Here is a 144179-nt window from a genome sequence, read left to right on the forward strand (position 1 = left end):
GTATTCCTCCGGTTCGATAGTTTATAGAGGAAAAAAGAACAAACAAGACATAGTGTAATACTGTATAAAAAGTGTTAGTTTATTACAGTGATTCAAACGCTACACACTTACATTAAAAAACCTCAATCCATGATGAGGTAAGCATTCACATATATAAAATGGTATAAGATGTAGATTGAACCAGGTCAATCTAAGGGTGCAGAGCTGGATACTGGATGACTTTATTGCCGGTGGATTGTATCCGTTAATATACACACAGTCACTTATATTTGGTGATAGAGAATTGCAGTGCACTTGCAATGACCAAATATTACAACTGAAAAAATGAACCAGTATTGTGGAATCCAGGAGTCACTATTTTCCCTGCTGCACACTGTCAGGCTTTGTATTATCTCAAGCTAGTATGTTGCCTGTTGGAGTGCGGGAGGCTTGGAGTGTGGCAAGCTAAAAATGAGCCGGACCGCTGGATATAATAAAACTGCACTGCCGCTATTTAAAAGACCTTACGCGTTTCGAAGTGTGTCCGTATGGTACTTCTTCGTCAGAGGTAATGTGGTTGTGCAGTTAGTCCGGTGTCCTATTTATACCCGATAAAGGGGAGTGGTTTCGCTATGTTATACGTGTACGTCAGTGCGTAGCGGTCCGCTAGTGCCAATCCTAAGCCATGTTAGAAATGTAACCATGGTAACGGCAAACGCTAAACATTGGATTTATCGGGACTTTTGGTAATGACTAAAAGTAGCTTCGATTTCAGTTACAGCTTTGTTTATTTAATAAAATTTAGGTATACTTTGATAATTTCGCTCATGATTCTTGTAAATGTTTGAAATTCACGATGAACTGGTAACTATCTTATGTTCTCGGCGTCTGCGGTAACCATGGTGACCTCTCTGTTGATTTTTAGAGGGATATTTGCTCTTTTAGTATTGAGAGCTAGGAGGTCTATTACTGATAGTCGTAACTATATGTGGGATAGTGTGCTCTTAGACGCTTTTTTCCTTACATACAATAAAATAATTTATTTCCTTTTCTTCTCCTTTGCTTCTTAAAGACGATCAAAATCTATGATAGTGTTTGTCCTCAGTGTCTATTCCATAAGTATTCTAAGTGGATTGTATATGCTCTAATGAGCAATCTTATTGTGCTTCTGACACACGAGTGAAGTCATTTCTATGGTAAATGAATAGGTAAATAGAGGAGGATTGTTCCGTGACTAATGGTGCCCCAGTCGTAGGTACCAATTGTGAAATTATTGATATTATCAACAGACTATTCCCCCATTTGGTAAAGGTGTTATGTCCTGACTGTTTCCGGCTTGACTTTGGGCTAGACTTTTGTATCTCCCTTTACTTGGAGTTTAAAGATTTAGATGTATAGTTTTCACCAGGAAAAAAATAATTAATAATTAATAAAAGGGTATTGAAGGGGATGGGGACTTTTGTCCCTACTCTTATGTATATATATTTCTTATGGAAATTACAACATGTAGCCATTAAAAAAACAACAATGATGCATTTCCCTACTAGTTTATCCTATACAATAAAAAATGTGTAAAATGATTTTTAGTTAGTTGATATTAGTTTTTTGTATCAGTAAATTTTTGAATAGACGATTGTTTGAAAACTATTTGCCTATCTAAAGAGACATATGTCTTATATTTTTGTGTGCTCCTATGTACAATTTTGTTTGTATATACTAATCTTTGGACTAAGATTCTATCATAGTGTCTAATTTGTTATAGAAAGGCCGCTAGATCAATTTCTTCATTGAGGCCTTTGGGTGTTAAGGTGCCCATATAGTGAATCCAAAATGATTCTCTTTGCCTTAGTAAATTGAATCTATCTCCTCCTCTTTTGGGAACTTGGACATGTTCTAAAATTGTACCCTTGAGAAGTTGGGGATTTTGTTGATGAAATTTCTTAAAATGTTTGGGTACACTGTGATCTTTGTGTCCATTTTCAATTTTTTTGAGATGTTCCAACAGACGAGTTTTATAAGGTCTTTTTGTGCGTCCTATGTATTGTTTCTTACATGGGCACTCCAAAAGATATACCACAAAAGTGGTTTTACAATTGGTTAGTCTGTTTATTACACATTTTTTGTGTGGGTATGTATTCGATTGGACCAATTTGGTAGGCTTCGATTGGTCATATGCATGTTCGCAGCCTTTACAGTTAAGTCTGTTGCACTTAAAGAATCCTTTGCTTTTTTCTGTTAGCCAATTTTCCCCTGCTTTCTGTTTTATTTGGCTAGGGGCCAACATTTGTTTGAAGTTCCTGTTTTTCTTGAAAATTACTTTAGGTACATTTCCAATGGTGTTTTTTTCGAAATGTGTCCTGAAGTAGAATTGGCCAGTATTTCTTTAGTATTCTTCTAATCTCTGGGGCTGCTTCATTAAAGGTTGTTACTAGGCTGATGTTCTTATTAGATGTTTGTTTCTTTTGGTTCTGACTTTTATTTAGAAGTTAGTTAGTTAATTTAGTTTTAAATAGGAATAATTTATTTAGATGTATTTAAATTATATTTAAGTTAGGGGGGGTTAGGGTTAGACTTAGGTTTAGGGGTTAATAAATTTATTATAGTGGCGGCGACGTTGGCGGCGGCAGATTAGGGGTTAATCAATTTAATATAGTTGCAGAGACGTGGGGGGGGCAGATTAGCTGTTAATAAATATAATGTAGGGTTTGGCGATGTTTGGGGCAGTAGATTAGGGGTTCATTAGTATAATGTAGGTGGCGGCGGTGTCCGGAACGGCAGATTAGGGGTTAATAATATTATGCAGGTGGCGACGATGTCGGGGACGGCAGATTAGGGGTTAATAAGTGTAAGATTAGGGGTGTTTAGACTCAGGGTTCATGTTAGGGTGTTAGGTGTAGACATAACTTTTATTTCCCCATAGGAAACAATGAGGCTGCGTTAGGAGCTGAACGTTGCTTTTTTGCAGGTGTTAGGTTTTTTTTTCAGCCAGCTCAGCCCCATTGTTTCCTATGGGGAAATCGTGCACGAGCACGTTCAGCCAGCTTACCGCTACCGTAAGCAACGCTGGTATTATAGTGAGATGTGGAGCTAAATTTTGCTCAACGCTCACTTTTCTGAGGCTAACGCCGGGTTGCAGAAAAAACTCGTAATACCAGCGTTGTCTTAAGTGAGCGGTGAGAAAAAAAGGAGCGTTAGCACCGCACAGCCTTACCGACAAAAACTTGTAATCTAGCCGACTGTTTTTATTTTTATGTATATCCCATAAGTCACTAGCTCATGGACTCTTGCCACTATGAAAGAAAATAATTTATCAGGTAAGTTCTTATATAAATTATGGGGTTTTTTTACTATAAAGGCCCTTTAAACTTGGGAATAATATTAGCAAAATATTATTTTTGTATGTATTTGGTTTCTCGAGTTTGAATGCAACTGTAATTTAGGGGTAGCCCAAAAAGCCCCGAATAGAAAATGTTTGGGTGGTGGCAGCAAATGTTATTTTTGGGGAAGTGTAGGCAGGATTTTGGGGGTTGGGGCTCCATCAGGGGCCCAGTGAGCCAGGGGGCCCTATGAGGGAAGCACAACTATTATTTAATTTTTTATTATTATTTTTTTTACATTTTGGCAGCCACCGCTACAGCAGAGTGCTATTGAGCACGGGAAATGTCATTACAAGGAGTAAAGCATTAGCATTTGAGAGGATTTCTGAGTGTGCACTAAACTACTATGCACAGTGTGAGACAGACGTGACACTTCAGTTTGTACAGTGTGTGCCAGAGTCAGGAGGTAGATCACTTTCATTTGCAGAGTAGGTAGGACTTACTTAGTAAATGTTTTTTATTTCTTTGTGCAATTTCGTATTGTAACTTCAGTGTAGTAGTTGTATGGTGGGGCCAGGGGTCCATAAAAACACATGTTTTTAGCAATATGCTTCAGTGTATTTATGATTATTTGACAATGCTGTAGAAATTCTACATTTAAAACCATGCAGAAATGTTTCCTCCTCCATACACTAATGCTAGGTGCCCTTTTGGCAGATATGATTTTTTTTATTTCAATATATATATATATATATATATATATATATATATATATATATATATATATATATATATATATATATATATATATAAATTACATTCTAGTTTACTGCCCCTTTATGCAAAGACTTTCCAGGTGCCAGGAGGCATTTTATCTAAGAGTTTTACATCTGAATAAAATGTTATACTCTCAGGTTAAGATTACTCAGTGTTTGAAATGAGGCAGGTTAACTTACACTGTTCAGTTTACACAACAGCTGACTTAATTTCAAAATACATACAAACAAGCCTAAATCCTGCATTTAACCAGATTTAATGGTATGAGACCTAGTGCCACAGATTATGGTTCCACCAAGACCATACAGAGTTCAGCATTTTCAAAATCCATAAGTACAGCTGACAGATGGGAACATTTGTACGCCAGATTTGAAGTGGTGCTCTTGGTTGAAGAAAATGGGGGGGGGACCCCAAACATATGTCAACCTTTCAAAAGTACTTTTCTTCATCTACCCATTCTGACAGACCAATAATGTACAATTTTGAATTCACTGAAGTATTTTTGTTTGCACATTTACAAATATGTTTCTTTAAAAAGTGATCTCTTCATTTCTGCTATTTTTTTTATCATGCATGTCACACACTGTTGATTTAGGGGATGGCAATGTGCAGAAATGTTACCTTCTGTAAGTGTTTCTGTGGGTGTCTGTGTGTTTATGTGTTTGTGCATTTGTTGGTGTCTCTACCAGTGTGTAAGTATTTTTTTTCTGTGGATCTCTCTTTGAGAGTTTGTGTGTCTGTCTTTGTGCATTTTCTGTGGATGTCTCTGTGAGGGTGTGTGTGTATGTATGTCTTTGCGTGTTTTCTGTGTGTGTCTCTCTCTGTGTGTGTGTATGTCTTTGTGTGTTTTCTGTGGGTGTCTGAGTGTGTATGTCTTTGTGTTTTCTGAGGCTGTCTCTGTGTGTGTTTCCTTGGGTGTATGTGCAAATTTGTGTTTAAGTTTGTGTGTGTGTGTGTGTCCATTGTCTGTTCCATTTTAGGACATTTTGACCTTACTACTGATTATTTACATCTTTCTACAGACTTTGAGACTAATGAGACCTTTCTGGAAGTCACCAATTCACCACTTAAAGGGACAGTCTGCACCAGAATATTTATTGTTTTAAAAGATAGATAATCCCTTTATTACCCATTCCCTAGTTTTGCAGAACCAACACAGTTATAACAATACATGTTTTACCTCTGTGATTACCTTGTATCTAAACCTCTGCAAACTGCCCCTTATTTCAGTTCTTTTCACAGACTTGCATTTTAGCCAATCAGTGCGGGCTCCTAGTTAACTCCACATGCATGAGCACAGTGTTATCTATATGAAACACATGAACTAACACCCTCAAGTGGTGAAAAACTGTCAAAATGCTCTGAGCTAAGAGGCAGCCTTCAAGGGCTTAGAAATTAGCATATGAACCTCCTAGATTTAGCTTTCAACTAAGAATACCAAGAGAACAAATCAAATTTGGTGAAAAAAAGTAAATTGGAAAATTGTTTAAAATTACATTCTCTATCTGAATAATGAAAGTTTGTTTTGGACTAGACTGTCCCTTTAACCTTTTAATTATTGTTTAGGCAGTTCAGAGCCCTTCCTTTCAGCCACTGCATGCTGTTATCATCTTCCTTGACAAAAAAGATAATCAGAATTCCATATTTTGTCTTGTAAATCTGCTTTTTTGACAAAACTGTAGTCTACCTCATTACTTGTCAGGTCAATGTAAATAAGTGCTAAATATCTGTGTGGGTGTCGGTGTCTGAGTGTGTTTGTGTGTTTCTTTGCATGTATGCTAGAGTGTCTATATGTGAATCCTTATGTATGAGTGTGTGTTTCTGTGTTTGTGTGTTACTACCTTTACAACATTTCCACGTTTGACTACACTTAAGAATAAAGTGCATATACGTTTTAGTCACTTGGTCAAAAATTGCACGTCAAAGGGGGTGGGCCTTATCAATTGTTAAGTAAGGGTAAAATTTCTAGTGGCGGCCCTAGGGGTTGGCCCTTATGCACTGGCAAGTATTTGGGAAAAGACAGCGAGGCATGGGTGGGGGTTGGTCAGTCCCTTAAAACCGGGACACCAAGGGGCTGCAGTCGGAAAGCAGGCCATAATAATAATATGTGGCAATCCCACAAGATGCAGTATGGTTAGGAGTTATGTAACATTGTCTATTTATAGCCTGTTCCAGCAATGGGATAAAGGAATAACATATATGTATTTAATTGCCTTTGTGTGATCAGTATTGTACCTAAAATTTAAAATAATAATAATTTTATATATATATATATATATATATATATATATATATATATATATATATATATATATATATGTGATGTAGCAGTTACAGGAATGTGGCTTTTATTTAAAAACAAAAACAAAACAACACATCATACACGGATATAACAAAGTATTGCCTTCATTTGTATCAACATTAATAGTAACAAAAATTAAAGGGACAGTCAACACCAGAATTTTTGTTGTTTAAAAAGATAGATAATCCCTTTATTACCCATTCCCCAGTTTTGCAAAACCAACACTGTTATATTAATACACTTTTTACTTCTGTGACTAACTTGTATCTAAGCATCTTCTGACCGCCCCTAATCACATGAGTTTAAAGTGAAGGTAAACTTTGCCAGGTTAGATAATGTTACATGCAAATACACCGAAAATTAAGGGTACTTTAAGTCATCAGTTTTGTTATTTTTAAATATTTACCTAGTTATCGCCGTTTTTATCTAAACAGCCCGTTTTTTTGTTTTTTTTTGCAGTCCGGTCACGTTGTTCCATTAGCCAATAATAGGTCTGGCCGTTAGGCGGCCGTCATTTGACGTCACAACATTTAGAGAAGTTCTGCGCATGCGTTGGCTATTCTAAGTTCCTCTCCCTTCGTTCTTGATTAGCGCATGCGCAATTCATCCTTATAAGTTGAAATCTTCAGAACGCAGTCTACTTCCAAGCAATTTGACGCCTGCGCTTCAGGTCACAAATGATTAGAGTCATGCAGGCGCAATTCGAATGTACGGCGAGGCGTGCGCATGCGCAAGTTGCCCCTCAATCGTGAACGCGCTTTTCCAGAACGTATAGAGCGGGTGGGACCGCTCTGTACGTAAATACAGTGAGAAACCAGGAAATACATGGAGGGAGGAGCTAAGACCGGCCAAGAACGTAGATAAAAACTGTTTCTTATACTTTGATATATATACTTATATGTTATAAAAAGTTAGCGATCTTACTATATAGTACATGGGTAACATAATACAGCTTACAAAAAAGCTAAACTTTACCTTCACTTTAAGTTATTATCTATTGACTTGCATTTTAGCCAATTAGTGCAGTGTCTGCCACTAGCCACGGGTGTGATTACAATGCTATCTATATGGCCCACATGAGCTAGCTCTCCCCTGCTGTGAAAAGTAAATAAAATAGAGGCGGCCTTCAAGGGCTTAGAAATTATCATATGAGCCTCCCTAGGTTTAGCTTTCAACTAGAATACCAAGAGAACAAAGCAAAATTGTTGATAAAAGTAAATTTGAAAGTTGTTTAAAATGACATGCCCTATTTGAAAAATGAAAGGTTTTTTTGGACTTGACTGTCCCTTTAATGTAATTTTTTTTCAACCTACGTAACTATTTCACATGTAAATTTACCCTAAGAAATTAAAGTGATGGTAAATCCTAGCATTTCTGAAACGATATGATTTACCATTGGAACAAATAAGGGGACTTTGAAATCCGGCTTGGTGCAGACTGGTGCCGGATTTCCCGCACAGCTATTGGCTAAGAGGTGAAAATGTCACCTCTCAGCCAAATAGTGTTCTGCCGTGGGCTGCCTTATCAGCTCAGTGCGGCGAACGCTGCAAACAAATAAAGGAGCTTTCAGCATGAAGTATTTTATACTTCATGACTGAAAGTCTCCTTTATTTGTTCCAATGGTAAATCCTAGCATTTCACAAACACTAGGATTTACCATCACTTTAAGTTCAAATGGATACAAAATCATGAAAATCTATAAGGCACTGAAGGGCTTAAAGGGAAAAGAAACCAATGTTTTATTTCATAATTTAGACAAGCATAAAATTTTAACCAACTTTCTAATCTACTTCTTTTACCAAATTTTCTTTGTTCTCTTTGCATCTTTTGTGGAATAGCAGCAACGTAAGATTAGGCGCATTTATGTGTCTGATGCACTATATGACAGCAATTTTGCAAGCATGTTATTTATTTGCAAGAGCACTTGATGGCAGCCCTATTTCCTAATTTGATAATAGAAGCAAATTGGAAACCTTTTTTTAAATTGTATGCGCTTTTTGAATCACAAAAGAAAATGTTGGGGTTACACACACTTTATTTACTTAAAAATATTTAGATTTCAAATGCTCCTGGATCATGTAATTAAATATATTATAATGTAGGACACCACCAGATATGAAAATGATCAAATTAAACATTAAAAAAAAAACAAAACGTTTAATGTGAATTGGGATTGCTGGACAGCTATAATAAGAGCAGTAATATATAAATAGCTAAAACTCTTCGTTAATACATTGACACGGAAATTAATATCACGAATTTCCATATAGTATAATTACATATGGGGAGAATCGTTTAGACAGATAAAGAACAATGCAAGGCTACCGATCTCTCACCAAAGTTGTCAAACCCTGTTATATCAGAGTCTATTGTATTACCCAGACCTGCGGCCAGCCTCACTTTTACTCTGGTAGACGCTGGAGGCGCTGCATGGAGCTAAATCAGTTAAACCCAAGGCGGATGTGACGTCATTTGAGGTGGACGGTGTGCGACCGAACGGGGAAGTGGGAAACTAGAGATTCTAATAGAAATGGAACCGGAGTTTTTCATCCCGGTAGTAGGCGGCGGCGGAGGAGGAGGAGGAATTGTAGGCGACTGGGAGGAAAGAGGCGGGGTAGGTTAAGAAACATGGAGTTGGAGATGTTAAACATGTATACAATTTTATACAACTTTCCAATTTACTTATTTTGGAAAATGTGCTTCATTCTTTTGGTTTCTTTTGTTGAAGGACCAACAATGCACTGCTGGGAGCTAGCTGAGCACATCAGGTGAGCCAGTTACAGCAATCAATCAGCAGCTAACTCTCAGTAGTGCACTGCTGCTCCTGAGCCTGCTTACTTATGATATTTAACAAAGGATACCAAGAGTTTAAAGTGAATTAGTAAGTACATTTGAAATGTGTTTAAAATTACACACTCTGATTCATTAAAGTTTAATTTTGACGGTACTGTCCCTTTAAGCCCTTTTGCAGGGTTGCTAGTACCATAATGTCATGCTATAACAAATTAGAGTATGCAATTTTTGCGCTATAGTGACCCATTAAGCAAAAAAATATTGTACCTTTCTTGATATTCCTCCTCCCTCTAAAAGTGCACTCCCTGGAATTGCTATTTTATAATCTCTGAATTGGTTTAAATGCTTATAATTTGTAAAACTTCTTAACATTTAAAGGAACATTCACATCCTTATCTACATTTCACAGATGTTTTTTAACCTTAAAATGTTTTATTTATTCATTTAAACCTTGGTGGTTAAACAGTATGGACGGGGCTATATTTATTTGTTATAGTAATAGTTGTTGAGATGTACATAATCTCAAACATGGAAGCCAGTCAATTTTCTTTTAAAAGCCAGGAACATTTTAATTCTTGTTCAGAAGCCACAGGCGTAGTTCCTGAGCTGAACACAACCAATTATTGGTGGGGTCATGTGACTGCCACTGCCAGCATACTGGCTATTTCCTGCATTGGAACAACAGTTCTTTGAGGTTCCTGAGTGCAATTTTACCTATATATTAAACCCTTGCAAAAAAGTTCCAGGCTGAGTACTGCAAAAATGAGAGCATGTAGTTTTTCCACTGCAATGTTTGTTTACAAAGAAAAACATGTGAACTTGTGTTTTACACATACTGCCTCTCTGTCTGTGGGCCATTACGTATGGTACACATAAGCTAAACAAGAAGTGTTGTGACTGTTTACCATGTTCTATTGTTGTTGACTACAGGATGAAGAATATGGTGAGGCAGAGGATGATGCCGAGGTGCAGCAGGAATGTATACAAAAATTTTCTAGCCGGGATTATATCATGGAGCCTGCAATATTCCACACCTTAAAGAGGTATAAGTTTCCTGCATTGTGTTGATATACACCTAATAAATTGCAATATCATATTGCCATATGCCATTCATATTAATTTATAAGATGATATGCTCATAAAATTGTAGGTCTATTTTTTTATTCTTATTTTTTTAGTCAAAGTGTTTGTTACATATAAATCAATTAAACATCTTTACGTGAGTCAAGAAATTTTTAAGGAATAATGTAAAACTGCATCAGTTAACGTATTTTGTAGTGAATCCATTATATTAAAGGAACAGTCTAGTCAAAATTAAACTTTCATGATTCAGATAGAGCATGCAACTTTAAGCAACTTTCTAATTTACTCCTATTATCATTTTTTCTTTGTTCTCTAGGTATCTTTAGTTGAATGTAAGCTTATAAGCCTGCCCATTTTTGGTTCAGCACCTGGGTAGCGCTTTTTGATTGGTGGCTACATTTAGACACTAATCAGAAAGTGCTACCCAGGTCTGAACCAAAAATGGACTGGCTCCTATGTTTACATAATTGCTTTTCCAAATAAAGATAAAAAGAGAACGAACTATGCCTTTAAATAGGATTTATCTATTGTAATTTTATCACTCCAGATAAGGATTCATTTATTTCCTAACAAAGTTATTTATTAAAAAAATGGTGAGTTTACCTTTTAAAGGGACAGTAAAGTAAAAATTAAACAGTCATGATTCAGACAGAGTGCAAGTAAAAGCATTTCTATATTTAGAACTTTTATTAGAAGTGAAACTAAAGATATCCAGGTACAAATTGCAAACCAGTAGAATTTTCCCAGCATACAGCTTAAAACATAAAGTAATGAGCTGTATTTCTGCTATCGGGACTAAAAATGGACAGCGGTACTAAAAGCATTATGAAATTTATGCACAAATGAGCTTAAGTTATTTTTAGAACTAAATGGGCTGGTTGTGCAGTCAAGGTTGGTAACATTTGATATCTATTCTCTTTTTATTTTTTTTTTATTAATAGCATTGTTTTATTTACTTCAGACCATTATTTTATTGACAAAATAGCAAACACATACCTTTTTTTATTTTTCATAGTACATACTATTATTTTTTTCTTAAATGTATGAACAAATGTTTTAAAATCATGTCAATTTAAAAACTAAGAAGGGCATTGAAGGGATATTAAACAGTGCCCCTTTGGTAAAAACAAATATTTTATTGTTGTTGTTATTATTATCAGGTATTTGTAGAGCGCTAACAGATTCTGCAGGGCTATAAACAGGCGGTATACAAGATAACATTTATAGGGATCAAATGGGTAGAGGGCCCTGCCGAGAGTTGCACTGTTGTAGTCAGCTCTTATGAAGGTGATCTACAAACAGCTGGGCTCATAGGCTTACATGCTAAGGGGGTTCAAGGGGATAGCAATGGAGTTAGGAAAGGTTAGTGTAGGTTGTATGCATCCCTGAACAGTATAGTCTTTAGGGAGTGCTTGAAGCTTTCAAAGCTAGGGGAGAGTCTTGTGGAGCCAGTCTGGAGAAGTCCTGTAAACAGTAATGTGAGGAGTTAACGAGAGGAGGAGAGTAGGAGGTCATGAGCAGAGTGATGGGGACGGGAGGGAGAGTATCTGGAGACAAGGTCTGAAATATAGGGGTGAGCAGTGCAGTTGAGGGTTTTGTATGTCAGTCAGAATTTTGTGTTTAAGCCTGGAGGCAAGAGGAAGCCAGTGAAGGGATTGGCAGAGAGGTGCAGCAGATGAAGAGCAACGTGTAAGGAAGATGAGCCTGGCAGAGGCATTCATTATGGATTGTAAAGGAGCTAGGCGGCAGCTAGGGAGACCAGAGAGGATAGAGTTGTAGTAGTCGAGGCGGGAAAGAATGAGAGAGTGGATTAAAATCTTAGTTGTGTCTTGTGTAAGGAGATGTCTAATTTTAGAGATGTTTTTAAGGTGTAAGCGACAGGCTTTAGCCAAGGACTGAATGTGAGGAGTGAAAGAAAGATCTGAGTCAAGTGTGACCCCAAGACATCGAGCATGCAGGGTAGGGGTAATATAGAGAAATGGGGGGTGGAGATTTGTGAAGAAGGGGGGGAAATAAGGAGAGATTTAACTTAAGGTAGTGAGAGGACATCCAGGATGAGATAAGAGAAAGACAATTGGTGACACGGGTTAGCACGGAAGGAGATAGGTCTGGTGCAGAGAGGTAGATTTGGATGTCATCGGCATACAAATGATATTGAAACCCGTGGGACTTTATTAATGAACCTAATGACGACGTGTAGATTGACAAGAGAAGGGGACAATCTAAGTAAACATAAAAATAAACATATTGTTTACAAAACAGCAAACCACTTTCTTGTTTTCTTGCAAAATGAGCAGTTAGAAATTCTCAGTGTGATAAGAGAGCTGGCATCTTGGCTACTTAAAGGAATAGTTTAGTCAAAATTAAAGTTTCATGATTCAGATAGAGCAGGCAATTCTAATTTACTCCTATTTATCAATTTTTCTTCGTTCTCTTGGTATCTTTATTTGAATGTAAGCTTAGGAACCAGACCATTTTTGGTTCAGAACCTGGGTAGCGCTTATCTGTTTGGTGGTTACATATAGACACCAATCAGAAAGTGCTACCCAGCTGCTGAACCAAAAATGGGCTGGCTCCTAAGCTTACATTCCTGCTTTTCAAATAAAGATACCAAGAGAACGAAGAAAAAAATTATAAATTAGAAAGTTGCTTAAAATTGCCTGTATTATCTGAATCATGAAAGTTTATTTTGACTAGACTATTCCTTGAAGTTTACATTTTGCCTGATCTGAGCATGAGCACATCTGACTCCCTATTTATCTAGTCTATTCAATTTGTAGTAAACCAGTTACTATAGAAGTTTTATGACATCAGGTTAGATGAACCTTCCTGCAGAAGCCACAGCCTTCTTGTAGGGCTGCCATGGGAAGTAATGGACACTGCACAAATGTAGTTAAAATAAATAAAAGGCAAAATTAATTTAAAATGATCAATAATACATTTTGCAATGATTTCTATTAAGTATAATCAACTGACATTGGATAAGACCATGACAAGAGACATATATGTGCAGCCACCAATCAGCAGCTAGCTCCCTGTAGTGCATAGCTGCTCCTGAGCCTACCTAGGTATGAAGCAAATTTGATAATATAAGTAAATCAGAAAAATGTTTAAAATTGTTTGCTCTATCTGAAACATTCTGTGGTTTCATGTCCTTTTAACACCTTTTTTTTTTGCTGTAATTGATTTTCAGTAACCAAACTCAACCCTCCTTATGCCTTGTCTCTAGGAGCCATACTTATTACTGTTGTGACGAGGCTTGAGACTGTCATTTTGTTAGGGTAATATCCGTTGTTTTGTAGTTCATTGTCTTGGAATCTCTGCTGCAGCCAATTATGGACTATTATTTAGACGTGTTCATTTTATGTCTGCAGTGAATGATTGTTCTCGGAATTAGAAATTCTCAATTGCAAAGTTGTTTTACTATGCACAATGAAACATTATAAATAACATTCTGTGTTGCATTTTCCTTTCAATCATACTTAAAACGGCTGTTAAGGAATAATAATTTCCTTTACTTTAGAGTGGTTTCATTCTGAGATTGTATAGTGATTAAACGCAGAAGTTTGAGAATCCTTTGACTGACCAAGTGCCTGGTAAAATGTCCTTATGCCATGTTACTGGCCATCAGAATGCAATACATTTATTATGCAACCTTTTTTTGCAATGTATTAATCAAATTGACAAATTGTAGCCTTGCATATTCTTAAATGTGTAGACTGTGTTTTGTCTTTTAAATAGTTCCTTGCTTTGCATGTGATAATAATTTTTATGCTGCTTCTATTTGGTGACTTTTCATTCCGCTTGCTTTTCTTCTGACTCCAGGTATTTCCAGGCCGGCGGGTCTCCTGAGCATGTCATACAGCTTCTTTCAGAGAATTACAGTGCTGTAGCGCAGACAGTGAATCTGCTTGCAGAATGGCTCATTCAATCAGGTACACAATGTTAGTGTAAATATAAAAAATGTCTTCTGTGGTTCCAAATATATCCTGTTCTAGGTATAAAGAAATCAAACATTTTGTGGTACGCATGCTGTGGTGTTATACAGACAGGGTGTACTGATTACATTTCTTGAGGAATTACAAATTAGATGTAAATAAAAATGATGATGTGAGCTTTGTGCATATTTAAAGGGACACTTTACCCAAAAAATGTCTTTCATGATTAAGGTAGAGAATACAATTTTAAACAACATTCCAATTTACTTCTATTATCTAATTTGCTTTATTCTTTAGATATCCTTTAATGAAGAAGTAGCAATGCACATGGTGAGACAATCACAGGAGGCATCTATGTGCAGCTACCAATCAACAGCTACTAAGCATATCTAGATATGCTTTTCAGCAAAGAATATCAAACGAATAAAGCAAATTAGATAATAGAAGTAAATTAGAAAGTTGTTTATAATTCTATGCTCTTTCTAAATCATGGAAGAAAAAAAATTGGGTTTCATGTCCCTTTAATATAACAACATTAGATAACTGTTTGTATATAATGCATACTTATATCTGTGCTCTGTACAGATTCAGATTTAAAAACAGGGCCACTGTTTGTGTTATATTGTTTTGCAGGGGTGGAGCCAAGTCAGGTTCAGGAAACAGTCGAAAATCATCTAAAGAGTTTGCTGATCAAACACTTTGACCCAAGGAAAGCAGACTCCATTTTTACAGAGGAAGGAGAGGTAACACAGAAGTGTGTACATTTTTTAAAGGAATATTACCATAAAATATGATTGGGTGTCTAAGCATAAACCCAGGCCTGTATTTTAGGTGTCACATATATTTACTGTAGACTGCTGTGATTGCTGCTCCTATTTTTTTGCAAAGGAAATAGGATCTGCAGTTTTAAACCAAATCAAAAAGATTTAGTGGGATGGATACTAATCTCTTTATTGTCTCATCTATAAAAAAAGGGGGTATTTCAAAATGTTTTTTTTTATTAAATACATGTTCCTGTCTGGAGTAAACTAATGCTTTATTGTCAGGCTTGTGTGTATCTCTCCACTAAAATAGCTTTTGGTAATTGTCCTTATTAGCCAGTGAGCACGATTAGGAAGTTCATAGTTTATATTGATCTATTCGTTCTAATTTAAATTTAAACCGATTTATCTTGGCAAAAAATATATTTTTAAATATATTTCATTTGGACAAAGGGAAAACAATGAATTCTACCTGATTAATAAGCGTCTTAACTGTATAAACAGACAAACTAGATTTTATCATGTAGCATGTTGGGTACTTCCCCCTGTCTTGATTTTTTAGACACCAGCTTGGCTGGAGCAGATGATTGCACACACCACATGGAGAGACCTCTTTTACAAGCTTGCTGAGGCCCATCCTGACTGCCTGATGTTAAACTTTACTGTGAAGGTGAGATGAAGACTATATCCAGCTGTAGGTTCATCCCTAAAAGTGCTTAAAGGGATATGAACCCCCAAAATGTTATTTTGTGATTCAGACAGAGCATACAACTTTATTGTTTATTCCAATTTACTTCTAGTATCAAATTTGCTTCATTCACATAGTATTCTTTGTTGAAGAGCTACTTTGTCAGTTGTCTTAAGCTCTACATGGCAGAAAATAGGGCTGCCATTTAGTGCTATTGCAAATGGATAATCTTGTAAAACTTCTGCCATATAGTGCTTGCTCCTGAGCTTATTTGAAAAATAGAAGTAAATTAGAAAGTTGTTTAAAATCACTTGCTCTATCTGCATCATGAAAGAAAAATGTAGGATTTCATGTCCCTTTAAATAAGGGAAAGAATCACATTTTGATCTCTAAGTACACTTTTGGGCTACTCTGCTTTACTTAAAGGGACAGTCAAGCCCAAAAAAACAAATTTGATGACTTAAATAGGGAATGTAATTTTAAACAACTTTCCAATTTATGTTTATCACCAATTTTGCTTTGTTCTCTTGGTATTCTTAGTTGAAAGCTAAACCTAGGAGGTTCATATGCTAATTTCTTAGACCTTTAAGACTGCCTCTAATTTGAATGCATTTTCACCACTAGAGGGCATTAGTTCATGTGTTTCATATAGATACCATTGAGCTCATGCACGTGAAGTTACCCTGGAGTGAGCACTGATTGGCTAACATGCAAGTCTGTCAAAAGAATAAGGGGGCAGTTTGCAGAGGCTTAGATACAAAGTAATCACAGAGGTAAAAAGTGTATTTCTATAACAGTGTTGGTTATGCAAAACTGGGGAATGGGTAATAAATGGATTATCTTTATTTTTAAAAAAACAAAAAATCTGGTTTTGACTGTCCCTTTAAGACTTGTGCAAATATTCCAGTCTAATTGACAAATATTATCAGACACTCCTTTGGGTTGTTTTTTTCCATGTCTTTCAGGAAAGTTGTTGTAGATCATTTCTGAAAGTAGCAGTTTTATAAATACTACTTGATCTCTGTAAAGATGAGCTTTGTGGATGAAAGTCTGCCCAGACTTTACACGGATTAGGTCTTCTCCACTATTAAAGTTTAAGTATTAGTTGTTATGTTTATGTTATAATCACTATTGCGTATCTGATATGCACTTTTACAATAGATTTAATCCATTTTTATTATGTTCGCTATCTGTTTTTTTTGTTTGTTTTTTTTACTGGTCAGCATTTGCCCATTTGTACTATTCTCTGAATTGAGTCACCAGTGCAGGAATTAACAGAATATACGTATATTCATTTGTGATTGGCTGTCACATGATACAGGAGGAGTGGAAATAGAAATACCCAGCTGAAGTTGGTGCTATTGCATTATCTTTTTATCGTGCATTTGTTGATTATGCAAATCTGCTGTACCAGTCCTTTAACTCCTCTCTGGATGTTTTTTATTTATTTTTTTAACTCCAAAGGGCATGGCAAGTCCACTGATTCCTTCTATTAGTCAATATATGCTGATTGAGTTATGTTTAGCAGAGTTTGTTTTATTGCAGTTGAATAATGAGTCTTCACTAATAACTTATGCTTGTTTGTTGTGCTTGGGCGTGCTGCTGGGTTTGTGCCTGGTGCACTGTTAAGCCTCGGACATACTGGGGGGTTCCTGCTGCAGTGCATGGTTGGGAGCACTATGGGGGATTCTGAGTGTGAGCACGCTGTTTTTTTTACCATTTAATATGTGTATTTTCTTTATTTTATTTTTTTAAACACTATTCTTTCTCATATCCTTTTTAGCTGATCTCAGATGCAGGGTACCAAGGTGAAATTACCAGTGTATCCACTGCGTGCCAGCAGCTGGAAGTCTTCTCTAGGGTGCTGCGTACCTCACTGGCCACTATACTTGATGGGGGAGAGGAGAATTTGGAGAAGAATCTGCCAGAATTTGCAGTGAGTTCCATCAGATGTTTTAAAGACTCCTTGGTCGTGTGTTTACAGGGCCTTTTGCATAAGGTGCCGTGTAGAGGGAAAGTGCGTGTGTGAATATTTGTTCTAGATATGGTCTTCACAATGAGAAAATTAAACAGGCACTAATGATGTTAAGTATTGTATATCTTTTTAGTTGAAATATTTCTTTATTAGTAGGATCACAAGGTAAAATACATAACAAAATATCCTTCATCTCGGAAGTGATTGTATATCTTTTTAAAAGGATAAATATATTTATTTTTATTTTTTGTTTTAAATCAAGCTTTATTAAACACTTTGTAATACAAATAAATAAAAAATAAATAAACAGCACAAAACACAGTGAGCCAAATTTCGACTCTGGTATCTACTAAATATCTTGTCTCATATTTAGGATGTATGAGTTCATAACAGTCCACAAAAGACCCTGTAGGTTCCATGAGTTCTGCCGTTATCATCTATTTAATACTCCTTAACAGCAATAGTACATGTTAATTAAATGTATAAAGCCTTAAAAGGAAATAACACCACAGGTGTAACATCTTCAGTAATATAGTATGTTAACTAGCTGTATGTATTCTCTACTCTCCTTTGAAGGATAAATATATTTTTAGGTAATACCTAAACTACAGATGTTACATAGCATGTGATTCTCTTTATGTCAGTTTTTGTTTGTCTCCTCTCATTTTACATTGTTTTTATTATCATTCATCTCCGTTCTTGTATCTTTTCTACCACATCACTTTCTATTTTTTTTTCCCAGTCAGTTTTCTTCTGGTCATCATTTTCCTACATCTTCCCTTTTCTAGTTTATTTTGTTTTCACCCTCTCATTTTATCTTTTCCTGCTCTTTTATGTTTATTTTTTTTAGTACTTTGTGATCTTAAAGAGACAATAAATTAGAATATTTAGGTATAGAAAAAAAATGCACAGTACAAACTACATTTAACTTGTTTTTCCTGTTATTTAGCTGTGTATATTACGTTATTTTTGAGAGAGAGATCAAAAAGGCAAGCGTTTGACAGGATGTTTTCTCAAAAACATTATTATTGTGTCTGAGTACGGGTTAAAATCCTCCTCATGTCACATGATGAAGTGAATAAAACTGAGGGAAAATTCTGCCAAGTGCTTTCCTATTTGATATATATTGGTGTTCTTGTTATGCACCTCAGGTGGATGTATTGGGACTTTGCAGAGCGTGCTAGCTACAATCTAGATATATTTTCACTATCCATACATTTCTCTGCCTGACGTTTCGTTACTGTCTTTACAGAGGATGCTGTGTCATGGTGAGCATACCTATTTATTTGCTCAGGCCATCATGTCCATTTTGGCTCAGGAGGAACAAGGGGGATCTGCAATGCGCAGAATAGCTCAAGAGGTCCAAAAATTTGCTCATGAAAAGTAAGAGCCAAACAAATCTCATTTTGATAAAGGGGCAACACAAACCAGAACAGCATTATGGGCTACTCGCATACTATAATAGATGTAAAACAATATGGTTTTCCTATATAGGGGTCATGATGCAAGTCAGATCACCCTGGCACTAGGCTCTGCTGCTTCCTACCCGCGGGCATGTCAAGCACTTGGGGCAATGCTGTCTAAAGGAGCCCTTAATCCTGCAGATATTACAGTGTTGTTCAAGATGTTTACAAGCATGGACCCTCCTCCTGTTGAGCTGGTGAGAAGCATTATATGAGCGATCCATACAAAAAATGTCTGCAGATTTATTATCTGCTGTAGAGTAGCGGAGCACTAAGCACACAGTCATCCCTTTTTAAAGTGACATTTCTGAATTGTACAGCACAGTACATGTAGATTACCACAAATATATTGATGAGCTACTTTTTTGCTTTATCTGACCAGATCAGAGTCCCAGCATTCCTCGACCTGTTCATGCAGTCTCTTTTCAAGCCAGGGGCTAAAATTAACCAGGATCATAAACATAAATATATTCACATCCTAGCTTATGCAGCTAGTGTTGTGGAGACATGGAAGAAGGTACGTTGCATACAGTAATTAGATTTTTCTTAACTTTTAAGTTATTACTAGTTGCAAAACTGTAGAGCATTTCATAACCATTATTCTGAAAATCCTCTCCCCCTGTGCTTTATGCATATGCCTCATACTAAATGTTTTCACTACAGAACAAGAGAGTTAACATTAATAAGGATGAGCTGAAGTCCACTTCCAAAGCAGTGGAGACTGTCCACAATCTGTGCTGTAATGAAAACAAAGGGGCGTCCGAGCTGGTGGCTGAGCTCAGTACTCTGTATCAGTGCATCAGGTGAGTTTGCAGCAGTTTGCTCAGTTCCAGCATGTACAGTTATATTTGGTTGGCTAGAAAGTTTCAGGTACCTGAGACAAATCCCAAACTATTTTCTTATAGTTCCTCAGTGTAGCAGCTTTTTGCTATAAATGTAAAGTCAATGTAGCAGTGAGTAATGTAAAATAAACATGCACATGAATTAATATTGGCATATTAAAGAAATCCCACTTACAGCTTTCTTAAAACGAAGCCTCTAACCAATAAATATAAAATTATTTATCAAACAACATCATAAACGACAGCACACAAAATAGGGCTGTCCAACAAGCATTCTACCTGACCAATCTTGATAATTTAATTAGCATATTAAAATTTATCCTCAACACATGCACATTTTAATCCCTGAAGACTATTGCCCGGGTTTTTAACCGTTCACACAATGCTAGTTAGTCTAGGTTAAATTCCAAATATGTATCTGTATGCAGCATATTAAATACTTATGCTCCATTTTTCTAGGGGTGGTCCTAATATACTTACAACAAATCCGATGCCTCTCTTCCTCTTCTGTGTGATTCCCTATCTCAGCGGTCACGTGACCACCGAGATAGTGATGTCGGCGCTCAGCTCTGCAACGAACTGCGCATGCACAGACAAAATTCCATAGTGCATGCGTGGGTGCGTGAAAGGTAGAGCCCAGGCTGCCCACCGTGTTTGGCTAATGCAAGTTAGCCTCACGTTGCGTTTGGAAACATGCCTCTTTTCAAATAAAGTTTACAATAGACAACAAAAGGTATTTGAGCATATTTTCACTTGATATTAATCCATACAATAAGAATTTATACATTTTAGCCTTTCATATCCCTTTAACAAAATAACAATGATGAAATAGCTTATATAGCAGAGGTTAATGCATTGTTTTTAAACATGGGAAAAAGACACACATTTTTAGGGCAAGATGAATGTGTTTTGTATTTAAATGTATGTAGAATAGTTCAAATAAGGTGCTAGTAAAATCCAAGGGATGCATGTCCCTTGATTTGCTAAATCATTGTGTTTTATTGAAGTTTATTTGCTTCCATACCACATTTGATTAGATTCCATTTTGAAAGTGATTCACCAGGCTTCTCCTTCTCTTAAGCAGTTTACACAAATTGCTGATTCACATACTAAAATTGTTCATAGTTAATGATCAGTTTGTAGGAATTTACGTATTCCTATTCTCTGCAAAGGTTGAAAAAAGTATGGTAATGGGAAGTATAGAAGAACATTTTAAGAAAAGGAAGAGGAAATCATTCCTATTTGTAGGTGAACCAAGGATCATAGAAATACCATATTAAATTTCTAATGGTTTGGTTTTGTCGCTGGCCAGATGAGTACATTTTCATAATTTATTTTAATAAAAAAAATACCCAAACTACACATACTGTTCCCACGGGTTTGACCAGAATGAGCCAATTGCAGGAAGAACACTGTTACAAATGAGAAGTGGATAAAAGTATCAGAAGTTATGGGTCTATGGGTATAAATATAATATATAATGACTGTGTTGGCCGTATGATGGACAAACCTTGCTCTAACCCTACTCTTATCATCCTGTGCTAGGTTCCCTGTGGTGGCTATGGGTGTCCTTAAGTGGGTGGACTGGACGGTGTCTGAGCCTCGCTATTTCCAGCTTCAGACGGATCACACTCCTGTACATCTGGCACTGCTGGATGAGGTATGCAGGCATTGTATTGTTATGATCATCTTAACATACCTACCCCATCACTCCCAAAACAGGTATTTTTTGATGGGAGCAAAACAGGAGGTTCTCCATATAGCACTTTTTATATATGTCCAACAGAATAAAAAAAAAAAAAGTATTATATCTAGTCTAGGAAGTAAGTAGATAATCTAGGAAATAGGAAAATGTTGTTTGCACAACTTAGTCAAGTAACTAAGCAAAGTTTACAGCTAGACCATTAGAAAATTGCAGTAATAAGAAAATGTACAAAGTAAAGCTACATATTCACCCCCATGGAGAAACGGATACTGAGCAAAAAATAGCGAAACAAAACATTCCCTATAATCAATAAAACTTTTATCAGATATATCCTTTGTTTCGTTGGCATTTTAAATACTGGTATACAGAGATGCATTGACTACACCTAAGAATATATTTTTGTAATACTTCCCTTGATGGTTCTGCATACTAACAGTTTCTCAGGGCTCCCTAAATAGTCTGTTGCCTTGTTACATGGACTAGATTTCTCTTGTAAGATGTATCGAGTCCACGGATTCATCCATACTTATGGGATATTCTCCTTCCCTACAGGAAGTGGCAGAGAGAGCACCTACAGCAGAGCTGTCCATATAGCTCCTCCCTTAGCTCCACCCCCCAGTCATTCTCTCTGCCGGCTTAACTGCTAGGAAGGGCAAAGGGAGTGTGGTGACAAAAATGTTAGTTTTTATTTTCTCAAGCAAAAGTTTGTTATTTTAAATGGTACCGGTATGTACTATTTACTCTCTGGCAGGAAAGAGATGAAGATTTCTGCAAGGAGGATGATGATCTTAGCATTTTGTAACTAAGATCCACTGCTGTTCTCACAGGGCTGAAGAGTACAGGAAAACTTCAGTTGGGGGAACAGTTTGCAGGCTAAACTGCATTAAGGTATGTTCAGTCTATTTTTTTTTAGACAGACTGTGTTATTTCTAGAAAAGGCTGGCAATATCCCCATGAGGGAAAGGTAAGCTGTATTCAGTAAAAGAGGAATCCAAGCTTGCATAAAGGGCTCATAGTTACTGGTGACACTAATAGGAAAAAAACGTTTTGGTTTAATTACAAATAAAACGTTTTTTGAGGGACTTTAAGGGGTCTTTGTGGCTTGTTTAAGGGTTATTAACCCACATGGCTAGTTTAAGAAACACTCTGTGGTGTTTCTTTTAGGCCCCATAACATTGAGTGAGGTGGGAGGGGCCTATTTACAGTTTATTTACCTCAGAAGCATCCAGCTACTTCTCCAGAGTTTCCTGCTGTATTTGAGGGCTGTAAAGAGGTTTTTCCCCCCACAAATCGTTCCTAAAGGGCAGGTAGGCGCCACAGCAGAGCTGTGGCAAGGTGCTGAACGTTATTTTACCGGTCTTTAAGTTTTTTCAATCAGGTTTTTACATTAAGGGGTTAATTGTTTATTTGCATAGTGGTGCAAAGTTACTAAGGCTTTATGATGCTACTGTAAAAATTTCGCTTTTACTGCTTTTTTACACTGTTTTGCAGAGTTTGTGCAGCTTTTTTTTCTCTTAAAGGCACAGTACCGTTTTTGTTTAAAGTGTTATTTTCTTTGATTAAAGTGTTTTCCAAGCTTGTTTGTTTCATTACTAGCCTGTTTAACATGTCTGACACCAAGGAAAATCCTTGTTCTATGTGTTTAGAAGCCATTGTGGAACCCCCTCTTAGAATGTGTCCCACTTGCACTAATATGTCTAAATTATAAAGAGCATATTTTAGCACTTAAAAATATTGCAATAGATGATTTTCAGTTAGAAGGAAATGAGGGTTTAGCATCTAGCTCTCCCCAAGTGTCACAACCAGTAACGCCCGCACAAGTGACGCCAAGTACCTCTAATGCGTCAAATTCATTTACTTTACAAGACATGGCCATAGTTATGAATAAAACCCTCACAGAGGTTTTCTCTAAACTGCCTGGTTTACAAGGAAAGCGCGACAACTCTGGGTTAAGAACAAATGCTGAGCCGTCTGACGCTTTAGTAGCCGTATCCGATATACCCTCACAATGTTCTGAAGTCGGGGTAAGGGATTTGTTATCTGAGGGAGAGATTTCTGATTCAGGAAAGACGCTCCCTCAGACAGATTCTGATGTGACGGCCTTTAAATTTAAGCTTGAACACCTCCGCTTATTGCTCAAGGAGGTATTAGCTACTCTAGACGATTGTGACCCTATAGTGGTCCCAGAGAAATTGTGTAAAATGGACAGATACTTAGAGGTTCCTGTTTGCACTGATGTTTTTCCAGTCCCTAAGAGGATTGTGACTATTGTTACTAAGGAGTGGGATAGACCAGGTATTCCGTTCGCTCCCCCTCCTGTTTTTAAGAAAATGTTTCCCATATCTGACACCATACAGGACTCGTGGCAGACTGTTCCTAAGGTGGAGGGAGCTATTTCTACTCTTGCTAAGCGTACAACTATACCTATCGAAGACAGTTGTGCTTTCAAAGATCTTATGGATAAAAAATTAGAGGGTCTCCTAAAGAAAATTTTTGTTCATCAAGATTTTCTTCTCCAACCTATTGCATTCATTGTTCCTGTAACTACTGCAGCCGCTTTCTGGTTTGAGGCTCTAGAAGACGCTCTCCAGGTGGAGACTCCATTAGAGGATATTATGGATAGAATTAAGGCCCTAGCGGCAAAGAATTCAGGTTTTGCCATTTTAGCACGCAGGGCGTTATGGCTTAAGTCCTGGTCTGCTGATGTGTCATCAAAATCTAAGTTGTTGAACATCCCTTTCAAAGGAAAGACCCTATTCGGGCCTACACTGAAAGAAATTATTTCAGACATCACTGGAGGGAAAGGCCATGCCTTCCCTCAGGATAAAACAAATAAGATGAGGACCAAACAAAATAATTTTCGTTCCTTTCGGAACTTCAAAGGTCCCGCTTCAGCTTCCTCTGCATCAAAGCAAGAGGGGAATTCTGTCCAATCCAAGTCAGTCTGGAGACATAACCAGGCTTGGAACAAAGGTAAACAGGCCAAGAAGCCTGCTGCTGCCTCTAAGACAGCATGAAGGGGTAGCCCCCAATCCGGGACCGGATCTAGTAGGGGGCAGACTCTCTCTCTTCGCTCAGGCTTGGGCAAGAGATGTTCACAATTCCTGGGCTTTAGAAATTGTGTCCCAAGAATATCTTCTGGACTTCAAAGACTCCCCCCCCCCCCCCCCCAAGGGGGAGATTTCACATTTCTCAATTGTCTGCAAACCAGACAAAGAGAGAGGCGTTCTTACGCTGTGTAGAAGACCTACATACCATGGGAGTGATCCACCCAGTTCCAAGAGCGGAACAAGGGCTAGGTTTTTACTCCAACCTGTTTGTGGTTCCCAAAAAAGAGGGAACTTTCAGACCGATCTTGGATCTCAAAATTCTAAACAAATTCCTCAGAGTACCATCTTTCAAGATGGAGACTATTCTTCCTCTGATCCAGGAGGGTCAATATATGACTACCGTGGATTTAAAGTATGCGTATCTACACATCCCTATTCACAGAGATCATCATCAATTCCTCAGATTCGCCTTTCTGGACAGGCATTACCAGTTTGTGGCCCTTCCTTTTCGGGTTGGCCACGGCTCCCAGAATTTTCACAAAGGTGCTAGGGTCCCTTTTGGCGGTTCTAAGACCGCGGGGTATAGCAGTGGCGCCTTATCTAGACGACATCTTAATTCAGGCGTCGACTTTCCAGGTAGCCAAGTCTCACACGGACATCGTGTTGGCTTTTCTGAGATCTCACGGATGGAAGGTGAACATAAAAAAAGAGTTCTCTCGTCCCTCTCACAAGAGTTTCCTTCCTAGGGACTCTGATAGACTCAGTAGAAATTAAAATCAAAACTTGTAATCACTTGCCGAGCTCTTCATTCCATTCCTCGGCCATCAGTGGCTCAATGTATGGAGGTAATCGTAGTCATGGTAGCGGCAATGGACATAGTTCCTTATGCCCGCCTACACCTCAGACCACTGCAACTATGCATGCTCAAACAGTGGAATGTGGATTATGCAGATTTATCTCCTCAACTGCATCTGGACCAAGAGACCAGAGATTCTCTTCTCTGGTGGTTGTCTCAGGACCACCTGTCTCAGGGAATGTGTTTCCGCAGGCCAGAGTGGCTCATAGTAACGACAGGTGCCAGCCTGCTAGGCTGGGGTGCAGTCTGGAAATCCCTGAAAGCACAGGGCTTATGGTCTCGGGAGGAATCTCTCCTCCCGATAAACATTCTAGAACTGAGAGCGATATTCAATGCGCTTCAGGCATGGCCTCAGCTAGCTGCGGCCAAATTCATCAGATTTCAGTCGGACAACATCACGACTGTAGCCTATATCAATCATCAAGGAGGAACACTGAGTTCTCTAGCGATGATGGAGGTAACCAAAATAATCCGATGGGCGGAGGATCACTCTTGCCATCTCCCAGCAATCCATATCCCAGGGGTAGATTTCCTAAGTCGTCAGACTTTTCATCCGGGGGAGTGGGAGCTCCATCCGGAGGTATTTGCCTGGCTGACTCAGCTATGGGGCACACCAGAATTGGATCTGATGGCGTCCCGACAGAACGCCAAACTTCCTTGTTACGGGTCCATGTCTCAGGATCCCCAGGCGGTACTGATAGATGTTCTAGCAGTGCCCTGGTCCTTCAATCTGGCTTATGTATTTCCACCGTTTCCTCTCCTCCCACGTCTGGTTGCCAGAATCAAGCAGGAGAGAGCTTCAGTGATTCTGATAGCGCCTGCGTGGCCACGCAGGACTTGGTATGCAGACCTGGTGGACATGTCATCTGTTCCACCGTGGACTCTGCCAATGAGGCAGGACCTTCTAATCCAAGGTGCATTCAAACATCCAAATCTAACTTCTCTGCCTCTTGACTGCTTGGAGATTGAACGCCTGATTCTATCAAAGCGTGGTTTCTCTGAGTCGGTCATTGATACCCTGATTCAGGCTAGAAAGCCTGTCACCAGGAAAATCTATCATAAGATTTGGCGCAGATATCTTTGTTGGTGTGAATCCAAGGGTTACTCATGGAGTAAGATTAGGATTCCTAGAATTTTGTCCTTTCTCCAAGAAGGATTGGAGAAGGGATTATCAGTTAGTTCCTTAAAAGGACAAATATCTGCTTTGTCTATTCTTTTACACAAACGTCTGGCAGATGTCCCAAACGTTCAAGCGTTTAGTCAGGCCTTGGTCAGGATCAAGCCTGTATTTAAACCTGTCGCTCCACCATGGAGCCTAAATTTGGTTCTTAATGTTCTTCAAAAGGTTCCGTTTGAACCTATGCATTCCATAGACATTAAGCTTCTATCTTGGAAAGTTTTGTTTTTAGTAGCTATCTCTTCGGCTCGAAGAGTTTCTGAGTTATCTGCTTTACAGTGTGACTCACCTTACCTAGTTTTCCATGCAGATAAGGTGGTTTTGCGTACCAAACCTGGGTTTCTTCCTAAAGTTGTTTCTCATAGGAATATCAATCAGGAGATTGTTGTTCCTTCTCTGTGTCCTAATCCTTTATCAAAGAAGGAACATCTGTTGCACAATCTTGATGTGGTTCGTGCTTTAAAGTTCTACTTACAAGCAACCAAAGATTTCCGTCAAACATCTTCATTGTGTGTTGTTTATTCTGGTAAACGGAGAGGTCAAAAGGCTACGGCTACCTCTCTTTCCTTTTGGCTGAAAAGCTTCATCTGTTTGGCTTATGAGACTGCTGGCCAGCAGCCTCCTGAAAGAATTACTGCTCATTCTACTAGAGCAGTGGCTTCCACATGGGCTTTTAAAAATGAGGCTTCTGTTGAACAGATTTGTAAGGCAGCGACTTGGTCTTCGCTTCATACTTTTTCCAAATTTTACAAATTTGATACTTTTGCTACTTCGGAGGCTATTTTTGGGAGAAAGGTTCTACAAGCAGTGGTGCCTTCCGTTTAAGGTACCCGTCTTGTCCCTCCCTTCATCCGTGTTCTAAAGCTTTGGTATTGGTATACCATAAGTATGGATGAATCCGTGGACTTGATACATCTTACAAGAGAAAACAGAATTTATGCTTACCTGATAAATTTCTTTCTCTTGTGATGTATCGAGTCCACGGCCCGCCCTGTCTATTTAAGACAGGTAGTATATTTTTATTTAAAAAACTTCAGTCACCACTGCACCCTATAGTTTATCCTTTTTCTTCCTAGCCTTCGGTCGAATGACTGGGGGGTGGAGCTATATGGACAGCTCTGCTGTGGGTGCTCTCTCTGCCACTTCCTGTAGGGAAGGAGAATATCCCATAAGTATGGATGAATCCGTGGACTCGATACATCACAAGAGAGAGAAATTCATCAGGTAAGCATAAATTCTGTTTTTATGGTTAAACTCTAACTTTATAGGTGGTTGGGCCTTTGGTTTTTTCATTGCATCTTTCTGGAATGCACTTTCCTGCTTTTTTTCACATCCCTCTTTAAAAGGAAGTAAAACGGTCATATCTGTGGGTCATAAAAGTACGGGTAATAGTTCTGTGACAAATACTTTTACATTGTTGTTCAAAACCAAAAATGTTACATATGTAGCATAATCACATAGTTTTGAATGTATTGCTGCTTTTGCAGCTGTTATACAATTTGTAGCTGTATGTTTTTTTTTTTTGTTTTGTTTTTTAAATATTTATTTTCATATTTCTAATCCAATTGGGGTACAAAAAACAAAATGGTAGTACATCAAATGATAACATATTTGGGGGAGTAATACAAAATATGATTAAAAAAAAGAAAAGACAATTATAAAAATAATAACACTCCACAGCAGAATTTGGACACCACTTGATTTCAACCAGCTTATCCAATACATATATCCCCAGTCAGCAATACATATCATACAGACCGGGATTAATCCTCCTTCTAGTCTAGAATATCATTTAGAAGTAATTCTCAAACACCCCCATATGGATACCTTTCCTAACTATACATCAAAACTCAAAAGAAAAAAAAAAGGGATACTTTTCCATTGACAAATAAAAAATTACATAAATATATTTAAGTTAAATAAATAAAGGATTTCCAATCAGCCCTGCCCCAACAGGCCTCAGCAGTCTGTCTTGTCTTCTAGATAAAACAACCAGTTGATTGAATCTTCTCTAGGTTATATCATTCTTTACCCTCCACTTCGCCAACCATAATTAATTATTGGGGCAAATTTATTCCCCCCTCTTCTCTTCCACAGAAAACTTTTTTAGAACATATATAAACTTAATAGATCAGTGGTAATTTGTTTCTTAAAATGGCATTTAAGACATATTCCGTCGATCTAAGGGGATATATGATTTTCTTTTGTACTTCTATTGTTTGAGAGAGAATAAAAGTTTCCCATTTTCTAAAAAATCTTTGCACTTCTTTATCTTTGACTTGTTCTATCAAACATTGCTCCATTATCATTTTTTGAAATATCTGCTTATTGAATTCAACTATAGATGGGGTTTTTTTTCGAAATCCAAGTTTTTAACAGAAGAAACCTGGCTACCCGAATTACCATTTCAATAAACATCTTATCTTTATCTCTCTCCTCCGGTGGTAATAGAATACTAACTCGCGATATACAACTCTCTCTTTTTTAAGTATTCTGGTGAGCCAGAAACTTATTTTATTCCAGTATTGTCTGACTATTGTACAGTCCCAAAAATAGTGGAGAATATCAGCGTTTCTACTGCCACATTTAACACATTTATCTTTCACTTTACTATTCCATCTGGACATTACTGAAGGTGTCAGATATGTTTGGTTTATTATATTAATATGTGCTTCTCTATAATTGGTAGCTATAAATATCTTATTTATTCTATTGATACTATTCTGAATAATTTCCTCGCTACATTCCGTCAGCCCTTTCATATGCCATTTTTTGAGTATCATTTGCAGATTTAATAATCCCTCTTGGAGTGCTAAATCCTTATACCATTTTTTAATCGAATATACTCCCATCTTACATAATTCAATCTTAGCCGAAATTACAGACCAGCTCCATTCTTTCTTCTGGATTAATAACAACTTATTAGCAAGGTTTCTTAATTGGAGATAGGCATAAAAATCTTTGTTAGGTAGATCATATTCTCGTCTTACTGTTTCAAAAGTTTTAATTTGTGGTGTGTCCAAATCAAAATTGATAATTTGCTTAATATATATCAGTCCCTTCCTTTTCCGTCTGTGAAACACAGCTGATTTGAGTGCTTCAGGAAATGGGGGGGTATCCTACTATTGTTAATTGATTAGATACTGCATATTCTACTTTAAGATTTTTGCAATATTGTTGCCAAGCTTTAACAATGCCCATGACTGATCTAAAATTTTGAATTTCCTTTGGTATATCTTTTCTTTGTGTATGCAGTAAGGCTGATAGCGAGAATGGTTTCACTATTTCCTCTTCTAGCGTTTTAGCAGTATAATATTCAACATCTGTCAACCATTCAGCTGCTATTTTAGTCAAACACGCTATATTGTAATTTACTAAATCTGGGAGTGCGAGTCCTCCACATTCTCTCGGATGAGACAATATTTTAAGAGATAATCTTCTCCTTTTTTTGCCCCATAGAAATTCTACCATCTTTTTGTTAAAAATTGTAATATCTACTTTCTTTATGAGAAGAGGAAGATTCTGCAATTTATATAGAATTTTTGGAAATGCAATCATCTTTATTAGACCAATTTTCCCTGATAGAGCCAGCGGTAAGTGTTTCCAAACATTAAATTGGTCATATATCTTTTGCAAAATTGGTTTAAAATTCAGGTCATACCAGAGATTTGGATTCTTATTTAAGGTAATACCCAAATACATAATTTGTTCTACAACTTTGAATGGGCTTTCTCCAATAGAGTCCCTTTTCCTGTCTAGCCATAATAATTCTGTTTTGTTAATATTAACTCTATAACCCGTGAATGAGCTATATCTTTCTATAATATCCTTTAGTCTAGGAATATTCTGCTTAGTGTTCCTTAGAAATATTAATACATCATCTTGTCGTATTTTAATGGCTAGCGGCTCAATGGATAGATTAAACAAAAGGGGAGAGAGTGGGCACCCCTGCCTAGTTCCTCTTTCCAGTCTTATTTCTAGGGATTCTATTCCATTTACTGAAATCAGAGATAGAGGATTTCTATAAATTGTTTTTATAAAATTCAGGAAAGATCCCGAGAAACCAAACTTGATTAAAGAAGTGAATAAATGATCCCATTGCACAGCATCAAATGCTTTTTCAGCATCTATTGTTATTAATGTAGCATCTTGATTTAAATTATTAAGTCTCTCGGGTTGATTCCTGAAACATTCAATGATAATGCATGCTTTACGTATATTTACAACTGAGCTTCGACCATTCATAAAACCCACCTGGTTGGGATGAATAATTTTACTTAAATTTTTTTTTAATCTATCAGCTACTATTGATGCTAAAATTTTATAATCTGTGTTTAACAGAGAGATGACTCTGGTTTCTCGGGATCCCGTCCCTTCTTATATATCATAATTGTGACTGCTTTGGAGAAGTTTCTTGACATCACTCCATTCTCTATATAATAATAGTTGAATAGCTTTGTAAGGCATGGTACAATTTCTTTATTTAATATTTTATAGAACTCGGCTGGTAAAAAATCTGGTCCTGGGGCTTTATTTAATTTAATCTTATCAATAGTGGCCTTGACTTCCTCTTCTAAGATTGGTTGGTTAACATATTCCATTTCTTCTAGTGTTAACCTAGGTGTGTCTATACTATTCCAAAAACACTCCTTATTAGATCTATCTATCTCACATGTACTATAGAATTCTTGAAACATATGATAGAAAACATAATTTATGCTTACCTGATAAATTCCTTTCTCCTGTAGTGTAGTCAGTCCACGGGTCATCATTACTTATGGGATATTAACTCCTCCCCAACAGGAAGTGCAAGAGGATCACCCAAGCAGAGCTGCTATATAGCTCCTCCCCTCTACGTCACACCCAGTCATTCGACCGAGAACCAAACGAGAAAGGAGAAACTATAGGGTGCAGTGGTGACTGGAGTATAATTAAAAAATTTAGACCTGCCTTAAAAAACAGGGCGGGCCGTGGACTGACTACACTACAGGAGAAAGGAATTTATCAGGTAAGCATAAATTATGTTTTCTCCTGTTAAGTGTAGTCAGTCCACGGGTCATCATTACTTATGGGATACCAATACCAAAGCTAAGTACACGGATGACGGGAGGGACAGGCAGGATCTCTATACGGAAGGAACCACTGCCTGAAGAACCTTTCTCCCAAAAACAGCCTCCGAAGAAGCAAAAGTGTCAAATTTGTAAAATTTGGAAAAAGTATGAAGAGAAGACCAAGTTGCAGCCTTGCAAATCTGTTCAACAGAGGCCTCGTTCTTAAAGGCCCAAGTGGAAGCCACAGCTCTAGTAGAATGAGCTGTAATCCTTTCAGGAGGTTGCTGTCCAGCAGTCTCATAGGCCAAGCGTATTATGCTACGAAGCCAAAAGGATAGAGAGGTAGTAGATGCTTTTTGACCTCTCCTCTGTCCAGAATAAACGACAAACAGGGAAGAAGTTTGTCGAAAATCTTTAGTTGCCTGTAAATAAAATTTCAGGGCACGGACTACATCTAGATTGTGCAGAAGTCGTTCCTTCTTTGAAGAAGGGTTAGGACACAATGATGGAACAATCTCTTGATTGATATTCTTGTTAGTGACTACCTTAGGTAAGAACCCAGGTTTAGTACGCAGAACTACCTTATCTGAATGAAAAATCAGATACGGAGAATCACAATGTAAGGCTGATAATTCAGAGACTCTACGAGCCGAGGAAATAGCCATTAAAAACAGAACTTTCCAAGATAACAGCTTGATATCAATGGAGTGAAGGGGTTCAAACGGAACACCCTGTAAAACGTTAAGAACTAAGTTTAAGCTCCACGGCGGAGCAACAGATTTAAACACAGGCTTAATCCTGGCCAAAGCCTGACAAAAAGCCTGAACGTCTGGAACTTCTGACAGACGCTTGTGTAAAAGGATGGACAGAGCTGAGATCTGTCCCTTTAACGAACTAGCAGATAAACCCTTTTCTAAACCTTCTGGTAGAAAAGACAATATCCTAGGAATCCTAACCTTACTCCATGAGTAACCCTTGGATTCGCACCAGTGTAAGTATTTACGCCATATCTTATGGTAAATTTTCCTGGTAACAGGTTTCCTAGCCTGTATTAAGGTATCAATTACTGGCTCCGAAAATCCACGCTTTGATAAAATTAAGCGTTCAATTTCCATGCAGTCAGCTTCAGAGAAATTAGATTTTGATGTTTGAAAGGACCCTGAATTAGAAGGTCCTGTCTCAGAGGCAGAGACCAAGGTGGACAGGATGACATGTCCACTAGCTCTGCATACCAGGTCCTGCGTGGCCACGCAGGCGCTATTAGAATCACTGATGCTTTCTCCTGTTTGATCCTGGCAATCAAACGAGGAAGTATCGGGAAGGGTGGAAACACATAAGCCATCCTGAAGGTCCAAGGTGCTGTCAAGGCATCTATCAGGACCGCTCCCGGGTCCCTGGACCTGGACCCGTAACGAGGAAGCTTGGCGTTCCGGCGAGACGCCATGAGATCCATATCTGGTTTGCCCCAACGTCGAAGTATTTGGGCAAAGACCTCCGGATGAAGTTCCCACTCCCCCGGATGAAAAGTCTGGCGACTTAGGAAATCCGCCTCCCAGTTGTCCACTCCTGGGATGTGGATCGCTGACAGGTGGCAAGAGTGAGACTCTGCCCAGCGAATTATCTTTGATACTTCCATCATCGCTAAGGAACTTCTTGTCCCTCCCTGATGGTTGATGTAAGCCACAGTCGTGATGTTGTCCGACTGAAACCTGATAAACCTCAGAGTTGCTAACTGAGGCCAAGCCAGAAGGGCATTGAGAACTGCTCTCAATTCCAGAATGTTTATTGGAAAGAGACTCTCCTCTTGAGTCCATGATCCCTGAGCCTTCAGGGAATTCCAGACAGCGCCCCAACCTAGTAGGCTGGCGTCTGTAGTTACAATTGTCCAGTCTGGCCTGTTGAAGGGCATCCCCCTGGACAGATGTGGCCGAGAAAGCCACCATAGAAGAGAATCTCTGGTCTCCTGATCCAGATTCAGCGTAGGGGACAAATCTGAGTAATCCCCATTCCACTGACTTAGCATGCACAATTGCAGCGGTCTGAGGTGCAGGCGTGCAAAAGGAACTATGTCCATTGCCGCTACCATTAAGCCGATTACCTCCATGCATTGAGCCACTGACGGGTGTTGAATGGAATGAAGGACACGGCAAGCATTTAGAAGCTTTGTTAACCTGTCCTCTGTCAGGTAAATTTTCATTTCTACAGAATCTATGAGAGTCCCCAAGAAAGGAACTCTTGTGAGTGGTAAGAGAGAACTCTTCTCCTCGTTTACTTTCCACCCATGCGATCTTAGAAATGCCAGTACTAACTCTGTATGAGACTTGGCAGTTTGAAAGCTTGACGCTTGTATCAGAATGTCGTCTAGGTACGGAGCTACCGAAATTCCTTGCGGTCTTAGTACCGCCAGAAGAGAGCCCAGAACCTTTGTAAAGATTCTTGGAGCCGTAGCCAACCCAAAGGGAAGAGCTACAAACTGGTAATGCTTGTCTAGGAAGGCAAACCTTAGATACCGGTAATGTTCTCTGTGAATCGGTATGTGAAGGTAAGCATCCTTTAAATCCACTGTGGTCATGTACTGACCTCTTTGGATCATGGGTAAGATTTTCCGAATAGTTTCCATCTTGAATGATGGAACTCTTAGGAATTTGTTTAGGATCTTTAAATCCAATATTGGTCTGAAGGTTCCCTCTTTTTTGGGAACCACAAACAGATTTGAGTAAAACCCTTGTCCGTGTTCCGACCGCGGAACTGGATGGATCACTCCCATTAGTAAAAGGTCTTGTACACAGCGTAGAAACGCCTCTTTCTTTATCTGGTTTGTTGACAATCTTGAAAGGTGAAATCTCCCTTGTGGAGGAGAAGCTTTGAAGTCCAGAAGATATCCCTGAGATATGATCTCCAACGCCCAGGGATCCTGGACATCTCTTGCCCAAGCCTGGGCGAAGAGAGAGAGTCTGCCCCCCACTAGATCCGTTACCGGATCGGGGGCCCTCACTTCATGCTGTCTTAGGGGCAGCAGCAGGCTTTCTGGCCTGCTTGCCCTTGTTCCAGGCCTGGTTAGGTTTCCAGCCTTGTCTGTAGCGAGCAACAGCTCCTTCCTGTTTTGGAGCAGAGGAAGTTGAAGCTGCTCCTGCCTTGAAGTTACGAAAAGCACGAAAATTAGACTGTCTAGCCCTGGGTTTGGCTCTGTCTTGAGGCAGGGCATGGCCTTTACCTCCCGTAATATCAGCGATAATTTCTTTCAAACCGGGCCCGAATAAAGTCTGCCCCTTGAAAGGTATGTTAAGTAGTTTCGATTTAGAAGTTACATCAGCTGACCAGGATTTTAGCCACAGCGCTCTGCGTGCCTGAATGGCGAATCCGGAATTCTTAGCCGTAAGTTTAGTTAAATGTACTACGGCATCAGAAATAAATGAATTAGCTAGCTTAAGGGTTTTAAGCTTAAGTGAAATCTCATCTAATGTCGCTGAGTCAAGGGTCTCTTCCAGAGACTCAAACCAAAATGCTGCCGCAGCCGTGACAGGCGCAATGCATGCAAGGGGTTGTAATATAAAACCTTGTTGAACAAACATTTTCTTAAGGTAACCCTCTAACTTTTTATCCATTGGATCTGAAAAGGCACAGCTATCCTCCACCGGGATAGTGGTACGCTTAGCTAAAGTAGAAACTGCTCCCTCCACCTTAGGGACCGTTTGCCATAAGTCCTGTGTGGTGGCGTCTATTGGAAACATTTTTCTGAATATAGGAGGGGGTGAGAAAGGCACACCGGGTCTGTCCCACTCCTTAGTAATAATTTCAGTAAGTCTCTTAGGTATAGGAAAAACGTCAGTACTCGTCGGTACCGCAAAATATTTATCCAACCTACACTTTTTCTCTGGGATTGCAACTGTGTTACAATCATTCAGAGCCGCTAACACCTCCCCTAGCAATACACGGAGGTTTTCCAGCTTAAACTTAAAATTTGAAATGTCTGAATCCAATTTATTTGGATCAGATCCGTCACCCGCAGAATGAAGCTCTCCGTCCTCATGCTCTGCAAATTGTGACGCAGTATCAGACATGGCCCTAGCATTATCAGTATACTCTGTTCTCATCCCAGAGTGATCTCGTTTACCTCTAAGTTCTGGCAATTTAGACAAAACTTCAGTCATAACATTAGCCATGTCTTGTAAAGTGATTTGTAATGGCCGCCCTGATGTACTTGGCGTTACAATATCACGCACCTCCTGAGCGGGAGATGCAGGTACTGACACGTGAGGCAAGTTAGTCGGCATAACTTCCCCCTCGTTGTCTGGTGAATGTTGCTTAACATGTACAGATTGACTTTTATTTAAAGTAGCATCAATGCAATTAGTACATAAATTTCTATTGGGCTCCACCTTGGCTTTTGAACATATTGCACAAAGAGATTCCTCTGTGTCAGACATGTTTAAACAAACTAGCAATTAGACTAGCAAGCTTGGAAATACTTTTCAACTAAATTTACAAGCAATATGTAAAAACGTTACTGTGCCTTTAAGAAGCACACAAAAAAACTGACACAGTTGAATAAAAATGAACCGGATTAGTTATATAAACCAAATTTAGCAAAGGATTGCACACATTAGCAATGGATGATTAACCCTTAATATCAGAAAAAAACCGTATAACAATTGACAATATAAGCGTTTTTATCACAGTCAAGCACAGTCTCACAGGTCTGCTGTGAGTGATTACCTCCCTCAAAACTAGTTTTGAAGACCCCTGAGCTCTGTGGAGACGTCCTGGATCATGCAGGGAGAAAAAGACAGACTGTGACTGAATTTCTGATGCGTAGTAAAAGCGCCAAAATAGGCCCCTCCCACTCACACTACAACAGTGAGGGAAGCTCAGTAAACTGTTTTAAATTAAAACAAACGACAGCCATGTGGAAAATAAAGCCCAAAACAATTTTCACCAAGTACCTCAGATAATTAAACGATTTAACATGCCAGTAAACGTTTAAAATCTAATATATGAAATGTCATTAAAAAGCCTGCTGCTAGTCGCTCACACTGCAAGTTAGGCTAAAAGTTATGTGCATACAGTATTTTCCCAGTGAAGTGCCATTCCCCAGAAATACTTAAGTGTAAACATATATACATGTCAGCCTGATACCAGTTGCTACTACTGCATTTAAGGCTGTACTTACATTATATCGGTATTAGCAGTATTTTCAAAGTCAATTCCATTCCTTAGAAAATAATATACTGCAACATACCTCTTTGCAGGTGAACCTGCCCGCTGTCCCCTGATCTGAAGTTACCTTACTCCTCAGAATGGCCGAGAACAGCAAACGGATCTTAGTTACGTCCGCTAAGATCATATACAAAAACTCAGGTAGATTCTTCTTCAAATTCTGCCTGAGAAGGAAACAACACACTCCGGTGTCGTTTAAAATAACAAAGTTTTGATTGAAGATATAAAAAACTAAGTTTAATCACCACAGTCCTCTCACACATCCTATCTATTAGTTGGGTGCAAGAGAATGACTGGGTGTGACGTAGAGGGGAGGAGCTATATTGCAGCTCTGCTTGGGTGATCCTCTTGCACTTCCTGTTGGGGAGGAGTTAATATCCCATAAGTAATGATGACCCGTGGACTGACTACACTTAACAGGAGAAAACCTCATTAATTTCTACTGAGTCGTGTATATGCTTATCTCCTACTTTTATAGAGTGTATGACATTCGTTTTTTTTCTCCAACTTCGCTATTTTCGCTAGATAACCACCTGTTTTATTTCCAAACTTTAGATACTTTGCCTTATATTTCAATTCTTCTCTCACCGTCTCTTGAAGGAAAAATGTATCCCTTTCTTGTTTCGCCTGTATATATCTAGACCAATTATTTTTAGAGGCAATTTGAAGATACCTATGTAGCTGTATGTTTTATAGATAGAATCTGATGCATATACATTTGGAGTTGTTTCTCTTTTAAGTGATGTGATCTGCTTTGGCCTTGAGAAATTTAGATATGAGCACAAACTGAGCTTTGTATTGTTAAAATATCAGATGCAGACACATTTTCATATATTCATAACAGATGTATTTTCTTAGGGGCTTTAAAGGAACATGAAACCCAACATTTTTCTTTCATGATTCAGATTGACTACAATGTTTAACATCTTTCCAGTTTTACTTATGTTATCAAATTTGCTTCATTCTCTTGGTACCATTTGTTAAAGGAGCAGCAATGCACTTATGGCTGCTAACTCAACACATGGGGTGAACCAATGACAATAGGCATTTATGTGCAGCCACCAATCAGCAGCTAGCATCCAGGTGCTTTGCTGTTTCTGAGATTACCTAGATAAACCCTTCGACAAAGGATGACAAGAGAATGATGCAAAGTAAATAATAGAAGTAAATTGGAAAGTTATTTAAAATTGTATGCTATGTCTAATTATGACTTTTCTATCCCTTTAAATATGTAGAATAAAGAAATCAAGCAACAATATTGTTATCTTCCTAATAATTAGATATCTGCTGGTAGACCAAGACCAAATTGTTGGATATTGCTGATATTGTTATGTATCTCAAACAGTTTATAATTATAAAGTGCCAGACAGAAGAGGGCAGGAGTATATGTGATGATGCTAAATTTTTGCACAAACACACCCTCTTCAATGTCACATCATTCCAAGAGGGATATAATACGTTTTTGCTCTTTCGGATCCTAAAAACAGCACAGCAACGTTGGATTTAAATACTACAATGTATGCTTATAGAATGGTGTGATGCATATAATATACCATTGATTATTGAATGCAACATAAAAAGTTGGGAGAATGCAGCAAGTTTTAGTCAGCCCACAGGCCCTTTTGTTTTATAGCTGCATTTTTGCTTGACCAGTTTGTGTACATATGTGAAACTTATTCAATTGTATGTCCTATATAAACCATCTAGCCTACTCAATATGCCACGCAGTTATGTGCCGATAGTCATACCCTTTTTCATACTTAAATGGAGAGTTTGGTTTACTAACGATTATCAGGTATTTTTGGAGTCACATTGTTGTATTTTGCTTTGTCTCCGTGACTGACATGGTACCTACGTTTGGGTGAATGTAACTAACTTTATTATCCCATCTCACAGATCAGCACCTGCCACCAACTGCTTCATCCGCAGGTTCTTCAACTGCTTATCAAACTGTTTGAAACTGAGCATTCACAACTGGATGTCATGGAACAGGTGAGAGAGGATTACCTTTAAAAAGTGCACAGTTTCCACTCTTCCCCATTTGAACAAAATGTAATAAAACGCAGGCCTGGGGTCCGTATTTACTAAAGTTTAGTTTTGTGAGGTCTAATACGAGAGATCTTGGCTCACCCTAGTTGCACTCACCAGCTAAGTGTAGACTTTAAAAGCGTGAGTACCCACCTTTAAAAGGGCCTACTAAGTACAGTAGAGTTGAATAACTGAGAACATGCACAATAAACAGACAATGCAATAGCACTTATTTTGAATTTGAAATGAGCAGTAGAATATCATCGGGCAAATTTCAAAATGAATCCTGTTTCCCCTCCCCCTGTATCATGTGACAGCCATCAGCCAATCACAAAATGCATATAAGAATTTACTGATCACTTTTCCACATGCTAAGGTGCAGCTGGAGCCTCAGAAAGTGTGCAAATAAATGTTTACATGTTTTAGTAAGGGAAGTACATTGGAACGTGTTTTTTTTTTATTTTTTATTGCATGCTCTATCTGAATCAATAAACTGTAATTTTGACTTGTTGTGTCCCTTTAAGTGTATATCCGAAAACTCCCCTTCTCTCCACAAATATTTTCTTGGACCGTATGGGCTTTAAAGCTTAGCCTCCATTTATAATACTTGTATATAATTTCTTGTGACACATTTTTTCAAATTTTTCCTCTTATAGGTTTTTGATACTTCATTTAAAACTACAGCTTTTATTTTATTGATTGATAAACCTATCTTCATAAGTTTTACTAGGGTGAACCATAAACAGAATTTAAATCATACCTGTTGTAATTTCTATATTTTGGCTCGGTTCCATAAATCACACTCGCCTAATTTCTCTCTCTCATTATTAGTTTTTAACTTAGATGGTATGCAGCAGGATGCTGAGGCTTATAATGCCTGAGAATGGGGCTGTCAGACATTGGGTTTCTGTTTAGAACGCTTTAAATGGGGCATATTTTTGCTAAGTGTTGCTTAGTGAACTGGGCCAGAATATAGAGATTATGATAAGTAAACTTTAATTTTCCATATTATAAACATGTATACTTATTGCATTGCTTACTTAAAGGGAAATGGAAGTCAAAATTAAAATGTAATTATCCATATAGAGCAGCCACTTAAAACAAAATGTTATGTGTTACCAAATTGACCTCTCTTTCCTGGTGTTTGTTGTTGAAACTGCCACAGGCGGACCCTTTCCATAGAACAGACTAAGCAAGGCTCAAAAACGTGTGTATCTTATTGCTGCAAACACAGTTTCTATATAGTGCTTAAGATGTGCACGCTCCTGAGTCTACCTCAGTATGCTGCCATGGATAGGAACACCTTTTCAACAAAATATACAAAGAGAAATAGGTGCATTTGTTAATAGAGGTAAAATGCAAACTTTTTTTTATTGCATGTTGTATTTGAATCATGAATGTTTAACTTTGACCTTTTGACTTTCTTTTCCCTTTTTTTTTTTAATTTTTTTATATAATTTTTATTAGATTTTTCAAATAATACAATGTTACAAAACAAAAAAGTTTCTGAGTGGAATTATTGTACAGCATATGTTTGTTTTAACAAAATTATAATTTTTTCAAGTGGTACAACATGAGATTAATAGGTCAAGCATTGTGGAATGTCAAGGCCTAGTGAAATGGACAGAACATACATAATGCTTAATAATGTTGATTAGTTTCAAACATCGATCGATATATATATAATCAGTATATGAACACTACAGCTTATCAGGATATAAGAAAGTGCACAAAAACATTAGGCATATCTATATAGAAGTAAGAGGAAGCAAAATATAATATAACATACACAACCCTAGTCAGAATGAGTGATTCCAAGAGTTAAACTCATTAAGGCGTAACCGGGTATACTCTATTCTCAATAACTGCATTATCTCTTTACCATTCCAAATATGTAAGAGTAATATATAGTTAGAAACAATAACACTTCGACCTTATTATATATGATTTTGAATGTGATTGAATGCACATATGATCCACATCGGAATATAAGTATAGATGGAGTCATATAAAACTGCCTCATATGACTTCATTATGATGTGAGAAAAATGGCAACAATTTGATCCTGGCACACGAGGACCAAGGATTTAGTTAGTACCCTATAATATAATATTACTAGCGGTGTTTACAAGAGAGACCGCATGTAAGTCTCTATGCGAAACCAGAGATGCCAGAGTACTATGGAGGGTGGGGGGGGGGCATGTTCGGCACATTAACAAAATTAGGGTATTCCTATAAAACCCATTCGTAATAGGGTCACTTGCCAACTTATTATAATGCATATCTATAGGGAACTCTCTGATATCAAATAAACCAGCTCTGTACAAACTTGCCAGCATGGGGAGTATAGATAGCCAACAGTATAAGATAGGGGTATTGATTATCGGTACAAACTTTAGAATATGATGTTGACAGAAACCTAGTTTTGTGACTGGTACCTTGCAAAATAACATGTAAAAAGCACCATAAATGTAGGGATAATCTTTAGATACACCATGAAAGCATATTAATCTTTGGAGCAATGACGAACATTGAAACCTGTATTAGTGTAGAACAAAAATGCTGTTATATTAAATCAAAGCTATAAATAGTTTACTTTCTTCTAATTTATGTATATTTAACCCTTGCCACTTGGGTATGGGCCCTATACCCAATGGAAGGTCAGTCATATTAATGATTAGGTGAGTCCCAATGATGGGTTATTATATATAAGTTTATCTCCTTAGTAACGCAATGTGGGTATATCCCAAATTATAAAGAGTGATTATGGACTCACAAACTCGCAAAAGTTAGATATAAAATTAGAGAGAATTATGTATCAACAGCTTAATATTAGTTGAAAGAAATTAGCACAGATTGCTCACTACCCCAATAAACCAAATTGTAGGGTCTGTAAAAATATAAAAAAATAAACTGATATATACATTTGGCAATTGACTAATATCAATTACATGTCAGTGATAAAAACACATTTGAATAAAGTGGCTTTAGGACTTAACAGAGTAAAATATCTTTTTAGAAAAACAGTAAGCAGGGAGGTCTCAAAGTGTAGCAGATAGAGCATTGTCAAATTATGAGACAGGACTGGATTCCCTAAGAGTATCATTGTAGTCCAGTTATGAAACAACATATTAGACCTAGAAAATATATATAAAATACAAGAACAAAACTGAGGAACCAGCAAGGATTAGTCACTAACCCACTCCAACACGATGGGGGTTTGAAATCAGTGTCCAACTTCTCTCTTTGTTGGGAGTAGAATATATGGGTATGTACTTGCTGATATGCAAGAGTATCCTCCATGGTTCCCATGTGGCAGCTTCTACAACTTGGAGATATTCAAGAGAACTGCCGTGTTTTCTGGAGTAGATATCGCCGATAGGAGTGTTTAATAATTTTATATTGCACACAAACTCGCATCCAGAATCCAGAGAGTCCAGACGTGCTAAATCTGAAAACCGGCCAAATTCTTTCTCGGGCCGTATGGCACGAGTCTTCCGAGGTTGAGCCTGATGAGTTGAGTTCACATCTATGTGAGTATGAGCCAGATGGTTATCACACACCGTATCTAATGGCTTACGTGGTCTCACCGTACTATACTGGTTAGGTTTGTTCTTGGCCGTCTGATCTCCTGTGCCGGAGCTGCTCCTGTTCTTCAGTACTGTGCTCTGAAGCAATGGATCCATCACTCTTATCAGGTCCCTCTGTAACTCTCTGAAACAACTATCCAGGGCAGATTGTGTACGATGCACCCATGCGTCCAGTACTTCCATGCTTGAATCAATCAGCACTTTAGTAAGATCACTGAGTTGTAAGGTTATTGTTTTTAAGCTTGGCCAAATCCTTTTGTAAATGGGTAAGTATTTGCTTTCTTTTCCATGTGGAAAGCCGGGATAGGTGTTGGAGCTGTGTGTTAGGCCGCCGCCACCGTGAATCCAACTGCCTAGGTCACACCACGGTAATTTTAATATGTCAAAAAATATACGTTCCCGGTTGAGGGCAGTTTTAGATATCTGAATATTAAGCTGGTTTGGATCGATTCTAGGGTAATTTCTAAATATTTGGCATATTGCACAGATCTTTGTCAGAGCTTTTGTATGCTTAGTCCATCATGGCTGCCTTCCGGACACGCCCTCCCTTTCTTTTCCCATTTAATATAGGATTGAATATACAAACATTTCTTTCTAATGACACGGTGAGTCCACGGATCATCTCTAATTACTATTGGGAATATCGCTCCTGGCTAGCAGGAGGAGACAAAGAGCACCACAGCAAAGCTTTTAAGTATTACTTCCCTTCCCACAACCCCCAGTCATTCTCTTTGCCTGTGTTGCAAGGATGTGGTAAAGTTTAGGTCTGATAGAAATTTCTTCAATCAAGATTTTTTTTATTTTAAAGCAGAGCAGGAAGGCTCTGACCTTTCCTGGGGTTTAGCCAATGGGGAACTTGTGGGGTATAATCCTCACTGCGCCTCCCAAACAGTTGTTGTTGCCCTGTCTTGAAAGCCTGAGTAGGATTATTCAGTCTTTCTTTGTTTTTCACTGGTCCATGTGAGGAGGTGTGCCTCTCAAACTAAGTGATTTGCCCTGCTGCTGGGCAGTGTTGAATTCAGGTAAGTGCCTAATTTTATTTTCTTGGGTCAGGAGAATATGGCACTTTTACAGTTAAATCTGTATGGGACTTTTTATATTTACATTCTGTTTAGGCTTAATGGGATTAAGCTAGGCAATTTGTTACTTAAGGAGGTTTTGGCCACCTTGGACGACTCCGACATGACTGTCGTAGTCAATCCTAAGAAGTCTAGTAAGCTAAACAAATACTTTGATGTACTTTCCACAGTGGAGGTTTTTCCTGTACCAAACCGGGCTACAGAGATTATTGCTCGGGAATGGGAGAGACCTGGTATCCCCTTTTCTCCATCCCCAATTTTTAAGAAGATGTTTCCAATATCTGACTCTATCAAGGAGTCTTGGCAGACGGTCCCTAAGGTGGAGGGAGCAATTTCCACTTTGGCTAAGAGAACCACTATCCCCATAGAGCAGTGGTTCTCAACCAAAGTGACCTCAAGGCCCGGTAAATTTTTAGCTAGACATGTCCAGGGCCCAGTAGTTTTTATATATATATAGGACCTGGGCCGAGGTACCAGCAAGTAGGGGGGCCCACAAATGGCATCTCCATGGATCCTAGTGCATTCCTTAAGCTGGAGTTTTCAGTTGCCCTATCAGTAACTAAGCAAAAAAAGTGTGGGTTTAGTGGGGGCCCTGATGGGGGTCTGTCGCTGTGAGGGCCATGGAGTGTGGGGTCTGGCCCTGGAGGTTGGGTGCCCTTTCTCTGGACCTTAATGTTGTGGGTCCTGGCTCTGGAGATTGAGGGGCCTGTTAGGGGCAGGGCAGGGAGGCTACCATGTTCATTTGCATAAAATGTAATACATTTTGGTCAGTTTGGGACAGTGTTCCTGGGGCCTTGATTGGTCTCAGTCTGCCCCTTATGTGCAGTGGGGTAAGAGTGTGCAGTGGGGGCATGACAGGTCGGGGCCCACCAGCAGGGCTATCACGGCCCGGTACTGGGCCACGGCCTGGCTGTTGAGAAACCAGGCCATAGAGGATAGCTGTTCTTTTAAGGATCCTATGGATAAGAAGTTAGAAGGGTTACTTAAAAAGATGTATGTACACCAGGGTTTACAATGGCAACCTGCAGTATGTATTGCTACCGTCACCAGTGTGGCAGCATACTTGTTTGATGCGTTGTCTGATTCTTTTCAGACAGATACCCCCCTTGAAGAGATCCAGGATAGGATTAAGGCCTTAAAGTTGGCCAATTCCTTTATTACGGATGCTTCCTTACAAGTTATTAAGTTGGGAGCAAATATTTCTGGCTTTGCCCTAATGGCCCGCAGAACTTTATGGTTGAAGTCCTGGTCTGCGGATGTATCGTCTAAGCTTTTGGCGATTCCCTACAAGGGTAAGACCTTGTTTGGGCCGGGCTTGGCTGAAATTATTTCAGACATTACGGGAGGAAAGGGTCATTTCCTCCATCAGGATAAGAGGAATAAGCAGAAAGGACGTCAGAGTAATTTTCGTTCCTTTCGAAACTTTAAAGGTAAGCCTTCCTCTCCCTCTGCCAAGCAGGAACAGTCCAAGTCTTCCTGAAAGTCCAATCAGTCTTGGAACAAGGGGAAGCAATCTAAGAAGCCCGTTAATGACTCAGTCAGCATGAAGGGTTTGCCCCCGATCCAAGAGCGGATCTTGTGTGGGGCAGACTTTCTTCACTCAGGCTTGGGTTCGGGATGTTCCCAATCCGTGGGCGGTGGACATAGTGTCCCAGGGATACAAGCTAGAGTTCAAAACCTTTCCTCCCAGGGCCAGGTTTCTGCTCTCAAGATTATCTGTAGACCAGATAAAAAGAGAGGCGTTCTTACACTGTGTCTGGGACCTTTCCATCCTGGGAGTGATAGTTCCCTTTCCAGTACAGAAACAGGGGTTCTACTTCAATCTTCGTGGTTCCCAAAAAAGAGGGAACTTTCAGACTGATTTTAGAACTCAGAGTCTTAACAAGTTCCTCAGAGTACCATCCTTCAAGATGGAAACTATTTGTTCCATTCTTCCCTTGGTTCAAGAAAGTCAATTCATGACAACAGTAGATTTAAAGGATGCGTAACTGCATGTTCCCATCCACAGGGATCATCACAAATTTCTGAGGTTCGCGTTTCTAGACAAAAACTTTCAGTTTGTGGCTTTTCCATTTGGCCTTGCCACAGCTCCCAGATTTTTCTCAAAGGTCCGGGGAGCACTGGCGGTGCTCCTGTCGCGGGTAATTGCAGTGGCGCCTTATCTGGACAACATTCTCCCGCCGTCTTTTCAACAAGCAAACTCCCACACAGAGATGTTATCTTTCCTGCGCTCTCATGGATGGAAGGTGAATTTGGGAAAGAGTTCCTTGATTCCAGCTACAAGGGTAGTTTTTTTTGGAACCATAATAGATTCCTTATGAATAAAGATATTTCTGACAGAGGTCAGAAAGACAAAGATCTTCAACTCTTGTCTTGCCCTTCAGTCCTCTCCTCGACCGTCAGTGGCCCAATATATGGAGGTGATTGGTCTGATGGTAGCTGCCATGGACATCATTCCGTTTGCCCGGTTCAATATCACACCTCTGCAGTTATGCATGCTCAAACAATGGAGCGGGGATTATGCAGATCTGTCTCCGCGATTACAACTGGATCAGGCGACAAGAGATTCTCTCCCTTGGTGGTTGTCTCGGGAACATCTCTCTCAGGGAACCTGCTTTCGCAGGCCTACCTAGTGTGACCACGGATGCCAGCCTGCTGGGATGGGGTGCAGTCTGGGAGCTGTCTCCTCTTCCTGGGCATTCAAAAATGAAGCTTCTGTAGAACAGATTTGCAAGGCTGCAACTTGGTCCTCTCTACACACTTTTTCAAAATTCTATAAATTTGATACTTTTGCCTTGGCTGAGGCTTCTTTTGGGAGAAAGGTTCTTCAAGCAGTGGTGCCTTCCGTTTTACGTTCCCTGTCTTGTCCCTCCCTTATCATCTGTGTTCTCTAGCTTGGGTATTATTGATTCCCAATAGTAATTAGAGATGATCCATGGACTCACCGTGTCATTAGAAAGAAAACGAAATGTATGCTTACCTGATAAATTTTATTTATTTCTTGACACAGTGAGTCCACGGCCCGCCCTGTATTTTTTCGACAGGTTTTGTTTTTGTCGAGTAAACCTCAGGCACCTCTGCATCTTGTGTTGCTTCCTTTCTCTTCTTTTCCTTCGGTCGAATGACTGGGGGTTGTGGGAAGGGAAGTGCTACTTAACAGCTTTGCTGTGGTGCTCTTTGCCTCCTGCTGTCCGTGGAATCACTGTGTCAAGAAATAAATACATTTATCGGGTAAGTATAAATTTAGTTTTTTCTCTACTAAAGCTGTAATATAAAAAGTGGTATTGTTAATTAGATAAAAAATTAAAATAAAAAAAGCTTTACAGTGTTCTCCACAGAAAAATGTGCTGGCTCTGTGACATTATGAAGTAGCTGGTTAAGGGCAGTATAATAATTTCCAATATTATATATATATCCAAAGCCCAAATTAATTGCTCACTTTAATATAAACTGATTTAATGATAATTAAAGCAAAATGCATTAAAATATTTCTTATATATTTAATATCAGAAAATTAACCTAAAGGGACATGAAACCCAAAAATTTTCTTCCATGATTTATAAAGAACATACAATTTTAAACAACTTTCTAATTTACTTCTATTATATAATGTTTCATTCTCTTGGTATAATTTGTTGAAGGAGCAGCAATGCACTACTGGTTTCTAGCTGAACATGAGTGAGCCAATGACAATCGGTATATATATGCAGCCAACAATCCGCAGCTAGAACCTAGGTTCTTTGCTCATGAGCTTACCTAGATAAACCTTTCAGCAAAGGATAACAAGAGAAGAAAGCAAATTAAATAATAGAGGTAAATTGGAAAGTTGTTTAACATTGTATACTGTATCTGAATCATGAAAGAAAATGTTTGGGTTTCATGTCACTTTTAATATTTGCTTAAATTTTAACTAGGTGGTCAGTAAAATCAGTCAGCTGGTGTGCACATTAAATAGGTCCTGGGGAAAACGATGCTTTTTATGTCTAGAATGAGCTTGAGTAAATTAGCATAAACTACATCATTCACCCCATATTGGCAATTTTGAAGAACCGGATGTTCGTTTTGCTTTCCCCCAGCAATGTTTGTTTCATTTCATTGTGTGTTTCATGTTACCAGCTATTGGCAGTTCTTTCTTTACACGTGATGACTTCCTTTTCTTAGATACCAGTTTTAAAGAAACGCACACGTTAGTTGATTAATGATTGACTGTCACTCATTGTCCTGATAAATTCCCTTATTTCAGATGGAACTGAAGAAGACCCTGTTGGACAGAATGGTCCACCTGCTAAGCCGTGGTTATGTTTTACCAGTTGTTAGCTACATCCGCAAGTGCCTGGAGAAGCTGGACACCGATATCTCACTCATTCGCTATTTTGTAACAGAGGTGTGTACAGATTAATTAATAAAGCTGTTACTACAGTGTGAGATCCAGGCTCACATAATATTACAGAGAGGTAACTTCATATCTACCAAGGGAGACTTTACAGCATCCTTTAAAAAAATCTGTGTTGTAATAAAATGTTGCACATACAATACTCTTACAATTCCCTATTGAAATGAAAAAGTAGATTATAAATAGTGTTCTCCAGTATACAGTGCTAAAGGGATAACAATTCCTGCAATTAAAGTACTAAATATGATATCATCTGTATTTGTGATACATAGTAGAGAGGGTTGAAAGAAGACAACTGAACTAACAATGATTTCTATAACACGCCAATCGACTAGGTTAATATAACCAATCATAACTTTAGATTAAGTAGTTTATTCTTTTTTAGCCAGAAATATAAGCCCTTTTAAAGTTATCTACTGTACTGGCAGTCACTAACGCCTCAGGCAAAGAAATAATCCATTAAATCATTGTGTTAAACATAATTGTCCTGAAAGAGTTGTTTCTTTCAATCACAATTTTTTTTTTCTTTCCTCCCCCAGGTATTGGATGTTATCGCTCCTCCTTACACCTCAGACTTTGTGCAGCTCTTTCTTCCTATTCTGGAAAATGAGAGCATTGCTGGTACCATTAAAACTGAAGGGGAGCATGACCCTGTAACAGAGTTTGTAGGTAGGGAACTATCTATTTGATTTTCTCAGATTGCTGACTGAAAACATCTGTAAACGTTTTTAGTGTTTCATGGTCATATGTACATAGGCTAGCCTCCCTCAATGTGGGTGGTGTTTTGTATGGTGCAAACTGCTGGCAAGATACATATCACTACTGGCTCTCTAAATAGGCTGCATGGGGCATGCACAACATATTTGCATATGCCACTGAAACAACTTTTACTAGAAGCATGTTTGCTAATACAAGTGTATTGTAAAACATGCTTCTATTTGAAACTTTAATGCACCTGTCCACATTTCAATTTTGACTATTATGTTCCTTAAATTTTTTTATCTTTGATTTTAATTGACTTACATTTTGAAGATCTAAATGTTCATGTATAATTTTCTTGCATTGATATTTTGTTAACTTGAAACCAGCATAGAAATTTACATGAGTGAGGTGTTTGTGTGTTTATTAATATATTCTATGTTTTTTTTTTTTGTTTTTTTTTAGCTCACTGTAAATCCAAATTTATCATGATAAACTAAGGTGGAGACGAGAAGCTGACACAATATTCATGCTTTTGCTGCAAGAAACCATAAAGGATGTCTCTCTTTATTAGTAAAGTATAAATAGGACATTTAGTTGATGGTCCGATCTAGCAGATGAAACATTTAATCTTGTTGGTCGTCATTATGTGACAAATGTTCTAAATTAATGTCTGAGTGTATATATGTATTATATATGTATGTATGTGTGTGTGTGTATTGCATACAAATACCAAAGTGTTTTTTAAGTTGTACAGAAATTTTAGTTGTTTTTGAAAGTACTTTTTTTTTTTACCAAAAGAAACGTCCTGAATAAATGTCCTGAACAAATCTGTTGCGGTCTTTTCTTTAAAAATAATAATTCTAGTCTTACAAGTATTAATTCTATGGCTCTCAGTTATAATTATATCTATAACACTCAGTAGATGCACACATTATTTCAGTGCATTAACAACCCAGCAGTATTGTAGAACTCAGATCCCATTTTTAATATATTTTTTTATACAAAGACTATAAAACAGTTGCTAAATGGATCAAAAGGTAAAACTAATTTATATTGTAAAAATGAGGATTTAAAATAATCTGCAGTGTGGATTGCAGAAAAAAACACCACATTCTTCCTGGCGGTGTAACAAGCATTAGCTTGAGTGTCATCTTGCCAAAAGTTAGGAGTCAGTGTGTATGTACTATGGCAAATAATACCCTTGCTTGTCTGAAACATTTAGAGTTTTGACCTATTTACTGGTTACATCTGTGGATCTGTAACAACCTTGATATTAAAAAGAATCTTCTACCAAATTGCTGTTCTGGTTTGATAGAAACACATGTAATAAACATACTTATATACTACTTATATACTAATACATAAATGTATGCTCACCTGATAAATTAATTTCTTTCATTGTGGTGAGACTCCTCAAGTCTAGACATTTTAATTCCTCTCCACTAGGATGCAGGCACATATTGCCCATCATACCAAGAACTTAAATCCGTCCCACTTGCTGATTCCCCTCAGTCTATCGTATAGCCATGCAAAAAAAGAGAAAAAAACAGAACAGCATGGTAAATGCGGTGCATGATAGAACAGTCGACCAATAAGGAAGTGGACTCTCACTACCCTGAAAGAAATAACATTTATGCTTACCTTATAAATTAATTTCTTTCATAAGGTGGTGAGAGTCCATTAGCCTTGACATATGGGATCTAATACCCAAGCTGTCGAGTCCACGATACCAGAAGTAGATGCAAACCTAGTAGAATTAGACATAATACAAGGTGGCAGAGATTTTTCTGCCTCCCAAGTAAACTTTGCAAATTAATTGTTTTAACCAAGAGGCCAAACTAACTGCAGTAGCCTTCTGACCTCTATGCAGACCGTAAAATGAACAAAGAAGAAGATTGCCTGAAATCCTCAGTAGCTTGGAGATAACATTTAGAACCTCAAACTTCTATGTTAAAGTCTTTTTGTAGGAGGATACAAATAAGGGATGACAATCTCCTGATCAATTTTCTGAGAAGGAACAACCTTCGGTAAGAAGTTATAGTGAGTCCTAATAACCACCTTGTCCTAATGGAAAACAAGATAAGGAGCCTTACAAGACATGGAAAGATCCGAAACTATCTGATCGAAGACTTCCTGGTTGAGAGACCATTTCCCTGAATGAAAGGTTGGATGACTTAGGAAATCTGCACCCCAATTGTTTACTCCCCGAATTTCAATAGCTAAAATTATGCAGTGATTCTGTTCCACCCAAACTAGAATGCAAGAAACCTCCTTTATCGCCAGATAACTCTTGGTTCACTCCCTGATGATTTATATATGCCACTGCGGTGACAGGTCTCTCGCTTGAGAAGGGGTCAACTCTGAAGAGTTCTAAAACTTGATTGTTAATCTCACCTCTAGAGGTGACCAAACCCTGTAGCTTTTTGAGACTTCTGCCACCACTTCTGAAAGGCCGGCATCTGTTTTAGAAATGGAGCTCCTTGAGTCGCAGACTTGTGAGATATTTACCAAGACCGAGATTGTCTAGCTTTGTAATCCAGACAAAATTGACTGTGTAAAGTTTAATTTCCATTCTGCTGTTTGAGCATACAGAGTTGAAGAGGAAGCACGTGAAACCTTGCAAAAAGAATGACATCTGAAGCAGCCAACATGAAACCCACACGTTCCATGCACCGAGTGACTGATGGATGAGATGGGTTGCTCTGCAATTCTCTGTCAGGGAAAGATGCATAGACAATCGAGTCTATGACCACTGCTAGGAAAGTAACTCAGAGTGGGATCAGAGAACTTCCATCCATGATCTTTTAAGAACTAAATTGGTTTCTGTGCAAGGAGGAAGCTCAGATCAGAATTTTGTCCAAGTAGGAAGCTACAGAAATCCCTGTGCTCTTATCACAGACAGAAGCACTCCCAGAACGTTTGTTGAATATTGCTCTTCTGGCAAGCACAGCTAAAGCGGCATTCTAGCAAATAATTTCCATAATTGCTTCACAAATAAAGGAATTTGCTACTTTGATGAACTTAAAAAAAATCCTGAATCTCTTTTAGAGAAATCTCTTCAGACACCATATCTGATAAACCGGAAAATCTGTACTAATAATAACACAGATCACCTATAGGAGGCGCTAAACAAAAAGTTGCCCAGGTGTTAGACGTGCATATTATAACGCTAAATAAATGTTAAAAAAAGTAAAAAATAAATAAGCAAGAATGAAATATATATATAAAAAAATGTATACAAATGGATATATATACACACGTGGCACTAAGTAGTGGCCTATGTACGAGGTATATGGAGAAAGTCCCACAAAAGTCCGTATAAGGAAAAGGCAGCTCTCAGTCTTCACTCCAAAAATGATGTGACTTCTAAGATGGATAACTGTAATCAAAACACAAACAGAGGCGCCACATGTGTAGGTCAGTAAAAACCACTGAATCCAAACTGGACAAGATACAGGGTACTCACAAACGTGAAGGCACTCTCTTGTGCCTATTAGGGGCAGGCTGGTATTCAATCAGCAAACCAGCTGGCTGTAGAAGAGTCGTGGTGTCCTGTAACAGCGGATCTCCGGAACGGCAAACCTTGCCTGGATGGCTTCCTACGAGTTGAAGAAGGGGAGAAAGGAGTTCAGCGTGTTCATACAGCCTTAGTTCCTTGTGGCTGCCACAAATGAACAATAGGAGAGGGGACCGTTCTAGCCTACTCCATAATTTGGATATAAGGATGCAGAGACAGAATATTAAAGCCAGTAAACACACACAATAGTATGGTAAACAAATAGACAGTAACAAACACTATGTTATCAATGTGTGAAAATATTCAACAAAAAGCTGATGTAAGCATAACCAAATGTACCCCCCTTTATGCAATGTAGAAGACACAGTAAACCACAACAAAAAAAGTTGTAATAATGTCCCTCTGAGCTCTTGATATGTGGGTACTTTACCCCCTTGTTGTAGGATCGCAACAGAGCACCACCACAGCGTAAGCAGATTAACTCTAGAGCACCCGCAGACCTAAGCTCTACTGCAACGGCGATAAAATATTCTCAAAATTAACAATGTTGCTGTACTAAGTCTGACCACAGTAAAAAATAAGTTTACATTGTAGTCGCACTGTGTCCTCTCCACTGAGCGAAGAGAACCTCGCAAAAAATGCATCAAATGTCAAGTCTCCTAAAAGAGTTAAACCCTAAACGCTGTTACATATCTGTCTGTGAGGAAAAGGCAATAAGTGTCCTCTGACCCTGTAATACAATAACAATTGTACCTGCTAAAAAGTCTGCGGGTTGTGTGAGTCTAGGTTCACACATTTACCTGTATAACACTCACTGTCCTGTACTTACTTAGCTGTATATATCCTGGGTCCAGTAGATGAGCCCATCTGTTAGCTAAAACTAACTCAGGATCTTGCGTAGAAGGTACCCTGACGAGGCCAACAGAAGGCGGCTGCAGGACCAGACCCAACGACACCTGTAGAAGGCTAGTGAAAGACTCCCTCAGAAGACTTACTCTCACTGCCTTTGGTACTCTTCTACACCACTCTTTCCTTTTTTTCGGGGCTTACAGCAGTTTGAGCACCCCTTTCCATGAAGAAGCATAGCATCTCACACTTTCATCTGTGAACGCAAAAATTAAGGCCAAGGAGAATCAGGAAGTGGATGAGATTACTTTTTTTGGCATGATGGGTAATTTTTGCCTGCTTCCTGGTGGAGAGGAGTTTAATGTCATATGTCAAGGCTCGTGGACTCTTGCACCACCCTATAAAAGAAAACAGAATTTATGTTTACCTGATAAATTTCTTTCTCCAACGGTGTGTCCGGTCCACGGCGTCATCCTTACTTGTGGGATATTCTCTTCCCCAACAGGAAATGGCAAAGAGCCCAGCAAAGCTGGTCACATGATCCCTCCTAGGCTCCGCCTACCCCAGTCATTCGACCGACGTTAAGGAGGAATATTAGCATAGGAGAAACCATATGGTACCGTGGTGACTGTAGTTAAAGAAAATAAATTATCAGACCTGATTAAAAAAACCAGGGCGGGCCGTGGACCGGACACACCGTTGGAGAAAGAAATTTATCAGGTAAACATAAATTCTGTTTTCTCCAACATAGGTGTGTCCGGTCCACGGCGTCATCCTTACTTGTGGGAACCAATACCAAAGCTTTAGGACACGGATGAAGGGAGGGAGCAAATCAGGTCACCTAAATGGAAGGCACCACGGCTTGCAAAACCTTTCTCCCAAAAATAGCCTCAGAAGAAGCAAAAGTATCAAACTTGTAAAATTTGGTAAAAGTGTGCAGTGAAGACCAAGTCGCTGCCCTACATATCTGATCAACAGAAGCCTCGTTCTTGAAGGCCCATGTGGAAGCCACAGCCCTAGTGGAATGAGCTGTGATTCTTTCAGGAGGCTGCCGTCCGGCAGTCTCGTAAGCCAATCTGATGATGCTTTTAATCCAAAAAGAGAGAGAGGTAGAAGTTGCTTTTTGACCTCTCCTTTTACCTGAATAAACAACAAACAAGGAAGATGTTTGTCTAAAATCCTTTGTAGCATCTAAATAGAATTTTAGAGCGCGAACAACATCCAAATTGTGCAACAAACGTTCCTTCTTTGAAACTGGTTTCGGACACAGAGAAGGCACGATAATCTCCTGGTTAATGTTTTTGTTAGAAACAACTTTCGGAAGAAAACCAGGTTTAGTACGTAAAACCACCTTATCTGCATGGAACACCAGATAAGGAGGGGAACACTGCAGAGCAGATAATTCTGAAACTCTTCTAGCAGAAGAAATTGCAACTAAAAACAAAACTTTCCAAGATAATAACTTAATATCAACGGAATGTAAGGGTTCAAACGGAACCCCCTGAAGAACTGAAAGAACTAAATTGAGACTCCAAGGAGGAGTCAAAGGTTTGTAAACAGGCTTAATTCTAACCAAAGCCTGAACAAAGGCTTGAACATCTGGCACAGCTGCCAGCTTTTTGTGAAGTAACACCGACAAGGCAGAAATCTGTCCCTTCAGGGAACTTGCCGATAATCCTTTTTCCAATCCTTCTTGAAGGAAGGATAGAATCCTAGGAATCTTAACCTTGTCCCAAGGGAATCCTTTAGATTCACACCAACAGATATATTTTTTCCAAATTTTGTGGTAAATCTTTCTAGTTACAGGCTTTCTGGCCTGAACAAGAGTATCGATAACAGAATCTGAGAAACCTCGCTTCGATAAAATCAAGCGTTCAATCTCCAGGCAGTCAGCTGGAGTGAAACCAGATTCGGATGTTCGAACGGACCCTGAACAAGAAGGTCTCGTCTCAAAGGTAGCTTCCAAGGTGGAGCCGATGACATATTCACCAGATCTGCATACCAAGTCCTGCGTGGCCACGCAGGAGCTATCAAGATCACCGACGCCCTCTCCTGATTGATCCTGGCTACCAGCCTGGGAATGAGAGGAAACGGCGGAAACACATAAGCTAGTTTGAAGGTCCAAGGTGCTACTAGTGCATCCACTAGAGCTGCCTTGGGATCCCTGGATCTGGACCCGTAACAGGGAACTTTGAAGTTCTGACGAGAGGCCATTAGATCCATGTCTGGAATGCCCCACAGCTGAGTGACTAGGGCAAAGATTTCCGGATGGAGTTCCCACTCCCCCGGATGCAATGTCTGACGACTCAGAAAATCCGCTTCCCAATTTTCCACTCCCGGGATGTGGATAGCAGACAGGTGGCAGGAGTGAGACTCCGCCCATAGAATAATCTTGGTCACTTCCTCCATCGCTAGGGAACTCCTTGTTCCCCCCTGATGGTTGATGTACGCAACAGTCGTCATGTTGTCTGATTGAAACCGTATGAACTTGGTCCTTGCTAGCTGAGGCCAAGCCTTGAGAGCATTGAATATCGCTCTCAGTTCCAGAATATTTATCGGTAGAAGAGATTCTTCCCGAGACCAAAGACCCTGAGCTTTCAGGGATCCCCAGACCGCGCCCCAGCCCGTCAGACTGGCGTCGGTCGTGACAATGACCCACTCTGGTCTGCGGAATGTCATCCCTTGTGACAGGTTGTCCAGGGACAGCCACCAACGGAGTGAGTCTCTGGTCCTCTGATTTACTTGTATCTTTGGAGACAAGTCTGTATAGTCCCCATTCCACTGACTGAGCATGCACAGTTGTAATGGTCTTAGATGGATGTGCGCAAAAGGAACTATGTCCATTGCCGCTACCATCAACCCGATCACTTCCATGCACTGAGCTACGGAAGGAAGAGGAACGGAATAAAGAATCCGACAAGAGTCCAGAAGCTTTGTTATTCTGGCCTCTGTTAGAAAAATCCTCATTTCTGAGGAATCTATAATTGTTCCCAAGAAGGGAACCCTTGTTGACGGGGATAGAGAACTCTTTTCCACGTTCACTTTCCAGCCGTGAGATCTGAGAAAGGCCAGGACGATGTCCGTGTGAGCCTTTGCTCGAGGGAGGGACGACGCTTGAATCAGAATGTCGTCCAGGTAGGGTACTACTGCAATGCCCCTTGGTCTTAGCACCGCTAGAAGGGACCCTAGTACCTTTGTGAAAATCCTTGGAGCAGTGGCTAATCCGAAAGGAAGCGCCACGAACTGGTAATGTTTGTCCAGGAATGCAAACCTTAGGAACCGATGATGTTCCTTGTGGATAGGAATATGTAGATACGCATCCTTTAAATCCACCGTGGTCATGAATTGACCTTCCTGGATGGAAGGAAGGATAGTTCGAATGGTTTCCATCTTGAACGATGGGACCTTGAGAAATTTGTTTAAGATCTTGAGATCTAGGATTGGTCTGAACGTTCCCTCTTTTTTGGGAACTATGAACAGATTGGAGTAGAACCCCATCCCTTGTTCTCTCAATGGAACAGGATGAATCACTCCCATTTTTAACAGGTCTTCTACACAATGTAAGAACGCCTGTCTTTTTATGTGGTCTGAAGACAACTGAGACCTGTGGAACCTCCCCCTTGGGGGAAGTCCCTTGAATTCCAGAAGATAACCCTGGGAGACTATTTCTAGCGCCCAAGGATCCAGAACATCTCTTGCCCAAGCCTGAGCGAAGAGAGAGAGTCTGCCCCCCACCAGATCCGGTCCCGGATCGGGGGCCAATATTTCATGCTGTCTTGGTAGCAGTGGCAGGTTTCTTGGCCTGCTTTCCCTTGTTCCAGCCTTGCATTGGTCTCCAAGCTGGCTTGGCCTGAGAAGTATTACCCTCTTGCTTAGAGGACGTAGCACCTTGGGCTGGTCCGTTTTTACGAAAGGGACGAAAATTAGGTCTATTTTTTGCCTTGAAAGGCCGATCCTGAGGAAGGGCATGGCCCTTACCCCCAGTGATATCAGAGATAATCTCTTTCAAGTCAGGACCAAACAGCGTTTTCCCCTTGAAAGGAATGTTTAGTAGCTTGTTCTTGGAAGACGCATCAGCCGACCAAGATTTCAACCAAAGCGCTCTGCGCGCCACAATAGCAAACCCAGAATTCTTAGCCGCTAACTTAGCCAATTGCAAAGAGGCGTCTAGAGTGAAAGAATTAGCCAATTTGAGAGCATTGACTCTGTCCATAATCTCCTCATAAGGAGGAGAGTCACTATCGAGCACCTTAATCAGTTCATCAAACCAGAAATATGCGGCTGTAGTGACAGGGACAATGCATGAAATGGGTTGTAGAAGGTAACCCTGCTGAACAAACATCTTTTTAAGCAAACCTTCTAATTTTTTATCCATAGGATCTTTGAAAGCACAACTATCCTCTATGGGAATAGTGGTGCGTTTGTTTAAAGTAGAAACCGCTCCCTCGACCTTGGGGACTGACTGCCATAAGTCCTTTCTGGGGTCGACCATAGGAAACAATTTTTTAAATATGGGGGGAGGGACGAAAGGAATACCGGGCCTTTCTCATTCTTTATTAACAATGTCCGCCACCCGCTTGGGTATAGGAAAAGCTTCTGGGAGCCCCGGCACCTCTAGGAACTTGTCCATTTTACATAGTTTCTCTGGGATGACCAAATTTTCACAATCATCCAGAGTGGATAATACCTCCTTAAGCAAAATGCGGAGATGTTCCAATTTAAATTTAAATGTAATCACATCAGATTCAGCCTGCTGAGAAATGTTCCCTAAATCAGTAATTTCTCCCTCAGACAAAACCTCCCTGGCCCCCTCAGATTGGGTTAGGGGCCCTTCAGAGATATTAATATCAGCGTCGTCATGCTCTTCAGTAACTAAAACAGAGCATCCACGCTTACGCTGACAAGGGTTCATTTTGGCTAAAATGTTTTTGACAGAATTATCCATTACAGCCGTTAATTGTTGCATAGTAAGGAGTATTGGCGCGCTAGATGTACTAGGGGCCTCCTGAGTGGGCAAGACTCGTGTAGACGAAGGAGGGAATGATGCAGTACCATGCTTACTCCCCTCACTTGAGGAATCATCTTGGGCATCATTGTCATTATCACATAAATCACATTTATTTAAATGAATAGGAATTCTGGCTTCCCCACATTCAGAACACAGTCTATCTGGTAGTTCAGACATGTTAAACAGGCATAAACTTGATAAGAAAGTACAAAAAACGTTTGGAAATAAAACCGTTACTGTCACTTTAAATTTTAAACTGAACACACTTTATTACTGCAATTGCGAAAAAACATGAAGGAATTGTTCAAAATTCACCAAACTTTCACCACAGTGTCTTAAAGCCTTGAAAATATTGCACACCAATTTTGGAAGCTTTAACCCTTAAAATAACGGAACCGGAGCCGTTTTAAGCTTTAACCCCTTTACAGTCCCTGGTATCTGCTTTGCTGAGACCCAACCAAACCCAAAGGGGAATACGATACCAAATGACGCCTTCAGAAGTCTTTTATAAGTATCAGAGCTCCTCTCACATGCGACTGCATGCCATGCCTCTCAAAAACAAGTGCGCAACACCGGCGCGAAAATGAGACTCTGCCTATGCTTTGGGAAAGCCCCTAAAGAATAAGGTGTCTAAAACAGTGCCTGCCGATATTATTATATCAAAATACCCAGAATAAATGATTCCTCAAGGCTAAATAAGTGTTAATATCAATCGATTTAGCCCAAAAAAGGTCTACAGTCTAAATAAGCCCTTGTGAAGCCCTTATTTACAATCGTAATAAACATGGCTTACCGGATCCCATAGGGAAAATGACAGCTTCCAGCATTACATCGTCTTGTTAGAATGTGTCATACCTCAAGCAGCAAAGGACTGCAAACTGTTCCCCCAACTGAAGTTAATTGCTCTCAACAGTCCTGTGTGGAACAGCCATGGATTTTAGTTACGGTTGCTAAAATCATTTTCCTCATACAAACAGAATTCTTCATCTCTTTTCTGTTTCTGAGTAAATAGTACGTACCAGCACTATTTGAAAATAACAAACTCTTGATTGAATAATGAAAAACTACAGTTAAACACTAAAAAAACTCTAAGCCATCTCCGTGGAGATGTTGCCTGTACAACGGCAAAGAGAATGACTGGGGTAGGCGGAGCCTAGGAGGGATCATGTGACCAGCTTTGCTGGGCTCTTTGCCATTTCCTGTTGGGGAAGAGAATATCCCACAAGTAAGGATGACGCCGTGGACCGGACACACCTATGTTGGAGAAATAAGCATTTGTATTTTCCCTTCCTAGGCAAGTGTAACAGTTATCGTTTAGTGCAGAAATTCAACTGTAGAAAACAATATAAATAAATGCATTTCATTCTGTACATTGTGATAACATAGTTGTGAGGCTTAAAGGGATTGTAAACACCAAAATTATTGTTGTTTAAAAAGATATTTAATCCATTTATTTACCATTCTCCAGTTTTGCATAAGCAACACTGTTATAGAAATAATTTTTGTTACCTCTTTATATACCTTGTATCTAAGCTTCTGCTGACTGCCTCCTTATCTCAGATTTTTTGACAGACTTGCATATCAGGCAATTAGTGCTGACTCTTAAATAACTTTAAGTGCATGAGCACAATGTTATCTATATGAAACACATGAACTACCGTCCTCTAGCTGAAAAACAGTCAAATGCATTCAAATTAGAGGTGGCCTTCAAGGGCTTTAGAAATTAGCATATGAATCTACCTAGAATTAGCTTTCAACTAAGAATAACAAGGGAATAAAGCAAATTTGATGATAAAAGTAAATTAGAAAGTTGTTTAAAATGTCATGCCCTATCTGAATCATGAAAGTTTAATTTGGACTTTACTATGCCTTTAAAGGAACATTCCAGCCCAAACTGAAATGCACATCAGTGCATTTCACTTTTTAATATAAACTTTTTTTTGCAATGTGCTTGCATTGGCAAAAATGCTTCAAGTAAATTTAGTAAAAGCTATCACAATTTTCAATGCAAGCTTTTACTGTGCATGTTCAATGAAGCATATCTAAATATACTTTCTGCCCCTGCATTTTAAACAATCTATCTGCTCATAGAGCAGGCAGTGACTTGTACCATGTACATTGAGTCATCCACAATACAAGGCATGGCCTTAGAAAATGCCCCATTCACAATGCTGGTTTATGAATCATATTTACACGGTTCACATGCAGATGTAAACGTGCTCACTTAAAACTGATCATTAGTAATGCATGTATATAGCAAAAAATGCTTTTTTCCAAAATTGAAATGCCTTGATGTACCTTTTAGTTTTGGCTGGAAGGACCCTTTAAGCATTATCAATTTTTTACCTTTTTTAAGGTGTATATAATGTGTTGTTAGAGCTATATGCTGAAAGAAAGGTAAAGTCAGATTTTTATTACCTGCAGGAAGAGTAGACTGTCTTAGTAATTATAGATTCTAGGACACATAGCTCAATGTTGACAAATCAGAAACTTGTTTTTAATGTTGGTTATTACTTAACAACAAAATCCAGAATGAAAAATCTTTATACAAAATGCATTTGTGTTGGTAGACAATTCTGAATATTTATACAGATGTCTCTGAATACTTGATGTTGTGTAAATCTCTGATCAGAAGCTAGAAGAAAACTACATTTTACAGATATATCCATATTCAGCTTTAATTTGTTACTTGCTCATCTGTAAATTGTTATAAAAGAATGCAGATTGTGTATGTAAAATGGCACTTTTTGTACTACATAGGTAATTATATTCTAAAGTAATCAACACTATTAACAATATCTCAATAAAGACAATGTAGAAAATACTTGTTTTAAGGTTTGATTATTTCCTGAGTCTGATTTTCATGATTGTAAAGAACTGTAAAATCAACTAATAGAAGCTACATATAAAAAAATGTGTTTTCATTTAAAAATAAATGTAAAATTTCACACACCTGAGCTCAGATATTAACTTGCATTGTGATCACCAGTTAAATACTAACTACATTTCTGTATAGATCTGCACTTTAAGACATGTTTAGAAGCTGAGGTTTGTGGTCAGGTATAATGTCAGGGCAGGATGGGGTCCCCATATCCACAGTCCTCTTCAATAGCCAAATTGTAATCGGCGCCTTTTCCTCCTTTGTAAGTGCTAGTCACAATGCGCAGCCAGCCTTTCTCTCCCTGTGGAAACATGAAAAATCCGTCATGTATGCAAAAGAGCAGCACCTAAGCATGATACAATGTATTATATAAAAGTGAAAGTGACAGGTAGAGTGTGTGTAGGTATATACCATTCACTGGTTGACAACTGCCACAGATTTAGTACAGGACATCCATTTAAAAAAAAGCATTGTGGTACCTTCTATTCTTTTAGTTGGAACATATACTTTTTTTAATACATCTATATATATATACACATATGTTGAACACTGCTTACATTTCTTGAGAACTCATGTTTTATTTGTTGTCAGACACAATGTTTCCCTCCACCCCCCCCCCCCCAATTTCCTTTTCTGCAGTGTAGTGATGCATAGAGTAGTCCCACCTGCTCTATATGTATTAGCTGTTGTGCACCACTGAACAGCAGTGAAACCGTGCATGCGCATAACTTCTGCATTGTTTACTTGGTGCAATAACTGGCAGCTACCCTAGTAGACAGGGAATCAGAGGATAATATCTGATTTACTGTTTACTTTTACATCCTGGGTACTCCCCTTTGCCCTTTTCTCTGTGGGTGTGAGAAACTCATGCACACGCCTGGTGACCTATACAGGCAGAGATCAGATTTACTGAGGAGGTCCAAGTAATTTGCTTTCTAAAGTGCATGTGTATAAGCACTGATAAACGACTGCACATTAAAAACAACGATCCACATGGCTTTGATTTGGATTGGTTGTTAGACTAAACGTCATTGGGAAAAAATACAGTAACGAGGGGATAGGAAGAGGATTGTGAGTAATGTAGGAACATAAATAAAAAGAGAGATGCGCTCAATCTGGGAACGAACGATAGCATAATATGCTATGAATGCTGCTAGCATTGCTGCAGAGGTTGAAGGGGTGGGGGGTCAGTCTGTCAGTGCTCAGACCATAAGCCGCACACTGCATCAAATTGGTCTGCATGGCTGTCGTCCCAGAAGGAAGCCTTTTCTAAAGATGATGCACAAGAAAGCCTGCAAACAGTTTGCTAAAGACAAGCAGACTAAGAACATGGATTACTGTAACCTTGACCTGTGGTCCGATGAGACCAAGATAAACTTATTTGGTTCGGATGGTGTCAAGCTTGTGTGGCGGCAACCAGGTGAGGAGTACAAAGACAAGTGTGTCTTGCCTACAGTCATGCATGGTGGTGGGAGTTTAATGGTCTGGACCTGCATGAGTGCTGCCGGCACTGGGGAGCTACAGTTCATTGAGGGAACCATGAATGCCAACATGTACTGTGACATACTGAAGCAGATCATGATCCCCTCCCTTCGGAGACTGGGCCGCAGGGCAGTATTCCAACATGATAACGACCCCAAACACACCTCCAAGATGACCACTGCCTTGCTAAAGAAGCTGAGGGTAAAGGTGATGGGACTGGCCAAGCATGTCTCCAGACCTAAACCCTATTGAGCATCTGTGGGGCATCCTCAAACGGAAGGTGGGGGAGCGAAAGGTCTCTAACATCCACCAGCTCCGTGATGTCATCATGTAGGAATGGAAGAGGACTCCAGTGGCAACCTGTGAAGCTCTGGCGAACTCCATACCTAAGAGGGTTAAGGCAGTGCTGTAAAATAATGGTGGTCACACAAAATATTGACACTTTGGGCCCAATTTGGACATTTACACTTAGGGGTGTACTCACTTTTGTTGCCAACGGTTTAGACATTAATGGCTGTGTGTTGAGTTATTTTGAGGGGACAGCAAATTTACACTGTTATACAGGCTGTACACTCACTACTTTACATTGTAGCAAAGTGTCATTTCTTCAGGGTTGTCACATGAAAAGATATTATAACATATTTACAAAAATGTGAAGGGTGTACTCCCTTTTGTGAGATACTGTATATATAAATTACTATTTTTCACCACCTATAAGTAAAACTACCTTAGGTTGCATGCATCTATGTACTACATGACAATACAGCTTTAACCCTGTCTGTTTCTCTGCTTCACCCAGTATAATTGCTCTCTCTCTTAAATCTTAATTCTCTGGTATGTACCACAGGACAATACAGCTTTGACTCTGTAGACAAAGTAGTGGACAATATTTAAGCAGGTACTTTCTTATTTCTTATCTCCCTCTGTCAGGTACTTTCTTATTTCGTATCTCCCTCTGTCAGGTACTTTCTTATTTCTTATCTCCCTCTTTCTCTAGCTGCTCACTACCATGATTGACACCTCCAAAACCTTGCCCACATAACCCGCTCAATCTCATTAACTGAATTTCTGTTAATACCCTGCAATTTTTTTGTGCCCTTTGGAATGCACTCTCTATATGCAACAAACTCTCTTCTTTACACAACCTATTCATGTCACAATCACTTTAGCCAAAAGCTTTCTTCCACTAAACAACTGTTGTGGCCTCTCTGTCCTATGGTGGTTTGCACTTCAGTCACACTCCAAGGCCAGGAGACAGACAAGGAGGGGGAGTAGGCATCCTTATGTCTCCATAATTTACCACTGCATTTCTTCACCCCACTCCCTTTCTTTCTTATCTTTTGAAGTTCACGCTAAGAGTCTCTTCTCCCCTGTAGCTCTCTGTTTTGATGTTATCTATTTTCCTCTAATCCCAGCATCACCATTTTTAGACCACTTTGAAGCCTGGTTCCCACACCTCTCTTGTAACATACCTTCTCTCATCTTAGGTGACTTCGAAATACCCACTGACAATCCTAACACGCCCCCTGCCTCTACATCTCAGTCCCTTTCCGACTTTTTTGGCCTGTCCCAGTGGACATCATATCCAAACTACTGTAAAGGCAACTCATTTGACCTGGTCTTTACCAATCTCTGTTCCATTTCTAAGGTCTCTAACTTATCCTTTCCTCTGTCTGACCACCATCTACTAACCATATATCGTATTCTAACTGCAGCACCCTCACAAGCCCCTATAAAGGTTTACAGGAATTTAAATTACTTGGATCTCACAGACTTTTCTACTCAACTGAGACATCTCCAACATTTCAACCCTCTGTTTCTCAGACCTTATGGCTTTACAGTATAATTCAGCACTAAAATCAACACTTGACAAAGCTAGACCCTACATTGTTCCCTGTGCATCATGCTTTCAACGACAACAAAGGCACACCAAACAGACCCACATTCATCAACAATGTTTACACATCCAACCCCAGAAAGCTGTTTTCAAACTTTAAAGGGATACAAAACCCAATTTTTTTCTTTCATTATTGAGATAGAGCATGCACTTTTAAGGAACTTTCTAATTTATTCCTATTATCTATTTTTCTTCGTTCTCTTGCTATCTCTATTTGAAAAAGCAGGAATGGAAGGTTAAGAGCCAGCCCATTTTTGGTTCAGCACCTTGGTAGAGCTTGTTGATTGGTTTGCTACATTTAGTAACCAATCAGCAAGAGCTACCTAGGTGCTGAAATAAAAATGGGCCGGCTCTTAAACTTACATTCTTGCTTGTTCAAATAAAAATAGCATGAGAATTAAGAAAAATGAATAATAGGAGTAAATTAGAAAGTTGCTTAAAATTGCATGTTCTATCTGAATCATGAAAGGAAAAATGTGGGTTTAGTATCCCTTTAACTCCCTTCTACGTCCGCCTGCACCTCTGCCCACTACTAAACTCACTGATCAGATTATTGCTGATTACTTCAAAAATAAAATTGACACAATTATAAAAGACCCTTCAAACCTAGCCCACATAGCCACACGTCCAATTAATAAAACTATGTTACTTTTCTCCTGTAACAGAGGAAAAAGTCTTTATACTCTTATCCTCTGCTTGTGTCACGACCTGTCCACTTGACCCTATTCCTTCACAACTTCTTCCCTCTCTCTGCTACTTTAACTCCTGCCCCAACTCATCTCTTTAACCAGTCTTTCATCACTGGCACATTTCCTAATACATTCAAGCACGCCTCAATCATACCAATCCTAAAAAAGACCTTACTTGACCCTTCCACCCCCTTCTAACTATCGTCCGGTCTCCTTTTCCTTTGCCTCCAAATTATTGGAACAACTGGTCAATAATCAAGTAACTCAATTTCTCTCAACTAATTATTTACTTGAGCCCCTAAAATCTGGTTTCCTAAACACTCAACAGAAACTGCTCTTACTAAACTAAGAAATGATCTGCTACTAGCTAAAGCAAATGGACTACAAAGGACTACTACTACTACTTACAAATTCTTATGGATCTATCTGCTGCTTTCGACACAGTTGACCATCCTTTCCTCTTGCAAACTCTACATTCTTTTGGCATCTGAGACACAGCCTTCTCCTGGTTTGCAACCTATCTCTCAAACCACTTATTTACAGTTTCCTTCAACAGCAAATCATTTGATTGTTTGCTTGTTTTAGTAAGAGTACCACAAGGTTCTGTCTTGGGTCCTTTGCTTTTTTCTTTTTATACATCCTCTCTTGGAAAACTTATATCCTTCTTTGGCTTCCAGCACCACTTATATGCTGATAACACACACATCTATCTTTCCTCTCCTGATTTATCCCTCTTTGCTCAACCAGATTACAAAATGTCTCTCTGCAATTTCCTCTTGGATGTCCTTACACTACCTGTAACTGAATCTGTATAAAACTTAGCTGCTTCTTATTTCCCCCTCTCCGAGACATCCAACACCTGACAATTCTCTTACAGTTGGAGACCCTATTCTCAACAGCTCACCCAGGTCCGCTGTCTTGGAGTCACACTTGACTCTGAACTCACATTCGCTCCACATATTCAAGCTCTTACCAAATCCTGCCATGCACACCTATGCAACATTTCCAGAATTCAACCTTTCCTTACTCAAGAAATGCATTGACTTTTGCAGTCTACTTCTTAATGGCCTTCCCAAACACCGCCTTTAACCCCTCCAATCTATCATGAATGCTTCAGCTAGACTCATTCACCAATCTACATCAGCTGCTCAACTCTGCCAGTCTCTACTCTGGCTCTCCATACAATTAAAAAGTATTAGCACTAACTGATAAAGCACAGTTTCACTCCTTGCTCATCTCCAAATACTCCCGGAGTCATCCTCTTCGATCAACCTCTGACTTACATCTCTTTACTCCTATTATCTATACATCCATCTCTCGTGTCCAAGACTTCTCACGGGCTGTTCCTGTCCTCTCTCTACCATCAGAATATCTCTAACCTTGTATAGCTTTAGACGCGCTTTGAAAACGCATCTCTCCTCTGTTTTTCATCCTACGCAAAATTAATCTTTTTTTTTTTTTTTTTTTTTTTTACATTTCATATCTTGATATGCCCAATATATAAAACAGTGAAAAACAATAACAGAAGAACACAAGAAAAAATAATAAGAAAAGAATAAATCTCTTCTGTAAAGTTTAAGGGCTTTCAGCCCTTGTTAATCTTAACATATGGTTTCAATCTAGTACTCCTCGAACTTCGTCATTAACTGTTGAGATACATTTTTCCATTTTTTGTATTCCCCCCCTTGACAAAAGACAATTACATTTCGACAAAGCCATTACAACACTCAACAAGACAGACAATAACAGAAAAAAAGAAAAAAAAAAAAAAAAAAAAAAAAAAAAAAAAAATTAATAAAAAAAAAAAAAAAAATTAAAAAATAAAATTAAAAAAATAAATTAAAATTACCAGAGACCGAGCAAAACCAATTCAGTATTTCTGAATGGGTATATTAAGCTGTCAATTTCATTCAAGGGAAGAGATCTAATAAAAACCGACCACTTTCTGAAAAACAAAATAATATCCCCTTCATCTTCCAGATTGGTGTCTATTTGTTCCAGAATACATTGTTTTTTAAGGCAGTTTTTAACCTCTTGGATACTGGGGGCTGTCCTATTCTTCCACTTCTTAAAAATTAAGTATCTTGCTGCTAAAACAGCTAAGTTAACTATTTTAGTGTTTACTACTCGATCTTCCGGTTCTTTCCATAGAAATATAATGTGTGCTGGCAAGAGGGTCAAGGGGAGAATTCCTAGTGTATTAAGCCAATATTGTACCTTCAGCCAAAACTGTTGAATTTTTGGACAATTCCACATCATATGTAGAAGATTGGCCGATGGTAAGGAACATCTAGGACATCGATTGAATTCAGTGTTCCTGCATCGCATAGCTTTTTCAGGAGTAAAATAGGTCATAAGTAATAATCTTATATGTGATTCTCTCCATGATGAGGAGAGAGTGATTCTTGAGACTTCAGATAGTGAATATTGAATTAATTTAATATCCCCCAAGTTCTGCGATAGAGCCACCGCCCACTTATTGAGTATTTTTTCCAAGCTGGAGTTGCCTTTTGGAGAATTTAGGTCTCGATATATGGGGGAAACTGACATTAAGCCATTTTTAGCTAAAATTAGCCATTTCTCTATATTTCCTAGTGACCAAGTCCAGCCAAATTTATCAACTAAGTTTAGGACAAAGTGTCTTACTTGAAGGTAGGCAAAGAACTCTTTATGGGATAGTTTGAACTCCTCTCTTAGAGTATCAAAAGTTTTTATGCATTTCCTTTCAAAATCCAACATTTGATACATTTTTCCCAAACCTAGTGCCTCCCATCTCTGGAAAGGAGACAGATTAAGACCCGCTTGAAATTGAGGGTTGCCTACTATTGGCATATGTTTAGATACTCTTTGTTCGATATTGAGGAGTTTACACACTCTCCACCAAGCTAATAAAGGATTAAATATTGTTTTCATATTTTTCATTTCTTTCGGTAGAGAGCTTCTCGTGCAATGAAGTACAGCTAAAGGGGTAAATGGATATAAAATATTTTTTTCCAATTCGTTATTAGTGACATAATCTCTTTCTGAAATCCAATCCAAAATCAATCGGGTCAAGAAGGCAAGATTATAAAGTTTAATATCTGGCAAGGCTAGCCCTGCGTACTCTCTAGGAAGAGACAATTTAGTTAGCGAGATTCTAGGCTTTTTATTCTGCCAAATAAATTTTCTCAGTGCAGCGTTAAATACTAAGACATCTTTACCTTTAAGAACCAAGGGAGTATTTTGTAGAATATATAGTATCTTCGGGAGGCAGACCATTTTATATAGGGCAATACGACCTGACAATGATAGAGGAAGATTTTGCCAGGTTCTCAGGTTTTCTTTAATCTTATTTAATATCGGAGGTATGTTAAGATTATACCACGTATCTGGATTGGAGGAGATCAAGATACCAAGATATCTAAAGGAGCTAGTCACTATTTTGAATGGGATATTGCTCATAGATTCCTTGGATTGATTAATCCATAGTAGTTCGGATTTTGACGTGTTCACTCTATAACCAGAGAAAGCCCCAAATTGTTCTATGATTGCTATGAGTTTAGGGACATTCGTAGATGTTTTAGACGTATATATTAAAATATCGTCAGCATATAAAGCTAATTTCATCTCTTTCTCACCAATCCTAATACCATCCAGATGTTGTCTGATGTGTATGGCAAAGGGCTCAATTGAGATATTAAAGAGGAGGGGGGAGAGAGGACACCCCTGACGAGTACCTCTCTTAAGAAAAATGTTTGAAGAAGTTAAACCATTAGCTAATATTCTAGTAGATGCTGTTTTATGTAGATTATCGATAAAATTAAGAAAATTACCTTGTAAACCAAATTGTTGAAGAGAGTATAACAGATGATCAAAATGAACAGAATCAAATGCTTTCTCCGCGTCTATTGCAATGATTGCAGCGTCTGGGGCGCCTCCCTCCCCCTCCCTCTCCCCCTTCTTGTTAAAATGATCTATAGTTAAGAAAAGTTCCCTGATCTTTGCTGACGAGTTTCTTTTAGACATAAACCCTGCCTGATCTTTATGTATAATACTAGGGAGAAGTATTTGCAGCCTATCTGCTAAAATGGAAGACAAAATTTTATAATCGGTATTTAATAATGCTATCGGCCTGTATGATTCCTTTCTATCAGGCTCTTTCCCCTGCTTAAGAATTAAGGTTGTGATTGAGGCAGAAAAACTGGGTGGGGGAATAATGCCTTTTATGTAAATCTCATTATATAAAGAAAGTAAATGAGGTGATATTGAAGTGGAAAGTATTTTATAAAATTCATTAGGTAAACCATCGGGGCCCGAGGCTTTGTTTAAGGAGAGAGCAAGAATTGCTTTTGAAATCTCGGGCTCAGTTATAGGAAGATTAAGCGCTTCAACTAGATCTGACGGTGCCAGATTATATGTAATTTTATCCCAAAAAGATTCCCGTGCCTGTAAATTTGAGGTTTTCAAGGAATATATGTCCTGATAGTATTCTACAAAAGATTGAATTATATCTTCTGAAGATGTTATTGTCTTGTTTTCCCCCTGTAATGACTCAATCATAGCTGAGCACTTATCTCTTTTTGCTAATTTTGCTAGCAGTTTTCCTGATTTGCTCCCATACCTATATAATTTGGCTTGGAATTTCAGATCTTTCTGTGTAGTCTTAAGTAAGAGAAAGGAGTCTCTTTCCTTTAACGCTTGGGTATATTTTGCCCAATTTCTGGGTGTTTTGTCTAATAGGTAGGCGTTATAAGAGTTAGAAACAGATCTTATGATTTCTCTTTCTCTGAGCTTAATTTTTTTTGTCCTGTTTATCGTATAGGCTAAAATTTCTCCTCTCAGAACCGCCTTGGCAGCTTCCCAGAAGATTATAGGACGATTAATGTATTCTTTGTTGAAGGAAGAGTATTCCTGAAACTTAGTGTTTAGCCAATTTTTAAATTTAAGGTCAGAAGCAAGATAAGTGGGAAAAACAAATCTGGAGTATCTTGAAGTAGGATTGCTCGAGAAAAACTCTAAAGAGATTGGAGCATGATCCGATATACAAATAGGTAAAATTTTAACATCTAGTTTTACTTTGCATAATCTCTCATCTATGAGGATCAGGTCAATTCTTGACAGTGACTTGTGCGCCTTGGAAAGGCAGGTAAAATCCCTGGAGTCTGGGTTGTATGACCTCCATATATCTCTAAGTCGGAGATTCTGAAAAAGTTTGAGAAACATTTTGGCTTCTAAGTTGTCCCTTTTGGTTCTAAGAGAGGAGTTCTTATGCCTTAGCCTGTCTAGGGGGAATTGTGGTGCCATGTTGAAGTCCCCACCTAGTATCAGAAAACCTTCTGTATAGGACAGTAAGTTTGCTTGAAGCTTTTCCCAAAAAGGGAAGCTAAATACGTTTGGAGCATATATGTTACATAGTGTGTAAAGTATTTGATCAATTTTAATTTTTACCATTAAGAACCTTCCTTCTGGATCTGAGTTGGTGTGGAGAACCTGGTATTTTATCTTTTTACCTAATAGTATCGCTACCCCTCCTTTCCTTTGGGTACTGGGCGACGCAAGCACTTCATTCACCCAAGAACACTTAAGTTTAAGAACCTCTTGCATTTTAAGGTGAGTTTCCTGCAAAAATGCGATATCTGTCTGAATTTTTCTTAACTGTGCTATTACTGTTTTACGTTTAATAGGTGATGTGATACCCCCCAATATTCCAAGAGGCCAATTTAAAACCTTTTATCATGTCAATCATTGCATAAAAAAAAATGGAAGAATAGGGCAGCACATATATTCAGGGGAGAAAGAAAAAAAAAAAAAAAAAAAAAGACACAAGACATGACGAGACACCCCAACATATAACAAGAGCCATTGCGATGTGTAAAGGCTATGATCTAAGCCTTGTGTGAATATTATGCATCTCATAACCATCTATATTGATATTGTCAGGCTGTAAATAAATACAGGAAGAAAAAAAAAAAAAAAAAAAAAGAGAAAAAAAAAACACGAAATAAAAAACACCAGTATCCCCTTGTGGAGAGGCTAGTGGGAAAGGTCTACCCTCCCTTCCCTCCCCTCCCTTGTTTACGTTACTCCTATGCATTTTTGTATTGAGTAGAATATCTAAGTTGTCAACAATGTCAAAACTAATTTTAACCATGTCCTGAGGGAAATATCTCATCATAAAATTTTACTGCATCTTGGGCAGAATCAAAGAAGTATGTACGTCCCTCCCTTTGTATTTTTAATTTTGCTGGGTAAAGCAAGGCAGCCTGTACACCTTGGTTTATGAACCGTGAGCACACTGGGGCAATCTCCCTTCTTTTTGAGGCAACTTCTGCTGAATAGTCTTGGAACATAAGAATTTTTACGTCGCCTAAAAATATAGGTTGATATTTGCGATAAGCCTGGAGCATTGCCACTTTGTGCTGAAAGTTCAAAACCTTAACAATTATGGGTCTTGGCCTCGTGTTAGTTTTGTTTAAAGTAAGTGTCCCTATTCTGTGGGCCCTCTCGATAACTATCCTTGGGGAGGACTCAGGGATCTGTAATAGTCTCGGTATTGTCTCTGTGATCAATTTATCTAGGTTCTCATATTGTTTCTCTTCTGGAACTCCAATGATTCTTAGATTATTCCTTCTAGATCTATTTTCAAGATCTTCCATTTTGTTCTGAATTTTTAATAATGTTGTGTTTAAGGCCTCAATACTATTTTTATAAGACAGATTAGTGTCCTCAAGATCTGAAATTCTCTGCTCTGCCTCGGAGAGTCTATGTGAAAACTGTTTGACCTCGTTTGATAAGAATAGGATGTCTTGCTTTATTTCTATTTTTAAAGCGTCAAATTTGGGAGCCAGAGCTTCTGAAATCTTACTAACTAAAGTCTGGATGTCTAGTGGCTCTACTGGGGAACTACTCCCAGATGTATGAACCTCAAGCGAGGTTTCATGAAGTGCTTTATTCTTTTTGTCTCTCTGCCTTCCTGCCATAGCTGGGGGAGAATTTTTGGGGTGGCTGTGAAAAAATTTATCCATGTGATGCGATTGAAAAAGATTATGGGGTATTTGCTACCCAGTGAGAGAGGGACTCAAAAAAAAAGGGGAGGAAAAGGTGAGTGAATAGGTGGGGAAGTGTCTACTTAATTCATTTACGTGCTCGTGTAAAAAAAAAAAAAAAAAAAAAAAAAGACCCACCAGAAAGCAGAAGAGCAAGAGACAAAAGAAACGAAAAGAGGAAAAAAGAAAATATCTATTCTGTTGTAGAGGTTAGCAATATTTCAGGACACTTATAATAACCCCTTATCCAACCATATGTGGTATTCGGGGAAGCTATTTACCTCTAATCTACTTTCTTCCTTTTCTATTTCTGTAGTTCTGTTTAGCGCTCTTTTATTTATAACCAAACAATCAAAAAATTAATATCCTGTGAATATTAGGTATATTACAAGCTGTGAACTGCTAGGCAGTTAGGTTATTTTTTAATTTCAGTAGTATACTGACCCATAATGATTTAAGCTTATGCCTATGGCGGTGATAGGTTGATACAAAATTAGCCCTACTATTCGTTTAATTGTGTCAGAGAACCTGAACAAAAAATTAGTTTACCAAGCTTATTTTCCTTGCCTAAGGTGTTGGGGCGCACCCTGCCTGAAGCAATTTGACCAATTTAAACATCAACAAGACAGTTCAGGGATATACAACATCAAAGTAAAACACATACACCCAAAAAAAAAAAAAAAAAAAAAAAAAAAGAACAAATCTGATTTCCTTCCTTTGGTGTAATGTGTACTGGAATAGTATATTTAGGCTTAATTCCTAGGCAATAAACCAGGTTATACAAGTATTCTGCTTTCCTAAGAACTTCTCAGTTCCCAGTACAGAGCAAGACAGTTCTGGTGCATGAGAAGATATCCAACTATCAACTTATTATTTTATAGACAGTAAACATTTATCATTAGCCAAAAAAAAAAAAAAAAAAAAAAAGGGCGAGAGAAAAGCAAAAAGAATAGGAACCAGAAAGAACTCCTGCAGGCAGAAAAAGAAAATTAGTAGCAAATGCATTAAATAGCAAACATAGAGTTCTCTTTTATTCCAATAGTCCTTTTCAGGGATTAATTCCAATTAGCAAAGTAAAAACAGCCTGAGGACAGTGTTCTCCTTGAGTAAACTATGCTATACTTCACAGTTCCCCGTGCTGTATAGATATTAGAAAATCCACTTGATTTTTATTACATGAGTTTTCCTTCTCCTCTTCCTCTCCTTCTTCTTCCTAGAAAGGGCTGATATCTATGCTAGAGGAGCTGTGCCTTATCCCTCTCTTCTCCCCTTTCTTCACCTACAAAGCTGCTTATAACGTTTATTCCCTCCTTTCCTGGAGTAAACAGTTCTAGGTCTGTACACGTCAAATAAACTCACCTCTCTTCGCCAGCTGCCCACCGCGGCATAGGTTGTCCTGAAGGGTGAGATTCCTTGCAGGTGCGACGAGCGGCTACTTTCTGCTGGTTAGCTTCCACACTTCAATGCCTTATTTCGGCTGCCTAACAGTCTCCCTCTCTCTCACGCAGCACCGGTGGGAGAGAGAGGGGGGAAGTGATAGGGTTAGCCCTTCAACACAGGGGTCTCTTCCTTGATTCGTGGCTCTTCGCTAAGGTGATACTGACTCCAGTCCCCCTCACGCAGCACCGGTGGGAGGGGGATGGGTCAGTCAGCACAGCAGCCAAGCCTCAGCAGGTCACTCCAGGGGGAAGAACTCCCTCAAAAGCCAGACACGGCTCTGAGCCGCTCAGGGGGGAGAGACTCACACGCGCTGCTCGGGTAGGTAGATGGACAGGAAGACTTTTGACCGCCGCGGGCTGTCTTACTTGCACTGGGATGGATGCCTTTGACCTTTCAGCATCACGAGACCTGTCCTCACCTCTGCTCGTCTCACCGCACCTGGAAAAAGGGAAGAACAACGTGGGCTTGACAGGTATGATTCCGGACAGCTTACGTGAGCCGCGGTTTGGCAGTGGGAGGTAGCGTGCAAGCTCCTGTGGGCTCCTTTATGTCAGCCGTGTTCTGTAGGACTTGTGGGATCTTGACTCTGCCGGGGGAGGAACAGGGGGATCTTTTAAAATTTCAGCCGGGTCTCCTTGGCTTATCCTCTGCTTCCTCTCCGTTGCTGGTGGAGAAGCTGTTAATTCCCCAGTAAACTTTATCCTCATTCAGGCACTTCCATAAACTAGTTGTATCAATGTCAATATAAGTATCACTCTTTGGATTTGGGGGTTCTGCTTCCCTTCGTTTCCTCTTACTATAACAGCGAGATGGTGTTTACCGCTGTTCTGGCTCCAGAAGCGATGGCTCAGGCTATCCCAAGAGCTAACCCTTGAATCAGGTTATGGCGCGAAGACAACCGCCAGCAGCTGTAGGGTTGGAGCAGGCAGCTCAGCAAGACATGCTTGCTCCTCCTCCACCGGAACCACAAAATCAGAGAATACGCAAAATTAATCTTAAACTGCCTTGACTTACTGCTGCAACTACAATCTGCACTCTCAACCTGTAAACTGTAAGCTCCTGGAAGCAGGCCCCCCTTCCTCCTGTTCTATATTTGTTTAGTCTGTTATGTTTTTGTATGTTATCACAAATCCTTATTATTGTATACCCCTATTTCTGTACCCAGTGCTTATGACATGTAAATGTTGCCTAAATATAAGATAGTGTTGTTTATACTTGGTTCCATCTCCTTTCCAAACTGTCCCATTTTACAAATGCTAATATTCCAACACCTAAACTATTGCAACATCCAAACCTTTTCCTGTCCCAAGCAGTTTCGAAAAAGGGTTTTCTACCTGTATTATCATTTGTAGAGCACCACAGATTTACAATTTGAAAAACAAGTTGTGTAAAATAGTTTATCTGACCTTTTTTTGCCCAGTGGTAAATAATATCATGCAATACAAATGAAAATGTAAATATCAGCCTTTGGTCTCTTCCATTATCTTTATTGTCTCTCCAAATGCATCCTAGCTAGGATGTATGTTAAATGGAAACTCAGGAGGACATCTAAGAGAGAGGAATCTGAAGACTGCTGAAAGTTTTTTTTGTTTTTTTTTAGAAATCTTTTATTGAGGACAGAAAACATACATAATACATGTCTAAACACAAAGTCAAATATTCACATCATATTTGATTTGAAATGCACTTACACGGTTATAGTCCTCATTTTCTCTCCCCTTATGTTGCTGGTACAGGTCACTCTCGGACCGTATGAACTATTCTTATGTACATAAAAATGTAAATAAACATATAAGGAAAAACAGCATCTATAAGAAAATGAATGTTGAAATAATAGTTTCACTATGGTCATTGTCAGGGCATCTGTAAATGTCAGTGGAAAATACATATATATATATATATATATATATATACATATACACATACAGTGTATATATATATATATATATATATATATATATATATATATATATATATATATATATATATATATATATATGATAAAATAAGTATGAAATCTCTCAGATAGTAAGTTTGAGCATGCTCATTCATCACACTCTATGTATTCCACATCTGAGAACAAAGGATTGCTTCCAAAGATGTCCTGCTGAGCTGTGAAGCTAAAATCCCTATCAGATTGTCACTGACCCCTATTTCTACTCTGAAACCATCTATATTTTTGTGTGTTGTAAATCTTGGATCAAGCGTGAGGATTTCCCTTCCTGATTAACATAGCATTTGAAACAAAAGGTTTAGCTTTTGAAGCCCACAGCCCTCCAGGGGGTAACCAAGCCAGTATACATCATGGAATGTACATTCTGTACATAAAGTCAGATAAGCAAATAAAATTCTGACTGTATAGTGATTAGCATAGACTTGTTAATTACCCCTAGAGTTAAGATTTTAACATGTCTTAACCGATATATATATTTTTTTTAAAGCATAAAATGTCTTAACCTCTGTATTTTAGAGGCATAAAAATGGATATTTGTGGACCTAAAAAGCAATGACTAATAGTAACATATTAGATAAATACTGCAAATAAATGTATACATATTTGACAAGTTTTTCCCTTTGTTTTACAGGAAAACAAGATGTCCTTAGTCATGAACACAGACATAGGTGGATATTTTCTATTTTAACATAGAAACTGATAAAATAGTGGTGTTTGGTATCAGGTTGTAGGTTTTCTGTTGTGCTAGATGAGATATGGATACTGACAGGAAAGATTTATTAATGCAAGGAGTTATGGTGGTTTAAAAGGTCATTTTATAAAGATATATTAAATTTTAACAAAAATGGATGGTGGGACTATATTGCTGGTTGTCTGCTGCCCTCTAGGGGATTGGAAGTGGTATGACAGCCAAATGAATTGTCTGTTGGTACATGTGCAAACCCCAGTAACCAATACATTTTCAGTATCCAAAGGGCCAATCCTATAAGACCTCCCAGGTGTCCAATGAGATGTTCAGCTCCGAAGGGCCTCCCAAACCAATTCACCAATGATGGTACAGAACAAAAAGGGGTGGGGTTATATCACATGATTTAACCTCAAGCATGGAGATAGTCTAGAACTGCTGGCTGACTTTTGCTAACTTGTGACTGGAATTTGCTGCCGGAACACAATTATTATAAGCAAAATAGCTACCCTTTCTTTTCCACATGCAAAATACTCCTTTTGTATTCTGAGGTGAATTGGACATACAGTGAAAATTCTGGAAATTGGAATATCCATTGGTTATCACCTTGTAAAGTATAAGAGGTTGCTAAATATAGGTAATATTTAAAACAAACATCCATTATTGCTGTAGTTAGCAGACTTAAAGGAATAAATTGTATTTTAACCTTGTATTTCATAGCCTGTGTCTTTTAAAACTAATCCTTAGTGCTAAGTAATTTATCTTTGCAAATATATATATATATATACAGGTGGCCCTCGTTTTACAACGGTTCAATTTACACCGTTTCAGAATAACAACCTTTTTTTACAGTCATGTGACTGCTATTGAAAAGCATTGAGAAGCAGTGCATTTATTAAAATAGCCAGTAGGTGGAGCTGTCCGCTTGTGTTGCAGCAAAGCCAAGCAAGCTGAAATCAATCAGTTTAACCAGACCTGAGCTATCGAGCAGATTTCAAAGGAACAAGATCTACTTGTCTATAAATCAGTCCAGATTGGAATGCATAGAAAGAACTATTTGCAGAAGAATGCAAGTGAAGTCTGTGTCGTGTGATTATTTTATTAGGTTTATAATGTTGTTTAGCAAATGTTTTTGTTCATTTAACTTAGTTTAATTATATATTCTGTGTTGTGTGATTATTTTATTAGGTTTATAATGCCGTTTAGCATTTAAAGTCTTCATTTCAAAGCTTTAAAAATAATGTATTAGGTGTTACTTATGACAATTTTGAGAGGGGCCTGGAACCTATCTCCCTCACTTTCCATTGACTTACATTATAAACTGGGTTTTAATTTACAACGGTTTCGATTTACAACCATTCCTTCTGGAACCTAACCCCGGCGTAAACTGAGGGCTACCTGTATATATTTTAGAATTGGTCTTAATTGTAAGTAACTAAGAATTTATTTCAGCTTAGATAAATTGGCATAGGAGTTTGGTTGTTGGCACAAATAATATATACAATTTCTGATGTTTTAAATTGGAATTATATAAAATAAACTGTGGCTATATAGCTGATTGTACTGCTTGAATGTTAGTGGCTCAGATTCTGGTATCTTATTGTGGTATTTTAAATGCAACTCTGATTTGAGAGACGATTGTGAATAAGGCAGCTTTTATGATCTTTCCATAGCATATTATAATAGTTTAAACGTGTATAGTATTGATTCATATCTGGTTTTCTACAAATATATTTCAATGTGTCTATAAATTTTAACTAATATAAAGAATTTAGGAATTTAAATTAATTGTATTGTCTTGGTATATGCATTTTTATTGGGGGTTTATTTTAAAGAATAATTATTAAATATATTGTATTATAACCCGGCCATATACTGACATCATAGAGATGCTAGTGCCAAATCCGGACACAATGATAGAACAGTATTTCTTTAAAACACGCATATAGATGTAAATCAGTAGGCTATTAAATATCTAGCCTAGTTGTTTTCTTAACTTAGCCCCTTTTATCAGAGTTAGGGATCAATTTTATGTCCATGTTGCTAACAAGGTGAACAGTTATTTTAAACAGAAGGCTATATAAAGGAGCAATATCTCGCATTGGTATTATGGGAGGATAACTTCTAGGGTTTGATTATGAAATGTATGATGGCATCTCTAACAAAATTGTTTGCCCGTCTACTGTGACATAAACATATTGATAAGTATAACCTTTACATATGATAAGATTAACAGTGCTTCTTGGGGAGCCCTAGCAGGAAAAGTAATTTTTAAGAAGCCAGGGTTGTTAAAAAAGAAAGGGGTTAATTCTAGACAAACAATGTGCTTTTATAACATCTGCTCCTAGGAGGCGTAATATTATAAAGAGGAGCCATGTTGCATAAGGAAGATTTTATTTCAGGAAGAAGGGTTTGCTAAATTAGGAGATAATCCCTGCTTGTGTTAAGAATATAGTTAGTGGAACCATCACGCAAGTAGCTTGATCCTATTTATCGCTGAATTAATAGTTTATTATATTCCCTGACAGTATCTAGATTGCTATGTTTTATTTATAATTCTCCCGCAGTTATGGCAGCTAGCCGCATGAAGTAATTTGATAAAAGGGCAACATCATTAATGAAGGAGCTTAATAATAAAAATTACATGTTTTCTAATAGTAATTCTGTTAGAGTGCGTTTTAGAGCCGCTATCCACAGTGTCTCTTTAGGTAAGACAACTCAGCGTCTAAGTCCATGCGGTGTGCGGGGGTACCGAGGCCAATGGCTGTTAACATGCCAGCTATCGTCCCAGATACTTTTACCGAGAGGAAGCTTGTGAAAATAATCATTACACCATCTTGGGTAATATCTCCTGCCCCTCGGATCACTGTTGCTAATTTTGGTGCTATCCCCTCCTGCCATTTTCTATGTTTGATGTTCCCTATAGCTGTAGCACTCGATTCAGTGGACAAGGAGTCAGACTCGTTTCGCAGTGGTGCCCCAACCTCTATCACTAGAATCTAATTTGTCACGGTACTTGTGTGGTCTGCTCCATATGTTTCTAAGGCCAGGTAGGGTTGCTTTGGATTGTAAGTGCCCTTTGATGTAAAGAGGATTACTGCAGCATCAGGGCTGCCTTGTTGTTTTGTCTCTGATTGTTCCTCCAGATGTTTTTCACTCTCACTTTCCCTAGCTAGGCGGTTCAGCAGGTAGTCATATGGTGCCCTTTCAATCAGTATTTATAAGGAATTCAAGCTTTGCGGGAAAATTCACAAGATATGTTGAACTGTTCTCTTTCTCTTTATCCGCCATTTTGGAGTATTGTTTCTTCTCTGTTCCCAAAAGTCTTGTAACAATAAAGTGGTGTTGAGCAGTGAGTTAGTTTATTGTCCAGATAGCAATGCAGTTTGAAGAGATCCAGTAAGTCTGGCTATTCAGACAGCACTGGCAACCCGGCTCTTTCCGGGGGAAATTGAATGCCTAAGTATAGTAGGCCGCCGCCCTAGGTCTTTATGCTCCATTCTGAGCCCTCAGTGTCAGAAAAACAGCCAAAGATGGTATATGGGGCCACAATTACCAGCATTGTGGAGAGGTTGTAGTTTGTAATCTTATTTTGGCTGTTAGTTTGTGGTAATTGGCGGATTACCATAGATTCTACTAGAGCTAGCAGAAAATGCGTCCTATCCAGAACTCTGTACGGACACGCACCCCGACTGCTGAAAGGTTTTAAACTTCTCCAGTTGAGAGTAGAATCTAGTACCAAATAATAAAAAGTATGTTGCTTCAAATATGTATACGTCTTATTATTTTGCCTTTTAGAAATTGTATGTATCTGAAAAATGCCTGTTTAACACACAAAGTCCAGCCCCGAAATACCAGGCAATCCCTCTCTGAACGAGAGAAACAGAAAAACCCCAGACGTACGTTTTGGCCTAGTGTGGGCCTCGTCAGCAAGGTGCAGCCATATCCCTCTAGGCACACTGAGCAACGGGTCCATGTCTGGATTCCCGCATCACGCTTAGGGAGACTTCCCTAAGAGTCATAATTTGCATAAATAAAAAGAGAGAAGCGCTCAACCTAGGAACAAATAATAGCATAATAGCTTGTTCTTTGGCTAGTTACCACCCAAGAAGCAGCCTCTTTTTGCTCAACATGTGCCTTTCATACATATTAATTTGCTCCTGTAACAGAGGAAAAAGTCTTTATACTCCTATCCTCTGCTGTCCACTTGACCCTATTTCTAAACAACTTCTTCCCTCTCTCTCTCTGCTTCTTTAACCCCTGCCCCAACTCATCTCTTTAACCAGTCTTTTACCACTGGCACATTTCCTAATACATTCAAGCACGTGTCAATCATACCAATCCTAAAAAAGCCCTTGCTTGACCCTTCCACCCCTTCTATCATCCGGTCTCCTTTCCCTTTGCCTCCAAATTATTGGAACAACTGGTCTATAATTGGGTAACTCAATTTCTCTCAACTAACAGTTTACTTGATCCACTAAAATCTGGTTTCCTAAACACTCAACAGAAACTGCTCTTACTAAACTTACAAATGATCTGGTATTAGCTAAAGCAAAGGGACTACAAAGGACTACTACTACTCCTTACAAATTCTTATGGATCTAGCTGCTGCTTTCGACACAGTTGACCATCCTTTCTTCTTGCAAACTCTACATTCTTTTGGCATCTGAGACACAGCCTTCTCCTGGTTTGCAACCTATCTCTCAAACCACTTATTTACAGTTTCCTTCAACAGCAAATCATTTGATTGTTTGCTTGTTTTAGTAAGAGTACCACAAGGCTCTGTCTTGGGTCCCTTGCTTTTTTCTTTTTATACATCCTCCCTTGGAAAACTTATATCCTTCTTTGGCTTCCAGTACCACTTATAGGCTGATAACACACAAATCTATCTTTCCTCTCCTGATTTATCCCTCTTTGCTCAACCAGATTACCAAATGTCTCTCTGCAATTTCCTCTTGGATGTCCTTACACTACCTGTAACTGAATCTGTATAAAAACTTAGCTGCTTCTTGTTTCCCCCTCTCCGAGACATCCAACACCTGACAATTTTTTTACAGTTAAAGACCCTATTCTCAACAGCTCACCCAAGTCTGCTGTCTTGGAGTCACACTTGACTCTGAACTCACATTCGCTCCACATATTCAAGCTCTTACCAAATCCTGCCATGCACACCTATGCAACATTTCCAGAATTCAACCTTTCCTTACTCAAGAAACTACAAAAAAATTAATCAATTCCCTCATTTTGTCACGCATTGACTTTTGCAGTCTACTTCTTAATGGCCTTCCCAAACACCGCCTTTAACCCCTCTAATCTATCATGAATGCTTCAGCTAGACTTATCCACCTAAGTCGCCGATCTACATCAGCTGCTCAACTCTGCCAGTCTCTACTCTGGCTCCCCATACACTCCAGAATACAATTAAAAAGTATTAATACTAACTGATAAACCACAGTTTCACTCTTCGCTCATCTCCAAATACTCCCGGAGTCATCCTCATCGATGAACCTCTGACTTACATCTCTTTGCTACCATTATCTATACATATATCTCTCACGTCTAAGACCTCTCACGGGCTGCTTCTGTCCTCTGGAACTCTCTACCATCAGACTATCTCTAACCTTGTATAGCTTTAGACGCTCTTTGAAAACCCACCTAATCAGAAAGGCCATCTCTCCTCTGTTTTTCATCCTACCCAAAATTAATCTTAAACTGCCTTGACTCACTGCTGCAACTACAATCTGCACCCTCAACCTGTAAACTGTAAGCTCCTCAAAGCAGGGCCCCCTTCCTCCTGTTCTATATTTGTTTAGTCTGTTATGTTTTTGTATGTTATCACAAATCCTTATTATTGTATACCTCTATCTCTGTACCCAGTGCTATACAAATAAACAATATTAATAATAATAATGTATAAGCTGTATTATGACATCTAAATGTTGCCTAAATGATATAAGATATTATTGTTTATACTTGGCTCTATCTCCTTTCCAAACTGTCCCATTTTACAAATGCAAATATTCCAACACCTAAACTATTGCAACATCCAAACCTTTTCCTGTCCCAAGCAGTTTAGAAAAAAAAAGGATTTTCTCCCTGTATTATCATTTGTAGAGCACCACAGATTCACAATTTGAAAAACAAGTTGTGTAAAATAGTTTATCTGGCCTTTTTTTGCCCAGTGGTAAATAATATCATGCAATAAAAATGAAAATGTAAATATCGGCCCTTGGTCTCTTCCATTATCTTTATTGTCTCTCCAAATACATCCTAGCTAGGATGTATGTTAAATAGGTACTCAGGAGGACGTCTAAGAGAGAGGAATCTGAAGACTGCTGAAAGGTTTTAAACTTCTCCAGTTGAGAGTAGACTCTAGTGCCAAATAATTAAAAGTATGTTGCTTTAAATATGTATACGTCTTATTATTTTACCTTTTAGAAATTATATGTATCTGAAAAATGCCTGTTTAACACACAAAAGACATTACAATGTTTGGTAGAACATACAAGTTGTGTGTATTTCAGTGATTTGCAACCTTTTTTTTGCCGTGGCACACTTTTTTACATTAAAAAATCCTGTGGCACACCACCATCCCAAAATTTTACAAAATCACACATTGTAGCCTAATACAGGCTATATATACAGTGTATATATATATATATATATATATATATATATATATATATATATATATATACACACACTGTACTGTGCTGTCATGCCATGCCTCCTACAAACTATACATGACATATTAACATTCATTCACAAACAATCGTAATGATTGTCTGTGAATGAATGTCAATGTCATGGTTGTAAATGATGCCTGTTGAGCCTGTCACATACCTCCCAATATTTAAAAATTTGAAAGATGGACACCCCCGCACTGTTGTCAGTCTGCCGTGGCACACCTGAGGATCTCTCACGGCACACTAGTGTGCCACGGCACACTGGTTGAAAAACACTGGTGTATTTCAATACTAATTGGTATATATTTTAATGGGGTGTAAGAAGAATCCTAAAAAAACAAAAAACTGCTGTATGACAAAATCTTGATTTTATAGTACTGTTGTCATATACTGTATAAGCAAAAGAAGGCAGTATTAGGTATATGAGTGTAGTTAAAGTATTAGGCATAGACATGTGTCAGAAAATATGTGAGAAAAGAAACAACAACATAATTTATGTAAGAACTTACCTGATAAATTCATTTCTTTCATATTAGCAAGAGTCCATGAGCTAGTGACGTATGGGATATACATTCCTACCAGGAGGGGCAAAGTTTCCCAAACCTTAAAATGCCTATAAATACACCCCTCACCACACCCACAATTCAGTTTAACGAATAGCCAAGAAGTGGGGTGATAAGAAAAAAGTGCGAAAGCATATAAAATAAGGAATTGGAATAATTGTGCTTTATACAAAAAAATCAAAACCACCACAAAAAAGGGCGGGCCTCATGGACTCTTGCTAATATGAAAGAAATGAATTTATCAGGTAAGTTCTTACATAAATTATGTTTTCTTTCATGTAATTAGCAAGAGTCCATGAGCTAGTAACGTATGGGATAATGATTACCCAAGATGTGGATCTTTCCACACAAGAGTCACTAGAGAGGGAGGGATAAAATAAAGACAGCCAATTCCTGCTGAAAATAATCCACACCCAGAATAAAATTTTAATGAAAAAACATAAGCAGAAGATTCAAACTGAAACCACTGCCTGAAGTATGTTTCTACCAAAAACTGCTTCAGAAGAAGAAAATACATCAAATTGGTAGAATTTAGTAAAAGTATGCAAAGAGGACCAAGTTGCCGCTTTGCAAATCTGATCAACCGAAGCTTCATTCCTAAACGCCCAGGAAGTAGAAACTGACCTAGTAGAATGAGCTGTAATCCTCTGAGGCGGAGTTTTACCCGACTCAACATAGGCAAGATGAATTAAAGATTTCAACCAAGATGCCAAAGAAATGGCAGAAGTTTTCTGGCCTTTCTAGCACCGGAAAAGATAACAAATAAACTAGAAGTCTTTCGGAAAGACTTAGTAGCTTCAACATAATATTTCAAAGCTCTAACAACATCCAAAGAATGCAACGATTTCTCCTTAGAATTCTTAGGATTAGGACATAATGAAGAAACCACAATGTCTCTACTAATGTTGTTGGAATTCACAACTTAGGTAAAAATTCAAAAGAAGTTCGCAACACCGCCTTATCCTGATGAAAAATCAGAAAAGGAGACTCACAAGAAAGAGCAGATAATTCAGAAACTCTTATAATTCAGAAACTCTTCTGGCAGAAGAGATGGCCAAAAGGAACAAAACTTTCCAAGAAAGTAATTTAATGTCCAATGAATGCATAGGTTCAAATGGAGGAGCTTGAAGAGCCCCCAGAACCAAATTCAAACTCCAAGGAGGAGAAATTGACTTAATGACAGGCTTTATACGAACCAAAGCTTGTACAAAACAATGAATATCAGGAAGAATAGCAATATTTCTGTGAAAAAGAACAGAAAGAGCAGAGATTTGTCCTTTCAAGGAACTTGCGGACAAACCCTATCTAAACCATCCTGAAGAAACTGTAATATTCTCGGTATTCTAAAAGAATGCCAAGAAAAATGATGAGAAAGACACCAAGAAATATAAGTCTTCCAGACTCTATAATATATCTCTCTGGATACAGAGTTACGAGCCTGTAACATAGTATTAATCACAGAGTCAGAGAAACCTCTTTGACCAAGAATCAAGCGTTCAATCTCCATACCTTTAAATTTAAGGATTTCAGATCCAGATGGAAAAAAGGACCTTGAGACAGAAGGTCTGGTCTTAACGGAAGAGTCCACGGTTGGCAAGAGGCCATCCGGACAAGATCCGCATACCAAAACCTGTGAGGCCATGCCGGAGCTACCAGCAGAACAAACGAGCATTCCTTCAGAATCTTGGAGATTACTCTTGGAAGAAGAACTAGAGGCGGAAAGATATAGGCAGGATGATACTTCCAAGGAAGTGATAATGCATCCACTGCCTCCGCCTGAGGATCCCGGAATCTGGACAGATACCTGGGAAGTTTCTTGTTTAGATGAGAAGCCATCAGAACTATTTCTGGAAGTTCCCACATTTGAATAATCTGAAGAAATACCTCTGGGTGAAGAGACCATTCGCCCGGATGCAACGTTTGGCGACTGAGATAATCCGCTCTCCAATTGTCCATACCTGGGATATGAACCGCAGAGATTAGACAGGAGCTGGATTCCGCCCAAACCAAAATTCGAGATACTTCTTTCATAGCCAGAGGACTGTGAGTCCCTCCTTGATGATTGATGTATGCCACAGTTGTGACATTGTCTATCTGAAAACAAATGAACAACTCTCTCTTCAGAAGAGGCCAAGACTGAAGAGCTCTGAAAATTGCACGGAGTTCCAAAATATTGATCGGAAATCTCACCTCCTGAGATTCCCAAACCCCTTGTGCCGTCAGATACCCCCACACAGCTCCCCAACCTGTAAGACTTGCATCTGATGAGATTATAGTCCAGGTCGGAAGAACAAGAAGCCCCCTGAACTAAACGATGGTGATCTGTCCACCATGTCAGAGAGTGTCGTAAAATCGGTTTAAAGATATTAATTGAGATATCTTTGAGTAATCCCTGCACCATTGGTTCAGCATACAGAGCTGAAGAGGTCGCATGTGAAAACGAGCAAAGGAGATCGCATCTGATGCGGCAGTCCTAAGACCCAACATTTCCATGCATAAGGCTACCAAAGGGAATGATTGTGACTGAAGGTTTTGACAAGCTGATATCAATGTTAAACTTCTCTTGTCTGACAAGGACAGAGTCATAGACACTGAATCTATCTAGAAACCTAAAAAAGGTTACCCTTGTCTGAGGAATCAATGAACTGATTGGTAAATTGATCCTCCAACCATGAACTTGAAGAAACAACACAAGTCGATTCGTATGAGATTCTTCGAAAATGAGAAGACTGAGCAAGTACCAAGATATCGTCCAAATAAGGAAATACCAAAACCCTGTTCTCTGATTACAGAAAGAAGGGCACGAGAACCTTTGAAAAAAATTCTTGGAACTGAGGCTAGGCCAAACGGTAGAGCCAAAAAAACTGGTAATGCTTGTCTAAAAAGAGAATCTCAGACACTAAAAGTGATCTGGATGAATCGGAATATGCAGATACACATCCTGTAAATCTATTGTAGACATATAATGCCCTTGCTAAACAAAAGGCAGGAAAGTCCTACAGTAACCATCTTGAATGTTGGTATCCTTACATAACGATTCAATATTGATAGATCCGGAACTGGTCTGAAGGAATTGACCTTCTTTGGTACAATGAAGAGATAAAATAAAACCCCAGCCCCTGTTCCAGAACTGGAACTGGCATAATTACTCCAGCCAACTCTAGATCTGAAACACATTTCAGAAATGCTGAGCCTTTGCTGTGTTAACTGGGACACGGGAAAGAAAAAAATCTCTTAGCAGGAGGCCTTAACTGAAGCCAATTCTGTACCTTTCTGAAACAATGTTCTGAAACCAGAAATTGAGAACGGAATTGATCAAAATTTCTTTGAAGAAAACGTAATCTGCCCCATACCAGCTGAGCTGGAATAAGGTCTGCACCTTCATGGGTACTTAGGAGCTGGCTATAGGTTTTCTATAAGGCTTGGATATATTCCAAACTGGAAATAGTTTCCAAACTGATACCGCTCCTGAGGATGAAGGATCAGGCTTTTGTTCCTTATTGTGAGGAAAGGAACGAAAATGATTATTAGACCTAAATTTACCTTAGATTTTTTATCCTTTGGTAAAAAAGTTCCCTTCCTTCCAGAAACAGTTGAGATAATAATTTATTACCCTGGAAAGAAAGGGAAAGCAAAGTTGACTTAGAAGACATATCAGCATTCCAAGTTTAATCCATAAAGCTTTGCTAGCTAAAATAGCTAGAGACATATACCTGACATCAACTCTAATGATATCAAAAGATGGTATCACCAATAAAATTATTAGCATGTTATAGAATAATAATAATGCTATAAAATTATGATCTGTTACTTGTTGCGCTAAAGCTTCTAACCAAAAAGTTGAAGCTGCAGCAACATCCGCTAAAAATATAGCAGGTCTAAGAAGATTACCTGAACATAAGTAAGCTTTTCTTAGAAAGGATTCAATTTTCCTATCTAAAGGATCCTTAAATGAATTACTATCTGCCGTAGGAATAGTAGCACATTTAGCAGGAGTAGAGACAGCCCCATAACCTTAGGGATTTTGTCCCAAAAAAACTCTAATCTGTCAGATGGCACAGGATATAATTGCTTAAACGTTTAGAAGGAGTAAAAGAATTACCCAAATTATTCCATTCCCTGGAAATTACTTCAGAAATAGCATCAGGGAGATTAAACACTTCTGGAATAACTACAGGAGATTTTAAAAAACCTTATTTAAACGTTTAGATTTAGTATCAAGAGGACCAGAATCCTCTATTTCTAATGCAATTAATACTTCTTTAAATAAAGAACGAATAAATTCCATCTTGAACAAATACAAAGATTTATCAGCATCAACTTCTGAGACAGAAACCTCTGAACCAGAAGAACCATTATTAGTATCAGAATGATGATGTTCATTTAAAAATTCATCTGAAAAAAGAGAAGTTTTAAAAGACTTTTATGTAAACTAGAAGGAGAAATAACAGACATAGCCTTCTTAATGGATTTAAAAATAAAATCTCTTATGTTTATCAGGAACACTCTGAAAATTAGATGTTGACGGAACAGCAACAGGTAATGTAACAGTACTAAAGGAAATTTTATCTGCATTAATAAGTTTGTCATGACATGCAATACAAACAACAGCTGGAAAAACAGATACCAAAAATTATAGCAGATACACTTAGCTTGGTAGCTTCCAGCACTAGACAGCGATTTTCCTGTAGTATCTTCTGACTCAGATGCAACGTGAGACATCTTGCAATATGTAAGAGAAAAAACAACATATAAAGCAAAATTGATCAAATTCCTTAAATGACAGTTTCAGGAATGGGAAAAAATGCCAAAGAACAAGCTTCTAGCAACCAGAAGCAATGAAAAAATAAGACTTAAATAATGTGGAGACAAAAGCGACGCCCTTATTTTTTAGCGCCAAATAAGACGCCCACATTATTTGGCGCCTAAATGCTTTTGGCGCCAAAAATGACGCCACATCCGGAACGCCGACATTTTTGGCGCAAAATAACGTCAAAAAAGACGCAACTTCTGGCGACACGTATGACGCCGGAAACGGAAAAGAATTTTTGCGCCAAAAAAGTCCGCGCCAAGAATGACGCAATAAAATGAAGCATTTTCAGCCCCCGCGAGCCTAACAGCCCACAGGGAAAAAAGAGTCAAATTTTTGAAGGTAAGAAAAAATGATTAATTCAAATGCATTATCCCAAATATGAAACTGACTGTCTGAAAAATAAGGAAAGTTGAACATTCTGAGTCAAGGCAAATAAATGTTTGAATACATATATTTAGAACTTTATAAACAAAGTGCCCAACCATAGCTTAGAGTGTCACAGAAAATAAGATTTACTTACCCCAGGACACTCATCTACATGTTTGTAGAAAGCCAAACCAGTACTGAAACGAGAATCAGCAGAGGTAATGGTATATATAAGAGTATATCGTCGATCTGAAAAGGGAGGTAAGAGATGAATCTCTACGACCGATAACAGAGAACCTATGAAATAGACCCCGTAGAAGGAGATCACTGCATTCAAATAGGCAATACTCTCCTCACATCCCTCTGACATTCACTGCACGCTGAGAAGAAAACCGGGCTCCAACTTGCTGCGGAGCGCATATCAACGTAGAATCTAGCACAAACTTACTTCACCACCTCCATCGGAGGCAAAGTTTGTAAAACTGAATTGTGGGTGTGGTGAGGGGTGTATTTATAGGCATTTTAAGGTTTGGGAAACTTTGCCCCTCCTGGTAGGAATGTATATCCCATACGTCACTAGCTCATGGACTCTTGCTAATTACATGAAAGAAATGTAGTTTATAGATCAACTTACTATTTGCAGAAAGTGCCACTTACGTCTGCATCATATTACTATTGGACAGGTACTTACCCAAGGCTCCCCCCATGAGTTGCGAACAATCCAGTATTCCACTCCATCCTCTATACCCCATCCAGCCACTGAGACAATGTGATTGACTTCTGCGGATGGCTGGTACTCAGAGTACAGGCCTCCTGTGTAAGCATCTAACTTTTCTGTGGCCATTATCCCACAGCTGCAGTAAAGAAAAGGAAAAAAGAATTTGTGTAAACATTTAAGCTACAGTACATCATGTATGCTGATTGCAAGATCTCATATTTTACACACATACAGTGAAGAAAAAAATCTTCATGTTCAAAGTATTCTGTGTATGTATATGGTAATACAGGGGCAGAATTACCTGATTGGGCCATTTTTGTAGATCTCAGCCATCATTTTCTCTCTTCCACTTACAGATCCAAAGTCTCCAACCTTCCATAGTGTGTAATTGGAGAGATAGAAACATTTACCAAATGTGACACATGTGCCACACTGGTTAAATTTGTCGCACGCTGTAATGTTTTAGGAAACAAAAACATTTGTGATTAACCAAAGGCACCCAGCTTAACCACACTTACCAATAATTTGTTTTGTTTTTTACTTTGAAGAATATTCTTTTTGCTGCTTAAATTATTCCACAAATGTAAGCTAAGACCAGATCCTTAGCTCTCTCTTACCCTGATCTTTAGCTTGGTAGTTATTGCAGGTCTCATCCGGGATGCCGTGTGTATGTGCATATTCCCAAACACCTGAATGGTCTCCTCCCTCGCAGCTTCCTGAATTCCCGCAGTCAATTACATTCTGAACAGAGATGTATGCTGATGGCCAGGCACCTTTCCTCTTTATATTGATTCTGTCTGTTAAAAAAAATGATTGTATATGTGTGAGTATATATATATATATATATAGTAAAGCAGAGAAAGCGCAGTCTCACTTAAAAGGCATCTACTAGGGTGCAGGCACGGTTTGATACAGAATAGATTAAACTTGCACTCACTGGATTTTTAGAAAAGGTGCTTTATTTAGCACAAAAAAAGTGATCACCCCTGATGAAGGGGTGATTGATCCCCGAAACGTCACTTTTTTGTGCTAAATAAAGCACCTTTTCTAAAAATGCAGTGACTGCAAGTTTAATCTATTCTATATATATATATATATATATATATATATATATATATATATATATATATATACATATGTATACAGTATAAATATAATTACATATAATTACATCTGATGGCAGATAACCATATGTGTACATGTTTTTCTACTTTGACAATGTTCCTGTTTCCATGAAAATCTTATACTTGAAGGTGCATTCTAGTGTACAAATAAACTGTTCATTTGAACATAGTATTTTTAAGCTAATCCTTTTTGTCACCATTTAACCCCTGCAGAAGTGTTAAACACACCGTTAAATTTACACACATATGCACAGTGCATTGTCACCCCTAAGAAGGACATAGTGATCTCATTGGGAGCAACATTCATACAGTATTTATCCAACCGATATCTAATCAATGGCTTTTGAGTGATTCTTGGAAAAAAGATGTCCAATGATCGGCTAATTCTGGAGTTAAGCATATAGAGATATTCATTTTTCCTTTGTATGTTAATGATTTTATACATTTTACCGCTTTTTCATATATTTACATCTTGTCTTTAGTTCATGTTCCCTACCTCACGTAATTTAATTTTTATCCAAAAGGCTTCTTTAGATAGTTGTATGGATTGAGATTCTCTCTAAGGAATTGTAATGAAAACAAAATGCATAATAAACTGGAGGAGAAAACACTCTAGGAAGTAATTTGATGTATATAAAAAAGCCATTTTAACCTCTTAAGGACATATGACGGAATTTTTCCGTCATAAAACAATTGAGCAAACTGAAAGCTGTGTCCTTAAAGGGTTAAGAAAACAAAAACTTATCTAAATAGGAAATTAACAAATTATACTTGTACAACACAGCAACTTCCTTTGTTTTATTTTAATAACACATATATTGCTTAGAATCTTGGTCTTTAGTGTAAATTTCCAAAGAGGAACCTTGATTCACATTTTGATTACATTTTCTTTTTCAGATGGTGTCTCATTAATATTTTTATTTATAAAATATTTTACCAGGAAGGATACATTGAGATTTCTCTCGTTTTCAAGTATGTCCTGATGTCAAGTATTAAGCTGGTCTCATCATTTTATAGTTTTTCAGTGGATATGGGGTTACTTCAAACAATTTTCTCAAATTAGCACTATGCAGTTTGTTCTTTAGCCAGAGGGATAATAATAACCTATACAGCCGCTAAAAAGTACTCACCTGCCATTGCACTGGTACTGCCATGGGCCCAGCATGACCCACAGTACTGAGGAATGTGCTGGTTGCGGGTGGTACTGACATAATTGGTGCCATTCACGTTGCGCCAATCCCAGGTTTTGGGTATGTTTTTAAAGGGAATGTATTCATGAGGCCGCGGATAATTCCTAAAATATAAAGTCAAAAAAGACACAAGTCAAAATAGAAAACGTTTTCCTTAGATGTTACAATATATAGTTCATGTCTTATAAACTGCTGAAAGATCTCAAGGTACTCGGCAGAGTGCACCTAAAATAAAATATCATGCCACATAGTTCAAGAAATGTGGTTCAAATAACCATAACTCCTTTATATCACTTTTTTCATTTTATTTCCATTAAGGTTCACTTCTGCCTTAAATTTCTATTTTAAGTATCTAGCTGTCGCCTAAGATTAATCTCAAAAAATATTTTTATATTTTTTTACTGGGCAACTTATATTGGAGCAATTTGATCAAGATTTGAATTAAGAATGCAGGAAGCTGTAGGAGTTGAAGCTGTGCATGTGGAGAAATTTAAATATTCTATCCCAGCTGATGACATATTATTATTATCGGTTATTTGTAGAGCACCAACAGATTCCGCACATATTTGTGGAGAAGCAAGCAGGTGCTTCATAATAAGTCAACAAGCACATGCAAAGAGCAGAAATTGTTGGCTGCTTTCTATATCATCTCAGCCACTTTAGAGGTGTCAGATTAAAATCTCCACTGACTAATTAGACCAGGCTGAATGAAAAGCCAATTGCTCTCCTGTAATTGGCTTCAATTGAGACTGGGCCCACACCTCTAGGAGGGCCCATCTGGCCTTGCAATCTATAGTGCCATTGCTACAGGGTGCCTGGACCCCATTTCCATCATATTTGCCCCTCTATGTGCCCGCTGAAAAAAAGGGTGCACAATTCAGAGAAAGTGGTTTTGTCTTTAAAATATGGTGGCAGGGTTTCCAAGATGGTCATTATATTATGGCTGTACAGAAAAGCTTGACACCATATGTGTACAGGAACGCTGTATAAGGGCCTATACACTAGTGCAGACTAACTAGGGGGGGAAGGGCGGCTCACAGACACAGATAAACAGTTCCTCTTTTGTGGCTCAACTTTTATCCTGAAGCCCAGTGAAGTCTACTTATGGCCCTGCCCTGAAGCTGAAAAAAATATTAACTGTCCTGCTGCCAATATGGCTTAACACCACTATATAGTGTGAAAAAAATCGGTTAATTGCTGGATTTTGCTTGTCTGCCACATAAAATCTGTCAAGGCAGTATCATCAAAGTATTAAAATAATGTTAAGTACTAAATAACAAAGACACAGTGTATAAAACAATCAGACCCCTGGCCCTGCAGCCACTCTATCAGCCACATACAAACATCAGGTAAGACCAAGCCTCTTCTGTCAGCCACATACAAATATCAGGTAAGACCACAGCTCTTCTGTCAGCCACATACAAACATCAGGTAAGACCACAGCTCTTCTGTCAGCCACATACAAACATTAGGTAAGACCAAGCCTCTTCTGTCAGCCACATACAAACATCAGGTAAGACCACAGCTCTTCTGTCAGCCACATACAAACATCAGGTAAGACCACAGCTCTTCTGTCAGCCACATACAAACATCAGGTAAGACCACAGCTCTTCTGTCAGCCACATACAAACATCAGGTTAGACCACAGCTCTTCTGTCAGCCACATACAAACATTAGGTAAGACCAAGCCTCCTCTGTCAGCCACATATAAACATCAGGTAAGACCACAGCTCTTCTGTCAACCACATACAAACATCAGGTAAGACCACAGCTCTTCTGTCAACCACATACAAACATCAGGTAAGACCACAGCTCTTCTGTCAGCCACATACAAACATCAGGTAAGACCACAGCTCTTCTGTCAGCCACATACAAACATCAGGTTAGACCACAGCTCTTCTGTCAGCCACATACAAACATTAGGTAAGACCAAGCCTCCTCTGTCAGCCACATACAAACATCAGGTAAGACCACAGCTCTTCTGTCAACCACATACAAACATCAGGTAAGACCACAGCTCTTCTGTCAGCCACATACAAACATAAGGTAAGACCACAGCTCTTCTTTCAGCCACATACCTACATTAAATAAGACCCCTGAACCTATAGCCCCTTTGACAGCCACATGCCCACACTGGATCAGACCCCTGGTCATCTCCCACTTTTCTTAATATCCCTGGCTGCAACTACTGCGTGCAAGGCCTTATTGTGTATGGAAGGGGAGAGGAGACCTAGTTGCCATACTGAATGGCAGCCAAGCCAATGTATGACAGGTAGCATGAAAATGTTCAGAGCAGGAGAATGACACCAAATGCAGTCATGATAGCTCCTTCCAAGAGAAATAGAGATCTCCCTGCTAACACAGTGTCTCTTTTGTAACATCCACCACAGACCTTATAAAGGCAACTCTTAAGGAAAATGATACAGATGTGTAAATATATGTGCTGTGGTGGAGGACTTCCTACTTGTACTCTTGCTCTGCAAACCAGCAGTTTCTTATTAGCCCCTCACAAGAGAACCCGTATCTAGAGATTTTAAGGCTTTCATGCGATAAAAGACAAACAACTGGTACAAGCAGAAGACTTCAGATCCTCCATTTAAAGTTGCTACTGACTGACTGGTTTTCTTTTTGTTTAACTACCCAGATTAATTTTTACCCTATAAAATACATTTCATATAATTGAACATTCCAGCAGTGTGTGTGCAAACATCTGATTCATGTCACAGCTAAATAAGTGGGTCACTTTAGGCATTTTATGTGTAAAATATTTTATCACACATTTAATAAGGGTGCCAGAAATGTGTAGTCACAGGTAATAAAAAAAACAAAAAACAAGTGAAACAGAACACACCTATTTACAAGTGCACAGCATTAAAGGGATACTAAACCCAATTTTTTTTCTTCCATGATTCAGATAGAGCATGTCATTTTAAGCAACTTACTAATTTACTCCCAATATCAATTTTTCTCCATTCTCTTCTCTTCTTTATTTAAAAATGCTAAGCTTAGGAGCCCGCCCATTTTTGGTTCAGCACCAGGGTAGCGCTTGCTGATTGGTGGCTAAATGTAGCCATCAATCAGCAAGCACCATCCAGGGTGCTGAACCAAAAATAGGCTGGCTCCTAAGTTTAGATTCCTATTTTTTTAAATAAAGATAGCAAGAGAACAAAGAAAAATTGATAATAGGAGTAAATGAGAAAGTCTCTTTAAATTGCATGCTCTATCTGAATCATGAAAGAAAACCAGCCAGAAAATTATGTTATAATAGGGATGTATGTATATAAAACAAAAAGCAGCACTCCATTTGTAGAAAACGTGCTTTCCTGGCTCATACGATAGGTATATAATGAATGTCTAATTATTTACATATTAATAAAGCAATACTTCAGAGTACAATCAAGTGAGTAAGTAATACATATAGACGTTTATAGTAATGACAGGTAATACAATTCATCATTGAAATATAATCTAAATATAAATATAACAAAAATATCTCTGTTTTTCACTAGACATTTTATATGTTGCTATTATTCCATGTTATTTTATAAAACACTCTCTGTTTTTTTATGAGATTAGAGACACCACTAATGAATCTACAACACTGAGATAATTTCCATAAAAAAATATTCTAAGGCCGTCACTCTTTAAGAAATAAGCTATACCTTATATTTAGATTTAGTCCTCCGAACAAGAGTCCTAACATTAAAGGGACACTGAACCCAATTTTTTTCTTTTGTGATTCAGATAGAGCATGCAATTGTAAGCACCTTTCTAATTTACTCCTATTATCATTTTTTCTTCGTTCACTTGCTATCTTTATTTGAAAAAGAAGGCATCTAAGCTTCTTTTTTGTTTCAGGACTCTGGACAGCTCTTTTTTATTGGTGGATGAATTTTTCCACCAATCAGCAAGAATAACCCAGGTTATCCACCAAAAATGGGCCGGCATCTAAACTTACATTCTTGCATTTCAAATAAAGATACCAAGAGAAGGAAGAAAATTTGATAATAGAAGTAAATTAGAAAGTTGATTAAAATTGCATGCTCTATCTGAATCATGAAACAAAAATTTGGGTTAAGTGTCCCTTTAAATCATGCATTTCAATTTTGGATAGAAGCATTTTTGCACTTTTTTACATTTTACACTTGTAATAGCAAAAATTATTTTAGAAAAAAATATATATTATCACTATTCCATTGAGAGCATTAATGCTGCTATTATGTGCGTATAAAGTTTACCATTGCCTTTAAACAGAAAAAATAGTCACCAAGAAAAAATAAAGACAAAGCTAAAAATACACTCAATGCAAATTTTACAAACCAATAGACCAATAATAATAAGCAGCCAATTGGAACTGATGGCCACAATGCTCAGAAGAGTAGATTTAGTCTAAACGAATGACAGATTTGTATAAAAATTCAGAGCATTCCGAAAGAGTAGCTTCTAACAGAAATTTGACTTGATGTTTAGGATTCAGCAAATGGGCTAGACTTCCTAATTAGATGAGACTCAGGCAAAAAGTGTGCCTGCCCCCTCTCCCCTGGAATGGGATAGTATGCCTGTAAAAACGCTTTACCCAGCTGATTTTACTGACCACCTGTTTTAAATTTAACTTGAAATTTCAAAAATGCATAAAATGTTTCATTATTGCAAGTGAAACATTATTGCAATATACATTCATTATTTATTTTGCAGCCTTTTGTTGTAAAATATATCTACAATTTTGCTTGTTTGACTTTCTTCCAGGGAGGCTTGGGTTAATAGTTTTAGGCAATTTATGTGAGCTTTCTTTTACTTTTCCCTCCCTCCCTAAGCTTCTATGGTGTCACATGATTTTAAAAGGTGGATTATCAATTTTGAATCAACAATCATGATAGAAAAATCATTCTTTTCCATAGTAACTAAGTTGAATCAGTGCTAAACCACCTTAAAGGACCAGTAAACACAGTAGATTTGCATAATCAACAAATGCAAGATAACAAGACAATACAATAGCATTTACTCTGAATTTCAAATGAGTAGTAGATTTTTTTCTAACAAATTTCAGTTATGTATATTTCCACTCCCCCTGTACCATGTGACAGCAATCATCCAATCACAAATGCAAATACGTATAGTCTGTGAATTCTTGCACATGCTCAGTAGGAGCTGTTGACTCAAAAAGTGTAAATATAAAAGACTGGACAATTTTTTTTTAATGGAAGTAAATTGGAAAGTTGTTTAAAATGACATGCTGTATCTGAATCATGAAAATTTAATTTGACGTGAGTGTCCCTTTAAGGCAGTGCTTTCCAAACTGTGTGTCGTGACACATTAGTGTGTCGGCAGCTGTGTGTAGGTGTGTCCCTGCTTCAGCACAATTTTTTTTTTTTTTAATTTAACTTTTTTGGGGGGTTTCCAAAGTTCCGCCTGCCTGCTACGCATATCACATGGTTGATACGTGATTGATACCTAGTGCAGGGCCGGACTGGGAAATCAGACCAGCCCTGGAAATTGGTATAGACCGGCCCAGCCACACCCCCTCCCACCCAGCCACGCCCCCTGCAGCCCAGCCCATACAAATTTTGAAACTTTCCAGAAATAATGCGTCAGTATAAGTGCACTAAACAGCAAAGAATGTATTATTTGGATAAAATACAACTTTGCATTCTGAAATCACTTAATGGAACAATACGGTGGATATGTAATACAGGCTGAAAGTGTTTTTAATAAAAAGTCTGCAATCCTAAGTAGTATTATAACCAAGGTATAATAATACACTAAATACCAACCATAATGTATTTTAATGATAGTGATATACAGTGATATACTATATAGTGATATACAACCATAATGTATTTTAATGATAGTGATATACAGTGATATACATATATAGTGATATACAACCAGAATGTATTTTAATGATAGTGATATATACATATATAGTGATATACAACCACAATTAGGCTGTCCATATTGCCGCTTTAAAAAGGGACACATATGAAAAATACATAAGTCAGGGCTGTCTTCAGGGCTGTTTAAAGAAATGGTTTTGTATAAGAACCCTCACATATGTATTTTTCATATGTGTTCCTTCTTAAAGCGGCAATATGGTCAGCCTAACCATAATGTATTTTAATAATAGTGATATACAGACTGTATATCACTATCATTAAAATACATTCTGGTTGTATATCACTATATATGTATATCACTGTATATCACTATCATTAAAATACATTCTGGTTGTATATCACTATATATGTATATATCACTATCATTAAAATACATTCTGGTTGGGGGGCGTGTCCGACCACCGAATAAGATGGCTGCTGTTCAGTAGTGCTCCACCTTGTTGTGGTTATAAACGGCTGATTATTCTCTCTGAGACCTGCCGATCTGACTTTTCCTAAGGGATCTCTGATCATTACAACTCAGGGATCAGATCAATCTAACTCTCTCTGCCCAACAAGAACATGCAGACCTGATAAGGGAAGGTGCGTTACAGAGGCCTTGGAGCAGCCTATACCTTTCCTAACCCCCCCTTTCATCGATCTAACGTATCGAACCAGTCAGCCTTTTGCGCTGAAGAAATTCCTCTCTCTGCTGCAAACTACATTTGAGGGGGGATAACATCTCCTATGAGATTACATCATGACAATGGAAGGCATACTTAGTGTTTTGGAGCAAATCCTGACGAACTTCGAAATTAGCTTTTGCGCCATGTTGCGAGAGACAGCTGTATCGCAGCTTTCTAGCAATTGTACTGCCGAACTTGGATTGGAAACTCACGCTCCCGATGCGGGCCTCCAGCAAAGTCCGGCTATGTCACTACAAAGCGAGGGGAGGATGTCATTCCCAGACCGAGGTATATGTGTCACACACAATGTGATCGATAATCGAGAGCAATCGGAACTTACACAGCAAGAGAGAGTAGGAACCGGGCTGAGCGCACTCCTGACAGGCACGGAGCTCCTACCTACCGCCCCTATATTCATTTCGCTGAAGCGTGGCCTTGTTGTTCATGATTACATTATGCTTCGTGAAGCAGCCTCCCCTAGAGACATTCTGAGAGTGGCAATGAGATGCGGAGTGAAAGTTAGCTATCCGATGCGACCCTGGAGATCCGGAGTAGGGTGATGTACATTCTTGGCAATACCGGACTGATACAAGGCCAACCATTTTTGCATGACTCTCCTAGTGCTATAATACGCAGCAGTTTATACTATGCAATGGACAGCTCCGGCTGAACTTTAATTGTAATATATTTAGTACCTGATTATATGACAGCCATTGTTATGATATATATGGTAGCACTTAACTAATGTTCTGCCTAACTGTATGCTGCTCCTAATATTATGGGTTTCTAGGATACTGATTTTGCCCGCCATTAAACCAGACTATAGCTAGAAGCATGCACTCTTTAGACATGAAATGGTCACATTAGGATCCCATATACAGATAATTCAGTATGTTAAAGCTGTCTAATTGTGGGTGTTTTGAGTTATAACTTTAGATTTGCCCTTCCCTGGCATTCTAAATATTCATTTATGGACATTAAGTTTATCATCATATTATTCTCACTAATAAGTCCCATGTCCTCTTGCACTCTAGTATGTTTGTACTATATTAGGATAATCTAATGTTGGTCTATACTGTATTGTTCCCTTGGTTTGATATATAGTTGATAGGGTTGGTAAATATAACATAATTGTGCACACAGAGCCACACATAAGGTACAACTAAAAAAATGAGGTTTCACTGTTATAATTATATTACAATATAGCATGCTGCTTATGCCTTTCCAAGCCATTATCTACTAGATACTGAACCCCTTAGAGTTAATTCTAATTTATGTGAATCTTCTTAGGCCCAAAAGAGGCTTATTGTACTAAGAGAGGAACTTACTGTAGAAATATATAAAATGGAGGTTTTTCTTTAATACCCAATATCTATAACATTGTGTGGAGGATTACGTTACGCTATGGGTTAGTGTCTGACTTTGTTTCTTGTCAACTTTGTGTATGATTCTTTATATATATTGTTTACAATTTATAACCTCAATAAAAATTTACTTTAAAAAAAAAAAAAATACATTCTGGTTGTATATCACTATATATGTATATCACTGTATATCACTATCATTAAAATACACTATGGTTGTATATCACTATATATGTATATCACTGTATAATACAGACAGTGATATACATATATAGTGATTAGTGATATACAACCATAATGTATTTTAATGATAGTGATATACAGTTATATACAACCATAATGTATTTTAGTGATATACTTTACAATAGCTGTTTCAGCAACAAAAGGGGTTAATTGGCTAACCGGCTTTGTCTCAGCAAATCGCAGCAGCACCCGTCTGCTAACAACGTATATAATGCAGCAGCATAACCCCAAGAATTAAGCAGCCAGACCCAGAAATAAGTTGTTTGCACCAGCCTTACCGTGCGCCTGCCCCTCATCACACACAACACACACAGCGCTAGGCCTGGAACCCACGGTGGTCGGCGGTCAGCACTACCTCCCCCAGCTGCACAGCATGCAGTGGGGTGTGCAGCCTTACTCTACTACTGGAGGCTTGCAGAGCGTGCGTGGGGGAGGGGACTCAGGGAGGCTGGACGCTGGTGCTTGTGGGGAGGGTGACTAGGCTGTCTGTGGGATTACGACGCAAAGGACAATGGGGGTATACTAACTGGCGGCGGCCGCTCAGTCACAGTCTCACACACTGTCAATCACCTGTGATGATTTAATGAAGGTAGTGACTGACTGTGCTGCTCTCCTCTGCTGCTCGCCCGGTGTGGTGCACGCTGCAGCTGCCGGCCCACCAGTGGGCCCTAATGGCCCGGCCCACCGGGATTTTTCCCGGTATCCCGCCCTGACCTAGTGGGTTACAGATCATCTTAACCTATTGATGCAGCTCAGTGGGAACTGAAACTATTCCCATTGGCGGCTTTGGCAGCACATTGGCTCCTGACTGCATGTGTAGTGAATGAGTCGGACAGCAGTGTGTTTGCAGCATGGGCAGTAATCAGTCGGATTCACAGAGCTCTAAGGGTGGCAGCGTAAATGCTGAGCTGAAGTCAGAAGTCAAAGTGTTTGTTTGTTTTTTACAGCTAGCTCCCAGTAGTGCATTGCTGCTCCTGCTCTTGATATATGGATAGGAAGTGGAAGCTTTAAAATGCGAGTGTCTAATATTCCACCAAATATTCAGAAACTGTGTTCATCCCATCAAATTCATACATCCCATTAAAATAGTAAGTAGCTTTTGGTGTTATTAAACTTATTTAATTCTTGCACATACTTAACATCTTGCACATACCTCTACCCACTTGACCCCTACAAAAGCTATCCTGTACACCGACTATGTTTACAGCGCTGCGGAATCTGTTGGCGCTCTACAAATACCTGATAATAATAATACTTACTGTTACTTATAAATACATTTAGTTAATAAATAATTTATGTATGTGTCCGTATCTTAAAAACAAGTTAGTTTAATCTCCTGTTTGCTAGTACAGCTGAATTACTGTGTCGCGAAATAATGTTGGTCTAAAAAGTGTGTCACCTACATGAAAAGTTTGGAAAGTTCTGCTTTAAGGGAATATAAGAGTGCAGGCTACTCTAGTCTACACATGTGCAAACAGAGTTTGTGCTGTATCTGAATATTAGTTTGTATTTGGTTAGCAGGGGCTCTTTTGTTCTGGGGGACAAGGAAATCAGTGAAAAGAATAAACCTAACACAATATACTCATTTGACAAACTAAAGCTGCAGTTTTCATTACAAAATTATTATTATATAGAAAGGTTCATAATCATGTAGTTTACAATTTGTGTTTATTGTCCCTTTAAGCAAAGGGACACTATACAGCTATATACAGTTTTCATTGCAAAATTAGTATTATTATATATAAAGGTTCATAATCATGTAGTTCACAATTTGTGTTTAGTGCCCTTTAAGCAAATATAAAGCTAAATTATGTTATATTGTTTTCTCTGTTGCACAAAAAAACATTACATAAATTTATGGTAAATTTTGCTATTAATTGTGTGTTATGTAGAGAACACTGCTCTCTTCTTTCTTGAGAACACAGCTATAACTATAATATCGCAAACAGAGCAAACCATAATTAAAAAAAAAAGTTTTTCAACAATCAAATGGGACAATTCTGAGTTGTTTAACTAAACACTTTTTTAAAAAAAGTTAAGTGTATAATTGCTGAAGGATAGGCATGTAATAGCCACTAGCGTATGTTCAAATGGAGTTACAGTCACGTAACAAGTCACGTGCAAGTCAAGTGGAATGACTCACAACCTGTTTTTATAAGTGTTGTTACTAGTGTGGCCATAATAATACTTTTTTTGCCAATGGCACAATACAGGATCTGAAAATAGGTTGAAATTCCTGTTAGACCTTGCAAACAAAAGAAATGATGATGATTATTAAAATAACTATGGATGCTATTCAGTGGCGTATTTAGGTTGTGTGCTGCCCTAGGCACTCAACATTTTTTGATGCCCCGCCAATGCCCCCCTTCCAAAGTTGTAGGCCTTTTTTGTCCATAATATTTTTTGGCAAGGGATTAAAGTGAATATTTTTATGTAATTTTCAAAATAAAATGTTCACAGGCACATACACACAGAGTTATACACACGGACGCCCGCACACCCACACATCCATCTATTGCTGCAACATATATAAAAAAAATCACAGATTTATTGAAACAATACTTCCCCAAGCACAATACTAAGTGCTGAAAGACAACAGAACTAAAGGCAATAGCTATCTAAATAAAAGAAAGCTTCTGAGTTACCTCTAAACTGATGGACACTCTCTTATTTTACTCCCCTAGAATGTAAGCTCTTTGTGCAAAATCTCTCATTATATACCTATATAATACTTCTAAAATAACTGTAAGCTTCTTAGAAATATAGCCAGGAAAAAGTGCCTTGTTTGCCTAGGCCAAGATACGCCTCTGATGCTATTTCATACAATAGTGCATATAGTTAGGCAGGTATACATTTGATGTGAATTAATACAATATATACAATCTGACATCTTGTTACCACTGGTACATACAATTAATTCATATATACAGAATTGCAAAAATACTCCTATAGTTTACTAGTCATGGGTTTGAAAGTTACTAGCCCAGATGGAAAAAGCCACTAGTCCACTCAATGTTAAAGACAGGAAAAATCCATATTTTATTTTCTTGTCAGCTGCAATTTCCTACTTGCCTGGGACACGTGGACTAATACAAATTCCAAGCCCAGCATATACAGCTAATTCATTTGTTTTATATATGCACCGTGTCAGCAATTAAACAATTGCAAAAGATAAAATAAATGTTTTGAAAGAATTTATAGCATTTATTTTGTTAGCACAACTTTTATTGCTTTGCTGTCCAATGATATGCTCTTTTCAATAGCTACTACACTGGCCTATTGGGAAATGGAAAATTCAAAATTTTCAGAGTTCCATTACAAGAAAGGGGGGGGGGGGGGTAATGAAAGTATATATAATTGTTTAGAATGCATAATTAAAATATTATATAGTGCAATGGCAAAGGGTTTCATATCCATTTTACCCTAACCGCAATACCCAGCGCTATTTACATTACTTTGACCTTCACAACCACATTAAACCCTGACTACTATCCCCCACTGATATTTACTCTGACTGCAACAACCAATATTAATGGCCATGCCTCCCCAATACACTACCCATCATCTATCTCAAGTACCTATAACAAATAACACCTTTAATTTAAGCAATGAATATCCACTCAAACTCCCATTAAAATTCCTCACCAAAGTAAAGTAATGTTCCTTAAGGGTCTTTATGACCTCTTATGAACCCCAAGACCATCACTATAATTAAACGCTCCCCCATAACGCTCCACTGCAAAGATCACCTCCCACAAAACCTAAGAACCATAAAAATAGTGTAAAATATTTAACACCCCAACCTAGAGTATATTTCCTTATTTAAAGGGACAGTCTACACCAAAATTGTTATTGTTGAAAAAGACAGATAACGCCTGTACTCAGGGCCGCCATCAGGGGGTGACAGGGGTTACTCCTGTCAGGGGCCCAATGGGCCAGGGGGGCCCCATGAGGCAAGAACAACAAAAAAATGTTTTTTCTTTTTTTAATTTTGGCAGCCACCAGTGGGAACTACAGCAGAGTGCTAATTGAGCATGGGAAATGTTATTACAAGGAGTAAAGTATTAGCATTTGAGAGGATTTCTGAGTGTGCACTAAACCACTATGCACAGTGTGAGACAGATTTGACACTTTGTTTGTGCAGTGTGTGCCTGAGTCAGACAGCATTGCAGAGGAGGTAGGACTTATTTAGTAAATGTTTTTTATTTCTTTGTGCAATTTCGGATTGTAACTTCAGTGTGGTAGTAGTTGTATGGTGGGGCCAAAGGTCCATAAAAACACATTTTTTTAGCAGCAGTGTATTTATGATTATTTGACAATGCTGTAGAAATTCTATATTTAAAGCCATGCAGAAATGTTTCCTCCTCAATACAGATATGGCAGATATGCATTTTTTTATTAATATATATATATATATATATATTACATTCCAGTTTACTGCCCCTTTATACAAGGACTTTCCAGATGCAAGGAGGCATTTTATCTAAGATTTTTACATCTGCATAAAATGTTATACTCTCAGACTGAGATTGCTCAGTGTTTGAAATGAGACAGGTTAACTTAAAACTGTTCAGTTTACACTACAGCTGACTTAATTTTGAAATACATACAAACAAGCCTAAATCCTGCATTTAACCAGATCTAATGGTATGAGTACCACAGCTTATGGTTCCACGAAGACCATATAGAGTGCAGCATTTTTAAAATCCATAAGTACAGCTGACACATGGGAACATTTGTACACTATATTTGAAGTGGTGCTCTTGGTTGGGGAAAAAACAAACAAACATATGTCAACCTTTTAAAAGTACTTTTCTTCATCTAGCCATCTACCCAGATCATTAATGTACAATTTTGAATTCACAGAATTATTTTTGTTTGTACATTTACAAATATGATTCTTTAAAAAGTGATCTCTTAATTTCTGCAGTTTTTTTATCATGCATGTCACACACTGTTGATTTAGGGGATGCAATGTGCAGAAATGTTACTTCCTGTGAGTGTTTCTGTGGGTGTCTGTGTTTATGTCTTTGTGCTTTTACTTGTGTCTTTATGAGTGTGTATGTATTTTTTTTTCTGTGGGTCTTTCTGTGAGGGTGGGTGTGTATGTCTTTGTGCATTTTCTGTGGAGGTCTGTGAGGGTGTGTGCGTATGTCTTTGTGCTTTTTCTATGGGTGTCTCTTTGAGGGTGTGTGTATGTATGTCTTTGTGTATTTTCTCTGGATGCCTCTGTGAGGGTGGGTGTGTATGTCTCTGTGTTTTCTGTGGATGTCTCTGTGAGGGTGGGTGTGTATATGTATGTTTGTCTGTGTTTTCTGTGGATGTCTCTGTTAGGGTGTGTGTATGTCTGTGCATTTTCTGTGGGTGTCTCTGTGAGAGTGTGTGTATGTCTTTGTGTGTTTTCTGTGGATGTCTCAGTGAGGGTGTGTATGTATGTCTTTCTGTGTTTTATGTGATTGTCTCTCTGTGTGTGTTTGTTTTTGTGTGTTTTCTTTGGTTGTGTGTGTTTATCTTTGTGTGTTTTCTGAGGCTGTCTCTGTCTGTGTTTCCTTGGGTGTATGTGCAAGTTTGTGTTTGAGTTTGTGTGTGTGTGTGTGTGTGTCCATTGTCTGTTCCTTTTTAGGACATTTTGACCTTACTACTGATTATGTGTGAGTGTGTGTGTTTCAGTGTATGAATGTGTTTCTGTGTTTCTGTGTTTGTGTGTTACCACCTACTTTACAACATTTCCAAGTTTGACTACACTTAAGAATAAAGTGTATATACGTTTTAGTCACTTGGTTAAAAATTGCACATGTCAAGGGGGGGGGGGGGCCTGATCAATGGTTAAGTCAGGGGCCGCAAAATTTCTAGTGGCGGCCCTGCCTGTACTACCCATTGTCCAGCTTTGCACAACCAACATTGTTATATTAATATACTTTATAACATTTAAAACGCTAAATGTCTGCCTGTTTCTAAGCCACTACAGACAGCCTCTTGTCACATACATTTTTATTATCTCTTCACATGGCACACTACTAATTCATGTGTGCCATATATATAACAATGTGCGCACGCCCGTGGAGTTGTGCAAGAACCAGCATTAACTGGCTAATATGCAAGTCTGTAAATAGCACTTAGATAAAGGGCAGTCTGCAGAGGCTTAGATACACGGTAAGCACAGAGGTATAAAAATATATCACTATAACTATGATGGCTGTGCAAAACTGTGGAATGGGTAATAAAGGGATTATCTATCTTTTTTAAACAATAACAAATTTGGAGTAGACTGTCCCTTTAATTCTTGGTCCTGGGATGACTGAAGACAGATGGTCATGAAACAAAGGTGCTTCCCACTCCTGTTCATAGTCATATTATGGTCATATGGGCCATATCTGTTACCTATTAGAGCAGTAGGGCTCCTGTTCAGAGAGGCTGAAGAGGATCCTGCAGAATTCTATACAGGGACTGCATGATCGTTATATATATATATATTCCTAATTGTCTAGAACTAAAGAAGATAATGTTTTATATAAATATATATATACTACAAAATAGATCCGCACTCACTTGACTTTAAATAACAAAACGTTACTGTCCAGTGAGTGTGGATCTATTTTGCAGTATTGAAAAACCATTTTCCTGACACCCTGGCCAGTCAATGAGGAGGTGAGAGCGCTTATCCCACAACTATTGCTTTATATATATATATATATATATATCTGAACACAAAACTTGCACACTCTCTGGTCTTTCCAAAGAGGAAGGGGATACTTTGTCCCCGGAACGTCACTACTTTCACAGTAAAAGATTTTTTTTTTTTAAAGACCAGAGAGTGCCAGCTTTGTGTTCAGCTATATTTAATTACACTATAGCACCCTGGCAGTTACTGAGTGAGAGTGCTCTCCCTTGTTACTCTATATATATATATATATATATATATATATATATATATATATATATATATATATATATATATATATATATATATATATATATATAATAAAATAAAAAAAAATATATATATATAATTAGATTGAGAAATAAAAGTAAGCCTTTTCCAGCACTGCACATAAAGTCACAGAATTAAATTCACACAATATCAGGGACTCTGTATATTACATTAGCCCCGGGAATGTTATTTAACACCACTTGAATAGCTCTATACCACTTGAACTGCATTTCATATCAGTGTCAATCACACAGCACAAGAGGATATTTGCTTTCACTGCAGTGCATTGCATATTAATACAGCTTAAGCACAACTAACTTTACAGCTTGTCATATAGCTTCAGTGGAATCATTTATTACTAACTGGTAACCGTGCTTTTTTTCTCAGTGGACGCACTGCAACTAACTCTATGGAAATAGAGCCTTTGTTTGTGTGAGGGGTAATGAATGCACTAGCATGCTTATTATTTAGTTGATGAATTGCATCAAATTTATTGTAACATTTGCACATATACTTTCTTTATGATTTTTTTTCCTTTAATAAATTTATTTGTTGCATTTTGACAACCGTGTTTGAGCTGAGCTTTAAGTGATTCACAGATTCATTGTGTGAATTTAATTCTGTGACTTTATGTGCAGTGCTGGAAAAGGCTTACTTTTATTTCTCAATCTAATTATAGTTACTTTTTAAGCCTCCTTGCACCTGGTGTCTCATCTAAATATTAAGAGAGGTGGGCCCTAGTTCACCAGTCTAAATATTAAAGGGACAGTAAACCTTAAAAATAATGTTATATAATTCTGCACATAGTGCAGAATTATATAACATTACATTAGCCAAAATTTTTAAATCATAATATTACCTTTTTATTTTTAAAAGAAAGCGCTGTTTCACAGACCCGCTCTCTGCTCTCTGCTGAGCGGGTCTTTTATATTTCCTCAGCGCATCGGGCCAGCTGTATAGTCACAGCCTGGCCCGACCGCGCCATAGCACTAAGTGCAGCTCGCTGTGACTATACAGCTGGCCCGATGCGCTGAGGAAATATAACAGACCCGCTCAGCAGAGAGCAGAGAGCGGGTCTGTGAAACAGCGCTTTCTTTTAAAAATAAAAATGCAATATTATGATTTAAAAATTTTGGCTAATGTAATGTTATATAATTCTGCCCTATGTGCAGAATTATATAACATTATTTTTAAGGTTTACTGTCCCTTTAACCCCTACTAGCTGGTTTTGTTCTTTTTATTTATATATATATATATATATATATATATATATATATATATATATATATATATATATATATATATATATATACACTTTATGTTCCTGGTGTGTTGCAATAAACAGCAGTCACATGAATTTTGACTCAGCCTGTACGAGCTAAGATCATGTGACTACAAGTCACCTGGATTACTCATATTTGTAGAGCACTACAGTACACTTGACAGGTTTATGGGGCAGATATTAGTAGGCTGAAAGTGTATAAATGACTGTGATATGTTTACTTAGCCAGGGTCTCTTGGACCACATTTTGCTAATTTAATAATGTTTAGGGAGTTGGTGCTGTTCAATACCAAACTGTTTAATGCCAGCTACACATCCATTCTATGAAAAATAGAAAATTGTTCAAGAGTGAAAAAAACAGCCCTCTGGCCCGTTGTTCAGCGACTGTGCTAGGTCAGCAGAACAACCCTGCTGTTCATTTACAGGAGAAAGCAAAAGCATTCAACTTCAGACCTGACTGACAAATGACATTCCTTCTATTGAAAGTCAGTTTTACAATAAATGAGAAGTGTTTGATAGGTTTATCACTTATATAGTAGCTGACAATGAAAACAGACGCGCAGCCTCGTTTTATATTTATATTGTTATTTAGACCATTTGTAAAAGGTATTTATTTAGATAGATGATTGTGATAAAGATCTATGGAATACTTATTATATCTATTGTATACTTATCGGGGATATATATGCACAGTCTCAATGTGATTATCGTGCCACCATATATTAAGGTATAACGAGAATAATAAAAACTGGTGAAACACATACAATTGCCAGTAACACAATGCTGTCATATACACACAGATCTATAACTGATAAAATAAATACAAGCCCAGTGAGACACAAACACTGTGATATAAATCCCAGTCTGTGAGATAATCACACACTGACACACAGCAATAAATACACAGCATCTCACAGACTGAGACGACAAAGGCGCAGACTCCCTGTTTACCAGCACAGGGAGTTGTGTAAGTGCAGGTACGTACATACCGGACCCCAGGGTGTTTCCTGACTGCCGGTTTGTAGCAGCTCTGTCCCTCCTGAAAGTACAGCCCGGCATTCACCCATGAGATAAGGGACAACAGCAGGAGTGCGCCCAGCCTGGCCATGGTGTAGTAGGGTCTCATGTGATGAGCAGGAAGGCTGAGCACTACACTTCCTCTATTGCAGACTCACTGGGACTTTCGCAAGGGATATATTTTTTTTCCCTCTTAAAGAGACAGTACAGCAGATAGCTGATGTCTCTGCTGTTAATCTGGGGTTCTGTGGAATCATTTACTGGTTTTAGTCAGAGTTTATGTAGGGTTACAATGCATATTGTGTAGGAAGGGGTTGACTCCTTCTTTTGCCTGAGAATTAACAACAACAAAATACAAAACACTTAGCTGTGAGTTTACTACATATGGTTTAAGTTACAGTATTGTCAGTTTCTTAAATTATAAGAAGTTGGGGAAAACAACCCTCAGCAAAGGTGTAGGAAACAAAATAAAGGAGTGGACTGGGGGTGTATAGGGTTTTACTGATATCAATATAAACAGCATAGCAGTGCATGGAAATAAAAACTGTACTGGTTTCTCTCTCTGAGGGTCAGATGTTCTAAACTCTCTGCTCTAGTGAGATTATCTAGGATGACGTTTCAGTACTGCAGGTCCCTCAAATAAATAAAAAAAACAAATATTGCTTGAGAGCTCTTTATCTCTGCACACATTCTGCTTGTGAACTACAGACACATATGGCAATATAATGCAAAAATATTTGTGTGGTTTCTTTCCATTCCCACAAGCTTTTGATCATTAGGCTATATCTTATGTTCACCTTCATGGAGTAAGTAGAAACTCCTAAGACCCTTCAGGATGCAGCTCCTTCCTATAAATACCCCTCCTGTCACTGCTGGCTTCCATTCTGATTCTTTGTATTTATTGATTGATTGATTAATTGATCGATTGATTAATTGATTGTTTGTACAGTTGAAAAAGAAGACTGTAACCCATTCAGTAAAGCATATTCATTATACAAGGGTTGGATCACATCATGACATCCTTGGCAGCCTAGGTATACAGGGTTCCCACACATAAGACTATCCCCTATTTCTTCCATGGCTGTATGGTCTGTGAGCTAACTGTATGGGGTATGACCACACATCTAGGCAATACTAACATAAATGAAAACACAAGACAAAACTTTGGGGGAAAAAGGCCGCAGCCCGCGTTTATTATTTAAATAATAGATAAACTTTATTAAACCACATTAACATTTAAAAGGTGCTTGTACCATAAAATCACGTGCCTTCCACTGGCGCTCGGCCAGGCACGCCCACATACTTAACCTCTCCCCATACCTGAGGAGGTACCCATAATAATTAAATATAACTTAGCGGCTAGCACCCCGCTTTAGCTGCGACAACCACTTACCAAATCCAGGGAGGGAGGGAGGGGGCTTCTCTTCACAGGTCTTCGCTCCTGCTCGGCTACAAAACAAGTGAGCGACGGCTCACGTGACCACGCCCGTAATGCCTAGCGTGAGGTCATTAGCCCCTCCTCACGTAGGCACTGCTCCGGGGCATTATTGACCACACATCTAGGCAATACTAACATAAATGAAAACACAAGACAAAACTTTGGGGGAAAAAGGCCGCAGCCCGCGTTTATTATTTAAATAATAGATAAACTTTATTAAACCACATTAACATTTAAAAGGTGCTTGTACCATAAAATCACGTGCCTTCCACTGGCGCTCGGCCAGGCACGCCCACATACTTAACCTCTCCCCATACCTGAGGAGGTACCCATAATAATTAAATATAACTTAGCGGCTAGCACCCCGCCACTGCTCGAAAAGACCTTCGAGCACCAACCCACAGGGCTAAGGCCTTCTTTACCCCTTCGCTCAAGTTAAAATTAAAGAGATGCAGGCCAATTTTATTAAGGTGAACACCATCTTTTAAGAAGAAGCAGCTTCCAGACTCACCTTCAAACTCCACATGCCTTAAACCGAAGCCACCCAATTTTGCCACAAAGCTTGTGATAGTTCTATTAATCTTTTTTCGGGAAGAGTCCAATCTTTTCACATCCCAAGCAGATCTCCACGCTAATCTGCACTCAATGTCGGACCAAATAATCATTATCTCAGGTAACAATTCTTTTAACCTACCAATATCTCTTTTGATCATATCAATAAAGTCTTTTTGTGCCATAAACCCCAAATCATTACCCCCAACATGAATAATTAAAATCTCAGGTGGGTGAAACAATCTAGCCCAACTAATCACTTTAAATAGTAACTGGTCCCATTTCATACCCCTAATCCCAAACCACTTAATCAATACTTTTTCAGATGAACAGTTAAGCTGCAGCCCTGAATCTCTTAATGCAGCCTCTTTTCTTGCCCAGTATATGTAAGAATGCCCCACGATCCAACAATGAATGGGACCTGCTGGAATAAAAAACTATAGCTATAACTTATCAACAAGCTCCGGTCTCACATATAACTTGAAACATTCAGACTTCCATCTCCCAATCTTCTTAACTGAATTAACATTCAAACCAGAAATACTAGCTTCCGTCGCTGCCCCAATTCGAAATGAATGACAACCAAATTCACTACTGTTCAAACCAATCCTTTCTAACGCTTTTTTCAATACTGATTCAAATTGAAAACGAGATAAAAATGTGCCGTCCTCGTGCACCAATAAAGGAATGCCATCAATAACTTTTCTAACCTTAAAAAATTCCCTAACTGCCGTAACTGGGCAGCACAAACCCCCAATCTCATTCAAACAAACCCAACAACCCTTACCTACTTGATCCGTTTTAGACTTCTTTAGCCAAATTAAAACTTCATGCGGGTTCAAAACTACATCCCTATAGCGCAAGCCCCCGCAGTTCCACCTGTTAGCGGATACCAACTCTGAAATCCTAAAAGCACCAAAGAATGCCAGCAAAAAGGCCACCCTAAATAACAAAACTTCAAATTGGGAAAAACAAACAAAGGGCAACACTTTAATCAATTCGACAACAATAGCGAAGACCAAAGGTCTTCTATTATCCACTGATACTTTACCCCTAATTAAACTCCTAATAGCCATTCTCACAGAAAATTTTTTGGACAGATCGACCCAGCCCAACAGGTTAAACAAAAAAGACAAAGCCGCCATATTCCTTTGCACCACCGATTTAGATGAACCCTTCATTCTCCATTCTTCAATCCAGTCTAATAAAAGGAATTCCTCTTTGTCCCCTTCAAAAACAGATAATTTGTTCAACCACTGAACCCAGACAGGAAGGTAGGCTTTCCAGGTACTAGGAGCTAAAGCTCCCCTCACATATTTTAGCAATCTAGGAAGTTCAAACGCCACATCTCTTCCGGGCAAGGAAAACCGATTTCTTCCGCCTCTGGCACAGCCTCCCGGAATCTCCGCCACTGAAAACGAGAAAGAGCATCAGCCCCAACATTCTCCTTTCCAGGAACATGAATAGCTCTAAAAAAGACATTATGCTTCATACATTCAAAAACGAACATCCTCAGCAATCCAATCACTGGTTTAGAACTAGATGACAGACGATTGATTGCAAAAACAACCCCCATGTTATCAGAATGAAATACCACCTTTCTATTCTCGAATTCGACACCCCAAATTTTTAAGGCTACCACTAATGGAAATAATTCCAGAAAAACCAGATTTTTTGTTAGACCTACCTCAGTCCAATATTCAGGCCACGCGCCAGCACACCATTTGTTTCCAAATATGGCTCCAAAACCAAGAGCCCCTGAAGCGTCAGTGAATAGATGAAGTTCACTATCTAAAATTTCCATTGTCTGAATTAAAGATTTGCCATTAAATTCCTTTAAAAAGGCTTTCCAAACTCTCAAATCTTCTTTTACATGATAAGATAATCGAATTCGGAAATGGGGAATTTTAACTCCCACCGTGGCTAAAGATAACCTTCTGCAAAAGATCCTACCAACGGGAATGATCTTACATGCAAAATTCAGTTTACCCACTAGGGACTGAATCTCTCTCAACGAAAGCTTCTTTCTCGCAAGAGCTAGGTTAATGGAAGACACAAGATCACTAATCTTGTCCTTAGGAAGTCTGCATTCCATAGAAACAGTGTCAATACAAATTCCGAGGAAATTAATCACATGAGAAGGACCCTCAGTTTTTTCGTCAGCAACCGGGATCCCAAAATCCCTAGCTATCAGCATAAAAGAATCCATCAGGAATTGACATGATTGGGTACCTTCCGGACCCACAAACAAAAAATCATCCAGATAATGAGAAACGGATGACAAACCAGAAATCTGTTTTACAACCCATTCTAGAAAACAACTAAACTTCTCAAAATAAGAACAGGAAATAGAACAGCCCATTGGTAAGCATAGATCCACAAAATAGGAACCGTCCACAAAGCAGCCTAACAGATGATGACAAGATGGGTGGACTGGTAACAGCCTAAATGCTGATTCAATGTCCACTTTCGCCAACAAGGCATTTGGACCCGCCTCCCGAATCAAATCTAAAGCCTTATCAAAGGATGCATATCTGACTGCAGATAATTCTGGATCAATCCCATCATTCACAGAAAAACCTTTCGGGAATGACAAATGATGAATCAATCTGAATTGATTCGGCATTTTTTTGGGAACCACTCCTAAGGGAGAGACACGCAAATTCTTAAAAGGAGGGGTCCTAAAGGGACCCGCCATCCTACCCAGCGAAATTTCTTTCTGAATCTTAGTCATCACTACTTCCGGAAAATCCGATGCTGATTTTAAGTTACCTGCAAAAACTGATTCAATCCCCTCAAAAAAGGGGATATAAAACCCAGCTGAAAACCCCCTCAATAGAGTGTCCGCATCTGATCTTTTAGCTTTCTTCTTACCGTACAATTCTAACCAAGGCGCCATCCTTTCGACTTTCACTGGCGTCTTGGCTTTGAATAGTACTTTCTCCTTTTGAGAGGGATTTACCTTTCTTAAAGCATTTTGCGCTAGAGTGGACTCCTCCACAAAAGGAGCACTCGTGCTTGTATTTACAAGCTGTTCCAAATTTACATGTTCCTTCATTGAATTGGAAGCAAAGCCCTTTTCTGAGGGCCACTGCTGATGATGATGCTGAGGAAGCATTACTTCCTCCTCCCGTAGCACGAAAGGACTGAGACCTTAAAGGAGTCATAAGCTCCAACCATATCCCCATATCCCTATCGTCCCATCTCATTTCAGGACGAACTGCAAGACGTTGACGAAACTGTTCGTCGTATTTCCACCACGCAAGACCGCCATACGTGCGACAAGCACTGGCTATTTTATTAAGGTAACAAAAGAGGGAAGAGCAGAGCTCGGGGTTCTTTTCACCAGCTACGCTTGCCAAAATACAAAAGGCAGTCGACCAATTAGATAAAGTTTTAGGAAGCTTCCTAAATTTCTTTTTACGCTCGTCTTCATCTTTTTTAGAAGACTCGCTCCTTACATCATCTTTGATGTCAAAAACTTGATCAACCGGAAGCAATGAGAAAATTTCAATAAACTCTCTCCGCCAAATCTTCTCTTTTATCTCTAAAGATAAATGAATGCCCAAAGGCCCGACCGAACATAAGCAAGGACGTCTCAAAGCCTGATCAGATACCTTAGGGAGCCCAACCATACTTGCACTACTTAAAATTACCGAAGGAGCCTGCTCAGGAGGACCACCTCCTGAGGGCGCAATTTGCTGAACCCAAACACCGACCGGACCTGAAGTGCCCTCGGCACTCACCGGACCACTACTCTCCATCCTAGCAATTAAATCTTTCAAACCTTTTAACATCATATCGCACCTTACATCAGACGCATTCGAATCATTCACATTAACACTTGAACTCTCACCTGCAGTATTGGACATTACAGGATTCTCCCTTGTAATGACCGTCTCCCTCCTTGCTTCCTGACGTGTTGATTCACTACCTTTTCTCTGCTTATCTCTTTCATTTTCTCTCCTTCTAACCGGAGTCCTAGACCTTCTGGGTCTCCCTCTTTCCCTTGATTGTTTATCCAATGAACCCCAAAGTGACGAATCGCCTAATTCTTTGCTTTGTCTGAACGTAATAGGCGAACGGGATCTCTCCCGCCGCCGTGAAACTGAACTCCTGGAACTTTTCTCCTGTCTCTTTCTTTCACTGTGGACTACCTGAGGCTGAGAGGATGCGTATTCCCTGTTAGCTAACCTTCTATCAAAAACACTAACACCCCTATCAACAGAGCCCCCCCTAAGGAAATCCCTATCACTATCATTACAGACCCTAGTGTTAACCTTCTCTAAATTACTAGCCCTATTACCCTCAGAAATAACATTACCTGGAACTAACGCTCTAATTAACTGAGATACAATGTCTAAACTGTTTACCTGCTCAGACGCTGCTGGTCCTGGTAAAGTTGATTGTTCTTCCTCCTCTCCGAAATCACTGTACTGTTCGTCAATCCATAAAGAGTCTGCTTCCTCCTGTATCTTAGAAGGAAACGTATCACTGCTCCGGCCAGGTGTTATAAACTCAGGATGAATAGGATCTGAAGAAAAAGAAACGTTACCCTGCCTAGAATTAGCCTCACTATTTAAGATCCCACTAGTTCTATTGCTAACATTATGCTCCTTAAAAAACATCTCTCTAGCATTATCATCTAAAATGGCACATTCCCAATTTCTAAAACTCTCAGGCCTAACATCCCTCTCAGCGTTTTTTTCTCCTGGACCTGTAAAACAATGCTTTCTTTTTTCTAAAGCCTTTCTACCTGTTGAAGCAGAAACTCCGACAGTAACTGGCTTATTCAATCCAGTATTCCTTGAGCTATTCTTGTTTGAAGAGTCTGTATTCGCTGCTCTAGGCTCACTAGCCGTTTTACCATGCCTGCCTACCTGACTAAAATGTTCTTCACCAAATTGCTGCTGCATTAAAAAAGGCTCATTAGCCGTAAACAAATCCTGGCCCCTGACGCTTAACGCTTCCTCATAAATCAACTGTGATGTTTTATCCCTAACACCTTGACTAGCTTCTTTATCACAGCCTGTAATTACCTCAGGCCTAACTGCTGCACATGTTTCAAAATGACCAACTTTACCTGGTCCTCCTCTGCCTAAAGGCCTAAGTGCCGTACTAATGTCCTGATGCTGTATTACAACATATTGTCCATTATTATTTTCATTGATAATACCCCCAGGCTTAAAAGCCGTACATTTTTCCTGATATGCCGCGCACCTTGGGCCTGGAGCCGTTATCCCCTGTTTTGGCGCCAAAATACTTACGTCCTCCGTCTCGCAAGGTTCCTCCTCACCTGCCGCCATCTCCGCTTCTTCCGACACCTCTTCATCCCATCGGACGAAAACAGCTCCTGAAAAAGAAGAAGAATTACCTGGTGCAGCTTCTCCCTGGGGAAACCGTGTTGCATCCGTTCTGCTGATGTCTCCCGGTCCTGACCGATGTCCTGCAGCTCCTCTCCTTCTCACCGATGACGACCGCTGACCCGCTGAAGCTCTTGCCGCTTTTCCTCTACGACTCCCGGACTCCTGACGTCTTCCGGATGATGGACTTAGCCTTTCTGGCGGACGGGATCTCCTTGTCGGCCTGGATGGTACACCGACCGCCGTGACGACTCCTCCGGTTCCTGCTTCCTCTTCAATCGCCAACCGCCTCCGGACCCAGTCTTCACTCTTCGACGACAACAGCTCCTGGACCGTCGAGAGAATCTTCTGCAACTCCGACATGGTAAGTAGAGATTCTCCGGCTTCTCTTCACAGGTCTTCGCTCCTGCTCGGCTACAAAACAAGTGAGCGACGGCTCACGTGACCACGCCCGTAATGCCTAGCGTGAGGTCATTAGCCCCTCCTCACGTAGGCACTGCTCCGGGGCATTATTTACTCCTGTGAGTATTATTATGCCCTGTGGCATAATAATAAGGAGATGTTATAGTGTGATATAAATTGTTAGTCATGTAGAAACAGGGAGAAAAGCTGAGACAAAGTGATATCTATCTTTTTTTTTAACATTGCATCATTTTTTCAACTGCCAGATGTACTCCAAAACAGCTGCCGGAGTTTGGGTGTCTGTAGCGTTATTATAGTGCAGCACTGTAGTAAATATGTTTGCTGCTCAGCTCAGGCAACTACCTCCCCATTTCAGCTTCCAGCAGCAGCTCCAGTTTGTGGCGGATCTTGTTCCTGCATTGCAATTCTCATGGGCTAAAAACATGGGGCTAGATTATAATTGTAGCGCTAATTTATTGCGCCCCTGCAAACGGGCAGATTCGGCAGTTTACGGGCACACGATAAATAACCAGCCATTACAAGTGGCTGGTTAATGCACTAAGCAGTTTTTGGGGGCTATAGAAAAAAAGCGGCACTGAAAAGTTCCTTTAAACAGCGGTCTATGGGAACTGTGTTGCCTGAAAATATATATGTATATGCTTATATACATACATATTTATGTGTTAATATATGTATATACACATATTACACATAGATCTATATTTATATATTTATATAAATATATATTTCAATTAGCTGCCCTTCGCTGTGCTAGTTCTTATGCTGTGTCTCATGGCATGAGAATGAGGCACCCATTAACTACTATGGAAGCGCGGGCTTCAGTGCAATGCGAACGCGAGCTTGCATTGGCATTGCACCTCACTTGTAATATCAGCGCACATTTGCATGCTCTGGTATTACTAAGTTGAGCGCAAATATTGCTTTCATGGAAATGATATTTTGCGCTCAACTTGTAATCTGGCCCATTAAATTATAAACAAAAAACTATACAATAAATGTGTAAAATTGATATACAAACATATGTAAGGGTATAAAAATATATATAACTAAAAAAAACATAAAAACAACTCAAATAAATATTTTAAAATGCTGCAGTATTTTTATAGTGGTTTTGTCTACAGAGCATGGTATTTTGTGTGCTTATCCTTTTTTTCAATCAGATAAGGACTTCCATTTTGCTCCTGCTAAAAAGGATCAACTCTTGAAATATGAATTCTAAGGTTGATATTTTATCATTCTGCCATAAGGCAAAAAATAACAAGGAGACTCCAAAGACCTGACATAGGGGTTTATTACAATCTTTTAGATCACTTTTATCGTCACATTTTTGGCTCCCGATCCACATTTTTCAAGTCCTGAGTGATAACAATCCAATAGATAACAAGATTTCCATATTGGGAAAAGTTCAGATCGGATCCGAGCATATAGCAGGAAATTAGCCCATCAGATGCTTGCACAGCAATAGCTTTAGTGATCACAATCCGTACAGGTTTTGTACTTTATTTTGGCAACAGACACAGATGCCATTTTAGATGTATATTTCAAAATACAGTCTAGATGCATTAAAGCTATATTTAGCACTATTAGTAGTGGAACATTTACATATATATATGAATTAAAAAGACAGATATGTGATATCACGTAAAGCTAAATATATCTGCAGGAAACATGAGAAAATAGAAATGACAACTGCAACATCAAGAAATGGCATTTATAAGATCTTTATTTTTATTTTATACTCACATTTTGGGGATTATATACTACAGTATTGTTGTCTTTAGGAATGGGGTTCCCTTGACAATTGTGTCATCATGATTGAAAGTTAAGTATTTGCCATTCAGTCTTGTTTGTTTGAAACAGCGGTCTATAGTTGTAGAATGTGTCAAAGAGAAACGCTGTTCCGTACAATGAGAATGATGTTTGGAAATTGCAGTCTGTACAGTGAGAGTGAGGTTTGGAAACTGCGGTCTGTACAGTGTATTTTTAAAAATGTGATCTGCACAGTGAGTTCTGACACTGGAATATTTTTAAAAAACCTTGTCAATTAGCAGTTGAACGATTTGCGTTCACTTTCTTCTTATGGAAATTAGTAACTGCACGCTTCTTGATTTTAAATGAAAATCTCACCAAAACATTTTGTTTAAAAACATCATTGTTCAAACATGCTCAGTATACCCATCATGTGCATATATAAATGTCATTCAGATCGTTTAAAACTTATCATAAACACCGCTCTATCCAATTGTTAAACACACACACAGACTCCAAAAACCCATTTAACCTATTTGTTATTTCAGTAATCGGCATCCATTATCGGCAGTTCCGAGTGTCATTGTGGGAAAATGGAGATCAAATCTGGTGTGAGTTACCAATGTCGACTTTGTTTGACTTGAAAAGATTGTGATCACTTTGTTAATGGAAAAAAAAGTCTGTTCCTATTTTGTGGCCTAAGACCTTATTAACAAGGCTGAGCACTATAAGGTCTAAATTGTTTACATCTTGTAGTCAAGGGTGTCCTCAGGGCCGGACTGGGAATAAAAAAACAGCTCTGGAAAATTTGGAAACCAGCCCTGTTGACCTTTCACTCAGTATAAGGCGCTCAACCCATTTTTCACAAAGGGGAATACTGGGATACTCCTTCCCCCAATATTTTGTTTCAGAATTATATTATATTAATTTGTAATAAAAAACATAATTTATGTAAGAACTTACCTGATAAATTCATTTCTTTCATATTAACAAGAGTCCATGAGCTAGTGACGTATGGGATATACATTCCTACCAGGAGGGGCAAAGTTTCCCAAACCTTAAAATGCCTATAAATACACCCCTCACCACACCCACAAATCAGTTTAACGAATAGCCAAGAAGTGGGGTGATAAGAAAAAAAGTGCGAAGCATATAAAATAAGGAATTGGAATAATTGTGCTTTATACAAAAAAATCATAACCACCACAAAAAAGGGTGGGCCTCATGGACTCTTGTTAATATGAAAGAAATGAATTTATCAGGTAAGTTCTTACATAAATTATGTTTTCTTTCATGTAATTAACAAGAGTCCATGAGCTAGTGACGTATGGGATAATGACTACCCAAGATGTGGATCTTTCCACACAAGAGTCACTAGAGAGGGAGGGATAAAATAAAGACAGCCAATTCCTGCTGAAAATAATCCACACCCAAAATAAAGTTTAACGAAAAACATAAGCAGAAGATTCAAACTGAAACCGCTGCCTGAAGAACTTTTCTACCAAAAACTGCTTCAGAAGAAGAAAATACATCAAAATGGTAGAATTTAGTAAAAGTATGCAAAGAGGACCAAGTTGCTGCTTTGCAGATCTGGTCAACCGAAGCTTCATTCCTAAACGCCCAGGAAGTAGATACTGACCTAGTAGAATGAGCTGTAATTCTCTGAGGCGGAATTTTACCCGACTCAACATAGGCAAGATGAATTAAAGATTTCAACCAAGATGCCAAAGAAATGGCAGAAGCTTTCTGGCCTTTCCTAGAACCGGAAAAGATAACAAATAGACTAGAAGTCTTACGGAAAGATTTCGTAGCTTCAACATAATATTTCAAAGCTCTAACAACATCCAAAGAATGCAACGATTTCTCCTTAGAATTCTTAGGATTAGGACATAATGAAGGAACCACAATTTCTCTACTAATGTTGTTGGAATTCACAACTTTAGGTAAAAATTCAAAAGAAGTTCGCAACACCGCCTTATCCTGATGAAAAATCAGAAAAGGAGACTCACAAGAAAGAGCAGATAATTCAGAAACTCTTCTAGCAGAAGAGATGGCCAAAAGGAACAAAACTTTCCAAGAAAGTATTTTAATGTCCAATGAATGCATAGGTTCAAACGGAGGAGCTTGAAGAGCTCCCAGAACCAAATTCAAACTCCAAGGAGGAGAAATTGACTTAATGACAGGTTTTATACGAACCAAAGCTTGTACAAAACAATGAATATCAGGAAGAATAGCAATCTTTCTGTGAAAAAGAACAGAAAGAGCGGAGATTTGTCCTTTCAAAGAACTTGCGGACAAACCCTTATCTAAACCATCCTGAAGAAACTGTAAAATTCTCGGTATTCTAAAAGAATGCCAAGAAAAATGATGAGAAAGACACCAAGAAATATAAGTCTTCCAGACTCTATAATATATCTCTCGAGATACAGATTTACGAGCCTGTAACATAGTATTAATCACGGAGTCAGAGAAACCTCTTTGACCAAGAATCAAGCGTTCAATCTCCATACCTTTAAATTTAAGGATTTCAGATCCGGATGGAAAAAAGGACCTTGCGACAGAAGGTCTGGTCTTAACGGAAGAGTCCATGGTTGGCAAGATGCCATCCGGACAAGATCCGCATACCAAAACCTGTGAGGCCATGCCGGAGCTATTAGCAGAACAAACGAGCATTCCCTCAGAATCTTGGAGATTACTCTTGGAAGAAGAACTAGAGGCGGAAAGATATAGGCAGGATGATACTTCCAAGGAAGTGATAATGCATCCACTGCCTCCGCCTGAGGATCCCGGGATCTGGACAGATACCTGGGAAGTTTCTTGTTTAGATGAGAGGCCATCAGATCTATCTCTGGGAGCCCCCACATTTGAACAATCTGAAGAAATACCTCTGGGTGAAGAGACCATTCGCCCGGATGCAACGTTTGGCGACTGAGATAATCCGCTTCCCAATTGTCTACACCTGGGATATGAACCGCAGAGATTAGACAGGAGCTGGATTCCGCCCAAACCAAAATTCGAGATACTTCTTTCATAGCCAGAGGACTGTGAGTCCCTCCTTGATGATTGATGTATGCCACAGTTGTGACATTGTCTGTCTGAAAACAAATGAACGATTCTCTCTTCAGAAGAGGCCAAAACTGAAGAGCTCTGAAAATTGCACGGAGTTCCAAAATATTGATCGGTAATCTCACCTCCTGAGATTCCCAAACTCCTTGTGCCGTCAGAGATCCCCACATAGCTCCCCAACCTGTGAGACTTGCATCTGTTGAAATTACAGTCCAGGTCGGAAGAACAAAAGAAGCCCCCTGAATTAAACGATGGTGATCTGTCCACCACGTTAGAGAGTGTCGAACAATCGGTTTTAAAGATATTAATTGATATATCTTCATGTAATCCCTGCACCATTGGTTCAGCATACAGAGCTGAAGAGGTCGCATGTGAAAACGAGCAAAGGGGATCGCGTCCGATGCAGCAGTCATAAGACCTAGAATTTCCATGCATAAGGCTACCGAAGGGAATGATTGAGACTGAAGGTTTCGACAAGCTGTAATCAATTTTAGACGTCTCTTGTCTGTTAAAGACAGAGTCATGGACACTGAATCTATCTGGAAACCCAGAAAGGTTACCCTTGTTTGAGGAATCAAAGAACTTTTTGGTAAATTGATCCTCCAACCATGATCTTGAAGAAACAACACAAGTCGATTCGTATGAGACTCTGCTAAATGTAAAGACTGAGCAAGTACCAAGATATCGTCCAAATAAGGAAATACCACAATACCCTGTTCTCTGATTACAGACAGAAGGGCACCGAGAATCTTTGTGAAAATTCTTGGAGCTGTAGCAAGGCCAAACGGTAGAGCCACAAATTGGTAATGCTTGTCTAGAAAAGAGAATCTCAGGAACTGATAATGATCTGGATGAATCGGAATATGCAGATATGCATCCTGTAAATCTATTGTGGACATATAATTCCCTTGCTGAACAAAAGGCAATATAGTCCTCACAGTTACCATCTTGAACGTTGGTATCCTTACATAACGATTCAATAATTTTAGATCCAGAACTGGTCTGAAGGAATTCTCCTTCTTTGGTACAATGAAGAGATTTGAATAAAACCCCATCCCCTGTTCCTGAACTGGAACTGGCATAATTACTCCAGCCAACTCTAGATCTGAAACACAATTCAGAAATGCTTGAGCTTTCACTGGATTTACTGGGACACGGGAAAGAAAAAATCTCTTTGCAGGAGGTCTCATCTTGAAACCAATTCTGTACCCTTCTGAAACAATGTTCTGAATCCAAAGATTGTGAACAGAATTGATCCAAATTTCTTTGAAAAAACGTAACCTGCCCCCTACCAGCTGAACTGGAATGAGGGCCGTACCTTCATGTGAACTTAGAAGCAGGCTTTGCCTTTCTAGCAGGCTTGGATTTATTCCAGACTGGAGATGGTTTCCAAACTGAAACTGCTCCTGAGGACGAAGGATCAGACTTTTGTTCTTTGTTGAAACGAAAGGAACGAAAACGATTGTTAGCCCTGTTTTTACCTTTAGATTTTTTATCCTGTGGTAAAAAAGTTCCTTTCCCACCAGTAACAGTTGAAATAATAGAATCCAACTGAGAACCAAATAATTTGTTTCCCTGGAAAGAAATGGAAAGTAGAGTTGATTTAGAAGCCATATCAGCATTCCAAGTCTTAAGCCATAAAGCTCTTCTGGCTAAGATAGCCAGAGACATAAACCTAACATCAACTCTAATAATATCAAAAATGGCATCACAGATAAAATTATTAGCATGCTGGAGAAGAATAATAATATCATGAGAATCACGATTTGTTACTTGTTGCGCTAGAGTTTCCAACCAAAAAGTTGAAGCTGCAGCAACATCAGCCAATGATATAGCAGGTCTAAGAAGATTACCTGAACACAGATAAGCTTTTCTTAGAAAAGATTCAATTTTTCTATCTAAAGGATCCTTAAACGAGGTACCATCTGACGTAGGAATGGTAGTACGTTTAGCAAGGGTAGAAATAGCCCCATCAACTTTAGGGATTTTGTCCCAAAATTCTAGCCTGTCAGGCGGAACAGGATATAATTGCTTAAAACGTTTAGAAGGAGTAAATGAATTACCCAATTTATCCCATTCTTTGGAAATTACTGCAGAAATAGCATTAGGAACAGGAAAAACTTCTGGAATAACCGCAGGAGCTTTAAAAACCTTATCCAAACGTATAGAATTAGTATCAAGAGGACTAGAATCCTCTATTTCTAAAGCAATTAGTACTTCTTTAAGTAAAGAGCGAATAAATTCCATCTTAAATAAATATGAAGATTTATCAGCATCAATCTCTGAGATAGAATCCTCTGAACCAGAAGAGTCCAAAGAATCAGAATGATGGTGTTCATTTAAAAATTCATCTGTAGAGAGAGAAGATTTAAAAGACTTTTTACGTTTACTAGAAGGAGAAATAACAGACAAAGCCTTCTTTATGGATTCAGAAACAAAATCTCTTATGTTATCAGGAACATTCTGCACCTTAGATGTTGAGGGAACTGCAACAGGCAACGGTACATTACTAAAGGAAATATTATCTGCTTTAACAAGTTTGTCATGACAATTATTACAAACAACAGCTGGAGGAATAGCTACCAAAAGTTTACAGCAGATACACTTAGCTTTGGTAGATCCAGCAGGCAGTGATTTTCCTGTAGTATCTTCTGGCTCAGATGCAACGTGAGACATCTTGCAATATGTAAGAGAAAAAACAACATATAAAGCAAAATAGATCAAATTCCTTATAAGACAGTTTCAGGAATGGGAAAGAATGCCAAATATCAAGCTTCTAGCAACCAGAAGCAAATGAAAAATGAGACTGAAATAATGTGGAGACAAAAGCGACGCCCATGTTTTTTAGCGCCAAATAAGACGCCCACATTATTTGGCGCCTAAATGCTTTTGGCGCCAAAAATGACGCCACATCCGGAACGCCGACATTTTTGGCGCAAAATAACGTCAAAAAATGACGCAACTTCCGGCGACACGTATGACGCCGGAAACGGAAAAGAATTTTTGCGCCAAAAAAGTCTGCACCAAGAATGACGCAATAAAATGAAGCATTTTCAGCCCCCGCGAGCCTAACAGCCCACAGGGAAAAAAGTCAAATTTTTGAGGTAAGAAAAATATGATAATTCAATGCATAATCCCAAATATGAAACTGACTGTCTGAAAATAAGGAAAGTTGAACATTCTGAGTCAAGGCAAATAAATGTTTGAATACATATATTTAGAACTTTATAAATAAAGTGCCCAACCATAGCTTAGAGTGTCACAGAAAATAAGACTTACTTACCCCAGGACACTCATCTACATGTTTGTAGAAAGCCAAACCAGTACTGAAACGAGAATCAGTAGAGGTAATGGTAAATATAAGAGTATATCGTCGATCTGAAAAGGGAGGTAAGAGATGAATCTCTACGACCGATAACAGAGAACCTTATGAAATAGACCCCGTAGAAGGAGATCACTGCATTCAATAGGCAATACTCTCTTCACATCCCTCTGACATTCACTGCACGCTGAGAGGAAAACCGGGCTCCAACTTGCTGCGGAGCGCATATCAACGTAGAATCTAGCACAAACTTACTTCACCACCTCCCTTGGAGGCAAAGTTTGTAAAACTGATTTGTGGGTGTGGTGAGGGGTGTATTTATAGGCATTTTAAGGTTTGGGAAACTTTGCCCCTCCTGGTAGGAATGTATATCCCATACGTCACTAGCTCATGGACTCTTGTTAATTACATGAAAGAAACAAAAGTTCCAGATTGTTGTTATATGCACTCTACAGCCTATTAATAACCCTTTTAAATTGTTGCTTTCCAACCACAGCTGCTACAGCCCACCGGGAAATGTCCTGGTATCCTGGTAGGCCAATCCGGCCTTGGGTGTCCTCTTCGCAAAGAAATTCAGGGAGGAGGAATAAAATATCCTAAACATCATAAGAACATGAAAAGAGCAGGAAGAGTGCAGCAGGGTAGAGTTGAATTGTAAACGCATGTTCACATAATTTTAAAAATGGTGGTTCACTAGCATCAAAAAGTGACTGAAATTTGTGTTTATACTTAGATATAAGGATTCAAATTCCAGGTGGGAAGCATTTGCACCCCCCCCCCCCCTTGTTACCTATGTGCATCACCCTTGTATAAATTCTCCAGTTTTTCTTCCAGTGTAATCACAAGTCACAACTGAAGGTTGCAGACCACACTAGCTGGATGGAGAAGAATATGTACTGTAGGTATAAGCAAACTTAAAACTTACAGTTGTTTAGTTTCTACCTTCTTCTAAGAAGGCACAGTGTATAAATACCCCTATTATTGATTAGGTGATATGAATAAACTGATTAATCATTTATTTTTAAACATGTGCACTTTTATTTAGAATGTGTTGAAGCTGTTACCTAGCTAATTAGTGAAACATATCAGCACACTGCCACTGTTATGTTGTAGCAGATTTTTTTTAAAAAAAAATACTAATTGACGTTATTGATTAAAAACTACTAATACACCACTGACACTACATTTTTATGTGTCTTGAGTTTGATTTATGGTAGTCTACAAAATGATTGGCTCATTTGTGATCTAATGCAGGCTCTTGTTACACGAAAAGTGATAACATTTATACTTCCTGCTTATTTTAATCAGAACATGTAACTTGTTACTCGTGCATGGTAAGAAGATATGTGTTATTTTATTTATTGGAAAGTAAATGTATATATCTACATTATTAACTACTTGTGATCATGTATAATGTGTTTGTTGAAGAAACTCAAAGCAAAATCATTCTAAATATGTTTAATTAAAATGTATAGATTAAAGGGATATAAATTAACTATAACAAAATGTTTTAATGCACTAGAGCATTTTATGATTGCTCTATTGCTAGAGCAGAACTATGTTTTTATCCTACTGCAAAGAAGTTAAACACATAGTTTAAGTCAGCTTCAAGCCAACAGTTCACTGTTGATCCAGAACTGAACAAAACTAGCAATTGGCAGCTACACACACATGTAGTCCCTGATTGGTTTAGCAGCCGTGTTTGCCTCAGGATCAGAAGTACATTGCTGGTCCATTGATGACTGTAACTGTTAAAGCAATAGTGTATTAATAAAATGGCCGCTTATCACATTAGATAATTTGTATTCACTTTATTTCCTTTATGACCTTTACAAAATAACTTTTGTTAGCCACTTCTGTGCACGTAACTACATGGTGTCCACGTCTGGCTTCCCATCTATTGGTGGTGAATGACTGTAGTGGACCCACATAACAGAGGGGCCTGTTGCAAATATTTTTTTGCGCCCTCCCAACCCTGTTAAGGTATTTCAGTAATAATTAATAGTAATTATATACACCCTTCTCTGTATAAAGATTTTGAGTATGTATGTTTGTGTGTGTTTATATATATATATATATATATATATATATATATATATATATATATATATATATATAGACAGCAGGCAGGCCAGCACTCACGGTTAACATTTCATCCACCCAGGGTGCTTCCATGGTATTGATAGTAGTAAAGAATGGGGATGCACTCGCCAGGATTTCCAAAGTTACCTTTAATGTAACGTTTCGGGGTGTTACCCCCTTCGTCGGACAGTACAATATAACAGTACACAACCTACTTACCACCGTGCCTTTAAACTAACCCAAGTGATACAGTTCCAGGTCATCACTTGTGATGCCACTCCCACTATCAGCAATCAACAGGTGTAGACCCTTACTGCCCTCCCAGTTTATGTGACTACCTAATCATATAAACATCTTAACTAAAAGTGAACACCAAGTGCCCTATCTTAAAGAAAGAACCACAGAGCAAAAATGTGTACATAGCAATGTTCACAATAGGTTAGAGAAGCAGCGAAAAAGCCCATAGGAAACTGTGATATCAATCCCTGAAAAGCCATATATGCTTTAATCTGATTACGGCCTTTGGGTGGTTGCCATAGCAACCAAATCTAGCAACAACGGCCCCCAATACTGGGTAAGGCATGATATGGCCAATCAACGGTACTACAACACGAAGGAGCACCCAACCCCCAGACAGTCAAGCCAATCACCTAGACATAACCTACAGCATAGTATGTAAATTGAACATAATCAGTCAATTTGCACAATACCTCGTAGCAGTATACATAATATAATTACAAAATTGGCAGTAATTAGTAAACTAGCCATATTGCTGGTACGCAATGCACACCTCAAGTGCTGGGCTATCAGGAAGGAAAACAGCGTTCTTAGCGCTATATTTTCTATAGACGGTTTTGAGCAGCAATGTCCGCTCATGTTACAAGTTGAAAGTAAATGCAATCGCTCAAATGCAATCCCATTGAACGCTCAAACGTTTATGCAAATTTTCAGGTCCGAAATTAAATGAATGAAAGCTTTTTCTATTGGCTGATTTGAATTTGGAAATAAGCTAATAGTAATGCAAGGATACCTCGGATTAAAAATTCAGTGTGAGGTGGGTTACCGTATGAAGAGGATGTCAGACAGAAGAACAGAAGATAAGAAGAAGTATGACGATAGAAGACCACCACCACCGTTGGAATGAAGACAGAAAATCGCTACCGGGATGAAGATAGAAGACCACTGCCGCTGGGATAGAAGAGGCGTACTGTGTTTTTTTTATTTTGGTAATTTGCTTGTTTTTGTAATGGTAGGTTTTATATTTTCTGTAATGTTAGCTTTTTTTATATATAATGTTAGTTTTTGTGTGTGTGTTTTTTTTCCCTTTATTAGTCTTGATAATGATACAGAGGCATAATAAGTTGTCATATTACAGTAGACCATTACAAGTTCAAAACAAAATATAACAATAAGGTAAATTTCAAGCTTACTGTCATGCATAAAGTTTGGGATGTAGATGCATTTTGTCTTTATAATAGCTTTTCTTCCGCAATGCAATGGCTCCATTTCAAGTTGTTTCTCTAGGGTAGGATGTGTGAGACTATATAATTACTCAATACTTCAGTGCCATCGATGACTAGGGGATATATATTGCTTTGGGAAAGGATCTCGATTAAAAGGGACAGTCTAGGCCAAAATAAACTTTCATGATTCAGATAGAGCATGTAATTTTAAACAATTTTCCAATTTACTTTTATCACCAATTTTGCTTTGTTCTCTTGGTATTCTTAGTTGAAAGCTTAACCTAGGAGGTTCATATGCTAATTTCTTAGACCTTGAAGCCCACCTCTTTCAGATTGCATTTTAACAGTTTTTCACCACTAGAGGGTGTTAGATCACATATTTCATATAGATAACACTGTGCTCGTGCACGTGAAGTAATCTGGGAGCAGGCACTGATTGGCTAGACTGCAAGTCTGTCAAAAGAACTTAAAAAAGGGGCAGTTTGCAGAGGCTTACATACAAGATAATCCCAGAGGTTAAAAGTATATTATTATAACTGTGTCTGTTATGCAAAACTGGGAAATGGGTAATAAAGAGATTATCTATCTTTTAAAACAATAAAAATTCTGGTGTAGACTGTCCCTTTAATGTAAGTTTTTTTTATGTAATGGTAGTTCTTTGGTAACCTAGGGGGTGTTAGGTTAGGGGTGTTAGGGGGGTTAAATAGTTAAGGAGTTTAGAGGTTAGTGGGTACTTTGCAATTGTGGTTGTGGCAGTTTAGGTGTTAATACTTTAGAGGGGTACTTTGCGATGTGGTGTGTGTGGCAGTATAGGGGTTAATAGTGTAGTGAGGACTTTGTGGTGGGCTATGTGTTGGTTTAGGGGTTATTAGAGTCATTGGCTTTTTACGCTCCATTAAAGGAGTATGTTAACATGGTTGTGATATTCTAACTTCGGCTGTTTGCGCACGTTGTGTTAGCGTGTGAGCAAAAAATGTTTACTTTCAATGTCCAATATGCACAGGTACGATAAATAGCGCTCCACTCATAATCTAGCCCTTAGAAGGACATTCACCCCTTTATTTGATCATGTAGGCGATCAACATAAAAAGTAATTACTTGAAACACTATGGATATTTGAATGCATGGACAGGGGATTTAATTGTGTCCCTTTCTTCCCCTGTACGGCTTAGATGGATGCGAGTCTCCTTATTTAAAGGAGACACCCCTCTTTTGAACCCCATAGGATACTGGTGAGCAACAACAGCAATGGTCTGTACCACTGGACACCAGGAATGGAGGTATAAAAGGGTTACTATGGAGGGTAATTTTTCTCTTCTCAATGAGGATTCACATGCCCCTTTAGTTTGTGGTTGAACACAGATACACTGATGATCGCTTGCAGTACTATGTACCATTTTCTATACTTAATAACACATTTGGTTCAGTGTGACCGCAATATTAGAAATAAACTCATTCCGTATAGTGTGAACTTACATTAAAGTTGCGAGATTGTAGCGGCTGAATAAATGCTTGTCAGATTTGCTTAAATTTTTGCCAGATGTCTGGGTTCTTTGTTTACATTTTGCCTTGTCACTTTATTGCCACCTTGTCATGCGTGTTTTGGGTCAATGGCTCAAATTTGACATCTATTTATGACGCAGTTTCCTCCTTCACCTTGCCCATTTATTGATATTTCCTATCTGGGTGTGCTTGCTTATGTTGGATTTTCTGAACCCAAACTTTGGCTTGTTTCTTTTGACTACTCTTTCTGGATCCTGATTCTTGGACTGATACCTGTGCTTTTTAACTTTGACTTGTTGACCCTGCTCCAGTGACCTGATTCTGAACCTCCTTGTCTAGCCTGGGTTTGATCTCAGACTGTGCCTGACCTGAATTCTAGATTCTGCTTTTGTGCCTTGCATCTGGCTCTGACATGACTTTGTACTGCTTCTACGGTGTCCATTTTAGGACATCCTTGCTCCCTCCTCCAATACTCCCTCCTTTAAAACTCCATGCTCCCTCCTGCAAAACTCCTTCCTTTCTCCTCCCTCCTCCAAAACTCCCTCCTCCATCCTTTAAAACTCCATGCTCCCTCCTGAAAAACTCCCTCCTTACTCCTCCCTCCTCCAAAACTCCCTCCTCCATCCTTTAAAACTCCATGCTCCCTCCTGCAAAACTCCTTCCTTTCTCCCCCATCCTGTAAAACTCCCTCCTCCATCCTCTAAAACTCTATGCTACCTCCCTGAAAACTCCATTGTACCTCAGTTATCAGACATCAGGAATCAGGTGTCAGACATCAGGAGTCAAGCATCAGATGCCATGTGTCAGACATCAGGTATCATACATCAGGTGTCAGGAGTCAGACATCAGGTATCAGACGTCAGACATCAGGACTCGGGTGTCAGACATCAGGTATCAGGAATCAGGACTCAGGTGTAAGCCATCAGGTGTCAGGAGTCAGACATCAGGTATCAAATATCAGACATCAGGACTCAGGTATAAGACATCAGGTGTCAGGTATTAGACGTCAGGAATCAGACGTCAGGTGTCAGAAGTCAAGTATCAGGTGTCAGGCATCAGGCATCAGGTCTCAGGTTTCAGACGTCAGGTATCAGGAGTCAAACATCAGGTGTCAGACATCAGGTTGTAAAAATATCTGTTCATAATGTATTTGCATTTTTTCATGAGGTAATCATATAATCCTTCAACTATCAAAGCCATCCTATTCTATTTTTTCTAAAATATTAGCTATCCACAGACAGAAGCTTATATGGCGCAATCATACCTTTTTTATATGTTATATTTGTTATTGTAAAGATTTACGAAAAAAATAAATATATATTTGTTATATTTCAAAAATATACATTTTAGCTTGTAGTATATTAACTCCTGAACAGATATATATATCACAACATTTAAAAAATATACAAGGATGGCTTTGATATTTCATGGATTGTGTTGTGATATTGTGTGATTTACAAAAACAATAAATATATTTTATATTTAAAAAATATACATTTTAGCTTGTAGTATATAAACTCCTAAACAGATATATATCACAACATTTAAAAACAATACGAGGATGGCTTTGATATTTCATGCATTGTGTTGTGATATTGTGCTATGATGTCTGATGCATGAGAACGGATAGAGTTTCTTAGGAGGGAGGAGGGAGTTTGTTAGGAGGGAGTAGGGAGGTTGTTAGGAGGGAGTTTGTTAAGAGGGAGGATGGAGTTTTGTTGGATGACTGACACATTTTTTTAGGAGGTAGGAGGGAGTATGGGTTGTTGATTGACAGAGATTCAGAGGAGAATGGACCCTTCGTCCTAACAAACTCCCTCCTCCCTCCTAACAAACTCCCTCCTCCCTCCTAAGAAACTCAATCCGTTCTCATGCATCAGACATCATAGCTCAGTCATAGCACAATATCACAACACAATCCATGAAATATCAAAGCCATCCTTGTATATTTTTTATATGTTGTGATATATATCTGTTCAGGAGTTCATATACTACAAGCTAAAATGTATATTTTTTAAATATAACATATATTTATTTTTTTCGAAAATCGCACAATATCACAACACAATACATGAAATATAAAAGCCATCCTTGTATATTTTTTAAATGTTGTGATATATATCTGTTCAGGAATTTATATACTGCAAGCTAAAAACATAATTTATGTAAGACTTTACCTGATAAATTTCATATTGGCAAGAGTCCATGAGCTAGTGACGTATGGGATATACATTCCTACCAGGAGGGGCAACTTTTCCCAAACCTCAAATGCCTATAAATACACCCCCACCACACCCACAATTTAGTTTAACGAATAGCCAAGACGTGGGGTGATAAGAAAGGAGCAAAAGCATCAACAAGGAATTGGAATAATTGTGCTTTATACAAAAAAATCATAACCACCATAAAAAGGGTGGGCCTCATGGACTAGAGAGGGAGAGATAAAAATAAAGACAGCCAATTCCGCTGAAAAATTAATCCACAACCCAAATCAAAAGTTTTAATCTTTATAATGAAAAAAACTGAAATTATAAGCAGAAGAATCAAACTGAAACAGCTGCCTGAAGTACTTTTCTACCAAAAACTGCTTCAGAAGAAGAAAAAACATCAAAATGGTAGAATTTAGTAAAAGTATACAAAGAAGACCAAGTTGCTGCTTTGCAAATCTGATCAACAGAAGCTTCATTCTTAAAAGCCCAGGAAGTAGAAACTGAACTAGTAGAATGAGCCGTAATCCTCTGAGGCGGGGATTTACCCGACTCCAAATAAGCATAATGAAGGAAAAGCTTCAACCAAGATGCCAAAGAAATGGCAGAAGCCTTCTGACCTTTCCTTGAACCAGAAAATATAACAAATAGACTAGAAGTCTTTCTGAAATCTTTAGTAGCTTCAACATAATATTTCAAAGCTCTTACCACATCCAAAGAATGTAAAGATCTCTCCAGAGAATTCTTAGGATTAGGACACAACGAAGGGACAACAATTTCTCTACTAATGTTGTTGGAATTCACAACTTTAGGTATTAATTTAAATGAAGTCGGCAAAACCGCCTTATCCTGATGAAAAATCAGAAAAGGAGACTCACAAGAAAGAGCAGATAATTCAGAAACTCTTCTAGCAGAAGAGATGGCCAAAAGGAACAATACTTTCCAAGAAAGTAATTTAATGTCCAGAGAATGCATAGGCTCAAACGGAGGAGCCTGTAAAGCCCTCAAAACCAAATTAAGACTCCAAGGACGAGAGATTGACTTAATGACAGGCTTGATACGAACTAAAGCCTTTACAAAACAATGAATATCAGGAAGATTAGCAATTTTTCTATGGAACAAAACAGAAAGAGCAGAGATTTGTCCTTTCAAGGAACTTGCAGACAAACCCTTATCCAAACCATCCTGAAGAAACTGTAAAATTCTAGGAATTCTAAAAGAATGCCAAGAGAATTTATGAGAAGAACACCATGAAAAGTAAGTCTTCCAAACTCGGTAATGAATCTTTCTAGACACAGATTTGCGAGTCTGCAACATAGTATTAATCACTGAGTCAGAGAAACTTCTATGACCAAGCACTAAGCGTTCAATTTCCATACCTTCAAATTTAATGATTTTAGATTTTGATGGAAAAATTGGCCTTGAGATAGGAGGTCTGGCCTTAACGGAAGTGGCCAAGGTTGGCAACTGGACATCCAAACAAGATCCGCATACCAAAACCTGTGTGGCCATGCTGGAGCCACCTGCAGTACAAACGAACGCTCCATTATGATTTTGGAAATCACTCTTAGAAGAAGAACTAGAGGCGGAAAGATATAAGCAGGCTGATAACTCCAAGGAAGTGTGAACGCATCCACTGCTTCCGCCTGAGGATCCCTGGACCTGGACAGATACCTGGGAAGTTTCCCGTTTAGATGAGAAGCCATCAGATCTATTTCTGGAAGCCCCCACATCTGAACAATCTGAAAAAACACATCTGGGTGAAGAGACCACTCTCCCGGATGTAAAATCTGGCGACTGAGATAATCCGCTTCCCAATTGTCTATACCTGGGATATGGACCGCAGAAATTAGACAGGAGCTGGATTCCGCCCATGCAAGTATACAAGATACTTCTTTCATAGCTTGAGGACTGTGAGTCCCACCTTGATGATTGACATATGCCACGGTTGTGACATTGTCTGTCTGAAAACAAATAAATGGTTCTCTCTTCAGAAGAGGCCAAAACTGAAGAACTCTGAGAATCGCACGGAGTTCCAAAATATTGATTGGTAATCTCGCCCCTGCGCTGTCAGAGATCCCAAGACAGGTCCCCAACCTGAAAGACTTGCATCTGTTGTGATCACAGTCCAGGCTGGATAAACAAAAGATGCCCCTTGAACTAAACGATGGTGATCTAACCACCAAGTCAGAGATAGTCGAACATTGGGATTTAAGGGTATTAATTGTGATATATTTGTATAATCCCTGCACCATTTGTTCAGCATACAAAGCTGAAGAGGTCTCGTGTGAAAACGAGCAAAGGGGATCACATCCGATGCTGCAGTCATGAGACCTAAAACCTCCATGCACATAGCTACTGAAGGGAACAATTGAGACTGAAGGTTTCGACAAGCTGTAACTAATTTCAGACATCTCTTGTCTGTTAGAGACAAAGTCATGGATACTGAATCTATTTGGAAACCTAAAAAGGTTACCCTTGTCTGAGGAATCAAAGAACTTTTTGGTAAATTGATCCTCCAACCATGTCTTTGAAGAAACAACACTAGTTGATTTGTGTGAGATTCTGCAGAACGTAAAGACTGAGCAAGTACCAAGATATCGTCCAAATAAGGAAACACTGCAATACCCCGCTCTCTGATTACAGAGAGTAGGGCACCGAGAACCTTTGAAAAGATCCTAGGAGCTGTTGCTAGGCCAAAAGGAAGAGCAACAAATTGGTAATGCTTGTCTAGAAAAGAGAATCTAAGGAACTGATAGTTATCTGGATGAATCGGAATATGAAGATATGCATCCTGTAAGTCTATTGTAGACATATAATGCCCTTGCTGAACAAAAGGCAGAATAGTCCTTATAGTCACCATTTTGAATGTAGGTATTCTTACATAACAATTTAAAATTTTTAGATCCAGAACTCGTCTGAAAGAATTCTCCTTCTTTGGAACAATGAACAGATTTGAATTAAACCCCAGACCCCGTTCCTGAAAAGGAACTGGCACAATTACCCCAGATAACTCCAGATCTGAAACACACTTCAGGAAAGCCTGAGCCTTTATTGGGTTCACTGGAATGCGTGAGAGAAAGAAACTTCTCACAGGCGGTCTTACTTTCAAACCTATTCTGTACCCTTGAGAAACAATGTTCTGAATCCAATGATTTTGGATTGAATTGATCCAAACATCCTTGTAAAATCTTAGTCTGCCCCCTACCAGCTGTGCTGGAATGAGGGCCGCACCTTCATGCGGACTTAGATCATTTAAATGGCTTGGATTTATTCCAGACTGGAGAAGGCTTCCAATTGGAAACCGTTCCCTTAGGGGAAGGGTCAGGTTTCTGTTCCTTATTTTGACGAAAGGAACGAAAACAGTTAGCAGCCTTAAATTTACCCTTAGATTTTTTATCCTGAGGCAAAAAAGCTCCCTTCCCTCCAGTAACAGTTGAAATAATTTATTTCCAGCTAATATAGCTAAACATATATCTGACATCAATTCTAATTATATCAAAAATGGCATCACAAATCAAATTATTAGCATGTTGAATTAGCTTAACAATGCTATACACATTATGATCTGGTACTTGTTGTGCTAAAGTTTCCAACCAAAAAGTTGAAGCAGCAGCAACATCAGCCAAAGAAATAGCAGGCCTAAGAAGATGACCTGAACATATATAAGCCTTCCTTAGGTAAGATTCAAGTTTCCTATCTAAAGGATCTTTAAAAGAAGTACTATCTGCCGTAGGAATAGTAGTACGTTTAGCAAGAGTAGAGATGGCCCCATCAACTTTGGGGATCTTTTCCCAAAACTCCAATCTATCAGTCTGCAAAGGATACAGTTTCTTAAACCTTGAAGAAGGAGTAAAAGAAGTACCCAGTCTATTCCATTCCCTAGAAATTACATCTGAAATAGCATCAGGAACTGGAAACTCCTCTGGAATAACTACATGAGGTTTAAAAACTGAATTTAAACGTTTACTGGTTTTAATATCAAGAGGACTAGTCTCCTCCATATCTAATGCAATCAACACCTCCTTTAATAAGGAACGAATATACTCCATTTTAAATAAGTATGAAGATTTGTCAGTGTCAATATCTGAGGCAGAATCTTCTGAACCAGATAGATCCTCATCAGAGATAGATAAATCAGAATGCTGTTGGTCATTTAAAAATTCATCAATTTTATGAGAAGTTTTAAAAGACCTTTTACGTTTATTAGAAGGTGACATAACAGACAAAGCCTTCTGAATGGAATTAGAAACAAATTCTCTCACTTTAACAGGAATATCCTGAGCATTAGATGTTGAAGGAACAACAACAGGTAATGGATTATTACTAATGGAAATATTGTCTGCATTTGAAAGTTTATCATTACAACTAACAAGTTTACAACAAATGCACTTAGCTTTGGTAGAACCGACATCAGGCAGCAGGATTCCAATAGTAGATTCTGAGACAGGGTCAGATTGAGACATCTTGCAATATGTAATAGAAAAAAATAACATATAAAGCAAAATTATCAATTTCCTTATATGACAGTTTCAGGAATGGGAAAAAAATGCAAACAAAATAAGCCTCTGGAAACCAGAAGCAAAATGAAATAAAGACTTAAATAATGTCAAAAATCTGGCGCCAAGTATGATGCCCACAACTAATAAAATATTTTTTGGCGCCAAGAACGTCTGCAACAAACACGAGCGTCATAGATGACTCAACTACGTGAAAACTCTCGGCGCCAACTAAGACGCCGGAAATGACGAAAATACGTCAACAAACGTAATTCTCGCGCCAAAAAAGTCTTGCGCCAAGAATTACGCAATAAATTATAGCATTTTGCGCTCCCGCGAGCCTAACAGCCCGCAATTTAGAAAAGAGAGTCAATTTGAAAATTTCAGGTAAGATTTTTTTTATTTTTTTTTTATATGCATTTCCCAAAATGAAACTGACAGTCTGCAAGAAGGAAATATACCGATTAACCTGAATCATGGCAAATATAAGTATAAAACATATATTTAGATCTTTACATATAAAGTGCCAAATCATAGCTGAGAGTATTAAATAAAAGAAAACATACATACCAAAAGACACTCATCTACATAAAGTAGATAGCTAAACCAGTACTGAAACGAGAATCAGTAGAGGTAATGGTATATAAGAGTATATATCGTCGATCTGAAAAGGGAGGTAGGAGAAGAATCTCTATGACCGATAACAGAGATCCTATGAAATAGATCCCCGTTAGGATGACCATTGTATTCAATAGGTAATACTCCCTTCACATCCCTCTGTCATTCACTGCACTCTGAGAGGAACCGGGCTTCAGCATGCTAAGAAGTGCATATCAACGTAGAAATCTAGCACAAACTTACTTCACCACCTCCATAGGAGGCAAAGTTTGTAAAACTGAATTGTGGGTGTGGTGGGGGGTGTATTTATAGGCATTTTGAGGTTTGGGAAACTTTGCCCCTCCTGGTAGGAATGTATATCCCATACGTCACTAGCTCATGGACTCTAGCCAATTACATGAAAGAAATGTATATTTTTGAAATATAACAAATATATATTAAATTTTTTCTTAAATCGCACAATATCACAGCACAATCCATGAAATATCAAAGCCATCCTTGTATATTTTTTAAATGTTGTGATATATATCTGTTCAGGAGTTTATATACTACAAGCTAAAATTTATATTTTTGAAATATAACAAATATATTTTTATTTTTTTCGTAAATCTTTACAATAACAAATATAACATATATAAAAAAAAGTTATGATTGCGCTATATAAGCTTCTGATACCTGATGTCTGACACCCTGACATCTGACACCTGACGTCTGACACCTGATGTCTGACACCTGATGTCTGACGTCTGATACCTGAGGTCTGATACCTGAGGTCTGATACCTGAGGTCTGATACCTGAGGTCTGACTCCTGACACCTAATGTCTTTCAACCGAGTCCTGATGTCTGATAGCTGATGTCTGGCACCTGACTCCTGATACCTGATGTCTGACACCTGAGTCCTGATGTCTGACACCCGAGTCCTGATGTCTGACACCCGAGTCCTGATGTCTGACACCTGATGTCTGACACCTGATGCCTGACACCTGATGCCTGACGCCTGATACCTGATGCCTGACACCTGATGTCTGATTACTGAGGTACAATGGAGTTTTCAGGGAGGTAGCATAGAGTTTTAGAGGATGGAGGAGGGAGTTTTACAGGAGGGGGGAGAAAGGAGGGAGTTTTGCAGGAGGGAGCATGAAGTTTTAAAGGATGGAGGAGGGAGGAATAAGGAGGGAGTTTTGCAGGAGGGAGCATGGAGTTTTAAAGGATGGAGGAGGGAGTTTTGGGGGAGGGAGGAGAAAGGAGGGAGTTTTGCAGGAGGGAGCATGGAGTTTTAAAGGATGGAGGAGGGAGTTTTGGGGGAGGGAGGAGAAAGGAGGGAGTTTTGCAGGAGGGAGCATGGAGTTTTAAAGGACGGAGGAGGGAGTATTGGAGGAGGGAGCAAGGATGTCCTATAACAAGTCCTGGGCTACATCCATGCAGTTGGATTAGTGTCAATACCATCATTACTTAGTCACTGGCTCCCTCCCTGGACTGACATTTACTTCTTCTAACATTATAAACAGCAATAATGTAAAATGGCCCGGCTAAATTAGCCATGTCTTCTTCACAATCACCATCTCCTATGGAACAGCTTCAGACTTTATGCTCCCTAAATAAAACCGCTTTTTATCTACCTGACAAATTTGATGGTACTCCCAATGAATGTAAAGGATTTCTCAATCAATGCGGTCTGCATTTCTGTAGCAGTCATCAAATATTTTTCCTATCAGGCCAAGATAACATTTTTGATATCCCTGATCAAAGTGAAAACACTTGACTGGGTGTAACCTTTATTAGAGAATAATTCACGCTTATTGAAGGGTTCTGAGGCCTTTCTGACAGTTATCCCCTCCATCCTCAATATTCCAGGAAGAACTGTGGCTACTGATGCATCATTATTAGATTTAGAGCAGGGGAATTAAGCTGTCGCTCAATATGCAGTGGACTTCAGAACCTTAGCAACAGAATCAAGTGGGCACTTAAGGAGTGGAATCAAGGGGCACTTAAGGCTGCATTTCAGAAAGGTTTGTCAGCGTATATTAAGGATGAGGGATGAGTTAACTTACAGAGATCTTCCCGGCTCACTCAACCCATTCATTGACCAAGTTCTATAAGTTCCTCTGAACCTCATGTTTCAGTGGGTTCTAATTGAGGTGCTAAATGTACAATTAATCATCTGGTTCTAATCCTGACACATCATCAAGAAAATCCGTATGAAACTATTAGAACCAGACAACCTGTTGTGTGTTGAACACCTGCCTTTGTTCTACCCATTTGGATTGTTGACTCTGCTCCAGTGACCCGATTCCATACTTCATTGTCTAGCCTGGTTTTGATCTTGGACTGTCCCTGACCTGTATTCTGGATTCTGCTTTTGTACCTTGCATCTGGTTCTGACCTATTACTGCCTCTACCATCTAGATCTTTTGTTTGTCAAGTCCTGGTTCCATCCACAGAGTTGGGTTAGTGTCAATACAATAATTACTCAGCCACTGTGTCCCTTCCTGGACTGACATTTACTTCTCCTGACACAATGTTAAAAAAAACATGTTTTTCCATAGTGTAATGCTTAAAAAATGCACTATGCTTGGACTGTAAGCAAAATAGGGGTCACCCAATTCAAAACTGCTACACAAAAGTATTTATGTTTTAAATTTAGACACCACAGGGTTTTTATCTAGATGTATTTTGACACATTATTTTAAACCTTTTATCACCAAGGGCAGAAAAAAAAAATTTAGGGGTAAAAAAACACAACAAAACATTTAATTAAAATAAATTATAAACAAACTTTATTAAAATAAAATGTATTAAAAAAAATACATAAAATAAATTGTACACTTTTATTCACTGTACGTGTTCACTGGGACAGAAGGGGAGTGGCCAAAACAAGCCATTGTCAACAATGGCTTTTTAAAATGTGGTCACTGTGGCTGGCTGTCACAATGAACACATGACCATGGGCCTCATTTTTTGTACATCTCTGGACTGCCCCACTCCTGAGGCATCCAGTGATCGGCCACTGGGCCAGATACCAGAATGCACTGGGGCATGCTAGTATCTAGGCTCCATTTTAAGTATATATACTCACAGTGACTGGTGTTCACAGTGATTGTATACACAGTAACTGTTTGTTTTTGACAGTTACTGTACTGCTGCTGGCTAGCCTCACATGCACCCCACCAACAGGAATGGGATCACAGGGACACCCTGTCCCTGAGATCGCTAGCCTGGGGTAACCTCCATTACGTTATTTCTGCACTGCCTAACTCATAAGACAAGCAGGAATAGTGTGAGCGGCCAACAGGAGCAAGAGAGGTGTGCTACCAGCCCAAGACAGCCGCTGTACTTGGTACTGTGCTGGTCCTTAAGGGCTAAACAACCATCGCCGTACCCTATGATTAATGATTCATATAGAGAGTGCAGTTTTAAAGAGCTCTCCAAATGACTTCTAAGTTGCTTTGTTCAAGTTGCATCTTTTGTTCTTTGCTTTGTTATTTTTGTATCCTTAACACTTTATAGCAGCAGTGTTTGCAATAATGTTTCTAGCACTGTTATACAGAATTGCCAACACTGCTGCCATAAAGAGCTAAAAAAAAATGTTCTAAAGTCCTACAAGCCCATCTAGGTTTACTCTTCAACAAAGAATAAGAATAGAACAAAACAAATGTATTAATAGAAGACAATTGGAAAGCTGCATGCTTTATCTAGACCACTGGTTTTCAAACCTGTCCTCAGGCCTTACTAAAAGGCCACATTTTGAGGTTATCTGAACTGGAGCACAGGTGAAATAATCAGCTGATTAGCAACCATGGTTATTTTACCTGCTCTCATCCAAGGTAATCCTGAAAACATGGCCTGTTGGGGGAGGACTGAGGACAGGTTTGAAAACCAATGATCTAGACCATTAGTTTAAATTTAGCTTTACCGTCTCTTTAAGCCCAATGGAACGGACTTGTCTTGGCAGTAGCAGATCTACTCAGAGCGCCCTGGTGCAAAGATTTTATATTTACCAGAAAATGATCTTGTTTATTCACATGTGAACTGAGCATGCATTAACATTTTAACAATGAAAAAACAGCCATACGCTGTTGCGGAGCGCATATCAACGTAGAATCTAGCACAAACTTACTTCACCACCTCCCTTGGAGGCAAAGTTTGTAAAACTGATTTGTGGGTGTGGTGAGGGGTGTATTTATAGGCATTTTAAGGTTTGGGAAACTTTGCCCCTCCTGGTAGGAATGTATATCCCATACGTCACTAGCTCATGGACTCTTGTTAATTACATGAAAGAAATGGTTACATACAACTACAAAAGAAAACATAAAATACTCTGTGTTAGAGCATTTTATTATTGAACTATTGTTTGCATATAATGATATAGTTAAACACAGTTATAGTCAGCCTCAGAGTGGCAATACACTACTGGGACCTAGCTGAAGACATCTGGTGAGCCAATGACAAAAGTATATTTATGCTTACCTGATAAATTAATTTCTTCTATGGTACGACGAGTCCACGGATTCATCCTTTACTTGTGGGATATTATCCTCCTGCTAACAGGAAGTGGCAAAGAGCACCACAGCAGAGCTGTCTATATACCTCCTCCCTTAGCTCCACCCCCCAGTCATTCGACCGAAGGTACAGGAAGAAAAAGGAGAAACTACAAGGTGCAGAGGTGACTGAAGTCTAAAATAAAAAAATATAATCGGTCTTAAAATGACAGGGCGGGCCGTGGACTTGTCATACCATAGAAGAAATTAATTTATCAGGTAAGCATTAATTTACTTTTCTTCTATAAGGTACGACGAGTCCACGGATTCATCCTTTACTTGTGGGATACAATACCAAAGCTACAGGACACAGATGAACGGGAGGGACAAGACAGAAGGCACCACTGCTTGAAGAACCTTTCTCCCAAAAATAGCCTCTGAAGAAGCAAAAGTATCAAATTTGGAAAAGGTATGAAGCGAAGACCAAGTCACGGCCTTACAAATCTGTTCAACAGAAACATCATTTTTAAAAGCCCATGTGGAAGCCACCGCTCTAGTAGAGTGAGTTGTAATCCTTTCAGGAGGCTGCTGTCCAGCAGTCTCGTATGCCAAACGGATGATGCTTTTCAGCCAAAAAGAAAGAGGTAGCCGTAGCTTTTTGACCTCTACGTTTTCCAGAATAGACAACAAACAAAGAAGATGTTTGACGGAAATCTTTGGTCGCTTGCAAGTAAAACTATAAGGCACGAACCACGTCTAAGTTGTGCAACAGACGCTCCTTCTTAGAGGAAGGATTAGGACACAGAGAAGGAACAACAATTTCCTGATTGATATTCCTATTAGTAACAACCTTAGGAAGGAATCCAGGTTTGGTACGCAAAACCACCTTATCAGCATGGAAAACAAGATAAGGCGAGTCGCATTGCAATGCAGATAGTTCAGAAACTCTTCGAGCCGAAGAGATAGCAACTAAAAACAGAACTTTCCAAGATAGAAGTTTAATATCTATGGAATGCATAGGTTCAAACGGAACCCCTTGGAGAACTTTAAGAACTAAATTCAAACTCCATGGCGGAGCAACAGGTTTAAACACAGGCTTGATTCTAACTAAAGCCTGACAGAACGACTGAACGTCTGGAACATCTGCCAGACGCTTGTGCAGTAGAGTTGATAAATCCTTCTTGGAGAAAGGACAAAATCCTAGGAATCCTGATCTTACTCCATAAGTAGCCTTTGGATTCGCACCAATAAAGATATTTACGCCATATCTTATGATAAATTTTCCTAGTGACAGGCTTTCGAGCCTGAATCAAGGTATCTATGACCGACTCAGAGAAACCCCGCTTGGATAAAATCAAGCGTTCAATCTCCAAACAGTCAGCCGCAGAGAAACTAGATTTGGATGCTGGAACGGACCTTGAATCAGAAGGTCCTGTCTCAGTGGCAGAGTCCATGGTGGAAGAGATGACATGTCCACCAGGTCTGCATACCAAGTCCTGCGTGGCCACGCAGGTGCTATCAAAATCACAGAAGCTCTCTCCTGTTTGATTCTGGCAATCAAACAAGGAAGGAGAGGAAATGGTGGAAACACGTAAGCCACATTGAATGACCAGGGTACTGCTAGAGCATCTATCAGTACTGCCTGAGGATCCCTGGACCTGGACCCGTAACAAGGAAGTTTGGTGTTCTGACGAGATGCCATCAGATCCAATTCTGGTGTGCCCCATTGCTGAATCAAGTGTGCAAACACCTCCAGATGGAGTTCCCACTCCCCCGGATGAAAAGTCTGACGACTTAGAAAATCCGCTTCCCAGTTCTCCACTCCTGGGATATAGATTGCTGATAGATGGCAAGAGTGAGTCTCTGCCCATCAAATTATTTTGGTAACCTCTATCATCGCTAGAGAAATCTTTGTTCCCCCCGATGATTGATATATGCTACAGTCGTGGTACTGTCTGACTGGAATCTTATTAATCTGGCCAAAGCCAGCTGAGGCCACGCCTGAAGCGCGTTGAATATCGCTCTCAGTTCTAGAATATTTATTGGGAGGAGAGCCTCCTCCTGAGTCCACAAACCCTGAGCTTTCAGGGAATTCCAGACTGCACCCCAGCCCAATAGGCTGGCGTCAGTCATCACTATGACCCATGCTGGCCTGCGGAAACACATTCCCTGGGACAGATGATCCTGTGACAACCACCAAAGAAGTGAGTCTCTGGTCTCTTGATCCAGATTTATCTGAGTAGATAAATCTGCATAATCCCATTCCACTGTTTGAGCATGCATAGTTGCAGTGGTCTGAGATGCAAGCGAGCAAACGGAACTATGTCCATTGCTGCTACCATTAGTCCGATTACCTCCATACACTGAGC

At 38.8% G+C, this 144179-nt stretch overlaps 2 protein-coding genes across 2 annotated transcripts; one reads left to right on the forward strand and one right to left on the reverse strand.

Moving 5' to 3' along the window:
• Positions 1–8859: 8859 nt before the first annotated feature.
• Positions 8860–49593, forward strand: NELFCD (negative elongation factor complex member C/D). Its single transcript, XM_053705161.1, has 15 exons — positions 8860–8989; positions 10099–10211; positions 14077–14186; positions 14823–14932; positions 15513–15620; positions 17422–17574; positions 18866–18996; positions 19108–19273; positions 19459–19593; positions 19740–19879; positions 21464–21578; positions 38871–38966; positions 47915–48055; positions 48604–48733; positions 49229–49593. The coding sequence occupies exons 1-15, from the start codon at positions 8906–8908 to the stop codon at positions 49261–49263; spliced, it is 1767 nt and encodes a 588-aa protein (XP_053561136.1). The 5' UTR covers positions 8860–8905; the 3' UTR covers positions 49264–49593.
• Positions 49594–60606: 11013 nt separating this feature from the next.
• On the reverse strand, positions 60607–109207 carry CTSZ (cathepsin Z). The gene is made up of 6 exons (XM_053705200.1): positions 109019–109207; positions 91591–91754; positions 89954–90133; positions 89638–89788; positions 89310–89472; positions 60607–61319 (listed from the first exon to the last, which is right to left on the reverse strand). Exons 1-6 carry the CDS (start codon positions 109153–109155, stop codon positions 61206–61208), a joined length of 909 nt encoding a protein of 302 aa, XP_053561175.1. The 5' UTR covers positions 109156–109207; the 3' UTR covers positions 60607–61205.
• Positions 109208–144179: the final 34972 nt, after the last annotated feature.

Source organism: Bombina bombina, chromosome 1, assembly GCF_027579735.1.
Source record: "Bombina bombina isolate aBomBom1 chromosome 1, aBomBom1.pri, whole genome shotgun sequence".
Lineage (NCBI taxonomy): Eukaryota > Metazoa > Chordata > Amphibia > Anura > Bombinatoridae > Bombina > Bombina bombina.

Bases quoted from the DNA above. Each gene is read 5' to 3' on its own strand.
- CTSZ (XM_053705200.1), bottom strand. From the start codon at position 109,155: ATGAGACCCTACTACACCATGGCCAGGCTGGGCGCACTCCTGCTGTTG. The intron at 90,134-91,590 runs GTGAGTACTTTT...TTTTTTTAACAG, and splicing joins CAGTACCAGTGCAATGGCAG to ACAGAATCAATATAAAGAGG. The intron at 61,320-89,309 runs GTAAGTACCTGT...ATGTTTCCACAG, and splicing joins ACTCATGGGGGGAGCCTTGG to GGAGAGAAAGGCTGGCTGCG.
- NELFCD (XM_053705161.1), top strand. From the start codon at position 8,906: ATGGAACCGGAGTTTTTCATCCCGGTAGTAGGCGGCGGCGGAGGAGGA. The intron at 19,880-21,463 runs GTGAGTTTGCAG...ATCCTGTGCTAG, and splicing joins ACTCTGTATCAGTGCATCAG to GTTCCCTGTGGTGGCTATGG. The intron at 48,056-48,603 runs GTGTGTACAGAT...TTCCTCCCCCAG, and splicing joins TTCGCTATTTTGTAACAGAG to GTATTGGATGTTATCGCTCC.